This window comes from Lactuca serriola, chromosome 3, assembly GCF_051521515.1.
Source record: "Lactuca serriola cultivar US96UC23 chromosome 3, Lser_US96UC23_V15, whole genome shotgun sequence".
NCBI classification, from domain to species: Eukaryota; Viridiplantae; Streptophyta; class Magnoliopsida; order Asterales; family Asteraceae; genus Lactuca; species Lactuca serriola.
The window spans coordinates 190,785,835-190,930,013 of record NC_136410.1 but is presented as its reverse complement, the minus strand read 5'-3'; positions in this window follow the sequence as shown (position 1 = coordinate 190,930,013).

Sequence of the window (144,179 nt, the reverse complement as noted above, 5' to 3'; positions counted from 1 at the left end):
GTGTGATTTGGTAGCAGTGGGTGATCTTGAGCCGCCATCCAAGCACGAATACCTTCGTTTAAGAGAATATTTTTGGTGTAGAACGTCTCAAATTCAGGATCTTCCGCGCAGATTTCCTGAGAAATGAAGTCATAGGCACGTATGTTCAAGGAAAATCTCGAATTGGATCCTAAATTGACGGGGCGGGTCCTTGATTTTTTTTATACGCAATGTGAACCTCCTCCCTAAAACTATTAGAACAAAAATAAAAAGACGAGCACCTATGAATGCCTCCTCCTCTCCTCCTTGCGAATATCCCCTCCTTCTTCTCCATTTTGCCGACCACCAGTGGTCCCTCCCCGACGCATCTTCCCTTCCTATATTGCGGTCTAATATCAAATCTCCATTACCCTCTTGCTTGATTTCTTTTCTAACAAAGGTAAAACCCTAGTTTTTTATAAAAAAAATTGCAATCCGATCTCTCAGCTCCTTCGTTTCCTCTGTCACACCGATCAATCACAACGGAGTAAGGTACATACACACTCTCTTCGATATATTTCATCTTGTTCCCTTCATCTCCCTCTCTGACCTAGCCGACCCTTACCAACCACAACTCACCATGAAGGCGGTTTTATGCAATAGTTGATCTACAACCCTCCACCATATTCAGTCACCGTCCGACTAGTACCTCCTTCTACCGTAGTTTTCTTCGGCAACTCTGTCGTCCTTTGTGTAGTCGCCTCCATCTGCCAATGCCCTAGTCGCCTCACCCTCCTAGCGTCCTCCACCATGTTTCATCATTCTGTTTTTTATGTTCTTTGTAACATTCCGTTTAAAATGAAAAAAATAAAATAAAATAAAATAAGTAAATAAATAAGATAAATAGATAAATAAATAATAAACCCTAAACCCCCGAGATATATTTTATTATATTTAAAATTTTTCTATTTTATCCCTAAAGTTGTATTAAATTGGCGGGGTATACGCCTTAGGGGAGTTAAAAGTTATCTTTTTGGATATTGAGGGTTAAAACGGTAACATATGGACTTGTATTGAATAGATTCATGGAAGTAAGGGCTATAGAGTAAATATTGGATTTGAATTGAAAAAAATTGGGGAAGGAGGGACCAAAACTTAATAAAAGGAATTAAGTTTAGGAATGACCGGGACTTAAGACCCGACGCATCTTCCCTCTCATTCTTTCATGTGAAGCCTTCCCCAAACCCTAACCCTAAAGATCTCAGCCACCACCACCATATTCCAGTCTGCGCCACCATCCACCTTCTGATGCGTCGAACCACCAATGTCCCTACCGTCGGAGACGACGAGGGTTCTTGGGAGGATCCGTGAAGACTGAAGAGGGAGGCTTCCAACCCCGTTTCACCGTTGTGAACCGCCAATCCGACACCGTCGCTACTCCCGCTGCCGTTGTCGACAACAACGAACCGCGAGATGAAACCATTATGTTAGGGAGGCAGGAAAAATGAAACTGCGGTTGTCACTGCTGTTGTTCTCGGTTGAAGATGCACAAACCTTTCTCCTCTCCTTCTTCGTTATGCTTTGCTGTTTTGTTACCGCCACCTGCCACCGCAAGGGTGGTTATGTTTGTATGTAATTTTGCATGTGTATGTGGGTGTTGTTTTCTGTTTGCATGATGGTGAAGTATGGCTAGAAAACGTAGAAGAAACCCAGCATGGCAGCTAACCATGGTGGTTGTCGCCTGCTACCATCTCCTGCACCACCAACTATCATGGGAGGTGGTTGTGTGTGTGTTTTATGGTGTAAATATGCATGTGTATTATGGAGTAATGTTGTAGGAACAATTCTCGGCCAGATAATTAAGGAAACCCCCTCCCACCACCACCGTGAGATGGTGGCTTACACCGTTCTGCCACCACTAGCCATCATCTCCGGTGCTTGTGTGCTTATGTGTGTGTGTGTGTTTCGACCTAAAAACTTATAACTCCCGCCATAACAATGGTGGTTTCCGCCTCCTGCCGCCATGAACTACTGTCGACCACCACTGCCTGAGGTGGTCGTGGATGGTCCCCGATTTATAAACACACACACACACACATATATATATATATATATATATATATATATAATTAACTAATTATCTAACTTAGGAGTTAGAAAATCCTAACGTCAAGAAACTCTAGTCTTGGAGTTGGTCGGGACCCTTATTAAAACTATTAATTAAACTTAAAATAATACTTAATAATTCTCTACAATTAATGTCACACCCCAAAACCAAGAACGGCGGAAACGTTCTGGGGCGGAGGACGTCATGTATAATATCACAACAATGTAAAGTAGTAAACAAGCAACAACATCATCCATTTCATTAATAATATAATTATTATACATATGTGTTATGTCAAAATTTGATAAACACTAAAGCATATATCAAAATGAAAGATGAGTCTTGAACAAGCTCCATCTTCCTTTCTCCTTGCATCGGTACCTGTCTATGATGACCTGAGGATACAAGTAATTTTGAAAGCGAGTATCAGCTTTGAAGCTGGTGAGATCATAAGTATTTAGTGTCTTAATTTGTATGTAAGAATTTGTAAGTTTATGAACTGTAAGGATGAAAATGTTTGTAAGTGAACTGTAAGTATGAAAATGTTTGTAAAACAACTGTAAACGTTTGAAAAACCCTAGAAATCCCTATGATTCCTATTATTATATAAAGTGCGTCTTCTACCAAGACCTAATTGTTCTCAATGTAGTCTTCTACCAAGACTTGACTGTTCTAAATGTTCGTTTCTTGTAAAAGTGTGTAATTTTCCTAAATGTAACCATTATTAACAAAATATAGTTTTTACATTTATAGTTTAAGTGAAAAGATCACTAAATATATGTACAGGGAAAATTAATGTAGTACTAAAACGTAGCTCTATGAGAACTACTGCTGTACTAAGTACCTTAAACCGGATTTATATTAAGGCATCATGTGATAAATTGCACCATACTATCGACTAGTAACAACGACATACGAATGGTCGTAATAACGGAATGACGTTTGGCACCCGCAGACCTGCAGGTCCGGCTGTAGCTAGCAACAAGGTGTAGGATTGTCAATCCAGTATAGATCTATACGCAAACTCACGCTCTCCCTCCAAGAGAATTATGGCTACAACTCGGGCCATGACATTTATGGCATGCTCCGATACAGTGGATCACAATTGTTAACGTATTCTTGTATATATAATGTAATGAACTGTTCTAGCTGTAATGTACGTGCTCTCTAGCTAGCAAGTATAGTAATGTAATCATTCTAGTATAGTTGTATATGTTCTCTTTTAAGTATATTTGTATATGTAATGTACTGTAATGTTCTAGAAAGTATTGACTCATGAATGAACTGACTCATTGTATGATATCGCGTTCTAGTAATTGTTTTAGTATCTTCCTAAACTACCCATATGGTAGTTTACTAGTAATCTAACTGGTACGTATGAACATGGATGTATACCCTTGCTACCCAAGGGTATGAGATGAACTGGAAGCACTTTTTATGACTATACATGTACACATGATATATAACTAATATTTAAACGACTTTCGGACGAGTACCCGATATCCCACCAGACCACATCTCAAGCGCGAAAAGGAAATAGGGTGGATAACCTTCCTAAGTCTTTTAAATATTTCTTATATAACTATACAGATGGAGGCATGCAATTTATAATATAAAAGCATAACTAAGTTTTGTAAAACATTTGAACATAAAGATTATTTTAAGAAAAGATCGACTTGATGTCAATCTATAAAACAGTTTGAAGGCATAAGTTTGATAAAACAGTTTAAGTATAAAGAAACATTTGTTTGAAACACAATTGTAAATCAGTTTGAAATGTAATATACAGAGTAAGATGTACATTGTAATAAGGAGTTTAAAACATATAAAATTTTTATAAAAATCATTTGAAGGAAACTGTTTGGTAAAACGGCTAATGAGTAGCCAAATCATTTGAATGTTGTATATTAATCACATGTGATTGATGTAATAACTAGCATAATTCTACTTATTAATCACATGTGATTGATATAATAAGTAGCATGATTCTACTTGTATCCCCCCATAATACATTTAAAAATAGTTTAAAACATTAGTTAAGGGGTATGAACTCACCTGCAGTAAGTGACTAGAATTGAACGGACTGTTATCGTACGGAAGGATCGGACAAGTGCTTGGTGTCATGTGAAGACTTAGACACACACAATGATCCTAATTTCATATGAAAGCATATGTATATAAATAATTAGTGATTTAAACACTAATTATACAAGTATAAACATTTAAACGCGAGGAAAACACTTGTGGTCAAGTGCTAGGAGGCTAATGGGTTGCAACAAAGGAGTGCAATGCCCCTAATGGGAGTTTAAGGTCTAATGACAATGTTCTTTGGAGTTTACGGCCCAGGGGAGTAAACTCCTGGCCGTAAACTCTCAACCAAGTCCCTAAATGGTGTCTACCAATTATACAACTCATGTGGTGAATTGTTTCAAGGCTATAACAAGTGTTTGGGGTGCCATATTAACTCTTTTGGGGAGTTTACGGCCCAGAGACCATATTCCCTTGGAGTTTACGGCCGTAAACTCCCTTGGGAGGGTTTTTATGGTGTTTTCAAGTCTCAAACATTTCTAGGTAATGATCTATGTTGGGTTCTAGACATAAGGAAGGAGTTAGGGTGTCATTTGACCCCTTTATAGGTGTTTACGGCCAAACTACTCTTGGCCGTAAACTCCTCAATACTTATGATTCCTTATGTTTTCTAGGCTTTAAACACTTTAGGGTACATGTCTAAAATCAAGTCTAAGCCTTAGGTAGTGTTTGTGGCATCAAAACACCCCTATTTAGAGTTTTCGGCCCATGAACCAATTGGCCATGTGTTTACGGCCGTGAACACCCCTAGGTGTTGGTATTTTGATTGATTTGGGTCTTAGACACATCAAGGTAATGTGCTATGCTAGTCTATTGGTTCAATGAAGGCATTTAGGGCACTTTAGGCACTTAACATGGAGTTCACGGCCCAAGAAGTTCCTTGGCCGTGAACTCACTTTCCTCATTGTTTTGAAATGGTTTTGGTGTCCTAAACATGAAATGAAGGCTTCTAGTTCGCGTTCTAAAGCTTTGAGGGTCATTGGAACCCTTTAGGACCTTAAAATGGAGTTTACTCCTCAAGTGTTCTTGGGCGGTAAACTCCCAAATCTTGGGTTATTAATCCGATTTCGATGTTTTCTAGTCGTATACACACTAGCATACAAGTCTAAGGTGGTTACAAGTCACGGGGAAAGGACTAGGTAGCATTTAAGCCACTTTTTGGAGTTTACTCCCCAAGAATGTTCTTGGGCGGTAAACTCCCGAATCTCATAGATTTGATATGTAATTTGTGTTTCTAAACACAATCTAAGCTATATAACATAACTAGATCGAAGTACTCACAATTTGGTATAAAAACCCGAAGATCCGTGAGAGAGAATTTTGACTTTTCTCTAAATGGAATTCAACAAATGAACCAATTTGGTTCATAATTCTATTTATAGTCCTGAGATATTTTTGGCAGAAAATCTTTTTATTCCTGGAACGAACTCTAATGGACTAGAGTATTGGAATGACAGTATTGCACAAAACCCTAGTGCATCCACTCTCCTAATATCTCCTTAAGTGTAAAATCCTGAAAACTGCCAAACTTATACTAGAAGTCTGAATTTTCACTGTAACTGCTCTACTTCTATTGGCTTGATATGGTTTGTTCAGAATGGAAATTTCGGGTTGTCACAATTAAGTTAATGGAATATCAGACTTAATGGATTAAGTACTTAAGGGGTTAAGTGTGGAACACTAACCCTAGTTATCATTTTATGTGAAAAACCCAAGAATTGGGGAGCTCTATTTTGGACAATGATCAGGCATGTATTTTGGGTCATTGATTGGAATACTCACACGAGAATGACTAAGTCAAACCTTAATCAGTCATACCTTTAAGTGGTTAAGTCCTTAATGGTTTAAGTGTTCTTACTTAACCCTAATCGTCATTTTATGTGAATCCCTAATCATCATTTCATGTGGGGTAGTCGTTGTTGCAAGTGACTATAACCTGAGATCGGGTATTTACTCAAGTATCCTCCCGTAGGTGATTAAAAGTGAGCTGAAGTTGGTAGATTTATTTGTTGTTAGAGTGGTTACCTACATGTATATTGAGGTGAGTTTAGCCTCACTGTACTCGTGGTTCAAAGGCACCAATGCCGACCCACTAGTTTTGGTTATCTGCTAGTGAAGGGTTGCCCTAGGGACTGTATATAGTCATGTAGGATAGACCGTGGACTCTTGATCTAAGCTCTTTTACATGTTCCTTGTTTGGATGTGGATCTAGAGTAGGATCACTTGTCTGAGTGACAATCTCACCATTGAGTATATACGGCCATCCATTCCTTGGATTGTTGATATTTAGTATGTTACTATGCTGTAGTTGTGACAAGCGTCAAATTCTGGTCAAGTCAAAGACAAATAAAGTCAACAAGTCAAGCCGGTGGACTCAGTTAACCCTTGTGTACTAGGGTTTACGTTAGGAAATTACTATACCACTCGTTATTCTAATGAGAAATCATCAATTGAAAAGTTCGTGTATCCAGATTTCCTTAACCTAAACCGTGGTAAGTAATAAACCAAACCAATAAAACAGTGTTCCATACTCATCGGGAGTGTGTAAGATCCTTAAACATGGCTTATCGAGGCTTACGAACCTTGTGTTGCGGAGCCAAGCACTCAAACAGGTCACAAAAGAAGCCTCTCCCAATCTCTTTCACTCTATCTCTCTGTTTTTAAAATCTCTCCAAGTATGTGAAATCTCTCCCAAATATCCCTCAAAAGTTCCTTTAACTTATTATAGTCTTTCGGGCCATCCCGACCCTTAACCGGGTCAAAAACGGCTTGAAACAGGGTAAAAACGAGAAAAATAGGCTCAAGGATCCGAAGCACAAAGCTTCAGATCCGAAGATCCGAAGCCTGAGCCTCAGACCCGAAGATCCGAAGACTCAACCTCAGATCTGAAGCCTGAGCCTCAGACCCGAAGATCCGAAGCCTCAGCCTCAGATCCGAAGCACAAAGCCTCAGACCGGAAGATCCGAAGCTTCTACCTCAGATCCGAAGCACGAAGCCTCAGACCCGAAGATCCGAAGCCTCAACCTCAGATCTGAAGCACGAATCCTCAGACCCGAAGATCCGAAGCCTCAGCCTCAGATCCGAAGCCCGAAACCTCAGGACCCGAAGTCCGAAGCTTCTAGGGCCAAATCCGAAGGGCTTTGTAGGAACACCCATTTTTCCCGGTTTTCGACTACGACTTCATTTTAAGCCCGTTTTTCATCATTTTAACACAGGATTTTCACCCAAAACATTATGTTAACATATAAGGCCCTATATTTATTAATTAATCACATTTTGGGGATAAAACTTATCCAAGAAGAGTGGGCGAAGTGCAAGAGGTGGAGTGTTGACTTTTCTTTAGTTTATGACACAAGCAACCTCCCATACCCACTCTATGACCAACCCACACCCCTCCCCACCATACCTAGTCACATCCTTGTACTTTTCCATCAATATCCATCCATTCTGACGTTCCAAGAGCTGGGAAAACTCACCCTCTCTCCTCACTTCACATATTTTCTCTCATTCCCACCAAAAGATCAAACACTTTTCTCTCAACTCTTCTCTCTCAATTTCAAGATTTCCATGGAATTTTCCTAGGCTTTCCTTCTACTTTTGATCTTCGAACCTTCAAGACATCTTCTTAGAGTTCTTGAGTGGAACACTACCTTTCTCCATCATCCATCTACTAAAATCTTATAAGGTGAGTTCATACCCCTATCTTTTCATGTTTTCTTAAGTTTTAAGGGGGGGGGGGGGGGGAATACAAGTTAAAACGCCAAGAACACAACTAAACTTTTCCAACAGCTTTCATCAAGAAAGTTTAACTCCATTCACGAACTGTTTTGATCAACTTAAACATTTTAGTTTTCAAAACTGTATAAAATGCAAATAGTTCAGGTTTATACCTTTAAAATGACTACTTGCACATCTTCATACGATTTTCCAACGATTTATGGTGATTTTTACAAAACAGCCTATCATTTCAAGAACAAATCTGGACCAATCTGTGAATATGGACATTTTAACACAAGTTAAAGAATTCCAAAAATCATGATAAAAATTATGGATAAACTAGACACGTTTTATGAACTCTCAGAATTTACGGATTCAGTTTTCGACTCCGTATAAATTTTCTATAATTATTCCAAGAACAGGAACAGAAAGGATAAAACTAGGAAATTGTTATTAACTTATTTACACCTTGTAACTTGCTGAGCATGGTGTGTATTATTATATATAAATACATGCTGGTTATATTACAAGTCGTTTTACCTTGGAAATAGGTATTACACAGAAACAAAAGGATTTCTAACCTTACAAACATTTGATAAACTGCCATAGGCATAGTTATGTTCACTACATTACAAACTTTTTTTTAAAACTTTAATAGGTATAGCTTATTATCCATTTACTTTTCGAACTCATTACAAAAGGTTTAGTCATAAGTGGGGTACAACTATAAAATGCCGGTTTATTCATTAAGTGGGGTACAACTATAAAGTGCCTGTTTATTCATTAAGTGGGGTACAACTATAAAGTGCCGGGTTTATTAATTAAGTGGGGTACAACTATAAAGTGTTGGGTTTATTCATTAAGTGGGGGTACAACTATAAAGTGCCAAGTTATTCATATAAATGGAGTACGAGTACAAAGTATCGGGTTTACACAAAAAGGGATACATTTCAAAGTATCGGGTTTTTCATTCAACTAAACGAGTTTATGTTGGTTTGAACTTGCATGATTTATTTTAAGCATGGAAAATACTTGTAAATTTTGGTTTTGACATTTAAGACTACACATCAATTTTGTAAGGAAAATATTGGATTTTTCTTGGTAACAGACAACTCATTATAAAGATCGGTTTCCAAAATCTTTGTCCAAAAATCTTATGAACTCACCAACTTAATTGTTGAGACTTTTTCAAAACTACTTGTATTCTCAGGGAATCAACAAAATGAGGAAATCACAAGCTTTTGAGGATGGTAAGCTACGACATTGAACAACTATTTTTATATCATGTTGTAATCAATCATTGAAATATGTAACACTTGAAACCTTGTAATTCTTTTTGGATTATGTTTATGATTAGTTGTGTTTACTTTGAGCACCATTATACTCGTTGTTGTGATACTATAGATGAAGTCCTCCACCCCATACGTTTCCGCCATCCTTAGTTTGGGGGTGTGACAGATTGGTATCAGAGCATTGTTTATAGTGAACTAAGTATATCGAACCACATAAGATATACAAAATATAAATGCATTGGGACTAAGGTCACTGATTTAACATTTTTCAAATAACTATAGTTTTGGAAATAAATAGTTTCTTGTTAAAAGTATACATGCATGCATACATACTAAGGTCAGCATCATTCTAGAACAAAACAAAAGTAATGATTGTTGAATGGCACAAGTAGGCTTGGGGGATGTATAGTCAGGTCTGGGAAGGACATAGCCTGATCAACTATGTCTAACCCAGAAGTGATTAGCATATGCCCGGGAATGGTTGTGGCGTTGCAACAAGCCTAAAAACTTACCAATTCTATCTACAAAGAAACATTGAAAAAGCATAAGTCAAAGATTAAAATACTATAGGAGTATTTTGTAATACAATACCCAACTTATGTGAAAACTAAAGACCCCTATTAGTAGGTCTTTAACGACTGAGTGCATACGTCAAGGTTATACATAATTGAAGATATCATAGACTCAGAATCTATGACTATTGCTCTACTTCCTGTTCCTTGTTTGGTTGTGGATTTAGAGTAGAGTCATTTATTCGAAGATCTATTCTATCTCAGATTATGTATAACTGGTATGCACTATGTAATTATAGACATGACTGATAAGGATCACCCCTTATAAGTAATTAATTATAGAGTTAGACGCCTATTAACTATCTCTTCCACTCCTATTCTCGCACGTATAACATAGCAAGATCCTACTTACCAGACGACCCCTACTTTCCCAACCAGAGAAATGGTGGATGGTTATGAGAAGAATCAGAAGTGGAATCGGAGGTAATCAACCCTCCACGCATAGCCAGGGTTCCCGCGAACCGTTTCGACTACATCGAATCTGTGCCCCGTTGGGCAACCGTGATCGAGGGTTGAAGTCGACATCAATGACAACAATCACCATGTTAAGACCAACGAGGATGCTATGACCTCAGCCACGGGGGACCGACTGACAGAGCCCTCCCGGCGAAGACACAGCAGATCGCGAACCTCGGGGATTAAAACAGGGAGACTGCAAACCGAGTTCGAAAACTGCGCGCTACTACAGACCCTACCATCTCACGTACCCAAGACTCGGAAAGAGACTACTATTTCAGAGACCAACTCTCTTTTTAGGACCTTATCGCTGCTCGAGAAGAGGTAAGAGAGTAACAGGGTAGACACATGGCATTCAAAGAGAGGATGATTGCAGCCAAGCGTCGATTGGCAAAGCTGCAAGGTGCATCGACTTTGCCTCAGGCATCATAAGGGACGGATATTTGTAAGTGAGTTCATACCGCTCAAGAGACCTTATAAATTAAGTTCATGAGTATGCGTTGGTGCTACTCTATTCTAAGGGTAGCACGACACTGCGATTTAAGCGGTCATACTAATCGAGAGATCTAGTTGCTATTAAAAACTTTTCCTTGCATGGATGTGAGGTAGACCTGCATTGAGGTCAAAATTAAACCTTAATTACTAGAATCATATTAACAAGATGGGCTTAGGACATACCTAACAGACTCGAAAGTCTATTTAGTCTTAATTATATAACTAAGCATACATCAATTGGTCATAATAAGGACTTAGCTTGGGTCAAATTACAAGCTTTCACTTGGATACAGAACTACTAAAACACATGAGTTTATCATATATAGAACCTCGTTATGAATTGTTTTCAGAACACCATAAAACAAACAAAATACGTTACAAATTGAACTAAGATAAACTTAGTTAGAAAACTCGCGACGTATAGCCATTCTAAAAACTCATTACTGTCTCTCCCTTAAACATTAAGGTTGAGGGATGCCTTCTTCGTAGACCTATAGGGTGCGATCATACGAGCACTAATACACCGGATCCCACCAAAACTCCTCAGTTAAGTGTGTGTGGACAATCATGATCCTAAGATGAGTAAAGCTTAACGCCTGTACGAAACCTACTTCTACCCACTACCATAACTCCGTCTCAGGAGCATTAGTAGAAAAATTGAGAATAGTACAGCAGTGTGCAAAAATTTATATATGTGAATATAAATCGTAAGAATGCACTTGAGATAATTATCTCCACTCACGAAGTCGTTTTTCATCATGAAACAAAGCTATGTCTTCACCAAGAGGCAACCAACCAACTAGCAAGGCGCCGACCCTACAGATAGACTCTACTACTTTTCAAGCTACAGTCACGACATCCATGGCAGCCGTCATGGCGCAGCTTAATGCTAACCATGCCAATAGGCATAGAGATGGTGTCAGAAATACTAACCGCATTAACAATCAAGAACACCAGCGGGCGTCTACCAACGAAAATGCATTAGGCCACAAACCTACGAACAAGAAGTGAAAGTTTTGGAACAAAAAGGAGTGCAACCAATCTCAAAGACTCGCTAAAAGACAACAACCCATGGCCACCCCTACAATTACGACAGCAGTCACAACACATGCCTCGACATCAGCCACAACATCTATCGCTCAAGCATCAGACAGGCAATATATGGGAACACTTCCAAAGTGTAACAAGTGTAACTACCATCACACAGGAGCTTGCCGGATTCCACGTTGGATCAACTGCAACAAGAAAGGGCATACCGTCCGCTTCTGCAGGACCCCAACCCAGCGCATCACTTCAACCACCAATACTGGTGTAAGTCTAGTATGCTCCCTATGTCGTGAAATGGGACACTTCAAGAAAGACTGTCCAACTGAGAAGAATAACGGAGGAGCACGAGGAGTGTGATAACTAAACCAGTGGAAGCCTATTGGGACTTTTGTAATGTTTCCAATGAAAAAAACGTTTAAGTACCATATGTTTGTAGTGAATTCTGTATGCTTGCTAAAATCACCATCTTTCAAAAAGTAGTTAAAATACTCTCTCGTTTAAATCAAATCAAAGACACTCATATATGACCTTAAAATCATTACTTGTAAGCTGTGATGACTTTGTACATACATCGGGGTTAATTATAATCAAAATACGAAAGACATAAAGCGAATAATTCCGTTTTGACATCCTGTTCCATGTCTAGCAGTAGGATTAGGGTAGAGCCACCCACACGACGATTTCACCAATACCAAATTTACATACGACGTACATATACCGCTCGATCATAGAGTGACCGCCAAGGATCATGATATCAAGTGTCATTACTAGCTATCAGAACACACTCACTACCAGTGCTAGACAATGTGGGATAAATCATCTATAGTAACAATAACATCGAACAAAACAGAACACACCGAAAAGAAACACGAGATACTTTATCACTCTAATGAGCGCTTCTTACGAATACAGCTTAACACATGTTTTACCTAAAGAGATGCTGTTGTCACCATTCAATTTCGATTGGTATAGTCCTCATCTTCCCGATTTAACGGCTACGAAAGGACCCTTCACCCAACCCACCAAACATCGAAACCTTTGTTTCCTATAAAAACATCCAGCACGGACCTCCGGGTCATCTCTCCCTGTGAAAACCCCAAAACACTCACTAGAGGAGTATCATACCTTCCGAAACCTTACCACAAGTAACTCCAAAAGACCCTTCGGGAATGTCACGCACGCAGCAAATAAGGTTGAAGCACAGAAGCTTGGTACAAATACGGTTAGTCTACCACTACTACGTGTATACGCGAGGATAATGTATAATTAAGATTCTACGGACATTGGATGTGTGCTTCCACCCTATTTCCTGTTCCTCGTCTGGCTGTGGACTTGGGGCAGAGTCACTCATCCAACTGTCTTGCCAACCTTAAATACATACGACTTATATGTGCAAGTTAATGATAGATGGACTAGGTACGAGTCCTACCGCAAACTTCGAGACAAGGTTACCCAGGAGTGCAAGTGAACGCCCTATCATCCGAATAAGTCTAGTCGTATAAACCAAACCCGTATGTTCCCTACCGATCTAATCAAATGAGAAACACTACAACAGGCCCTATTGCAGCGCTCGAGGTTGTTGGATTAAGAAATAATGTCACGAACGAAGCACATGAAAACTCGCTACTCCCTTCATCCAGGCTCAGACAAAATGTATCTGGACCTCAAAAAAAAATATCAGTGGACGAATAGGAAAGCTGACATCGCTACACATATGGGCAAGTGTCGGACTTGTTCCAAGGTCAAGGTAGAACAACAGAAGTCTTCGAGTTTCCTACAAACAACCAATGATAATCGAAAGGAATTGGAAGCGGATAGCCATGAACTTGTGACATCCCCATTTTTAACGGCCAGAAAAGACCGATTTTGTTTATGCTTTGTAAACATCAGAGTACTTCTTTTTATAAAAATGTTGCGGAATTTGTTTCCAGCAAAATACGATAAATACGTTATCAAAACATTTTCGAAGAAACGTATTTTATTCATTTTAAAACGTTTGGGATGTCATCGTTAATACAGAAACATAAGCATAAACAGAACTTATATTTATTTACACTAGTGATATACATCTCTTTAAATCTCTCAGTGTAATGTGACTTCATATCAACACCTGTGATATAAATAAACTGAGTGGGTCAGGTTGGGAAACCTGGTGAGTACATAGGGTTTTCAACCCACAATAATATAATTATTAGTTTTAAACAATCAAGCAATTAAACCCCATTACCCATCCCCATTATATTCTCTATTCTTAAGGGTCTACCCTAAGAATCAACCATTCCTCGTTCATACATTCCTAAGGATTCAGCACAAAGTCCATCGTTGCCACGGTTTACACAACGAGCACTAAGTCTGCATAGTTGTCAGGGTTTAGGCATCAAGTCTGCATGATCACCAAGGTTTAGGTATCAAGTCTGCATGATCACCGGGGTTTAGGTATCAAGTCTGCATGATCACCAGGGTTTAGGCATCAAGTTTGCATGATCATCAGGGTTTAGGCATCAAGTCTGCATGATCACCTAGGTTTAGAGTACACCGGGTGAACACATCGTTCACAACACCTACAGGTTGTGAGCCTGCTAGTGTTCCACTAGACTGTCTAGAATAGTCCGTGGTTGTCATCCATACTCTGCTGAATGACGGGGACATCGTTTGGGAAAAAGGCTTCTCACATCGTACACCTCTCACCCATACCTCATGGTCTATATCACCTCTCAACTCATCATCCAACTCATATTTCATTTATTATATCTACCCATGTTTTACCCCAACATTTTCGTAGATATAAAATACGTATATAGTTTAAATTATTTAAAACATCTATAAAATCTTTCCTCGAGCATAGACAGCAAGTAAATAGACAATATGCACACATAGCACGTAGTAAATACTTCATATCTATGTGTAAGTTGAAGGGGACCATGCACTCACCTGAAAGGTGGTGACTCAGCACTCGGACAGCTCTTCGATACTCTAAAAACAATTTCCTTCGATAAAACCTAGTACCAATACCACTAGGGTTTAGTCTAACGATAACCGCAACAAATTAATAGTCTGACTATTATTATTATTATTATTATTATTATTATTATTATTATTATTATTATTATATAAGCGTTAAATAACACTCAATATAACTCATAATAATAGCCCAAATAATTATTTTAAGGACCTAATAACATTCCTATAATTATTTGAAAGCTATATTAAAAATTGCGTAAGCGTAGCTCACTTACAACGAATTTTATCGAAATCCGGAACTTAATTAGAGCAGCGTTTCGAAACCGAAAGACTCCTTTTTCTCGGGACTTGGGGAGCCTCGGGGCTTCCCTCAGGAGCTAGGGATTTTATCTAGGGTTTTGGGGGCTCAAAATAGGCTAGAGAGAGAAAGGAAATGTTGTGAAAAACTCGGAAATCTTCGCAGCCTTTTATAGGCGCTCAGCAGTTCGGACTATGCTGCGCGTTCAGCAACTACGCTAGGCGTAGTTCGGATAGGGTTGCCAGCTCGCACCAGCTGGCTCGCACTTCGGACTCGGATGGATAAGAACCGAGGTACGCTGGGCGTACCAAACTCGGACGCGGGGTGTAAAGCGAAGGGCGACGTGTCAAGATCCGAAGCGAGGCTTTCTTCAGCGATGGACGGTTCAGAACGCGCCACGTCATCGATCCTTCATCAGGTCTCGTAATTTCATGCTTCAACTTTTAAAAATTCGTAACTTTTGCGTACGACCTCTGTTTTCGACGTTCTTTATATCCACGCGAAGATGGGAATGTACTCTACAACTTTCGTTTATACTTCGTCGGCTAATTTTGACTTGATTTTAATTCATATATTATTAACAGGCCGGGACAGGATTGGTCCGTTAAATCCTCATAACTTCTTCATCCGATGTCCATTTTCGCCCATCTTTTTCTCGTTACGCTACTCTTATCGAGATCTTCGATTCTTGTTTAGTTCGTGTCGGCTAAAAATCACTCGATCTAATATCCAAATTTCGGGCTGTACACTGCTAATCCGAAACTTCGAAAAATCATAACTTCTTCATACGAAGTTAGATTTGGGCGTTGTTTTATCGATGTTCTTAGTTTAACATACTCTACGCATTTCGTTTAGATTGCTAAGGCTAAATCTCGCTCTATCGTAAATTCACTATTTACGCTTCCCGGTGTCGTGCCGGTTCCGTCGCGAAACTTCGACGGGTCATAACTTCTTCGTTATAACTCAGATTTCGGCGTTCTTTATATGCACGGAAACCTTGTGACATATAATACAACTTGGTTAAGTTTATTTATTCTAAATAATCTTTCCTCGAAAAGTCGTTTTCGACCCCTATTATCTCTAAATTAACTAGCCTGGATCTACGGGCGTTATAGAACTTCACAACCAAATTATCCAAGTCAAAGGGTAGTCTCGATACCCTTTGGGTAATTGTTAATAGATTGACCAAATCCGTGCACTTTCTACCAATCAAAGGAACCACCAAGATGGAGAAATCAACTAGAACATACATCAAAGAGATTTTATGACCGCATGATCTGTCAATATCCATTATCTCTAACAGAGATATTAGATTCATTTTGCAACTTTGGCAACCCTTATATGGAAATAGGCTAGAACTGAGTATGGCCTACCACCAGCAAACCGACGGGCAGAACAGAAGGGACTGTTCAAACCTTGGGCGACATGTTAATAGCTTGGGCGACTGACTCTGGCAAAGCGTGGGAAACTAAACCCACGGTACATCTGACCATTCAAAATCCTTGCCGGGATTTGCCCAATGGCGTACAAACTCCGATTACCACAAGAACTAAATCAAGTACATCCTACCTTTCACGTATTGAACATAAAGAAGTGTCTGTCCGATGAGACTCTCGTGATACCACTCAACAAAATTGAAGTTAATGAGAGTCTCCACTTCGTGGAAGAACCAGTTGAAATCAAGGATCGGGAGATTCAAAAGAACGAAACAAAGTCGTATTCCCATCATGAAGGTTCGTTGGAACGCTATGTGAGGATCGGATTCACCTGGGAAAGCGAGGATCAAATGAAACAAAAATACCCACATCTCTTCCTAAACTCTTGAAGTCCCGTGCCAAGTGCTAATTTCCGGACGAAATTCCCTCTAATGGGGGGATGATGTGTCAACCGTCAAATTCTGGTCAAGTCAAAGTCAAATAAAGTCAACAAGTCAAGCCGGTGGACTCAGTTAACCCTTGTGTACTAGGGCTTACGTTAGGAAATTACTATACCACTTGCTATTCTAATGAGAAATCATTAATTGAAAAGTTCGTGTATCCAGATTTCCTTAACCTAAAACCGTGGTAAGTACTGAACCAAACCGATAAAACAATTTTGCATACTCATCGGGAGTGTGTAAGATCCTTAAACATGGCTTATTGGGGCTTACGGACCTTGTGTTGCGGAGCCAAGCACTCAAACAGGTCACAAAAGAAGCCTCTCCCAATCTCTTTCACTCTATCTCTCTGTATTTAAAATCTCTCCAAGTATGTGAAATCTCTCCCAAATCTCTCTCAAAAGTTCCTTTAACTTATTATAGTCTTTCGGGCCATCCCGACCTTTAACCGGGTCAAAAACGGCTTGAAACAGGGTAAAAACGAGAAAAATAGGCTCAAGGATCTGAAGCACAAAGCCTTAGATCTGAAGATTCGATGTTTGAGCCACAGACCCGAAGATCCGAAGCCTCAACCTCAGATCTGAAGCCTAAGCCTCAGACCCGGAGATCCGAAGCCTCAGCCTCAGATCCGAAGCACGAAACCTCAAACCGGAAGATCCAAAGCCACTGCCTCAGATCCGAAGCACGAAGCCTCAGACCCGAAGATCCAAAGCCTCAGCCTCAGACCCGAAGATCCGAAGCCTCAGCCTCAGATCCGAAGCCCGAAGCCTCAGGACCCGAAGTCTGAAGCCTCTAAGGCCAAATCCGAAGGGCTTCGCAGGAACACCCATTTTTCCTGGTTTTCGACTACGACTTCATTTTAAGCCCGTTTTTCATCATTTTAACACGGGATTTTCACCCAAAACTTTATTTTAACATATAAGACCCTATATTTATTAATTAATCACGTTTTGGGGATAAAACTTATCCAAGAAGAGTGGGGGAAGTGCAAGAGGTGGAGTGTTGACTTTTCTTTAGTTTATGACACAAGCAACCTCCCATACCCACTCTATGACCAACCCACACCCCTCCTCACCATACCTAGTCACATCCTTATACTTTTCCATCAATCTCCATCCATTCTCACGTTCTAAGAGCTGGGAAAACTCACCCTCTCTCCTCACTTCACTCATTTTCTCTTATTCCCACCAAAAGATCAAACACTTTTCTCTCAACCCTTCTCTCTCAATTTCGAGATTTCCAAGGAATTTTCCAAGGCTTTCCTTCTATTTTTGATCTTCGAACCTTCAAGACATCTTCTTAGTGTTCTTGAGTGGAACACTACCTTTCTCCATCATCCATCTACTGAAATCATATAAGGTGAGTTAATACCCCTATCTTTTCATGTTTTCTTAAGTTTTAAGGGGGGGGGGGGGGAGGGAATACAAGTTAAAACACCAAGAATACAACTAAACTTTTCCAACAGCTGTCATCAAGAAAGTTTAACTCCATTCACGAACTGTTTTGGTCAATTTAAACATTTTAGTTTTCAAAAATGTATAAATGCAAATAGCTCAGATTTATACCTTTAAAATGACTACTTGCACATCTTCATACAATTTTCCTACAATTTATGGTGATTTTTACAAAACAGCCTATCATTTCAAGAACAAATTCGGACCAATATGTGAATATGGACATTTTAACACAAGTTACAGACTTCCAAAAATCATGATAAAAATTATGGTTAAAAAAGACACGTTTTAAGAACTCTCAGAATTTACGGATTTAGTTTTCGACTCCGTATGAATTTTCTATAATTATTCCAAGAATAGGAATAGAAAGGATAAAACTAGCAAATTGTTATTAACTCATTTACACCTTGTAACTTGCTGAGCATGATGTGTATTATTATATATAAATACATATTGGTTATATTACAAGTCGTTTTACCTTGGAAATAGGTATTACACGGAAACAAAAGGATTTCTAACCTTACAAACATTTGATAAACTGTCATAGGCATAGTTATGTTCACTACATTACAAACTTTTTTTTAAAACTATAATAGGTATAGTTTATTATCCATTTACTTTTTGAACTCATTACAATAGGTTTAGTCATAAGTGTGGTACAACTATAAAGTGTCGGTTTATTCATTTAGTGGGGTACAACTATAAAGTGCCGGTTTATTCATTAAGTGGGGTACAACAATAAAGTGTCAGGTTTATTAATTAAGTGGGGTGCAACTATATATTTTCGGGTTTATTCATTAAGTGGGGTACAGCGATAAAGTGTCGGGTTTACAGAAAAGGGATACATTTCAAAGTATCGGGTTTATCATTCAACTAAACGAGTTTATGTCGGTTTGAACTTGCATGATTTATTTTAAGCTTGGAAAATACTTGTACATTTTTGTTTTGAGATTTAAGACTACACATCACTTTTGTAAGGAAAATACTGGATTTTTCTTGGTAACACACAACTCATTATAAAGATCGGTTTCCAAACTCTTCGTCCAAAAAGCCTATGAACTCACCACCTTAATTGTGGACATTTTTTCAAAACTACTTGTATTCTCAGCGAATCAACGAAATCAGGAAATCACAAGCTTTTGAGCATGGTACGCTACGACATTGAACAACTATTTTTATATCATCTTGTAATCAATCATTGAAATATGTAACACTTGAAACCATGTAATTCTTTTCGGATTATATTTATGATTGGTTGTGTTTACTTTGAGCACTATTGTACTCGTTGTTGTGATACTATACATGAAGTCCTCCACCCCTGGACGTTTGCACCATCCTTGGTTTGAGGGTGTGACACTAGTGATCTGTTAGATCTGTGTTCTGGTATTATGTATGATGCCATGCTGTTGTGATCAGTTAGCTCTATCTCCTGGTATTGAGTATGTTACTTTGTGGTAATAACCTCTAGAACTGTATGTTCTCTGTGCTTGCTAGTTATCATCTATGGAGTGCCCTTAAGGACTATCAGTGGTCATGTAGGATTGCCTAAGAACTGTTGGCCTAGGCTCTCTTGTTTGTTCCTTGTATGGTTGTGGCTCTAGGAGCATCTGTTCGGGTGGCTATCTCACCTCTGATTACTTATTTTTACGCATTCTATGTGGGTTAGCTGGTTGTGGGATTGTATGTTGTGAGAGGATTAGTAAGCAGTAGCGAGTTGTATGATTGTTGTTTGCCTTTATTATGTGCTTACTTTATCATGATTGTTTATACGTCGACATATTGTTTTTGGTTGGGTTGAGGCAGTCCTACTTTGTGCGGTAGGCCAAGATACCCAGTGCGGGCCGACTGTAAGCCATAGTCATGGAGGCTCGGAAAGAGCGGTGGGGTTGAGGCGGTATGCCAACAAACCCTGGGTATTCCAGCCCGATAGCTAATTGGACTTGTTGTATACTAGCATTCCAACCTAGGGTATTCCATCCCGAGGATGACTACCCCTGGAGGTTGACTGGGCCTAGTGTGACAACCCGAAATTTCCATTCTGTACGAACATTATCAAGTCAATAGAAGTTAGATCAGTTGCAGTGAATTTCAGACTTTTCCGAATAAGTTTGAGTATTTCAGGGTTTACATTTAAGGAGATATCAAGAGAGTGGACGCACATGGGTTTGTGCAACTTGGGTATTTCAAAACCTTATGATATTAGAGTTCATTTCTTGAATAAAAATATTTTTTGCCAAAAATCGCAGGACTATATATATGATTCTTAACCAAATTATTTCATTAGTTACATTTCCAACTAGAGAAAAGCCATTTTCTCTCTCTCGGATCTTCGGGTTTTCATCCCAAATCGTGAGTACCTCTCTCTAGTTGTGTTATATGGCTTATAATGTGTTTAATAACATAGATTACATAGCAAAAATGCAAGATTCGAGAGTTTACCGTCCAAGAACGTTCTTGGAGAGTAAACTCTTATATGAGTCTTAAATGCTACCTAGTCCTTTCCCCTTGTTAAGTAACTATCTTAGGCTTATATGTAGGTGTATTTAAGACTAGAAATCATTCAAGAACACCAAGATTTAGGTGTTCACGGCCCAAGAAGTTCTTGGACCGTGAACTCCAAATTCAAAGGCCAAAGAGTGCCTTAATCACTCCTAAAGCCTTGGAAAATAGCCTCTAATTATTCCTAGTTAATTTGTGGACCTTAAAACATCAAAAACCCATCCCCATGAGAGATTACGGCCGTAATCTCTAAGGGAAATGGTTCTTGGGCTGTGAACATCAAGGAAGGGTACCAAAGTGTGCCTAATTCCTTCACTAGCCTTAGATAATTGTCTAGAACCTATCCTAGATGAGTATGGGACTTGAAAACATAAAAATACCCACTTCCATATGAGTTTACGGCAGTAAACTCAAAAGGAAATGGCCTTAGGGCCGAAAACTCCTAAAAGGAGTGTCTTAATGCCCTAAACTAGTCCAAGGATTTAACCACCAAGTAGAATTGCTTCTAGGAATCAAGTAACACTTCAAAACACATAATATCATTAAGTTTGGGAGCTTACGGCCGTAAAGTCAAGGGTTTACGACCATAAACTCCTTGTGTGGGGTTTAATGAAGAGTCATCATATGTATAAGGTCTTTTGGAACCCTAAACCCCTTTAGCCTTGTCCCACGATAACTTAGATGCAACCCTTAGGACTTATAACACTTATACAAAGTGTTTTCATGTTCTATAGTGTCCCAAATTAATTTATTAGTTATTATTTGACTAATTAGTTATATATATGTTCATTATATGATAACTAGGCTTGTGCGTGTGTACAAGTCTCCGTTTGCCACCTAGCACAGTATCCGACACTTCAATCCAATCCACTCACCACAAGTGAGTTCATACCCCTTTAATTAACCTTTGAAATACTTTTAAATGTTTTAAATGATTTTATGGGGGGGGGGGGAATACAAGTTGAATAATTATAGTTATTATATCAATCACATGTGATTAATAACTACAAAACCAATGATTTTATTTCCGTTCAAATTGTTTATCAAACTGTTTTACTTCAAACTGCTTTACAAACTCTTTTACTTATCAAATACTTTTACTTAAACTTTGTTATACTTAATAAATTGCATGCCCGTATATGTATTGTTATATAAGAAATGTTTAAAAGGCTTAGGAAGGCCGCCCACCCTGTTTCCTTTTCCTCGATTTGGATGTCGTTTGGTGGGATATCGGGTAGTCGTCCGAAGGTCGTTTCGATATTGATTATATATCATGTGTACATATATAAACATAAAAGTTCTTCCATATTCATGCGTACTAGTTACATCATTAGTAAGCTACCATCGGGGTAGCACAGGATCATACTTATACCATTGCTAGATCAATGAGTCAGTTCATTCATGAGTCAATACTTATTACTATGAGAACATATACATCACATTACTATGAGTACATATACAACTATACTAGGAGAAGAACATATACAACTATACTAGAGGAAGAACATATACAACTATACTAGAAAGAGAACATATACAACTATACTAGAAAGAGAACATATACAACTATACTAGAACGAGTAATAATATATTACATATACATATATACATTGACAGAATTGTGATCCACTGTATCGGAGCATGCCTTAAATGTCATGGCCCGAGTTGTAGCCAGAGTCTCTTGGAGGGAGAGCGAGAGTTTGCATATAGATCTATACTGGATTGACTATCCTACACCTTGCTGCTAGCTACAGCCGGACCTGCAGGTCTGCGGGTGCCAAACGCCATTTCTTTTTACGACCTACATTTGTCGTTGTTTACCCAGTCGATAGTATGGTACAATTTATCACATGATACCTTAATATAAATCCGGTTTAAGGTAGTTAGTACATCAGTAGTTCCTATAATACAACACTACATTACTATAGTAATTTATCCATTATATACATTAAGTGATCATTTCACTTAAACATTAATGTACAAACTATATTTTGATAATGATAGTCACACTTGGGAAAATTACACACTTTTACGATAAACGAACATACATAACAGTTACGCCTTGGTAGAAGGCTACTTTTAATAGAAAATATAGATTTTTCTGAGAGATTGAAACGTTTACAAACACTTACAAACATTCACATACTTTTATCACCAATGTTTACAAACTCATGTTTAAAACCACGTTCCAACGTTTTGATACAAACACCGACACTAAAATACTTTTGAACTCACCAGCTTAATGCTGATAAACTCTTTCAAAATAACTTGTATTCTCAGGTCGTCAGTAGACAGGTACCGAGGCCAGCTTTTGAGAAGATGGAGCGCATCCAAGACTCATCTTATTATTTTGATTTACTTTTTGGTGTCTATATCTGTACAGAACACACTTGTATTAAAATTATATATTTAATGCAATGGATGATGTTGTTTGCTTATTTACTGTTATACTGTGTTGTGATACTTTACATGACGTCCTCCGCCCCAGAACGTTTCCGCCGTTCTTGGTTTTCGGGTGTGACAGATTGGTATCAAAGCATTGTTTATAGTGAATTGAGTATATCAACCCATAAAAGATATACTAACTATAAACCCATTTAGGATTAAAACACTCTGACCAAGAGTTTATACTTTAAATATTAAAATATTTAAATAAGTATACTAGTCTGCATTCATACTAAAATCAGTGTCACAATGACAAGAACAAAAGTATTACGATTATTAAATATCACAAGTGAGCTCAAGGATGTATGGTCGGTCCTGCGAATGGCATAGCCTGATCAACTATGCTGGTCTGAGGAGTGAGTAGCATATGCCCTAGAATGGTTGTGATATGTTAACAAGTCTAAAAACTTACCAACAATACCACAAGGAGATCAGTAGAACCTAAACTTAAAATACTATAGGTGTATTTTGTGCTACTACAAGCTACTTATATACTATATTCTTATACCTCTCTTCTCGCGTAGATTTAAAATGGCTAGATTCCATCATGGCGACCCGTACTTCCCAAATGAAGGCAACGCAGGGTGGATCGAAGAAGAGCTCGAAGATGAGCATCCAATCCCTCTAGATGATCACCTCGCAGAAGGCTTTTTTGATGGACCTGACTCTGAGCCTGAAGTCAACAACCTACCGCCAGTAGGTTAGGCCCCGAACAACAACCCTCGACCAGCTTTCCCAGGTCCCACTCCCTTGTGGGTAACCAACTTGAATCGCTGGAGTGACGAACAGGGTCAACCCTTACCATACTTTGGGGACCAAAGCTTTTACAATGTCAGCGAAGGTGGTTCTGCTAACCGAGCTCTGCCCGTCATTATCCGCAGAATAGCTCGTAATGTTGAGCAAGGTCGAGCAGCCATCAACCGGGTCATGGAGATTGATGCCAACTATAGTGTCAACACAGTCCGCATCCGCCGTCTTGAAGAAGACATGGAACGTGTAACACTGTAAATTTCAAAACAATTTTTCATTTAAAAATTATCGTTAATTCTTAAAAACACTTTTCTTAAAATTCCATTCATAATCGAGTTACAAAAACATAACTCCATTTTCACTTGCTTAATAAACCAGGATCCTCAAAACATGACTCTTTCTCTGGTGTGTACAATCGAGCCGGTGCCGTCCCGTGATTCTGAGAGAAACCTGAAACACATAACACAAAACACTATAAGCACGAAGCTTAGTGAGTTCCCCAAAATTCAATCGAGCCGGTGCCGTCCGTGGACCCTACTCTATGAACCCTCTGGTTCTAACTCTGTGAACCTTCCGGTTCTAAGTCTGTAAACATGCACATCATAAATCACATAGAAATAATGCAGTACAACGTATAACATACATAGCATACAAATACTCTTTCACATAACTCTGGTTACCTACTCAAGGTAAAGTATAGTGAGAAGACTCACCTGGCAAGCAGAAAGCAGATATCCCCACACTTGAATCTCGAACTCGCCACCGCCTAACACATAAGGCAAATACTCTCATGAATATAACTCTCGAGACTAGAATGAACCCTCTCTTGGCACCCTCTTAAGGGTAAAAGACCATTTTACCCCTCTCTTGGCCAAAAGGCCACATCGCTGACCAAACCCTAAAAGTCAACAATAGTCAACGGTCAACTTTGACCGGACTCGGCGAGTGCACTAGAGCGACTCGGCGAGTCTATACGTGTCCACTGACTCCCTTGGATCCTCTCTTGACACGTCGAGTATTTCTCTGACTCAACGAGTTTCACCTGGCATAAATCGCGGGGCCACCACGACTCAACTCGCCGAGTCTCAAGAACAACTCGGCGAGTTCCGGCTTGACTCAGTCCCCCCTAACTCTCCCTGACTCATTGAGTCGACCCCTCAACTCGACAAGACCACTCATTGAGTGGTTACGGGAAAACTTCATGCTACTCGCCGAGTCTGTTCTTCAGACTCGGTGAGTCCATGCCATGCATAACTCAAACTCACTCCTGAGGTCAGATCTGTTCCATACAATCATAGATCTGGCCTCCCCAGGCATGATAATCACGTAAAGTCCAAACCTTGGTGCTCAAACAACAACTATTTGCTCCTAGATGATGTTTTAGCCCCATATCTCATAACTCTAGGTCAAAACTCCCATGAATCCTCATAAAGCTTAAGGAATAAAGCTTCTCTGGACCTCTATGGATCTCATCCCAAGCCTCATCACAAATAGGGACGAAATGGACATCAAATCTAACCAACAAAGGGGCCAAGAAACCCTAACCCCCATGTTTATCATGACAACAGAAAATGAAGCCAATATATACCTCCAAGATGATGCTATGAGCTCCAAAATCGAAGGATGTCCACCTCCCTTGCCTCCTCCTAGCTAGAATCTCCTTTGCCTTGCCAAACAAAGCTTCAAAGGTCAACAATGGCCTTTTCTCTCTCCCAAAACGCTCAAAATCTCTTTAGGGTTTCTATCTGCGGTTGGTCGCCGCAAATGACAACCATAAGCCCTTTTAAATAGGTCTCAAACCCTGGAAATTAGGGTTTCATTAAACAGCATGGACTCTCCGAGTCCACTTTTGGAATCGCCAAGTCCAGACGTGAACCCGCGTACCAAACCGTGGTCCTACTCGGCGAGTTTGGACTCCAACTCGCCGAGTCTCCTCACAATCACCCAAAAATAAAGAATAAAATAATACTTGGGAATCCGGGGTGTTATAGAACGGACCAGGAGAACCAATGAAACCCTGCCGCAACAGCTGGCTGCCTCCCGAGCTGAAGTCATGGAACTTCGAGCCCGTCAGAGGGCTCATGAGCGACACCTTCAAGAGGTGGTTCGCCAAGTGGCAGACCTCAGGGTTCGCCCGAGGAATTCCCATCGCCGTTAAAAGATGTCTAGTACATCTTTGTCTTTTGGTTAAGGAATAGCCTTTAGTATCTGTGCTCTAAGTAGCACTTGTCTGTAAAATATTCCTAACTTTCAGTACTCTAATTAGGAATCTAGTAACTGTCAAACTTTCCGTATGGTATGATGTAAGACCTACTGTTAGGTCGATTTTCCTTGAAACTTATTACATCGGAACGAAAAGCACTATCTTTACCGACCACAAGAGTTTACAACACATATTCGATCAGAAGGAGCTCAACATGAGACAACGACGGTGGGTCGAGCTACTCAGTGACTACGAATGTGAAATTCGTTATCATCTGGGTAAAGCCAATGTAGTAGCAGACGCCCTAAGTCGGAAGGAATATTCTGGTCGAAGAGTCAAGTCGTTGATAATGACTATCCATTCACACTTGTCTAAGCAAATTCAGGCGGCTCAGCTTGAAGCCATGAAACCAGAAAATGTGACGAGTGAATCCCTCAGAGGAATGGATAAAAATTTAGAATCCTAGGGTGGCGGAGCCTTATACTTCATGAACCGGATCTGGACACTCAAGCACGGTGGTTTCCGAGACTTGGTCATGACCGAGGCGCACAACACTCGGTATTCCGTCCACCCAGGTTCAGATAAGATGTATCTGGATCTTAAAAAGCTATACTGGTGGCCTAATATGAAAGCAGAGATTGCTACCTTCATAAGTAAATGCCTTACTTGCGCAAAGGTTAAGGTCGACTACCAGAAGCCGTCCGGTTTATTACAACAACCAGGGATTCCAGAATGGAAGTGGGAGCGGATCACTATGGATTTCATAACCATCTTGCCCAAGACAACGGGTGGACTTGAAACCATATGGGTCATCGTCGATAGATTGACCAAGTCTGCACACTTCCTGCCTATCAAAGAAACTGACAAGATGGAGAAGCTTACGAGAACATACATTAGGGAGATCGTACGACTACATGGTGTACCTATGTCCATTATCTCCGATAGAGATAGTAGTTTCACCTCAAGATTCTGGCAATCGCTACAACATTCCCTGGGAACAAGGTTGGACATGAGCACAGCCTACCATCCATAGACCGATGGACAAAGTTAGAGGACCATCCAAACACTGGAAGATATGTTGAGAGCCTGTGTGATTAACTTTGGAAAGGCATGGGATACTCATTTACGCCTTGTCGAGTTTTCCTACAATAACAGTTATCACACGAGAATCAAGGTTGCTCCATTTGAAGCCCTCTATGGCCGAAAGTGCAGATCCCCTATGTGCTGGGCTGAAGTGGGTGATACCCAATTAGCTAGGGGGCAAGTTTCTGACAGTACTCTCACAGGCCCAGAAATCATTTGGGAAATGACAGAGAAGATCGTTCAGATCCATGAACGATTGAAAGCCTCTAGAGACCGACAGAAGAGCTACGCTGATAAGCGAAGAAAACCTTTGGAATTCCAGGTGGGAGACCGAGTCCTTCTCAAAGTCTCACCCTGGAAGGGCTTGATACGCTTTGGTAAGCGTAGGAAGCTTAATCCGAGGTACATAGTGCCTTTCGATATTCTCGCAAGAATCGGCCCTGTAGCTTACAAACTCAATCTACCCGACGAACTTCGTAACATACATTCTACGTTCCACGTATCTAAGTTGAAAAAGTGTTTGTCCGACGAGACTCTTGTAATCCCACTAGATGAGATCGAGATCAACGAGAGCCTTAACTTCGTGGAAGAACCGGTAGAGATCATGGACCGTGAGGTCAAGCAGACGAAACAAAGCCGTATCCCGATAGTGAAGGTTCGCTGGAACGCCAAGCGAGGACCATAATTCACTTGGGAGCGTGAGGATCAGATGAAACTGAAATATCCTCGTCTTTTTACTTAGTTATCTGTAACTACTTAATTGCTTAAATTCTAATTTCGGGACGAAATTCCTTCTAAGGAGGGGATGATTTGACAACCCGAAATTTCCATTCTGTATGAACATTATCAAGTCAATAGAAGTTAGATCAGTTGCAATGAATTTCAGACTTTTCCGAATAAGTTTGAGTATTTCAGGATTTACATTTAAGGAGATATTAGGAGAGTGGACGCACATGGGTTTGTGCAACTCGGGTATTTCAAAACCTTATGATATTAGAGTTCATTTCTTGAATAAAAATATTTTCTGCCAAAAATCCCAGGACTATATATATGATTCTTAACCAAATTATTTCATTAGTTACATTTCCAACTAGAGAAAAGCCATTTTCTCTCTCTCAGATCTTCGGGTTTTCATCCCAAATCGTGAGTACCTCTCTCTAGTTGTGTTATATGGCTTATAATGTGTTTAATAACATAGATTACATAGCAAAACTGCAAGATTCGAGAGTTTACCGCCCAAGAACGTTCTTGGAGAGTAAACTCTTATATGAGTCTTAAATGCTACCTAGTCCTTTCCCCTTGTTAAGTAACTATCTTAGGCTTATATGTAGGTGTATCTAAGACTAGAAATGATTCAAGAACAGTACGATTTAGGTGTTCACGGCCCAAGAAGTTCTTGGACCGTGAACTCCAAATTCAAAGGCCAAAGAGTGCCTTAATCACTCCTAAAGCCTTGGACAATAGCCTCTAATTATTCCTAGTTAATTTGTGGACCTTAAAACATCAAAAACCCATCCCCATGAGATATTACAGCTGTAATCTCTAAGGGAAATGGTTCTTGGGCCGTGAACATCAAGGAAGGGTACCAAAGTGTGCCTAATGCCTTCACTAGCCTTAGATAATTGTCTAGAACCTATCCTAGATGAGCATGGGACTTGAAAACATAAAAATACCCACTTCCATATGAGTTTACGGCAGTAAACTCAAAAGGAAATGGCCTTAGGGCCGAAAACTCCTAAAAGGAGTGTCTTAATGCCCTAAACTAGTCCAAGGATTTAACCACCAAGTAGAATTGCTTCTAGGAATCAAGTAACACTTCAAAACACATAATATCATTAAGTCTGGGAGATTACGACCATAAACTCAAGGGTTTACAACCATAAACTCCTTGTGTGGGGTTTAATGAAGAGTAAACACATGCATAAGGTCTTTTGGAACTCTAAACCCCTTGAGCCTTGTTCCACAACAACTTAGATGCAACCCTTAGGACTTATAACACTTATACAAAGTGTTTTCATGTTCTAGAGTGTCCCAACTTAATTTATTAGTTATTATTTGGCTAATTAGTTATATATATATATATATATATATATATATATATATATATATATATATATATATATGTTCATTATATGATAACTAGGCTCGTGCGTATGTACAAGTCTCCGTTTGCCACCTAGCACAATATCCGACACTTCAATCCAATCCACTCACCACAAGTGAGTTCATACCCCTTTAATTAACCTTTGAAATACTTTTAAATGTTTTAAATGCTTTTATGGGGCGGGGGGGGGGGGGGGGGGGAATACAAGTTGAATAATTGTAGTAATTGTAACAATCACTTGTGATTAATAACTACAAAACCAATGTTTTTATTTCCGTTCAAATTGTTTATCAAACTGCTTTACAAACTCTTTTACTTATCAAATACTTTTACTTAAACTTTGTTATACTTATAATAAATTGCATGCCCGTATATGTATAGTTATATAAGCAATGTTTAAAAGGCTTAGGAAGGCCATCCGCCCTGTTTCCTTTTCCTCGATTTGGATGTGGTCTGGTGGGATATCTGGTAGTCGTCCGAAGGTCGTTTCAATATTGATTATATATCATGTGTACATATATAGACATAAAAGTGCTTCCATATTCATGCGTACTAGTTACATCATTAGTAAGCTACCATCGGGGTAGCACAGGATCATACTTATACTATTGCTATATCAATGAGTCAGTTCATTCATGAGTCAATACTTATTACTATGAGAACATATACATCACATTACTATGAGTACATATACAACTATACTAGGAGAAGAGAACATATACAACTATACTAGAGAAAGAACATATACAACTATACTAGAAAGAGAACATATACAACTATTCTAGAAAGATGTCACACCCCAAAACCACGAACGGCGGAAACGTTCAGGGGTGGAGGACGTCATGTACATTATCACAACAGTGTAATATAATAAACAAGCAACAACATCGTCCATTGCATTATAAGTAAATTTTTATACATGTGTGTTCTTTCATTGTAATAAGACACCAAAAATATACAATCAAAATAAAAGACGAGACTTGACTGCTCCGTCTTCTCAAAACCTGTCCTCCGTACCTATCTACTGGCGAGCTGAGAACACAAGTTATTTTGAAAGAGAGTATCAACTTTAAAGCTGGTGAGTTCATAAGTATAAAAGTGTCATTGCTTTGTTTGTGAAAATCTGCTATGAATGCCATGTAAACCTTTAAGTGAAAATGTTGAGGTAAGTATGAAATCCCTAGAAAAACCCTTATTTTCTATAAGTATGAAATGTAGTCTTCTACCAAGACTCGAATGTTTTGTATGTATGAAGTGTCGTCTTCTACCAAGACACGAATGTTTTGTATGTATGAAGTGTAGTCTTCTACCAAGAGTCGAATGTTTTGTATGAATGAAGTGTCGTCTTTTACCAAGACACGAATGTTTTGTATGTATGAAGTGTAGTCTTCTACCAAGACTCGAATGTTTTGTATGAATGAAGTGTAGTCTTCTACCAAGACTCGAATGTTTTGTATGTAAAATGATAGTTTTTCCTTTCTATTGACTAGTACTAGAGCACTTAGTCTAACTCCTCGTTTATGTGAAAGTAATCACAAAATAAAGTAAACTGGGAAAATATAATCATGTAAGTGTTATTGTCTTGGATTACCAGGACAAACACGACATCGCTGAAGAGAAAGATAGACCCTATGGAACATCCGAAGAGTGTCCCCTCATCCTCTATAGCAGCAGCAGGATGGAAGGAGGGTTAGTCCTTGTATCGATCTCTTGATGCAGATCGTCAACCTAATGATCCTCCGAAGATTCACATCTCACCCACTGTTGCAACAGTGGACAGAGGGATAGTTAGTCTCGTCACTGACTACTAATCAAGTGACTACCTTAGACATCCGTAGATGTCATCGACCACTGGTGCTAATCAGTGAGATTCGGAATGGTAAGTCCCGCCGAAACATCCCATTGAACGGGGATAGGAAAGACAATTTACACAGTAAATACTAATAAATCATCCTCTTAGATCTAAGTTCAAGTATCCAAGGTAAGTAAATACAGGATAATGCACCTATGAAGAAGTGTCCCTGTATGGTATTCATGTAAGTGTGTTCATGTAACAGGTAAGTATATGTAAACATATTCATGTATCATATAATCCTAAGTACATGTACTCATGTATCATGTAAGGCATTAGTATAGACTCATGAATGAACTGACTCTTGTTTGATATCTTCTGACTATCCCTATGATAGCTAACTGGAAAGTATGTGGTTGTCCAAGTAGGTTTATGCACCCTCGCAACGCCAGGGTGCGGGAAACTGAACGAAGGATGAAAACTATAATCTCTAACATATAAATGAACATATACGTATAAGTATAGTTTGATTCAAAAAGGTAAAATATACTGGTTTTGCAAGATATCTAGGAGTTTTGAACAATAATTTAAGGTGACTTGAAGTCATTATACATTTCAAAACTAATACTTCTGTTATCCAAGTATTTTAAGATAGAAAACCATTTCATGTAACTCCTTTTGAAATATGTGAAATCTATTGAGTGAAAACACAGTTATAAAATACATAAAATTGATTTAATAACTTATTGTTTTCTACTTGTATCCCCCCCCCCCCCATTAAAGCATTTAAAATCCTTTAAAACATTGATTAGGGGTATGAACTCACCTGTAGTTGGTGATTGGAATGAACTGAACGGTATCGGATTGCTAGGTGTCAAGCGAGGACTTGTGCACACACTACGATCCTAATGAACATATAATCACACATATATGCACTCAATTAGACACAAAAGACTAATTGATAATGTTTAAGACATCCTAGACATGGATAACACTTTATATAAGTGTTTTAAGCCGTAAGGACTTCATCTAAGCTATTGTGGGACATGGTACTTGAGTTTAGGGTTCCCAAAGGACCCTACAAGAGTGTTTACTCTCCTTAAACCATCACACATGGAGTTTACGGTTGTAAACTCTTGAGTTTACGGCCGTAAACTCCCAAACATGTGTGTTTGGTGTGTTTTGAAGTCCCATATGCTTTCTAGAATTATTCTAACCTAGTGGCTATGTTCTTGGAAGGGTTTAAGGTCTAGAATTACTCCAAATAGGAGTTTACGGCCTTAAGGACATTTCCCCTTGGAGTTTACGGCCGTAAACTCCCTTGGGGTGATTCCTTGGTTACTTTCAAGCCTCTTGTACTAGTGGGATGTGTTCTAGACTTTTATTCCTAACATATGAAGGCATTAGGCACCACTTAGTGCCCTTTTTAGGAGTTTACGGACCAAGAACCAAGTCTTGGCCGTAAACTCACTTGTTTAAGTGATTTTGGTGTGGTTTGGTCCTTCCATTTAGTGGGTACAATTTCTTGTAAAGGTCTAGGGCCTTAGGTGTCATGAAAACACCCTTTGTGATCATTTACATGGAGTTTACGGCCTAGGAGAGTTCTGGGCCGTAAACCCACTTTCATTTGTGTCATTTGATGTGTTTAAGACCTGAAGCTACTTGGGAAAATAACCTAGATGCAAGCCTTAAAGTCCTTAAGTCCTCAAATCACCATTTAGGGCTAGGAAATGGAGTTTACGGCCTAAGAGAGTTCTGGGCCGTAAACTCCCAATCTTGGGTGGTTTTGTGTGTGTTTTCATGTCCCTAACATGTATACCTAATGTTCTAAGGCCTTATCCTAGCACCAATGTCAGTTTTGGCTTTGTTTCGGGAGTTTACCGCCCAAGAACACCTTGGGGAGTAAACTCCTAGATCCAATGATTTAGCCATCTAAATCATGTTTTAAGCATCTAATATGTATTCTAAAACTACTAGAAAGAGTTACTCACAATCTGTGATAAAAACCCGAAGATCTGTAAGAGAGAAAATGGCTTTTCTCTAGCTGGAATTATGAATAATGAATTAATTTAATTCAGAAAACTATTTATAGTCCTGAAATATTTTGACAGAAAATATTTTTATTCTCGAACTTGGGCTGTAACATTATGAAACTTGAAAAGTTCAAATTTCACAAACCCAGGAGCATCCACTCTCCTGATATCTCCTAAAGTGTAAACCCTAATGTAGATCTATACTAGATTGACTATCCTACACCTTGCTGCTAGCTATAGCCGGACCTGTAGGTCTGCGGGTGCCAAACGTCATTTCTTTTTACGACCTACATTTGTCATTGTTTACCCAGTCGATAGTATGGTACAATTTATCACATGATACCTTAATATAAATCTGGTTTAAGGTAGTTAGTACAGCAGTAGTTCCTATAATACAACACTACAGTACTACAGTAATTTATCCGTTATATACATTTAGTGATCATTTCACTTAAACATTAATGTACAAACTATATTTTGATAATGATAGTCACACTTGGGAAAATTACACACTTTTACGATAAACGAACGTACATAACAGTTACATCTTGGTAGAAGGCTACTTTTAATAGAAAATATAGGTTTTTCTGAGAGATTCAAACTTTTACAAACACTTACAAACATTCACATACTTTTATCACTAATGTTTACAAACTCATGTTTAAAACCACGTTCAAACGTTTTGATACAAACACCGACACTAAAATACTTATGAACTCACCAGCTTAATGCTGATAAACTCTTTCAAAATAACTTGTATTCTCAGGTCGTCAGTAAACAGGTACCGAGGCCAGCTTTTGAGAAGACGGAGCGCATCCAAGACTCATCTTATTATTTTGATTTACTTTTTGGTGTCTATATCTGTACAAAACACACTTGTATTAAAATTATATATTTAATGCAATGGATGATGTTGTTTGCTTATTTACTGTTATAATGTGTTGTGATACTTTACATGACATCCTCCACCCCAGAACGTTTCTGCCGTTCTTGGTTTTGGGGTGTGACACCTAGGGTATTCCAACCCGATGGTTGACTTGACATGACATGTTTGATTATATATGTGATCTGTTTATATGGTGGTATTTTGGGGGAAACTCAGTAAGCTTTATGCTTAACCAGTTGTTTATGGTTTCAGATATCATCAGTTATTGTTGGAAGGCGAAGGCGGGACTGTACACACTCATCAACAACATTGAAGATTTTGCGTTTCTACAATACTTTGATTTTTATTAAATGCAATTCAGAATAAATGGTGTTATTAGTTAATGGAATAATAAATTGGGAAGTTATATCTTAATAAAAATGAAAATTTTTGTGTAGCACATGGTTGCTGGTATGTATTCTTGGTTATTAAATCTCCTTATATTGCATGATTAACCTTGGACTCGACGAGTTGAAGGACTAACTCGCCGAGTAGAAGCGGGACTAGACGCGGGATCTACTCGGTCTACTCGGCGAGTAGGTCCGAGGGTCTCGGCGAGTAGACCCTGTCTGGACTTAAACCCTAACCTGGGTGTTTGTACCCTATTTAAACTATCTAACCCAACCTCCATTTCCCCTAGCACTCCCAGAGATCTGTAGAACGAAACCCTAGCCCCTTTTGTGTCCTTGTGGGTGATTTTTAGCATTTCGAAGGTGGTTTGGAGCTTAGGAGAAGAAGGAGAAGGTTGAAGAGTGCAAGAAGGGAAGAAGATCCGGAATCTACTCTGTGAAGGGCTTCTATTCAGGTAGAAAAGTTCCTACCTTGATCTTTAGTTCATTGAGTCCTCTTTTTGTCCCTAAAAAGAGGATTTAAGCCCTAAGAACCTAAATCTCTATGTGTCTATGGTTAATGTTCTGCAAGGACTTCGGGTTTGGACCTTTTGGTCATCCTAGTAGCATAAAGTCTATGTGGTTGAGGTGATTGAGGTCCCTACTGAGTATAGGACCTCTTAAAGAGCTTGGAATTGCATGTTTGAGCTCATAGGGTCATGCATGCACGTAAAGTTTGCAACTTTACGTGGTAAATGAGCCCTAGGACCTTGGATCTGTGGTTTTGAAGTGTTGCATGTCCCAGATCTGGCCTACTCAGGGAATGGGTCGAAGGACTCGGCGAGTTCTATGAAGATGGTCGTCGACTCGGCGAGTTTGAAGAACAACTCGGTGAGTCCAATGAAGATTACCTGGAGCTCGCCGAGTAGTTCCTCAAACTCGGCGAGTCATATGAACATCCACAGATCACGAGGGGTTTAAGCATCGAAGGCTCAACCCTTTGTACCTGTGCGCGGAATTAACTGTGTAACGTAGTCCCGAAACGCCAAACCCTCGTATGGGGTGTTCTGGTGTGGATTGAAAGCGAGCAGGGATCTGCTCGAGGAACTCGGCGAGTTGGGACTCGAGTCGGCCCCATAGTCCCAGGTAGCGAGTCAAGCGTGACTCAGTGAGTGGGGAGAGGGACCTGGTGAGTGGGACCGGATCAGTGAGGGATGGACTCGGCGAGTTGCTCGCGGACTCGGCGAGTCCAGTCAACTGGAAGTTGACTTTGACCTGGACTTGGCTTGGTAAGGGGTAAAAGGGGTCATTTTACCCTAAGAACATCTAGCGGTGTTTGACTGATCGTTTTGTGGGAATTATAGCCGGGGGACGTCCGGAGCAGCAGCAGTAGATAGTCATTTCCCACACAGACCAGCAGCCTTTTCGAGGTGAGTTACCTTCCAGTAGCGGTGGGTCTACGGCCACAATGTCGGCCCACCAGTAGGAGTTGTTGTTAGAAGATTGTCTTTGTGATATCATTTTGGTTTGCTACTACCTGGTATGTTATGTGCTAGCATGATCTGTTCTATGTGACAGTATAGAGATCGGTTGTTAGGACCGAAGGGTTGTGTAGACACCCGAGAAATGTCTGACAATATATGATGATGTGTTTGCATGCTGGCTTGATATGTTATATGCGATAGAGGTAGTGGGAGGGGACTAGTCCCCGAGGATCGGTTGTCAGGACCGATGGGTAGTCAGCACCCCAGAATGGCTTGACACGGGTAGGACAGCACCCCAGAATGGCCGCACGGGTAGTCGGTGCCCCAGAATGGCCGTACCGGGTAGTCAGGCGCCCCAAAATAGCCTGGGAGTATTTGTGTTATGTGTTTTCATGGTATGTGGTAGGTTGGGGGAACTCACTAAGCTTTGTGCTTACGGTTTTCAGATATTGTTTTAGGTACTTCCTCAGCTAAGGGAAAGGAGCAGGCGCGGTAGCGGCTCATCACACACGCACTCCTTGGTTCCGCAATTATGTGTTTTACCTGGGATTGATACTCTGATATTTTGAATGTTTATCTGTTATGGATTTTAAACTTGGTTGTCGATGTGAATTGGTTTAACTAATCAATGTTTTAATTGTTAATGTTTCCTAAAGTAATGTTTTAAAAACGAAATTTTTAGACGTGAAATTTGGGACGTTACAAGTTTGGCTTGGTAAGGGGTAAAAGGGGTCATTTTACCCTAAGAACATCTAGCGGTGTTTGACTGATCATTTTGTGGGAATTATAGCCGGGGAACGTCCAGAGTAGCAGCAGCAGCAGCAGTAGACAGTCATTTCCCACACAGACCAGCAGCCTTTTCGAGGTGAGTTACCTTCCAGTAGCGGTGGGTCTACGGCCACAATGCCGGCCCACCAGTAGGAGTTGTTGTTAGAAGATTGTCTTTGTGATATCATTTTGGTTTGCTACTACCTGGTATGTTATGTGCTAGCATGATCTGTTTTATGTGATAGTATAGAGATCGGTTGTTAGGACCGAAGGGTTATGCAGACACCCCAGAAATGTCTGACAATATATGATGATGTGTTTGCATGCTGGCTTGATATGTTATATGCGATAGAGGTAGTGAGAGGGGACTAGTCCCCGGGGATCGATTGTCAGGACCGACGGGTAGTCAGCACCCCAAAATGGCTTGACACGGGTAGGACGGCACCCCAGAATGGCCACACAGGTAGTCGGCGCCTCAGAATGGCCGTACCGGGTAGTCAGGCGCCCCAGAATAGCCTGGCAGTATTTGTGTTACGTGTTTGCATGGTATGTGCTAGGTTGGGGGAACTCAGTAAGCTTTGTGCTTACGGTTTTCAGATATTGTTTCAGGTACTTCCTCAGCTAAGGGAAAGGAGCAAGCGCTGTAGCGGCTCATCACACATGCACTCCTTGGTTCCGTAATTATGTGTTTTACCTGGGATTTATACTCTGATATTTTGAATGTTTATCTGTTATGGATTTTAAACTTGGTTGTCGATGTGAATTGGTTTAACTAATCAATGTTTTAATTGTTAATGTTTCCTAAAGCAATGTTTTAAAAACGAAATTTTTAGACGTGAAATTTGGGACGTTACAATTGGTATCAGAGCCCTGGTTTTAGGGATTCGGACACACCTTCGGGGGGTGTCTGAACTCAAATCGAGGGATTAACAGATTTTCTAAAAGAAAATGTTTTCTAAAAATTAAGAAAAGAGTTTTGAGAAGGAACAAAGTGTGTGATGTGCGCGACCGGCCGAGCTCAAGTAAGTATTCCCCAAAGTACCCATACAAGTTTATGTTATGTTTATCAGCTTTTGTAGAACAGCATGCTAGAATAGGACTAAGGATCTAGGAGTGATGCCTTATGTTCCTGCTTTATGTGTCTCATTTGTATGAGAATTGCATTCTAGTATTGAGTAGACAGCAAGTAGGATATCCTGATTAGGTTATGCTTGACGGTATGAGCTTAGCATTGCATGATGGTACAGTACCTGTAAGCCGATAGAGTTGAATGAGATTGTTGATGGGTTTTGAGCATTCTAACACTTCCTAAGTGTACATGAAACCCTAATAACCTTGGATCTATGTTTGTCTAATTATCATGCAAAGTTGAATTCCAAGGTTATATTCCTATCTAGCATACATGGGGAACAATTTCTAACTTGAATGAAAGATAGAATAACTTACCTTGTTGTTGCTTATGTTCCTTGAAAACTTGTGAGCCTAGCACCCCAAGTGTGATGCCTCAAATGCTTCACACAACACCAAATGCTCTTGGAAAGACTTTTGAGAGAATACACACTTCTTAAAATCAGCCTAGCCCTCTAGTTTCTTATGTGTAGCCGATTTTGGTGGAGAATGCGATCTTTATATAGTGTTGACACATCTAGGGTTACACCATGTAAACCCTAATGTGTCATGACTCTTCATTTCCATGACCCATGGGTTTGTAACTCCCATGGAGCATCCATGGAGCATCCTATGGGTAGAACCCAACTTGATAATCCATGGAGCCTCTTAGCCCACTATACAAGATATGAATGATTTACATAATCAACCCATATATTTAATTAGTTATCTTTTGATCACTTAATTAATTCCAAATTAATTCTTTGATCAAACTAATCAAATAATAATATTAATATATTAGAACATATAATATATTAATAATCTCCAAGTGTTATTCCTCTCATTTAGTCTATCCAATTGCATGGTGCCATGCAACCCAAATGGACCATGCCGGGTCGGGTCAAGTACTAACCAAAAATAGTTATGGACTTAGACACCTTATCCAACAGTCTCTCACTTGGATAAGTTTAATAACTATAACTCCAGCACTTCAGGAACCGACCGGCAATCGTAGCTCTTTCAAGGTCTCTCGGAAATGAGAAGATGTTGATACGCCATTTAAGATAAGTGATCATATAATCCTTTGTTCTAGATATCAGCCGGACAAATACATGGAACAATGTCTTATTGTCCAGCAGTTTGTTTCCCGATTTTCGATTTGTTTGACAAAGAACTTAATTGAACACATCAACTTAGTTCTGACCGGGCCCGGTACATAGGTCAAAACAAAATCATCGAGGGGCCCAGATATCAGCTTCTAATCCAAGAAGAAACAAATAAACTTCGACTCCTATGTTTGTTCTACCACTCATTGAATTATACACAAAAGCACGTTTTATAACATCGAGTTACCAATGCATTTTCGTACAATCAATGCATAACCAACTTGTAAGTAACAAATCATATATCTAGGTTTGAAGACTTATATGATATTACCGTCTCACGATCACTTGAGATAGAATTCCATGAAGTGATTCCAGTGAGCGTGGGTTGAGTCCAATGCTCAGAACTTATGAGCACTCATGATTCTTGTAGCCTTGTCCAACACCTTAGACCTCTGCAACCAATCATGACAGTCTTGATTCATACCTACTTCCGACATATGACCGACTGTGGAGGTTTGAATAATATGTTATACCAAACAAAATTATTCTGGAAGTCAAAACATGCAAAAGAAATATAGTAAACGATCGACAAGAGATAGAAACACTTTACTCATAAATAAAACACCTTTTATTCATCATCTAATGTAAATTACACTTTACAAATTTCGAGGTTATCTAACTACTAAATCTAATATCATCCTTCAGCCCTATGCTCCGAGCATGCTGGAGATGCTTAACCCGAGTCAGTCCCTTCGTGAGGGGATCTGCTGGGTTCTCATCCGATGATACCCTCTTTGCCACAAGGAGTCCTTCTTCTATTCGATGTCTATTAAAATGGTATTTTTCTGTCGATGTGTCTGGATCTCCCGTGATCCCTTGGTTCCTTGGCTAAGGCAACAACACTATCACTATCACAGAAAATTTCCATTGGCTCTTTAATAGCTGGTACAACTCCAAGGTCTCCAATGAAGTTCTTCAGCCATATCGCCTCATTTGCCGCCTCGCTAGCTGCAATATACTCTGATTCACAAGTTGAATCAGCCACTGTCTCTTGCTTGGAACTCTTCCAAGAAATTGCTCCTCCATTTAGGGTAAAGACCCAGCCCGACTGAGAGCGGAAATCATCCCTATCAGTTTGGAAGCTAGCATCACTATACCCTACAACTCTCAAGTCATCACTCCCACCGAGGGTAAGGACCCAGTCCTTAGTCCTCCGTAGGTACTTGAGGATATTCTTTACCGCAGTCCAGTGTGCCTTGCCAGGGTTCGCCTGATACCTGCTAACCATGCTCAGGGAAAAGGCTACATCAGGTCGAGTACACGTCATAGCATACATGATCGATCCTACAGTCGAAGCATAAGGTATTCGACTCATTTCTGCTATCTCAGCCTCAGTGCTAGGACTTTGTGTCTTACTCAATCTGGTGTTACTCCGGATGGGTAACTCTCCTTTCTTGGAGTCCTGCATGCTGAATCTCTTCAACACCTTATCCAAGTAGGTACTCATTTATGCGATCTCTCAAGATCCTTATCCCTAGAATATAGGCAGCTTCTCCTAGGTCCTTCATAGAGAAACACTTCCCAAGCCAGGACTTAACTTCCTGCAGAGTTGGGATGTCATTTCCTATGAGTAGTATGTCATCCACATACAATACCAAAAAGCTAACTATACTCCCACTAGCCTTTTCATACACGCAAGACTCATCTTCACTCCTAGAAAAGCCAAATTCCTTGACCTTTTCATCAAAGCAAATATTCCATCTACGAGGTGCTTGCTTCAATCCATAAATGGATTTCTGAAGCTTACACACTATATTAGGGTACTCGTTGCTGACAAAACCTTCTGGCTGACTCATGTAAACATCTTCAGCCAACTTTCCATTAAGGAAAGCGGTTTTGACATCCATTTGCCACATTTCATAGTCATGAAATGCAGCTATGGCTAACAGAACCCGAATAGACTTAATCTTGGCTACTGGAGAAAAGGTCTCATTATAGTCCACTCCAGGAATTTGAGAAAAGCCCTTTGCAACCAGTCTAGCCTTATGAGTGTGTACTTTACCATCCATGTCAGTCTTCTTCTTGAAGACCCATTTGCACCCTACTGTCTTACGACCTGGTACACTCTCAACCAAGTTCCAAACTTGATTGTCATACATGGACTGTATTTCGCTGTCCATTACCTCTTTCCACTTGGCTGACTCAGGGCCTGCCATGGCTTCCGCGTAACTGTTAGGTTCATCCAGACCTATCAGTGTCTCATCACTGATAAGTGTATCTCCTTCTGCAGTAATATGGAATCCATAGTAATGCTCAGGAGCATTCCTAACCCTTGTGGAACGCCTCAGAGGTACAGACTTGTCAATTGGCTCAACAGGAGTTTCCTCCTCAAGTTGAGTGCTAGGGTTTGAAGTTCCTTCACCGCTTGACTGTTGAATTTCTTCAAGAGCAACTTGCCTCGCACTGTTTCCTTGGCTTATGAACTCTCTCTCTCTAAAGAAAGCCCTCCTAGCTACAAAGACCACATTTTCACTAGGTCTGTAGAAGAGGTAACCAAAGGATTGTTGTGGGTAGCCGATGAAAATACACCTCTCGCTTCGGGGTTCGAGCTTATCATGAGTCTCGCGTCTCATGAAAGCCTCACAACCCCAAATCTTGATGTGGTCTAATTTGGGTACTTTACCAGTCCATATCTCATGAGGAGTTTTCGCAACTTCCTTTGTAGGGACTAGATTAAGGATATGGGCGGCAGTCTCTAAGGCATACCCCCAAAATGAGATTGGTAGCGAAGCTCGACTCATCATGGAACGAACCATATCCACCAAGGTTCGATTACGCCTCTTAGCCACACAATTCAACTGTGGTGTCCTGGGAGGTGTCAATTGTGAGACTATCCCACATTCCCTTAGATAGTCAAGGAACTCTGAACTAAGATACTCACCACCACGATCGGATCGAAGCATTTTAATGTTCCTGCCCAATTGATTCTCGACTTCCTGTTTAAATTCCTTAAACCTTTCGAAAGTCTCTGACTTATGCTTGATCAAGTAGACATATCCATATCTACTGTAGTCATCAGTAAAAGTCAAATAATAACGATTAGCATCCCTTGTGGCATGTTTGAATGGTCCACACACATCCATGTGTACAAGGTCCAACAAACCTTCACCCCTCTCACACGAGACTGTGAAGGGTGACTTTGTCATTTTTCCAACTAAGCATGATTCGCAACTATCATCTGACTTTAGGTCAAATGACTCCAAGACTCCATCCTTTTGGAGTTGGCCTATGCGTTTCTTGCTTATATGTCCAAGACGGCAATGCCATAATGATGCTTTATCCAAGTTATTATTAACAAAATCAATACACAATACATTATTTCCTAAGTTATCAACCATAGATACTGTTTCATACACGCCATCACAAGGTAATGCTTTAAAATAAAGAACATTATTAAAGAAAGCGTTAATCGAACCAACTTCATTATCAAATGAGAAGGTGAAACCTTGTTTATACAATGCATGAAAGGAAATAATATTTCTTGCCATTTCTAGCGAATAACAACACTTATTCAAATCTAAACTAAACCCACTAGTTTGCGATAAAGTATAAACTTTAATCTTGGTGACAGGTAAAGCTTTCCTATTCCCCATGATTAAGTTTATTCTTCCTTGCTCCACATTCTCACTTCTTCTTAGTCCCTGCAAGTCACAAAAAATATGAATACCACAATCGGTATCAAGGACCCAAGATTTAGAATGGGGTGAGTTAGTAGAAATGATAGTGTAAATACCTGCATGGTTGGGTTTAACTTTCCCATCCTTCACATCTTGCTGGTATTTTGGGCAGTTCCGCTTCCAATGTGATTTTTCATGGAAATAGAAGCATTCAGCCTATTTTGGGTCAGAAGAAGGAGTGACGAAACCTTTATTGGTTCCAATTGAAGAAGAGCCATCAAGGGTCGGAGCCTTGGTACCCTTACAAGAGCTCTTTCTCTTCTTCCCTCGACTTTTCCCGATTGCCAAAACCGGAGTAGAGTTTGGAGTAGGAGTGTTAACAACCGACTTCCCCTTAAGACCTGTTTCTGCGGTCTTGTGAAGTCCCTGAAGTTTGCTGAGTGTGACCTCTTCCTTATTCATGTGATATGTCATGCGGAATTGATCATAGCACGATGGTAGGGAGTGCAAAATGATATCTATTGCAAGCTCCTCAGGGAAGTTCACATTAAGCTTCAGCAATCGATCCACATACCTTTGCATTTTCTGCATGTGGCTCGTGACGGATTCCCCATTCTTCATCATGGTTGTTATCATGGAGCAGATGATTTCATACCTCTCTTGTCGTGCACTTTGATGGTATCTTTCCATCAGATCTTGGTGCATTTCATAAGGGTAGAAATCCTCATAAGACTTTTGGAGTTCTGCTGTCATTGTGGCCATCATGATGCATGCCACTTTCGTAGCATCCCTTTCATGTGCCTGAAAGTTAGCGATCTCCTGAGGAGTTGCAGTGGTATCATCAATCTCCTTAAGTTCCTTGTCAAGGACATATTCTTTGTCCTAGTAGCGGGTAATCATCCTGATGTTTCTGATCCACTCATTGAAGTTGGATCCATCCAAAGTGACTTTCCCACACAAGTTCATAAGGGTAAAGGAGCCATTAGGGTTAGAGCCAGAAGCAGCATTGTTTGAAGACATCTGAAAGGAAAGGACAATATTAGTTTAGATATTAAGAGAGTCCTTAATAAAATACCCAAATGTAATATTAAGGCTAGGATCCAATCACAATATATTATGACTTAGAATAGGTATGCCGTAATCCAAGCTATAACATATTTGAAAGGTATGTGAATGACGATTCACCAATTTCCACCACGAAAACCGAAATATTAAATATTAGGTTTTTGATTGGTTCTTAGAAATTCCTAGATTCTTTGAGATTCAATGAACTTTTCAAAGGCATGTTTCAATCTCGAGTGTGCCCTCCAAGTTTTGTGACTGGGATACCGAGGATCACAAAACGAGGTGTGAAGTAACCATGCAAATCACTTGGTACCCTTAAAGTTTATCACTCAATCGATGTGCCGGTAAACCACAAACGCTCCACCGATACTATAATAAACCTTACGTCACCCTTTAACTACCTTGTTAAGTCCAAGTTAGTGTGCCGGTTAACCACACACGCTCCACCAACGACTTAAACAAAGTGTAAAGTGTAATTTCATGGATTAGCACCTTATTCACATTTTTCCTAAAGTAACTAAGATTGGGAATTTTATAAAATATTTAGTTACTTTATAATATTCATCATACTTTTAATGATAATTTATAAGTCCTTGTCTTACCCGTTGGGCTAACGACCCTGCACCGGTCAAGCAAGCGGTGGGTGAGAGTGGACGCCCATTAAGTTGTCATTTTATAGGCAACAACCTTATACCCACCTTATAGACCGGCTTCGTGAATGAGGCGTACTAGCGGTAAGACGACTTTGTTCTTATACATATATATATATATATAATTATTAAATCATAATAATATAAGTATAACGGTTGAATTTTAACTTTTAAAATTCTAAGGGTTGGAACTAAAGTTTTTAGCATGACTTTACTTGTTCCAAAACTTGAGGGCAAGTTTTGTAAACTTTCAAAACTTTTCATTTCTTGTAACTTATGAGTTTATTAGAGTAATAAAAATGAAGACTCTTCATTTTTCTAACTCTTGTGTTCTTTTAATGGTTTTAAATCAAGTGACTTTTGGTTTTCCATAACTTGAGGACAAGTTATGGACTCCATTAAAACACATTATGATCAAGAATTAAACTACCACATAGGTTACAAATAATTCCTATGATCATCTAAACATCATAAGATCAAGAACATAAATATGAACACTTTCATGAATCAAAATTACACTTAAAACTTTTGTAATTTTGATAACTAGTTGTTGTAAATGGATTAGCAAAGACATTACACCATCTAAAACAAGTTTTCAAGTACCAAAACAGTTTAGGGTAATGTTTCTAGTCCATTTCCAGCAACTAAAGTCGAAAATCTGCACTCTGTGGCTCTTACTCGCCGAGTGCATGAACCTACTCGGCGAGTAGGTTGAAGATACAAGTGAACTCAGCGAGTCTCCCCATGGACTCGGCGAGTTCAGCAGGCAGACAACAAGTTTTTCGACTTTTTTCAACTTTTAAGCACAAATAACAAACAAACAAGCCTAGGCTCTGATACCACTGATGGGTTTTGAGCATTCTAACACTTCCTAAGTGTACATGCAACCCTAATAACCTTGGATCTATGTTTGTCTAATTATCATGCAAAGTTGAATTCCAAGGTTATATTCCTATCTAGCATACATGGGGAACAATTTCTAACTTGAATGAAAGATAGAATAACTTACCTTGTTGTTGCTTATGTTCCTTGAAACCTTGTGAGCCTAGCACCCCAAGTGTGATGCCTCAAATGCTTCACACAACACCAAATGCTCTTGGAAAGACTTTTGAGAGAATACACACTTCTTGAAATCGGCCTAGCCCTCTAGTTTCTTATGTGTAGCCGATTTTGATGGAGAATGGGATCTTTATATAGTGTTGACACATCTAGGGTTACACCATGTAAACCCTAATGTGTCATGACTCTTCATTTCCATGACCCATGGGTTTGTAACTCCCATGGAGCATCCTATGGGTAGAAGCTAACTTGATAATCCATGGAGCCTCTTAGCCCACTATACAAGATATGAATGATTTACATAATCAACCCATATAGTTAATTAGTTATCTTTTGATCACTTAATTAATTCCAAATTAATTCTTTGATCAAACTAATCAAATAATATTATTAATATATTAGAACTTATAATATATTAATAATCTCCAAGTGTTATTCCTCTCATTTAGTCTATCCAATTGCATGGTGCCATGCAACCCAAATGGACCATGCCGGGTTGGGTCAAGTACTAACCAGAAATAGTTATGGACTTAGACACCTTATCCAACAATTGTTCCCTTGGTTCGAATGCTGCTTGCTTTGTGCTTTGTGGGACTCTGAGTGGTGGGAGTTAGCCATTAAGTGAATATGTCACGTCACTGTTGGGTTTTGAGCAATATAACACTTCCTAAGTGTGCATGCAACCCTAATAAACCTTGGATCTATGTTTTCTTCTAAAATACATGCAAATAATAATTTCCAAGGTTTCTTCCTAACTAGCATAACATAAGGATTATGAATCATAAAAGTACTAGTAGAAATACATACCTTTTGATGATGGTTGATTGTTTGGAGTTTGAGAGCCAAGCACCAATAGTGTGAATGCCTCAAATGGAATCACAAATCACCACAAACACTTGGAAAACTTTGAGAGAGTAGTATACTTTCTTGTGGAATTGGCCACCACTAAGTCTCACACAACTAGTGTCACATTTCTTGCATCATATGCTTCTTTATATAGTGTGCATGGTTAGGGTGAAACCCTAATAACCCATTTCTTTTCCTTTCCAAGGATCCATGGGTTAAAAAATCCATGGATCATCCATGGACTTCCATATTAGCTTAGCCCATTAACAAATGAGTATTAGCCCACACTATATAAAAATATAAGAGCCTATAATTTAATCAGTCTTCTTTTTAATCTCTAAATTAATTCATAATTAATTTAAGACTAAAACTAATTAAATAACATGACTTCATATTAATATATTATAACTTATAATATATTAATAAATCGTAAGTATACAATTCTCATAAAATTATCCATAAATCGTTTGGGTGAAGTGCAACCCAAATGGACCATGCCGGGTCGGGTCAAGTATGTACCAAATAAGTTATGGACTTAGACACCTTATCCAACAGTCACATCTGAACAAGGTTGAATAATCTTAGAGTGTTGGATTTGGCCCTATTGCGCAGCTCTCGTTTGAGTCTAACCGTTGTAGGGGTGAGCCTGTTACTCGAAGGATTATCTGAACCTCACCACATGTGATGGTGTTCAGGTAATGTTTAATTGGCACTACTAAGAGGCCTTCATCAGCTGAGGACCTGGTAAGGTGGAGTCTGAGATTTTCCTAGGGCAAGCCTAGGATGAGTATAATAGTAATCAGCCGTAGTGGAAGGGATCTGGTGGAGTCAAGGCAGTCCTTGAAGAAGGTACGGATAGATGTGGAAGGTAGTACGGGCCCGTACTACTGAAAGCAGAGGATCTGTACTCGAACCAAGGAAGGCCAAAGATAAGACCAGGGAACTTGTAAGTAGTTGTGATCCCTCAAAAGTATCAGTATCACTAATGTGTGTTATTATGTATTGCAGAATGGTGGTACTTTGATCGAGGCCGATAGATGGCGGTTCAGGAGAGGGGTCAGGTTCGGGATCAGGCTCCGAGCAGGTAGATGAGGGACTACGCGAGTTCATCGCGTTAGAGATCACCAGGGGTATCCTTGAGTCGACTCCCATTATCTTCGGGTCGATCAAGGAAGGGATCATCGAGTTGATGGAGGATCGCCTCAGGGCGTTCAGGAGCGACATGGCATCTAGCCAGTCGGGTCCTCACACACTGTCCTTTAAGGACTTCAGGGGCAGTGGTGCGCCAAATTTCCACGGGGTGAAAGACCCCATTGCTGCCAGGCGATGGATTGCAGACATCGAGTCTGCACAGTTCACTAGCTTCTGCCCCGAGGGGTCGAAGGTGAGGTATGCAGCAGGGTGCTTGCGAGACCAAGCTCGTGATTGGTGGGAGTCAGTGGGTGACTCGTTGGGATCCCCCGCTATCGAGGCTATGACCTGGTTGGACTTTGTGACCAGATTCAGGGCGGAGTTTGCGCCGACTGTCGAGCTTCAGAAACTGGCCAGGGAGTTCCTAGACATGAGACAGACGATGGAGACTGTGGTGGAGATCACCGCCAAGTTACGGGAGAGGGCATTGCTGGTGCCCTAGTATGCGGGCGATGAGGACATGAGGAGGACCCGCTACCATGACATGCTCCGGGCTGATATCTGTGAGCACGTCAGGTTTTCAGCTTGCCCCACCCTACACTCTATGATTTCCAGGGAAAGGGAAAGGGAGATAGATTTGGAGCACATCCGGAAACGGAAGTCAGAGGAGGTACAGACAGGAGGGGCTTCGGGGAAGAAGCCCAAGGGATCAGATGGGAGGCCGAAGGGCTAGTCAGGACCGAGCCGCTGCAGGAAATGCGGCAGGCCGCACGAGGGGGCGTGCAGGTTGGGATCATCAGGCTGCTACAAGTGCGGCAAGTCTGGGCACTTCAGCAGGGATTGCACTGCTCCGGCAGCAGTTATTCAGATATCCGAGTTGCTGTGTTTCCACTGCAACCAGAGGGGCCACAAGAAGGCCAATTGCCCCCAGTTGACAGTTTCAGCGCCAGTGAAGGCGCCAGCTCCAACGACCCTGCGGATCACGGATGGCCGGCAAGGCAAGGCAGAGGCTCCAGTGGTGAGGAGCCGTGCATTTCAGGTGACTACCGAGGACGCACGCGCCGCACCCGATGTGGTGACGGGTATGATTCTTTCCCTCTATTTTATTTTTATGATGCTATGTTATTGATATGTGCTCTATATGTATATGTATGCATTAGGATCGTTCCATGTGAACGGCATTCCAGTTCAGGTGTTGTTCGACTCGGGTGCGTCCCGATCATTTGTTTCCCTTGCGCTTCGTAAGAAGTTTCATGAGTCATCGGGCGAGTTAGATTGCCCTTTGGAGGTAGATGAGGGACTACGCGAGTTCATCGCGTTAGAGATCACCAGGGGTATCCTTGAGTCGACTCCCATTATCTTCGGGTCGATCAAGGAAGGGATCATCGAGTTGATGGAGGATCGCCTCAGGGCGTTCAGGAGCGACATGGCATCTAGCCAGTCGGGTCCTCGCACACTGTCCTTTAAGGACTTCAGGGGCAGTGGTGCGCCAAATTTCCACGGGGTGAAAGACCCCATTGCTGCCAGGCGATGGATTGCAGACATCGAGTCTGCACAGTTCACTAGCTTCTGCCCCGAGGGGTCGAAGGTGAGGTATGCAGCAGGGTGCTTGCGAGAAGTTTCATGAGTCATCGGGCGAGTTAGATTGCCCTTTGGAGGTAGAGATTGCTGATAATCGATCGGGCGAGTTAGATTGCCCTTGTGGCATGTTTGAATGGTCCACACACATCCATGTGTACAAGGTCCAACAAACCTTCACCCCTCTCACACGAGACTGTGAAGGGTGACTTTGTCATTTTTCCAACTAAGCATGATTCGCAACTATCATCTGACTTTAGGTCAAATGACTCCAAGACTCCATCCTTTTGGAGTTGGCCTATGCGTTTCTTGCTTATATGTCCAAGACGGCAATGCCATAATGATGCTTTATCCAAGTTATTATTAACAAAATCAATACACAATACATTATTTCCTAAGTTATCAACCATAGATACTGTTTCATACACGCCATCACAAGGTAATGCTTTAAAATAAAGAACATTATTAAAGAAAGCGTTAATCGAACCAACTTCATTATCAAATGAGAAGGTGAAACCTTGTTTATACAATGCATGAAAGGAAATAATATTTCTTGCCATTTCTAGCGAATAACAACACTTATTCAAATCTAAACTAAAACCACTAGTTAGCGATAAAGTATAAACTTTAATCTTGGTGACAGGTAAAGCTTTCCTATTCCCCATGATTAAGTTTATTCTTCCTTGCTCCACATTCTCGCTTCTTCTTAGTCCCTGCAAGTCACAAAAAATATGAATACCACAATCGGTATCAAGGACCCAAGATTTAGAATGGGGTGAGTTAGTAGAAATGATAGTGTAAATACCTGCATGGTTGGGTTTAACTTTCCCATCCTTCACATCTTGCTGGTATTTTGGGCAGTTCCGCTTCCAATGTGATTTTTCATGGAAATAGAAGCATTCAGCCTATTTTGGGTCAGAAGAAGGAGTGACGAAACCTTTATTGGTTCCAATTGAAGAAGAGCCATCAAGGGTCGGAGCCTTGGTACCCTTACAAGAGCTCTTTCTCTTCTTCCCTCGACTTTTCCCGATTGCCAAAACCGGAGTAGAGTTTGGAGTAGGAGTGTTAACAACCGACTTCCCCTTAAGACCTGTTTCTGCGGTCTTGTGAAGTCCCTGAAGTTTGCTGAGTGTGACCTCTTCCTTATTCATGTGATATGTCATGCGGAATTGATCATAGCACGATGGTAGGGAGTGCAAAATGATATCTATTGCAAGCTCCTCAGGGAAGTTCACATTAAGCTTCAGCAATCGATCCACATACCTTTGCATTTTCTGCATGTGGCTCGTGACGGATTCCCCATTCTTCATCATGGTTGTTATCATGGAGCAGATGATTTCATACCTCTCTTGTCGTGCACTTTGATGGTATCTTTCCATCAGATCTTGGTGCATTTCATAAGGGTAGAAATCCTCATAAGACTTTTGGAGTTCTGCTGTCATTGTGGCCATCATGATGCATGCCACTTTCGTAGCATCCCTTTCATATGCCTGAAAGTTAGCGATCTCCTGCGGAGTTGCAATGGTATCATCAATCTCCTTAAGTTCCTTGTCAAGGACATATTCTTTGTCCTAGTAGCGGGTAATCATCCTGATGTTTCTGATCCACTCATTGAAGTTGGATCCATCCAAAGTGACTTTCCCACACAAGTTCATAAGGGTAAAGGAGCCATTAGGGTTAGAGCCAGAAGCAGCATTGTTTGAAGACATCTGAAAGGAAAGGACAATATTAGTTTAGATATTAAGAGAGTCCTTAATAAAATACCCAAATGTAATATTAAGGCTAGGATCCAATCACAATATATTATGACTTAGAATAGGTATGCCGTAATCCAAGCTATAACATATTTGAAAGGTAGGTGAATGACGATTCACCAATTTCCACCACGAAAACCGAAATATTAAATATTAGGTTTTTGATTGGTTCTTAGAAATTCCTAGATTCTTTGAGATTCAATGAACTTTTCAAAGGCATGTTTCAATCTCGAGTGTGCCCTCCAAGTTTTGTGACTGGGATACCGAGGATCACAAAACGAGGTGTGAAGTAACCATGCAAATCACTTGGTACCCTTAAAGTTTATCACTCAATCGATGTGCCGGTAAACCACAAACGCTCCACCGATACTATAATAAACCTTACGTCACCCTTTAACTACCTTGTTAAGTCCAAGTTAGTGTGCCGGTTAACCACACACGCTCCACCAACGACTTAAACAAAGTGTAAAGTGTAATTTCATGGATTAGCACCTTATTCACATTTTTCCTAAAGTAACTAAGATTGGGAATTTTATAAAATATTTAGTTACTTTATAATATTCATCATACTTTTAATGATAATTTATAAGTCCTTGTCTTACCCGTTGGGCTAACGACCCTGCACCGGTCAAGCAAGCGGTGGGTGAGAGTGGACGCCCATTAAGTTGTCATTTTATAGGCAACAACCTTATACCCACCTTATAGACCGGCTTCGTGAATGAGGCGTACTAGCGGTAAGACGACTTTGTTCTTATACATATATATATATATATATAATTATTAAATCATAATAATATAAGTATAACGGTTGAATTTTAACTTTTAAAATTCTAAGGGTTGGAACTAAAGTTTTTAGCATGACTTTACTTGTTCCAAAACTTGAGGGCAAGTTTTGTAAACTTTCAAAACTTTTCATTTCTTGTAACTTATGAGTTTATTAGAGTAATAAAAATGAAGACTCTTCATTTTTCTAACTCTTGTGTTCTTTTAATGGTTTTAAATCAAGTGACTTTTGGTTTTCCATAACTTGAGGACAAGTTATGGACTCCATTAAAACACATTATGATCAAGAATTAAACTACCACATAGGTTACAAATAATTCCTATGATCATCTAAACATCATAAGATCAAGAACATAAATATGAACACTTTCATGAATCAAAATTACACTTAAAACTTTTGTAATTTTGATAACTAGTTGTTGTAAATGGATTAGCAAAGACATTACACCATCTAAAACAAGTTTTCAAGTACCAAAACAGTTTAGGGTAATGTTTCTAGTCCATTTCCAGCAACTAAAGTCGAAAATCTGCACTCTGTGGCTCTTACTCGCCGAGTGCATGAACCTACTCGGCGAGTAGGTTGAAGATACAAGTGAACTCAGCGAGTCTCCCCATGGACTCGGCGAGTTCAGCAGGCAGACAACAAGTTTTTCGACTTTTTTCAACTTTTAAGCACAAATAACAAACAAACAAGCCTAGGCTCTGATACCACTGATGGGTTTTGAGCATTCTAACACTTCCTAAGTGTACATGCAACCCTAATAACCTTGGATCTATGTTTGTCTAATTATCATGCAAAGTTGAATTCCAAGGTTATATTCCTATCTAGCATACATGGGGAACAATTTCTAACTTGAATGAAAGATAGAATAACTTACCTTGTTGTTGCTTATGTTCCTTGAAACCTTGTGAGCCTAGCACCCCAAGTGTGATGCCTCAAATGCTTCACACAACACCAAATGCTCTTGGAAAGACTTTTGAGAGAATACACACTTCTTGAAATCGGCCTAGCCCTCTAGTTTCTTATGTGTAGCCGATTTTGATGGAGAATGGGATCTTTATATAGTGTTGACACATCTAGGGTTACACCATGTAAACCCTAATGTGTCATGACTCTTCATTTCCATGACCCATGGGTTTGTAACTCCCATGGAGCATCCTATGGGTAGAAGCTAACTTGATAATCCATGGAGCCTCTTAGCCCACTATACAAGATATGAATGATTTACATAATCAACCCATATAGTTAATTAGTTATCTTTTGATCACTTAATTAATTCCAAATTAATTCTTTGATCAAACTAATCAAATAATATTATTAATATATTAGAACTTATAATATATTAATAATCTCCAAGTGTTATTCCTCTCATTTAGTCTATCCAATTGCATGGTGCCATGCAACCCAAATGGACCATGCCGGGTTGGGTCAAGTACTAACCAGAAATAGTTATGGACTTAGACACCTTATCCAACAATTGTTCCCTTGGTTCGAATGCTGCTTGCTTTGTGCTTTGTGGGACTCTGAGTGGTGGGAGTTAGCCATTAAGTGAATATGTCACGTCACTGTTGGGTTTTGAGCAATATAACACTTCCTAAGTGTGCATGCAACCCTAATAAACCTTGGATCTATGTTTTCTTCTAAAATACATGCAAATAATAATTTCCAAGGTTTCTTCCTAACTAGCATAACATAAGGATTATGAATCATAAAAGTACTAGTAGAAATACATACCTTTTGATGATGGTTGATTGTTTGGAGTTTGAGAGCCAAGCACCAATAGTGTGAATGCCTCAAATGGAATCACAAATCACCACAAACACTTGGAAAACTTTGAGAGAGTAGTATACTTTCTTGTGGAATTGGCCACCACTAAGTCTCACACAACTAGTGTCACATTTCTTGCATCATATGCTTCTTTATATAGTGTGCATGGTTAGGGTGAAACCCTAATAACCCATTTCTTTTCCTTTCCAAGGATCCATGGGTTAAAAAATCCATGGATCATCCATGGACTTCCATATTAGCTTAGCCCATTAACAAATGAGTATTAGCCCACACTATATAAAAATATAAGAGCCTATAATTTAATCAGTCTTCTTTTTAATCTCTAAATTAATTCATAATTAATTTAAGACTAAAACTAATTAAATAACATGACTTCATATTAATATATTATAACTTATAATATATTAATAAATCGTAAGTATACAATTCTCATAAAATTATCCATAAATCGTTTGGGTGAAGTGCAACCCAAATGGACCATGCCGGGTCGGGTCAAGTATGTACCAAATAAGTTATGGACTTAGACACCTTATCCAACAGTCACATCTGAACAAGGTTGAATAATCTTAGAGTGTTGGATTTGGCCCTATTGCGCAGCTCTCGTTTGAGTCTAACCGTTGTAGGGGTGAGCCTGTTACTCGAAGGATTATCTGAACCTCACCACATGTGATGGTGTTCAGGTAATGTTTAATTGGCACTACTAAGAGGCCTTCATCAGCTGAGGACCTGGTAAGGTGGAGTCTGAGATTTTCCTAGGGCAAGCCTAGGATGAGTATAATAGTAATCAGCCGTAGTGGAAGGGATCTGGTGGAGTCAAGGCAGTCCTTGAAGAAGGTACGGATAGATGTGGAAGGTAGTACGGGCCCGTACTACTGAAAGCAGAGGATCTGTACTCGAACCAAGGAAGGCCAAAGATAAGACCAGGGAACTTGTAAGTAGTTGTGATCCCTCAAAAGTATCAGTATCACTAATGTGTGTTATTATGTATTGCAGAATGGTGGTACTTTGATCGAGGCCGATAGATGGCGGTTCAGGAGAGGGGTCAGGTTCGGGATCAGGCTCCGAGCAGGTAGATGAGGGACTACGCGAGTTCATCGCGTTAGAGATCACCAGGGGTATCCTTGAGTCGACTCCCATTATCTTCGGGTCGATCAAGGAAGGGATCATCGAGTTGATGGAGGATCGCCTCAGGGCGTTCAGGAGCGACATGGCATCTAGCCAGTCGGGTCCTCGCACACTGTCCTTTAAGGACTTCAGGGGCAGTGGTGCGCCAAATTTCCACGGGGTGAAAGACCCCATTGCTGCCAGGCGATGGATTGCAGACATCGAGTCTGCACAGTTCACTAGCTTCTGCCCCGAGGGGTCGAAGGTGAGGTATGCAGCAGGGTGCTTGCGAGACCAAGCTCGTGATTGGTGGGAGTCAGTGGGTGACTCGTTGGGATCCCCCGCTATCGAGGCTATGACCTGGTTGGACTTTGTGACCAGATTCAGGGCGGAGTTTGCGCCGACTGTCGAGCTTCAGAAACTGGCCAGGGAGTTCCTAGACATGAGACAGACGATGGAGACTGTGGTGGAGATCACCGCCAAGTTACGGGAGAGGGCATTGCTGGTGCCCTAGTATGCGGGCGATGAGGACATGAGGAGGACCCGCTACCATGACATGCTCCGGGCTGATATCTGTGAGCACGTCAGGTTTTCAGCTTGCCCCACCCTACACTCTATGATTTCCAGGGAAAGGGAAAGGGAGATAGATTTGGAGCACATCCGGAAACGGAAGTCAGAGGAGGTACAGACAGGAGGGGCTTCGGGGAAGAAGCCCAAGGGATCAGATGGGAGGCCGAAGGGCTAGTCAGGACCGAGCCGCTGCAGGAAATGCGGCAGGCCGCACGAGGGGGCGTGCAGGTTGGGATCATCAGGCTGCTACAAGTGCGGCAAGTCTGGGCACTTCAGCAGGGATTGCACTGCTCCGGCAGCAGTTATTCAGATATCCGAGTTGCTGTGTTTCCACTGCAACCAGAGGGGCCACAAGAAGGCCAATTGCCCCCAGTTGACAGTTTCAGCGCCAGTGAAGGCGCCAGCTCCAACGACCCTGCGGATCACGGATGGCCGGCAAGGCAAGGCAGAGGCTCCAGTGGTGAGGAGCCGTGCATTTCAGGTGACTACCGAGGACGCACGCGCCGCACCCGATGTGGTGACGGGTATGATTCTTTCCCTCTATTTTATTTTTATGATGCTATGTTATTGATATGTGCTCTATATGTATATGTATGCATTAGGATCGTTCCATGTGAACGGCATTCCAGTTCAGGTGTTGTTCGACTCGGGTGCGTCCCGATCATTTGTTTCCCTTGCGCTTCGTAAGAAGTTTCATGAGTCATCGGGCGAGTTAGATTGCCCTTTGGAGGTAGATGAGGGACTACGCGAGTTCATCGCGTTAGAGATCACCAGGGGTATCCTTGAGTCGACTCCCATTATCTTCGGGTCGATCAAGGAAGGGATCATCGAGTTGATGGAGGATCGCCTCAGGGCGTTCAGGAGCGACATGGCATCTAGCCAGTCGGGTCCTCGCACACTGTCCTTTAAGGACTTCAGGGGCAGTGGTGCGCCAAATTTCCACGGGGTGAAAGACCCCATTGCTGCCAGGCGATGGATTGCAGACATCGAGTCTGCACAGTTCACTAGCTTCTGCCCCGAGGGGTCGAAGGTGAGGTATGCAGCAGGGTGCTTGCGAGAAGTTTCATGAGTCATCGGGCGAGTTAGATTGCCCTTTGGAGGTAGAGATTGCTGATAATCGATCGGGCGAGTTAGATTGCCCTTGTGGCATGTTTGAATGGTCCACACACATCCATGTGTACAAGGTCCAACAAACCTTCACCCCTCTCACACGAGACTGTGAAGGGTGACTTTGTCATTTTTCCAACTAAGCATGATTCGCAACTATCATCTGACTTTAGGTCAAATGACTCCAAGACTCCATCCTTTTGGAGTTGGCCTATGCGTTTCTTGCTTATATGTCCAAGACGGCAATGCCATAATGATGCTTTATCCAAGTTATTATTAACAAAATCAATACACAATACATTATTTCCTAAGTTATCAACCATAGATACTGTTTCATACACGCCATCACAAGGTAATGCTTTAAAATAAAGAACATTATTAAAGAAAGCGTTAATCGAACCAACTTCATTATCAAATGAGAAGGTGAAACCTTGTTTATACAATGCATGAAAGGAAATAATATTTCTTGCCATTTCTAGCGAATAACAACACTTATTCAAATCTAAACTAAACCCACTAGTTAGCGATAAAGTATAAACTTTAATCTTGGTGACAGGTAAAGCTTTCCTATTCCCCATGATTAAGTTTATTCTTCCTTGCTCCACATTCTCACTTCTTCTTAGTCCCTGCAAGTCACAAAAAATATGAATACCACAATCGGTATCAAGGACCCAAGATTTAGAATGGGGTGAGTTAGTAGAAATGATAGTGTAAATACCTGCATGGTTGGGTTTAACTTTCCCATCCTTCACATCTTGCTGGTATTTTGGGCAGTTCCGCTTCCAATGTGATTTTTCATGGAAATAGAAGCATTCAGCCTATTTTGGGTCAGAAGAAGGAGTGACGAAACCTTTATTGGTTCCAATTGAAGAAGAGCCATCAAGGGTCGGAGCCTTGGTACCCTTACAAGAGCTCTTTCTCTTCTTCCCTCGACTTTTCCCGATTGCCAAAACCGGAGTAGAGTTTGGAGTAGGAGTGTTAACAACCGACTTCCCCTTAAGACCTGTTTCTGCGGTCTTGTGAAGTCCCTGAAGTTTGCTGAGTGTGACCTCTTCCTTATTCATGTGATATGTCATGCGGAATTGATCATAGCACGATGGTAGGGAGTGCAAAATGATATCTATTGCAAGCTCCTCAGGGAAGTTCACATTAAGCTTCAGCAATCGATCCACATACCTTTGCATTTTCTGCATGTGGCTCGTGACGGATTCCCCATTCTTCATCATGGTTGTTATCATGGAGCAGATGATTTCATACCTCTCTTGTCGTGCACTTTGATGGTATCTTTCCATCAGATCTTGGTGCATTTCATAAGGGTAGAAATCCTCATAAGACTTTTGGAGTTCTGCTGTCATTGTGGCCATCATGATGCATGCCACTTTCGTAGCATCCCTTTCATATGCCTGAAAGTTAGCGATCTCCTGAGGAGTTGCAATGGTATCATCAATCTCCTTAAGTTCCTTGTCAAGGACATATTCTTTGTCCTAGTAGCGGGTAATCATCCTGATGTTTCTGATCCACTCATTGAAGTTGGATCCATCCAAAGTGACTTTCCCACACAAGTTCATAAGGGTAAAGGAGCCATTAGGGTTAGAGCCAGAAGCAGCATTGTTTGAAGACATCTGAAAGGAAAGGACAATATTAGTTTAGATATTAAGAGAGTCCTTAATAAAATACCCAAATGTAATATTAAGGCTAGGATCCAATCACAATATATTATGACTTAGAATAGGTATGCCGTAATCCAAGCTATAACATATTTGAAAGGTAGGTGAATGACGATTCACCAATTTCCACCACGAAAACCGAAATATTAAATATTAGGTTTTTGATTGGTTCTTAGAAATTCCTAGATTCTTTGAGATTCAATGAACTTTTCAAAGGCATGTTTCAATCTCGAGTGTGCCCTCCAAGTTTTGTGACTGGGATACCGAGGATCACAAAACGAGGTGTGAAGTAACCATGCAAATCACTTGGTACCCTTAAAGTTTATCACTCAATCGATGTGCCGGTAAACCACAAACGCTCCACCGATACTATAATAAACCTTACGTCACCCTTTAACTACCTTGTTAAGTCCAAGTTAGTGTGCCGGTTAACCACACACGCTCCACCAACGACTTAAACAAAGTGTAAAGTGTAATTTCATGGATTAGCACCTTATTCACATTTTTCCTAAAGTAACTAAGATTGGGAATTTTATAAAATATTTAGTTACTTTATAATATTCATCATACTTTTAATGATAATTTATAAGTCCTTGTCTTACCCGTTGGGCTAACGACCCTGCACCGGTCAAGCAAGCGGTGGGTGAGAGTGGACGCCCATTAAGTTGTCATTTTATAGGCAACAACCTTATACCCACCTTATAGACCGGCTTCGTGAATGAGGCGTACTAGCGGTAAGACGACTTTGTTCTTATACATATATATATATAATTATTAAATCATAATAATATAAGTATAACGGTTGAATTTTAACTTTTAAAATTCTAAGGGTTGGAACTAAAGTTTTTAGCATGACTTTACTTGTTCCAAAACTTGAGGGCAAGTTTTGTAAACTTTCAAAACTTTTCATTTCTTGTAACTTATGAGTTTATTAGAGTAATAAAAATGAAGACTCTTCATTTTTCTAACTCTTGTGTTCTTTTAATGGTTTTAAATCAAGTGACTTTTGGTTTTCCATAACTTGAGGACAAGTTATGGACTCCATTAAAACACATTATGATCAAGAATTAAACTACCACATAGGTTACAAATAATTCCTATGATCATCTAAACATCATAAGATCAAGAACATAAATATGAACACTTTCATGAATCAAAATTACACTTAAAACTTTTGTAATTTTGATAACTAGTTGTTGTAAATGGATTAGCAAAGACATTACACCATCTAAAACAAGTTTTCAAGTACCAAAACAGTTTAGGGTAATGTTTCTAGTCCATTTCCAGCAACTAAAGTCGAAAATCTGCACTCTGTGGCTCTTACTCGCCGAGTGCATGAACCTACTCGGCGAGTAGGTTGAAGATACAAGTGAACTCAGCGAGTCTCCCCATGGACTCGGCGAGTTCAGCAGGCAGACAACAAGTTTTTCGACTTTTTTCAACTTTTAAGCACAAATAACAAACAAACAAGCCTAGGCTCTGATACCACTGATGGGTTTTGAGCATTCTAACACTTCCTAAGTGTACATGCAACCCTAATAACCTTGGATCTATGTTTGTCTAATTATCATGCAAAGTTGAATTCCAAGGTTATATTCCTATCTAGCATACATGGGGAACAATTTCTAACTTGAATGAAAGATAGAATAACTTACCTTGTTGTTGCTTATGTTCCTTGAAACCTTGTGAGCCTAGCACCCCAAGTGTGATGCCTCAAATGCTTCACACAACACCAAATGCTCTTGGAAAGACTTTTGAGAGAATACACACTTCTTGAAATCGGCCTAGCCCTCTAGTTTCTTATGTGTAGCCGATTTTGATGGAGAATGGGATCTTTATATAGTGTTGACACATCTAGGGTTACACCATGTAAACCCTAATGTGTCATGACTCTTCATTTCCATGACCCATGGGTTTGTAACTCCCATGGAGCATCCTATGGGTAGAAGCTAACTTGATAATCCATGGAGCCTCTTAGCCCACTATACAAGATATGAATGATTTACATAATCAACCCATATAGTTAATTAGTTATCTTTTGATCACTTAATTAATTCCAAATTAATTCTTTGATCAAACTAATCAAATAATATTATTAATATATTAGAACTTATAATATATTAATAATCTCCAAGTGTTATTCCTCTCATTTAGTCTATCCAATTGCATGGTGCCATGCAACCCAAATGGACCATGCCGGGTTGGGTCAAGTACTAACCAGAAATAGTTATGGACTTAGACACCTTATCCAACAATTGTTCCCTTGGTTCGAATGCTGCTTGCTTTGTGCTTTGTGGGACTCTGAGTGGTGGGAGTTAGCCATTAAGTGAATATGTCACATCACTGTTGGGTTTTGAGCAATATAACACTTCCTAAGTGTGCATGCAACCCTAATAAACCTTGGATCTATGTTTTCTTCTAAAATACATGCAAATAATAATTTCCAAGGTTTCTTCCTAACTAGCATAACATAAGGATTATGAATCATAAAAGTACTAGTAGAAATACATACCTTTTGATGATGGTTGATTGTTTGGAGTTTGAGAGCCAAGCACCAATAGTGTGAATGCCTCAAATGGAATCACAAATCACCACAAACACTTGGAAAACTTTGAGAGAGTAGTATACTTTCTTGTGGAATTGGCCACCACTAAGTCTCACACAACTAGTGTCACATTTCTTGCATCATATGCTTCTTTATATAGTGTGCATGGTTAGGGTGAAACCCTAATAACCCATTTCTTTTCCTTTCCAAGGATCCATGGGTTAAAAACTCCATGGATCATCCATGGACTTCCATATTAGCTTAGCCCATTAACAAATGAGTATTAGCCCACACTATATAAAAATATAAGAGCCTATAATTTAATCAGTCTTCTTTTTAATCTCTAAATTAATTCATAATTAATTTAAGACTAAAACTAATTAAATAACATGACTTCATATTAATATATTATAACTTATAATATATTAATAAATCGTAAGTATACAATTCTCATAAAATTATCCATAAATCGTTTGGGTGAAGTGCAACCCAAATGGACCATGCCGGGTCGGGTCAAGTATGTACCAAATAAGTTATGGACTTAGACACCTTATCCAACAGTCACATCTGAACAAGGTTGAATAATCTTAGAGTGTTGGATTTGGCCCTATTGCGCAGCTCTCGTTTGAGTCTAACCGTTGTAGGGGTGAGCCTGTTACTCGAAGGATTATCTGAACCTCACCACATGTGATGGTGTTTAGGTAATGTTTAATTGGCACTACTAAGAGGCCTTCATCAGCTGAGGACCTGGTAAGGTGGAGTCTGAGATTTTCCTAGGGCAAGCCTAGGATGAGTATAATAGTAATCAGCCGTAGTGGAAGGGATCTGGTGGAGTCAAGGCAGTCCTTGAAGAAGGTACGGATAGATGTGGAAGGTAGTACGGGCCCGTACTACTGAAAGCAGAGGATCTGTACTCGAACCAAGGAAGGCCAAAGATAAGACCAGGGAACTTGTAAGTAGTTGTGATCCCTCAAAAGTATCAGTATCACTAATGTGTGTTATTATGTATTGCAGAATGGTGGTACTTTGATCGAGGCCGATAGATGGCGGTTCAGGAGAGGGGTCAGGTTCGGGATCAGGCTCCGAGCAGGTAGATGAGGGACTACGCGAGTTCATCGCGTTAGAGATCACCAGGGGTATCCTTGAGTCGACTCCCATTATCTTCGGGTCGATCAAGGAAGGGATCATCGAGTTGATGGAGGATCGCCTCAGGGCGTTCAGGAGCGACATGGCATCTAGCCAGTCGGGTCCTCGCACACTGTCCTTTAAGGACTTCAGGGGCAGTGGTGCGCCAAATTTCCACGGGGTGAAAGACCCCATTGCTGCCAGGCGATGGATTGCAGACATCGAGTCTGCACAGTTCACTAGCTTCTGCCCCGAGGGGTCGAAGGTGAGGTATGCAGCAGGGTGCTTGCGAGACCAAGCTCGTGATTGGTGGGAGTCAGTGGGTGACTCGTTGGGATCCCCCGCTATCGAGGCTATGACCTGGTTGGACTTTGTGACCAGATTCAGGGCGGAGTTTGCGCCGACTGTCGAGCTTCAGAAACTGGCCAGGGAGTTCCTAGACATGAGACAGACGATGGAGACTGTGGTGGAGATCACCGCCAAGTTACGGGAGAGGGCATTGCTGGTGCCCTAGTATGCGGGCGATGAGGACATGAGGAGGACCCGCTACCATGACATGCTCCGGGCTGATATCTGTGAGCACGTCAGGTTTTCAGCTTGCCCCACCCTACACTCTATGATTTCCAGGGAAAGGGAAAGGGAGATAGATTTGGAGCACATCCGGAAACGGAAGTCAGAGGAGGTACAGACAGGAGGGGCTTCGGGGAAGAAGCCCAAGGGATCAGATGGGAGGCCGAAGGGCTAGTCAGGACCGAGCCGCTGCAGGAAATGCGGCAGGCCGCACGAGGGGGCGTGCAGGTTGGGATCATCAGGCTGCTACAAGTGCGGCAAGTCTGGGCACTTCAGCAGGGATTGCACTGCTCCGGCAGCAGTTATTCAGATATCCGAGTTGCTGTGTTTCCACTGCAACCAGAGGGGCCACAAGAAGGCCAATTGCCCCCAGTTGACAGTTTCAGCGCCAGTGAAGGCGCCAGCTCCAACGACCCTGCGGATCACGGATGGCCGGCAAGGCAAGGCAGAGGCTCCAGTGGTGAGGAGCCGTGCATTTCAGGTGACTACCGAGGACGCACGCGCCGCACCCGATGTGGTGACGGGTATGATTCTTTCCCTCTATTTTATTTTTATGATGCTATGTTATTGATATGTGCTCTATATGTATATGTATGCATTAGGATCGTTCCATGTGAACGGCATTCCAGTTCAGGTGTTGTTCGACTCGGGTGCGTCCCGATCATTTGTTTCCCTTGCGCTTCGTAAGAAGTTTCATGAGTCATCGGGCGAGTTAGATTGCCCTTTGGAGGTAGAGATTGCTGATAATCGATCGGTGCGAGCATCGATGGTATTTCGAGATTACGTGCTGCGTTTGTTTGAGGAGCGCTACTTGGTAGATTTGGTTCCCATTCCGCTGCGTGGGAATAAGGTGATTATAGGCATGGATTGGTTGAGCCCTAATGGGGGCAGTGATAGATTGCGCGCAGCAGCTTGTGCGAGTTAGGACCCCAGGTGGGGGAGAGTTAGTGATTCATGGCGAGAGGCCACCTTGCGGACCCACTGTATGTTTAGCAGCAAGGGATAAGCACTATCTTCAGCAGGGATGCGCAGGATATGTCGCGTATGTGATGGATACCTGGGAGGCGGGTAAGGCGACAGTGAGCGAGGTTCCGGTGGTTCGAGACTTTGCAGATGTTTTCCCGGAGGAGCTTCCTGGGATACCTCCGGAACGACAGGTGGAGTTCAGGATTGACCTCGTTCCTGGTGCGGCTCCGATAGACAAGGCACCGTATCGGTTGGCTCCTCCCGAGATGCAGGAGTTGTCTACGCAGCTGCAGGAGCTGCTAGACAAGGGATTTATTCGTCCCAGCAGTTCACCTTGGGGAGCCCCGATTCTGTTTGTGAAAAAGAAGGATGGGTCGCATCGGATGTGTATAGATTACCGGGAGCTGAATAAGGTAACGGTGAAGAACCGTTACCCACTCCCGAGGATTGATGATCTCTTTGACCAGCTTCAGGGAGTGTCTTGGTTTTCCAAGATCGATTTGCGTTCGGGATACCATTAGATGAGGGTCAGGGAGGAGGATGCGCCGAAGACCGCGTTTCGGACGCGCTATGGCCACTATGAGTTCTTGGTGATGTCGTTTGGGCTCACCAATGCTCCTGCCGCGTTCATGGACCTAATGAACCGCGTATGCAGACCAGTGCTGGATCGGTCTGTGATAGTCTTTATCGATGACATCTTGGTTTATTCCAAGACCCAGGAGGAGCATGAGGAGCATCTGAGAGAGGTGTTGGAGACCCTAAGGAGGGAGAGCTTGTATGCCAAGTTCTCCAAGTGTGAGTTTTGGTTGCGTGAGGTGCAATTTCTCGGACACCTCGTCAACCCGAACGGGATTCTGGTCGATCCGGCCAAGGTCGAGGCTGTGATGAGATGGGAGGTTCCGAAGTCTCCATCTGAAATTCGAAGTTTCCTGGGATTAGCAGGCTACTATCGGAGGTTTATTCAGGATTTCTCCAAGATAGTCGTACCCCTGACGTGGCTGACGAAGAAAGTCGTGGTCTTACGGTGGGGACCCGAGCAACATGCTGCATTTGAGACACTAAGACATAGATTGTGCAAGGCGCCGATCTTAGCCCTACTAGAGGGCGTAGAGGATTTTGTGGTTTATTGTGACGCGTCCATTTCAGGGTTGGGCGCGGTATTGATGCAGAGGGGGCATGTCATTGCCTACGCCTCGAGGCAGCTCAAGCCTCACGAGGCGAACTACCTGACGCATGATTTGGAGTTGGGGGCGGTGGTTTTTTCCCTCAAGATTTGGCGACATTACCTCTACGGGGTTCGATGTACCATTTACACGGACCACAAGAGTTTGAGGTACCTCATGGATCAGCCGAATCTGAACATGAGGCAGCGTCGGTGGTTGGACGTGGAGAAGGATTATGATTGCGAGATCCTCTACCACTCGGGGAAGGCCAATGTGGTGGCCGATGCGCTTAGCCGCAAGGCGGCGCCGATCAGGGACGCATGCATGAGGATGACCGTGGTGACTCCCCTGTTGGAGAGAATTCGGGAGGCTCAACAGGAGGCTATCAAGGAGGAGCATCGGAAGAGCGAGCGTGTGGTGGGTCAGGTTTCCTCCTTCGATTATGATAGCCGAGGACTATTGACACTACACCGTAGGGTGTGGGTGCCGTATCACAGAGGTGTGCCCCGGATTTTGATGGAGGAGGCGTACAAGTCCCGATTCTCTATTCATCCCAGGGCGACGAAGATATATAGGGATCTCGTCTAGATTATTGGTGGCCTTGCATGAAACAGGATGTGGCATGGTACGTTGAGCGGTGCTTGACCTGCAGGAAGGTCAAGGCCGAACATTAGAGACCGTATGGCAAGATGCAGCCGTTGGGTATTCCACTGTGGAAATGGGAAGATATCACGATGGATTTTATCACGAAACTTCCCAGGACCGCGCGTGGAGTGGTTTTGATTTGGGTCATCGTGGATCGATGGACCAATAGTGCGCACTTTATCCCGATTCAGGAGAGCATATCGGCCGAGAAGTTGGCTAACATCTATATCAGGGAGATCGTGGCGCGGCACAGGGTGCCAGTATCGGTTATCTCAGACAGGGATGTGCGTTTTACTTCTAGATTTTGGAAGAGATTTCATGACGAGTTGGGCACTCGTTTGCATTTTAGCACCTCCTTTCACCCGCAGACGGATGGTCAGAGCGAGCAGACCATCCAGACCTTGGAGGATATTTTGCGGGCGTACGTGTTAGACTTTGGTGGTAGCTGGGATACCTATCTTCCCTTGGCCGAGTTCTCCTACAACAACAGCTACCAGGCGAGTATCGACCGCCCTCCATTCGAGATGTTGTATGGACGGAGGTGCAGGACCCCGATATGCTGGGGTGAAGTTGGCCAGAGAGTCATGGGGAGCACCGAAGTGGTGCTCAAGACGACCGAGAGGATCCAGCAGGTTCGGAGCAGGCTTCACACTGCTCAGAGTCGACAGAAGAGTTACGCCGACAAGCGTCGATCCGACTTGGAGTTCCAAGTCGGGGATATGGTTCTCCTGAAGGTGTCGCCTTGGAAAGGCGTCATTTGATTCAGGAAGTGGGGCAAGTTGGGCTCGAGATTCATCAGACCATTCAGGGTTGTAGCCCGGGTGGGCAAGGTAGCGTATAAACTGGATCTGTCAATCGAGCTCAGCCAGATCCACAGCACGTTCGATGTTTCTCAGTTGCGGAAGTGCCTAGTGGACGATTTAGCAGTAGTGCCTCTAGAGGATATTCAGGTTGATGATAGCCTGAACTACATTGAGCGCCCAGTCGTAATCCTCGACAGGAAGTCGAAGGATTTGAGGAACAAGAGGGTGGAGCTAGTGAAGGTGCAATGGCAGCACCGCAAGGGTTTGGAATGGACTTGGGAGCCGGTGGACGAGATGATGGAGCATTATCCTGAGTTGTTTCAGGATCGAGCAGCAGACTTCGAGGACGAAGTCTAAAATAAGTGGGGGAGATTTGTCGCACTTGGTTCCTGGTATGTATTCTTGGTTATTATATCTCCTTATATTGCATGATTAACCTTGGACTCGACGAGTTGAAGGACTAACTCGCCGAGTAGAAGCGGGACTAGACGCGGGATCTACTCGGTCTACTCGGCGAGTAGGTCCGAGGGTCTCGGCGAGTAGACCCTGTCTGGACTTAAACCCTAACCTGGGTGTTTGCACCCTATTTAAACTATCTAACCCAACCTCCATTTCCCCTAGCACTCCCAGAGATCTGTAGAACGAAACCCTAGCCCCTTTTGTGTCCTTGTCGGTGATTTTTAGCATTTTGAAGGTGGTTTGGAGCTTGGGAGAAGAAGGAGAAGGTTGAAGAGTGCAAGAAGGGAAGAAGATCCGGAATCTACTCTATGAAGGGCTTCTATTCAGGTAGAAAAGTTCCTACCTTGATCTTTAGTTCATTGAGTCCTCTTTTTGTCCCTAAAAAGAGGTTTTAAGCCCTAAGAACCTAAATCTCTATGTGTTTATGGTTAATGTTCTGCAAGGACTTCGGGTTTGGACCTTTTGGTCATCCTAGTAGCATAAGGTCTTTGTGGTTGAGGTGATTGAGGTCCCCATTGAGTATACGACCTCTTAAAGAGCTTGGAATTGCATGTTTGAGCTCATAGGGTCATGCATGCACGTAAAGTTTGCAACTTTACGTGGTAAATGGGCCCTAGGACCTTGGATCTGTGGTTTTGAAGTGTTGCATGTCCCAGATCTAGCCTACTCAGGGAATGGGTCGAAGGACTCGGCGAGTCCCAAAGTGGAACTCGGCGAGTTCTATGAAGATGGTCGTCGACTCGGCGAGTTTGAAGAACAACTCGGCGAGTCCTATGAAGATTGCCTGGAGCTCGCTGAATAGTTCCTCAAACTCGGCGAGTCATATGAACATCCACAGATCACGATGGGTTTAAGCATCGAAGGCTCAACCATTCGTACCTATGCACGGAATTAACTGTGTAACGTAGTCCGAAATGCCAAACCCTCGTATGGGGTGTTCTGGTGTGGATTGAAAGCAAGCAGGGATCTGCTCGAGGAACTCGGCGAGTTGCTCGAGGAACTCGGCGAGTTGGGACTCGAGTCGGCCCCATAGTCCCGGGTAGCGAGTCAAGGGTGACTCAGTGAGTGGGGAGAGGGACCTGGTGAGTGGGACCGGATCAGTGAGGGATGGACTCGGCGAGTTTCTCGCGGACTCGGCGAGTCCAGTCAAATGGAAGTTGACTTTGACCTGGACTTGGCTTGGTAAGGGGTAAAAGGGTCATTTTACCCTAAGAACATCTAGCGGTGTTTGACTGATCGTTTTGTGGGAATTATAGTCGAGGAACGTCCGGAGTAGCAGCAGCAGCAGTAGACAGTCATTTCCCACACAGACCAGCAGCCTTTTCGAGGTGAGTTACCTTGCAGTAGCGGTGGGTCTATGGCCACAATGCCGGCCCACCAGTAGGAGTTGTTGTTAGAAGATTGTCTTTGTGATATCATTTTGGTCTGCTACTACCTGGTATGTTATGTGCTAGGATGATCTGTTCTATGTGACAGTATAGAGATCGGTTGTTAGGACCGAAGGGTTGTGCAGACGCCCCAGAAATGTCTGACAGTATATGATGATGTGTTTGCATGATGGCTTGATATGTTATATGCGATAGAGGTAGTGGGAGGGAACTAGTCCCCGGGGATCGGTTGTCAGGACCGAAGGGTAGTCAGCACCCCAAAATGGCTTGACACGGGTAGGACGGCACCCCAGAATGGCCGCACGAGTAGTCGGCGCCCCAGAATGGCCGTATCGGGTAGTCAGGCGCCCCATAATAGCCTGGCAGTATTTGTGTTATGTGTTTGCATGGTATGTTTTAGGTTGGGGGAACTCACTAAGCTTTGTGCTTACGGTTTTCAGATATTGTTTCAGGTACTTCCTCGGCTAAGGGAAAGGAGCAGGCGCGGTAGCGGCTCATCACACACGCACTCCTTGGTTCCGCAATTATGTGTTTTACCTGGGATTGATACTCTGATATTTTGAATGTTTATCTGTTATGGATTTTAAACTTGGGTGTCGATGTGAAATTGTTTAACTAATCAATGTTTTAATTGTTAATGTTTCCTAAAGTAATGTTTTAAAAACGAAATTTTTAGACGTGAAATTTGGGACGTTACATTTTGGTTGAGAAAATGGGACGTCCCAAGTTGGTATCAGAGCCCTGGTTTCAGTGAACTGGAGGAACACTTGTGTGAATCCAATCTTAAACTAGGATCCGACAGTTTTTGAAATATGTTTTTGTAAAATAAATTATAATAAAAAGAGATGGGTTAAGGAGATGGGCTCGGTCCATTATCATGTTCTTGTTTGATTCTTGGTTTGGGATCGGGAATATGGACCTTGACTTAACCTTGACTTTCATGAGGATGCGATGTTTACAGTCAGCCAGACCCCAAATAGGAGTGTGGATCCCAAAATACCCATACTTGTTATATTTGCTAAGTTTTGATCTTGCTGATACATGATTTGTTAAAAAAGCATGCTAGTGTTAGGCTATAGATCTTTAGGAATTGTCTGATTATATGATGCCTGATACCGTAGGGTTCTTATTGTATGAAATTGACATCATTAGTGTACTTGCTTAGTGTATGCAGCATAGTTGTACATAACTAATATTCTATAGCTTGAGAATGTTTGGTTTACCCTTATTTCCTATTGTTGTTTGATGAAGGGCTTAGGGAAGAATTAGGTATTCGAGTGTTTATAGGGTCCAACGTTATGTATGATTAGCATACACGAGTGTTGCAAGGTTGGTGGAAGTTTCATGGTCGAGTTTTGTGGGGTCTGTCGACCAGTTGTGTAATGTCTAGCCTTTCTCTAGGATGAGAGGATAGAGTGTGCATGTATTTTGCGGGTATTGTTAAGGTTGTTGTGATGATCTTCTGAGAAAAATATGGGTAGGTGTGGAAGGTAGTACGGGTACGTACTACTGGAAGCATAGGACCCGTACGTGTATCAGGGAAGTTACAAACCCTTGGGTTTTGTTGGGAATTGGCCCCCTGGTTTTATATGCATTCTATTTGATATATCCCTGGTTTATTTTCAGTATGGCGATTACGAGATGATTTGCTGCTAGATCCGAATCAGGATCATGAGTAGATGGCCAGGATGGGCCAACATTGACTGGGGACCATGTGAGGAGATCATTCATGAGGAAGTTATTTCTTTTGTCCAGGTGTAGAGACCAGACATGGATGAATCTGTCAAGGCTGTTATGATGGAGTAGTTTGATGACCAATATGTTACATTTTCTAAGATTGTTGTTACTGAGCCACCGCGGTTGTTGCTGTCATTAAGTCTCGAGGAGAGAGAAATTTCCAATATTGGGACATCGATCGTATGAATCCCCGAGAGTATGATGGGGTCTCAGACCCGATTATGGCTATGAGACGGCTATCTGATGTAGAGGGTTGTTTCTTCACATGTTCTTGTCTAGATGACCAGAAGGTCAAGTGCACCCTGAACCTTCTCAGGTTGGGGACAATGGATTGGTGGAGACTAGTGACTAGTTCTTATACTCCTAAGTAGAGGGTTGTGATGACTTGGGAACAGTTCTCGGAGATGTTTTGTGCGAGGTATGTTCACTTGGTAGAGAGGGAGAGACTGGACTAGGAGTACCTGGATCTAAGACAAACGAACGATTCGGTGATGGAGATCACCAAGATGTTCGCTGAGAGGGATATGTTCAGTCCTGAGTTCGTTGCTTTAGAGCAGGCTCAGATGACTCGATATTTGAGCATGCTCAAGATAGATATTCAACAGTTCGTGTCCATCCAACATTATGGTTCTCTCGCTGAGCTTTAGATGTCGTGAGGAGGTAGGAGATTCAGATAGAGACCCAGGTGAGGCAGCAAAGTGCTTCAAGTCCGCCAGCTAGAGTTCAGGATCAGGTGGAGGGAGGCACATATCAGTTACATGTGGTCGGTGTGTCGAGGAGGGTCATTTTGGAAGAGACTGCAGGCAGAGTGTGCATGCTTGTTTTCATTCCCGTCAGGAAGGCCACATTAGAGCACATTGTACTTTTTCTCAGTGAGGTGATGGATCCTACGCCCTTAGCTTGGTAGTTAACCGATGGTCATCAGGGTACCGTTAGGGTCCCGAGGACCTTGATTTGAGTTAGAAGTTCCTCTATTTAGTAATTGTGGTAGTATTAGTATTTATCTATCATTTCTTTTAATGTTTCAAGGTTGAGTTGAAATTTTGGATGATCAATTAAATGGAATTATCTTATTTAGCTTTGTTTTAACTGATCTCTTGTTATGTATGGATTAATTATCTTTGTCCTTGATTGTATGTGTATTGGAAGTTATGAATGTCGTGTGGCTCCAGATTCTGCTATCTATGTGGATACTAGTGGTTAGGATCAAGTAATAGAGTCTGAGTTAGTCTGAGTATCGAAGGGCCACGAAGCTCTCAGATTCTGGCCTAATTCAAGTAGGAGAGGGTGGAACCACACAGCAAGAAGACCTTATGTCAAGATTCATTTCTCAGTCGGATTTCTCTAAGTTCTAGATTTTTGCACAACTACTAAATCTTCGAGTTTCGCGACTAGATCACTATCATCTGTTGGATTTCCTTTCGGTTTGTAGTTGTCTTAGTTATGATAGCATTTTTAAGGCGTGCTTGTGATTAGGACCAAAGATGTTAGGAGCTCAGGTTGAGGGTTTTCTTGTCGGTTACGCCTGATCGGGCGTGATCCCCAATGTTGATAGTGGATAGCTCAGTTGGGCTGTCAGAGCAGAGAAAGAGTGTGGTTCAATTTAATATCAGATCAGTTAGTTTTAATTGCAGTGATGCCCATTTGGTGTTGGATTAAAGCGTTGGCTTTTGGTCAAGAAGATCGAAGACCGATTAATTCTACGGATGTTCGTTCATCTTGGTTGTTACAAGGGAGTGCATCTTGAAGTAGAAGTGAGAGCTGATTTCGAGGACGAAATCTAATTTAAGTGGGGGCGAATTGTAACATTCCGTTTAAAATGAAATAAATAAAATAAGATAAGTAAATAAATAAGATAAATAGATAAATAAATAATAAACCCTAAAACCCGAGATATATTTTATTTTATTCTATTTTAGCCCTAAAGTCATATTAAATCAGCAGGGTATACACCTTGGGGGTGTTAAAAGTTATCCTTTTTGGATATTGAGGGTTAAAATTGTTGGATTAGGTGTTTAAGCCCATAAATATAAATGGTATGTACATGATTTGATTTGTAGCATGGTCCTTTTAGGTTGCCTTCACTCATGCAACTTGATATGATGACTAGTGGAGAGAGAGAGAGAGAGAGAAAAGAGAGAGAAAGAGAAAGAGAGTAGGATTTAATATATGAATAATAAATTGCTACTCATAATGATTTTATTAATATATCATAAGATTAATATATTATTTGGAAATCATATTATTAATTAGTAATTAATCAAAAATTAATTTAATATTAATTTTGGGATTAAAGGAACTTGTTAATAATTGAGGGGTTGTTTTAGAAAATCGTTGATAGTTGCAAAGTTGGGTTGATGAACTCCTATGCAAGGACTGGACGAAATCTAGAGGATGCCCTATATAATTCATCAAAGGCTTCTATTGTGGAGTTCCATGGACTGCTTAAGGCCTAAGCAAGAGTGGATGAAAACCTTTTTACTTGGATTTTCCGCCAGTCTTGTCTTTGGAAAAACCCTGGCCGATTTCTAGCATCTCTCCAAGCCTTTCTTTGCATTGAGTGTTTATGACTCCATTAGAGGTACAACACTTGGGGACTAGGCTTTCAGAAGTCAAGATCAAACAACGATTATTCTTATTATTACAATATAACAAGTGCGGTAATCTTCTAACCCTAATATATATATATATATATATATATATATATATATATGTGTGTGTGTGTGTGTATGTGTGTGTGAATTCCGAAATTGTATATACTAAATCTAGGGTTATTGCTTTGGTTTTCATATTTGTATGTTCAATAGAGAAAAACTTAGATCCAAAGCAATTAGGGTTGCATTATCACTTAGGAATGTAGATATGCTCATAATCCATCAGTGGTATTAGAGCCTAGGATGCTTTTCAATTGAATTGATGCAATAGTCAATTGTTCAAAGCTAAATAAAATCCAAATATGTTGTCTGACCAGTGAACTTGACGAGTTCAAAGTCGAACTCGATGACTTGGGTGAACTCGATGAGCTCAGAGCCCAACTCGACGATTTGACTCGTATGTTACCTAAAATTTCAATTTTCTGATCGAATTTTGATTTGGATAATTAACATAACTCGTTTTTATTGCCTAAAATCGATTTTTCTAACTGGTAATATGATATACTTATCAAATTTGAAGATTTGGTTATAATTGGATAATATAATATTATTTTTATTCAAATATTTAACTTAGTATTTTGAAAAGTTTCAAAAGTGAACCCTTTGGTTTTATATTTTAAAATTTGATTAAATAGCTTTAATTTGTAAATCTTAAATTTAGATCCTTGGTATTTTGAATAGTTTAAAATACACCCTCAAGGATTATATTAGTAAGATTAACTACGTGTTTAATTAAAAGAGAATTAATATTTCCATAATATGGTTTAAATTTAATTGAATTAAAAGTTTAATTTATTAAAGGATTTAACCACTTAGTATTTTAAATGTATAAAATACACCCTTATACTATATAAGATTACAAGTTTAATTATATATATATATATATATATATATATATGTGTGTGTGTGTGTGTGTGTATATGTATAAGTAAAAGAGTCAGTCTTACCCTTAGTAGGCCTCATTCACGAAGCTGGTCTATAAGGGGTATTTAAGGACGCGGCCTGTAAAATGACCATCATTGGGTATCCATTCTTACCCACCGTACCCTTGACCAGTGGAGGGTCGTTAGCCGAATGGGTAGGATAGGACATTAAATTCTTATTTAAAGTATAATGATTTATAAAGTAACTAAACACTTTTATAAATTCCCAATCTTAGTTACTTTAGGAAAAATGTGAGTTTGATGCTAACCCATGAAATTGCACATTCCACCTTATTGGTTGTTGGTGGCATGTGTGGTTAACAGGCACACTAATATGGGAAAAACGAGGGATGGCAATGATAATAAATGACATCAAGAGTACCAACTAATTTGCATGGTTATTCACACATTGTTTGTGATCCTAGGTATCCCATTCAAAAACTTGAAGGGCATAATCTAGATTAAACATGCCATTGAAAAGTTCAATGTATCTCAAAGGATCTAGGAGTTTCATCTAAAATCTAATTCATTTAAAATTTTGTTCTCGTGGTGGAATTGGTAAATCTTTATTTACCTACCTTCAAATAATTTGCAATTGGTTTACGACATCCCTCTTCCGAATTGTGAATTATTGTGTTGGGTCCTAGCCTTAATGTTTCATTTGGGTGTTATATTAAGGACTTAAACCAACTAAGTTCAATTTCTCCCTTTGTAGATGTATGGTTCTGATAACTATGGTCTTCCTCATCCCAAAGTTCCATGGACATTAACAGTGGCAACATTCGAAGTCCAGAAAAGTTTTCTCTTCCCGGTAGAAAAAGAAAGGCTGCTTCTGAGATAGTCGCATGTACCGTCCCAAAATAGTTCACTTGTTTCTATTGCCAAGAGAATGGCATTGGATGTGAAGCTATCATATCTACCTGAAAGATCACAAGGATGGTAAAGTCAAATTATATGACTCTACTTTAGGTATATCCACTATCTAACTCTATTAAGTTCCTATTTATAGATTCTTAATACATGATTTGATAAGATTGCATTTTGATGTTTTGTAGGATTAAAGAGAAAGAAGGAAGCTTAAAAGAAGATCAACTTGAATCTGATTGTGAAGAGATGGATTTCGATCACATGGTTCGAGGATCAGATTTTTGAACTATTGCTTAGGACTTATGATAAATTGCTTAGAAATATTTAGAAACATAGTTTTCATTTGTATATGCGTTGTAAGCACAAGTTTTTCCGCACTTTATCAATAAAATAAAATTTGATTTTATATTATTTTACGTTTCCTTGCAATGGCATTTATGAAAATTGGTGTTTATATTTCTATTGTTAGCATTGTTGAAATGGATTTGATTCTTAGATATATCGTTTGTGGTAGCGTCATAATTTACCAAATGAGGAAAGATTTTCATCGCCCCAGTTTCAATTGGATAGAAACTTGGAATCATATGATTTGAATTGTGTGATGTATGAGAATCTTGATACTTGGGAAATTGAGACTGATTCCTTGTCTACATAAGTATGTGAGTCAAGTGAATGACTAAAGGATCTAGTACACATTGATGTGGACGAGTCAGATCCACCACAAAGGACAATAAGTCTACTCATCCTGATTTACTGATAGTTCAACAAATATGGTTATGCTTACATGTTTAAGTGTAATTCTAATACATTAAAAAGTTTCAATGTATAGCCAAATTAATAAGAAGAATAAAATTGGGCAGAAAGATAAAAGTTTCTCCAATCTGAATGGAAAGGAGAGTACTTTGGTATCGTGTTTTATGATCATCCTAATGATTATGGAACCATGTCACAATTGATCCTCTAAGTATACCATAGTACATTTACATGACTGGGAAGAGGAATTAGGAATTTTTAAAATGGTTAAATCAAGATGATGAGTCATACATTCTTCCAAAATCGAGTCTTAGAGTCATACTCTAGTTACTCCAAGTTGCGCCTTGAGTGACATGTTCTAACTAGGTTTATAACACTTCATGAAATGCGGAGTAGAAATGTTTCTTACTCTTTCACATTTGAAATTTGTAGTTGTTATGTTTTGGCTAAAACAAAGACCAATTAAGACCAATTATATGAAGTGTTTCTTGATAAGAACCCATACTAACTCTTGAATATTTGTTTGTTAAGGAATGTTCCTTAACAGAGAATCTTATATCTCAAGAGGTTAGTGGGAGTCTAAAGTTTTCTTGAATAGTTTCAAGAACTAAACAAGAATAAACCTTTTTGTAATCACTAGCACACGACCTGAGGTTAACAACCTATCATGTTGACATATTCTCATTTTTGTGCCTATTCCAGTTAGGTTGACTATGCATGTGAGTTCTATAAGTTCTGATTTGATTGTATAAAGGCAAAGCACCTTGATCAGTGAAAGTACATTGATATGTATGGGTGAGCTACTCAATAACCTGGAAGCAATAATAGGCCCTTGCGCTTCCGAATGGCAAGAAATTGAGATTAAGCAAGTTCAGTCCATATGAGGTTGGATTTGTCATAAACCTTTTCTTATGATAGTGGTTGGAAATGAGAAATTCACATGGATAGGAACACATACACCTTAAAATCTAAGTGGAAATATGTTTCTCTCTACTTCATGAAAATGATTGTGAGGAAACACTTTCACTAGTAGATTTAAAAGTATTAAAGTTAGCAGTTGTGATAATTGCGTTCTTAAATTCGTGTATGATTACGACATCTGTTTTTAGGACTTATTGCTATAAGCTCAGAAAGGGTTTAGACACACACATAAGTTGTCTAATGAATGGTTTATGAGCTTCAGAAGTCTAGATAAAGACTTATCGAAGCACCGTGTATTAGAAATCTGAACTTTGGTAGTAAGAATGTAATTTTTATGCTAGTGGGAGCGTAATTATTATGATAGTAAGAATGTAATTTTTATGCTAGTGGGAGCATAATTATTATGTTAAGTGTTGCAAGTTAGCAATGCTATTTATAGGAAACAAAGTTCTAAATTTGCAAAGTTGCATAATTTGGAAATTGTTATAGTAAGGCTTATAGGAGAGGGCATTTATACTTCATTTCGAATCTAAAAGCTTTGACTGAAATTTTCAATCAAACTTAGTCATCGTCATATATGAATATCATGTTGAAATGGTTCAACATAGGAAATTCTATATATGAGAATATTTTAGCAAGATATTGGTTAAGTATCATGTCTTTATGTAAGACATTATGAATCGTATCGCATATGGTTCGAGTATAGGATCCATTGCATACGCTATAATATTCGCATGTTCTGATTTTTCCAAATGCCTAGTGCATTAAGAGGGAAAAAGGACTGGAACCAGATATGACTAAAGTTGTAAAACAATTGTCAAAGGACAATCTAAGGTTTACCAAAGATTGGTTGCTTGTGGACAGTTGGAAGTATAGTAATTGATGGACCATATTGATATAATTCTAAATAGATAGGATTTTATTAAGAATGATTGTCATATGGCAATTATGGAAATGTTTTCATAATGGGAGTTGGATATTAAGAATCTATGTGTAAGTTACAAACTTTTATGCAAGAAGGATGTTCACGGAATGTACCTTGAATGTGAGACTTCATTTATGGGGAATTATCTTGTAACAATCTCAAATCGAATGCTTTGTAATATCATTAGCCAAGTCTCTGTGACTTTGGAGCCTTGAAATTATAAAAGGATCATTACATGAAAGGTTAGATTCTAGCACATTCTATTAGTGGCAAGAATTTTATATTCTTACACTCATAAGGATTAGGAAATTATGAAAAGAACATCATTGGAAATGCGTTCAATTAATCTATTTCACCAAGGAAGGACCGTAGATAAACATAGTGTCCATGCGTTTAGCATGGGATTGCTATTGTTTTAATTCAAGTATTGTGTTGATTGGTCGAAACAATAAACAATGAATAAGGTCTAATCAATGTGGTGATTAAATAATAAGTGTTTTATTTATATTCGAAAGTTTTGAGACCATATTGGATTAGGTTATTCTTATGTTTCACTTCGCATGTTTTACTTCCCGAATAATAAGATTTTTCAAATATCCATAGTCGATCATACTTTGGAAGTAAATAGTGAATTAAGACTGTCATGAATCCGAATGTAGATTGTCTAAGTGCTTAGACATAGCAACTGGTTGTTGCAGTGCTCAGGAGTACTCCTGAAATAAGAATTTGAGTATTGGATTAAACCCACGCTCATTTGAATCACTTCATGGATTTTATCACGAGTGATTGTGAGACAATAATATCTTATATTCTGGAAATGAAGACATATAGTTGTTGTTTACGAGTCGGTTGTGCATTGATAAAACGTATTGTTGTGAGTGATTTGATGAGAAAATAGTACAAGAATATGAGTAAAAGTTTATTCGTTTCTTTTACCCTAAATATGATAAAAGCGATATATGTGGGCCCTCGATGATTTAATGATGCACCCTAAGTGCTTGGCCAAGCCTGGACTAAGATGATGTGTTCAATTTTAGTTTGAGTCAGTTGTCGTAAATCGAAAGTCGGGAAACAACACATGGACAAAGAGAATAATTATAATCCATGTCTCATGTCCATATGATATCTTTTAGAACGGGGGAATATTTGATCACTTATCTAAAGGACATGTTACTGATAAGATCAGAGTTCGACAACGGCTTTTGAAAGCTAAGATAGCTACTCATATTCTGAAGTCATACTTGCAATAATAGTTATTAGAATTATCCAACTGGGAGACTGTTGGATAAGGTCTCTAAGCCCATAACTATAAATGGTATGTACATGATTTGATTTGTATCATGGTCCTTTTGGGTTGCCTTTACTTATGCAACATGATAAGATGACTAGTGGAGTGAGAGAGAGTAGTAATTAATCAGAATGATAAATTGGTACTCAGAATGATTTTATTAATATATTATAAGATAAATATATTATTTGGAAATCATATTATTAATTAGTAATTAATCAGAAATTAATTTAATACTAATTTTGGGATTAAAAGAAGAGGTTAATAATGGAGGGATTCTTTTTACAAATTATTGATAGTTGCAAAGTTGGATTGATGGACTCATATGGGAGGACTGGACAAAATCTATAAGAGGCCCTATAGAATTCGTCCAAGGCTTCTATTATGGAGGTCTATGGACTTCCTAATGCCTAAGCATGGAAATTAGGGTTTCCAACTGAAAACCCTAGCAACCACAGCTATTTAAAGACCTTCTTGCATGGATTTTCGGCCACTCTTGTCTTTGGAAGAACACTGGCCGATTTCTAGCTTCTCTCCAAGCCATTCTTTGAGTTGAGTGTTTATGACTCCATTAGTGGTGCAACACTTGGGGCACTAGGCTTTCAGAAGTCAAGATCAAACAAGAATTGTTCTTGTTATTACAATATAACAAGTAAGGTAATCTTCTAACCCTAACATATATGTGAATTCCGAAATTGTATATACTAGATCTAGGGTTATTGCTTTGGTTCTCATATATGTATGTTCAATAGAGAAAAACTTAGATCCAAAGCAATTAGGGTTGCACGATCATATAGGAGTGTAGATACACTCATAACCCTTCCAAAATGGTAACATATGCACTTGTATTGAATAGATTCTTGGAAGTAGGTGCTATAGAGTAAATATTGGATTTTAATTAAAAAGAGATTGGGGAAGGAGGGACCAAATTGAATAAAAGTAATTAAGTTTGGGAATGATCAGGACTTGAGACCCGACACATCTTTCCTCTCATTCTTTCATGTGAAGCCTTCTCCAGACCCTAACTCCAAAGATCACAGTTGCTGCCACCTTATTCCAGTCGCCGCCACCATCCACCCTCTACTGCACCGAACCACCGCTACTCCTACCGCCGGCGACGATGAGGGTTGTTGGGAGGATCCATCAAGACCGAAGAGGGAGGCTTCTAATCCCTTGTCGCCGTTGTGAACGACCAAGCCAAAACCGGCGTTGCTCCCATTTTCTCCGTCGTTGACAACGAACCACATGCCACCGCAAGGGTGGCTGTGTTTGTATGTAATTTTTCGTGTGTGTGTGTGGGTGCTGTTTTTCTATTTGCGTGATGGTGAAGTATGGCCGGAAAATGAAGAAGAAACCTACCATGGTGGTTGTCGCCTTCTACCATCTCCTACCACCACCAGCCACCATGGGAGGTGGTTGTGTGTGTGTGTTTTATGGTGTAAATATGTGTGTATTATGTGGTGATGTTGTAGGAGAAACTCTTGGCCAGAAAATTAAGGAAACCCCCCTCCCCCCCGCCACCACCACCACTACCACTGTGAGGTGGTGGTTGCCACCGTTCTGCCACCACTAGCCACCATCTCTGGTGGTTATGTGCTTATGTGTATGTTTGAACCTTAAAACTTATAAATCCCACCATAACAATGGTGGTTTCCACCTCCTGACACCATGAACCACCGCCGCCCACCACTGCCCGAGGTGGCAATGGGTGGTGCCCGATTTATAAGCATATATATATATATATATATATATATATATATATATATATATATATATATATATATAATTAACTAATTATCTAACTTAGGAGTTGGAAACCCTAATTAGGGTTTAGAAATCCCTATGTCAAGAAACCCAAGTCTTGGAGTTGGTCGGGACCCGCATTAAAACTATTAATTAAACTTAAAATAATACTTAATAATGCTCTATAATTATATTAATGCAATATTAGACTTAATGGATTAAGTCCTTAAGGGGTTAAGTGTGGAACACTAATCCTAGTTATCAATTTTTGTTAAAAACCCTAGAATCGGGGAGCTCTATTTTGGACAATGATCAAGCGCTTATTTTGGGCCATTGATTAGATATTATTTCACACGAGAATGAGTAAGTCAAACCTTAATCAGTCATACCCTTATTTGATTAAGTCCTTAATGGGTTAAGTGTTTTTACTTACCTCTAATCGTCATTTTATGTGAAACCCTAATTTTCATTTCATGTGGGGTAGGGTTGTTGCAAGTGATTATAACATGTGATCGGGTATTTACTCAATTATCTTTATGTAGGTGATTAGAAGTGAGTTGAAGTTGGTAGAGTTCTTCATTGCTATAGTGGTTACCTAGACACATATCGAGGTGCGTTTAGCCTCAATGTACCCGTGGGTTGAAGGCACCAATTTTTCGATTAGGTGTCTAAGACCATAACTATAATTGGTATGTACTTGACCCGATAGTAAAATGGTCCTTTTGGGTTGCCTTCACCGGAGCAATTTGATAGGATGGATATTTGAGAAAGGGGTTATTTCTTATTTATTAATATATTATAAGAATAATATATTAATTGTGAAATCATATTATTTAATTGGTATTGATCAAGATTTAATTTGGAATTAATTTAGTGATCAAAAGAGACTGATTAAATTTACAGGAAATGATCAAGTAAATCAGTAATACTTATAGTTTGGGCTAATGATCCATGTTGACTAGGGATGGACTAAATGTATGTGAGAGTCCATGAAGAGTTAGTCCAAAGGGTCTATCATATGGATTATTGGAATACTTAAAGGCTTAAGTAAATTAGGGTTTTATGTAAGAAACCCTAAAGATTCCACTATAAATTGAACCCCTAGCCTTCTCAAAATCTGCCAATCGTTTTCCAAGGTGAAAACACTAGCCAATTTTGGTGATTCCTAACCTCTCTCTCATAAGCCTCCTCTTTCTTTTGGTGTTTGTGACTTATTTGAGGTATCACTTTTGAGGTACTAATCTCTTGAAAGGACAATTTCTACAAGCTATAACAAAGAGGTATTTATCTAACTTGTTTTATGTTGTAAATGTCAAAATTGTATGCTAGTTAGGGTTCATGCTTTGGATAATATGAAAATTGCATGTATAACTTGAGAAAACTTAGATCCAAAGCATTAGGATTGTAAGTGCACCATACGATTGTTATAGTGCTCAAAACCCATCAGTGGTATTCGAGCCTAGGGTGTTTTATGTTATATTGATGAAGTTGTATTGTTTGCAAAGTTGAAAATCTTTTATCTTTGGCCTCTGACTGCTGGACTCGACGAGTCCTATGAAGGAACATGGCGAGTAGGGCCAACTCGATGAGTCCATTACCTGACTCAACGAGTTGGATCATCTGTTGACAGAATTTTCGAGTTTTTGGCCAAATTTGGATTAGGATCATTACAACAAACTACTTTGACTGATAAAATTCAATTTTTCTAATAAGGTAATGATTATCCTTATCCATTTAGATGGTGATGGTAAAATTTTAAGATAATTACTTGATTTTGTGAAAAAAAATAATTATTTGTAGAATTTGATTTAAATCATCTTGCTATAGGAAATTAGATTAGGTCAATTTTGTGATATAGTTATTTATATGATTAATTTAATTGTTTTCAAATTGATCCAAGAGAGTTTTGAAAAGTTTCAAAATTTGCCCTCAAGTTTTGGAATTTAAAAATTTGATAAAAAAGTCTTAATTTTGAAATATTTAATTCTAACCCCTAGAGTTTTAAAGGTGTTAAATTCAACCCTTATACTATTATAATATTAATAACTTAATACTTATATATATATATATATATATATATATATATGTATGTATGTATGTATGTATGTATGTAAAAGACAGTTAGTCTTACTGCTATTAGGCCTCATTCACGAAGCTAGCCTATACGGGGGTATTAGGAAATTGCCTATAAAATGATGATTGAATGGGTGTCCAGTCTCACCCACCGCTTCCTTGACTAGTGGTGGGTCGTTAGTCGAACGAGTAGGATAGGACATTAATTCTCATTTACAAGTATAATGATAATTATAAAAGAGTAACTAAATTTTTTCCCAATCTTAGTTACTTTAGGAATATTGTGAATGTGATGCTAACCTATGAAATTGCACATTGCACCTTATTGGTCGTTAGTAGAACGTGTGTGGTTAACCGACAACCTAATATGGGTCTAATGAAGGATGGAAATGGGTAGCTCGTAGGTTATCATAGATCTATGGTGCATGTGTGGTTAACCGACACATTGATTAGGTGATAAATGACTTTGAGAGTACCAATCTAATTTGCATGGTTATTCACACCTTATTTGTGATCCTCAGTATCCAGTCACAAACTTGAATGGCATAATCGAGATAAAACATTACATTGAAAAGTTCAATGAGTCTCAAAAGATCTAGGAATTTCATCTAAAATTTATTTGTTTAAAATTTCGTTTTCATGGTGGAATTGGTAAATCGTAATTTACCTGCCGAAGAATAATTTACAATTGGATTACGGCATCCCTCTTCCGAATTGTGAATTATTGTGTTGGGTCCTCGCATTAATATTTCATTTGGGTGTTATATCAAGGATTAAATCAACTAACTTGAATTTATCCCTTTTAGAGATGTCTAATTCTGACAACTATGGTCTTCCTCAATCCTTTGGAAAAAGCTTTCCTCATGAAGATGATGTTCCACGTTTTGATCAAGGAACTAGAAATCATACTTCACTTCCTCCACCTCCTCGAATTATTCTCCATGACCCACGTGTTCGCCGACTTGAAAAGTTCAAGGTCAATCAAGCCCTGTTGGCAAGCAAACACGAAGATGGAAAGTTTGTATGTGCTCACGTCTTGGAGATGAAGTTGCATATTGACAGGCTGGGAATGTTGGGTGTCGTTTTTCTGAGATAGTTGGATGTTGATTTGCTTCTTCAATCACTTCCTGAGTCGTATGGTCAGTTTGTTAAATACTACTATATGACAGATTACGACGTGACCCTTATCGATCTTACATATTTGCTAATTGTTGTTGAATCAGCAATGATTTGGCACACAGGCCAAGCAAATTTGAATGGAATATCTGCATCACAAATTTCCATGGAACCTATCAATTGCAAAGGTGATAGTCCAGATAAGGTTTCTTCTCCTAAGGGAGACAAATCGGCTATTGTCGAAAAGTTTGATCATCAGAGAAAGGTCGAGTCTGAGATAATCCATGTGCCATTCTGAGAGAGTCTGTTTGTTTCTATTGCTAAGAGAATAGGTAGTGGATGCGAAGCTGTCATAGGTACCTGAAGGATCGCAAGTATGACTTTACTTCAGGTAAATCCACTATCTAACTCTATTAAGTTCTTATTTATAGATTCTTAATACATGATGTCATAAGATTGCATTATGGTGTTTTGTAGGATCAAAGAAAAGAAAGGAAGCTGAAAAGAAGGGTGAGCCGAGTCAAGTCGCGAAGAGATGGATTTCGATCGCATGGTTTGATGATCAGATTTTTGAGCCGCTGTTTAGGAGTTATGATAGATTGCTTAGGGTTATTTAGTAACATAGTTTTCATTTGTAATTGCGTTGTAAGGACAAGTTTTTCCATATTTTTATAAATAAATAAAACTTTTGTTTTTGTCTTATTTTATAATATCCTTGCAATGGCATTTGTGAAAATTGGTGTTTATATTTCTATTAATAACAATATTGAATATGGATTTGATTCTTAGTTATATCATTTGTGGTAAAGTGTCATAGTTTACCAAATAAGGAAGGATACCCATCACCCAAGTTTCAATTGGTCAGAAACTTGGAATCATGCGACTTCTATTGTGTGATGAATGAGAATCATCATCTTTGGGAAATTAAGACTAGGCCCTTATTCACATATGTATGTGATTCAAGTGAAAGACTTAAGGATCAAGTGCACATTGATGTGTACTGGTCAGATCCACCACAAGAGTGATAAAGAATTTTCGTCGTGATTTCCTAATGGCTCAGGAAATATGGTTTTTCGTACAAGGTTAAGTATAATTCTAATACCTTGAAAAGTTTCAAAGTATAAGCAGAACGAATAAGAAGAATCAATTAGTTTGAAAGATAAAAGTTTCTCTAATCTGAAAGGAAAGGAGAGTACTTTAGTATCGTGTTTTGTGATCATCCTAATGATTATGGAACCATATCACAATTGATCCTCTAAGGACACCTTAGTGCATTTATATGACTAAGGAGAGGAATCGGTAATTGTTGAAATGGTTAAAATCAAAAGGATGAGTCGTACTTCATTCCATAATCGGTTCATAGAGTTATACTCTAGTTACTCCAAGTTATACCTTGAGTAACATGTTCCAAGTAGGTTTATAACACCTCATGAAATGTGGAGTAGAAATGTTTCTTACTCTCGCACATTTGAGATTGGTAGTTGTGATGTTTTTGATAATAAAAAAAAGTCTAACTAAGACCAATTGTATGAAGTGTTCTTCTTGATAAGAATACACACTAAATTTTGAGTATTTGTTTGTCAATAAATGTTTCTTGACAAGAGAATATTATATCTCAAGAGGTCAGTAGGAGTCTTCATGATCTTGAATAGTTTCAAGAACTAATTCAGATCTAACCTATTATTTATCACTAGCACACGACTTGAGGTTTGTAACATATCGTGTCGACATATTCTTGTTTCTGTGGCCATGCCAGTTAACTATGCATGTGATTTCTATGAGTTCTCATTTGATTGCATAAGGCAAAGCACATTAATCAATGAAAGTATATTGACTCGTAAGGGTGAGCTGCTCAATAACTTTGAAGCAATGGTAGGCCATTGTGCTATCGAAAGGCAAGAAATTAAGATAAGAAAGTTCGGTCCATATGAGTTTTGATTCGTCATAAACGTTGTCTTATGGTAATGGTTGGGAATGACAAATTCACATGGATAGGAACACATACATCATAAAATCTAAGTGGCAATAGGTTTCTCTCTACTTCATGAAAATTAATGTGAGGAAACGCTTTCACTAAGTAGATTTTGAGGAGATCGCAGTTGTGTTAATTGCGTTCTCAAATTCGAATATGATTACGACATCCCTCTTCATAGTTCAAATTGTGAGAAATGGAAAACAGTTTGAACATTCAGAATTTATTGTTCTGAGTTCTGAAATAGTTTAGACACACATACGAGCTTTCTAATAAAATGTGTATGAGCTTGGATAAGGACTTATCAAAGCATCTCGTATAACAAATTTGAACTTTGGAAAGAAAGTCAATAAGTATTGATTTCTAGAAGTCCAGCTGTTTTTTGGGTACATGTCAAAGCTAGTGGGAGCATAAGTGTTATGCTGGAAAGGATGTAATTATTACGCTAGTGGGAGCAGAATTATTACGTTAAATGTTGCGACTTAGCAATACTAATTATAAGAAACAAAGTTTTAATTTGCAAAGTTGTAGAGTTTGAAAAATTGTTTTGCTATAGTAAAATTTAAGGGAGAGGATACTTATACATTATTTCTAATCTAAAAGTTTAGATTAAGGTATTAATCAGACTTGGTTATGAGTGTATATGAATAACAGATTGAAATGTTTCAACATTGGAAATTTTATATATGGAAATATTACAGCGAGAGACTGGTAATGTATCATGTCTTTATGAATCGTGTCCCATATGCTTCGGGTATAGGATCGATTGCATATGTTATAGTATTCACATGTCCTAATTTTCCAAATGCATAGGGCATTAAGAGGGAAAAAGGAATAGGACTTGATATCACTAAATTAGTGAAACAACTGTCAATGACGATTGAAGGCTCGCTAAGGATTGGTCTCTTGTGAATAGGTTGAAGTATATAGTAATGGATGGACCATATTGATATAATTCTGAACATATAGGAATCTATTTAGAATGGATAGTCATATGGCAATTATAGAATTATTTCTATTATGTGAGTTGGATATTAAAAATCTATGTGTTAGATAAGAAACCTTTTTGCAAGAACGATGTTAAAAGGAATGTACTTTGAATGTGAGTGTAACACCCAAAATTTCATGCCAATTTAAAACTTTTTCAAACATTTCAAAACCATTCATCATTACAAAGTTTGTTTTCAAAATATCTAATATCAGAGTTTTTCCCAGAAACATAAACAAATCATGAGGAGTTGTATGATTATTCCTTCGCCATGTCTCGATCCCCTGATATACCTGAAACAAAAAACTGAAATTGTAAGCCCGAAAGTCTAGTGAGTTTCCCCCAAAATACCAATGCCATACAATTATAACCACAACATATAACAAATACAAAACAACATGTATAATGAGCCTTCAGCCAGACTGGACCGCCTCGCAGGGCCTACATCCTATCTGGACCCTGGGAGCTTTCGGCATGACCGGACCGCCTCACAGGGCCTACAACCTATCCAGACCGCTCACCGGGTATATTGGCCTACATCATCAATCAAGACCGCCTCAACCCAACCCCCAATCAAACAAAGATGTGCACATAAATATCATATGCTAGCTCATAAGATATAACATTCAAACCGATCTAACAGATCACCAATCATAGCAACATCCTAATAACCGGGATACAGACCTAACTGGTCACTAACATAACATCATCATATAACCAGGACAATCATGTGCACATAGATATCATATAACACTAGCATGTATGTATATAACAGTTGAACCGATCTAACAGATCGCAAAGCATAACAATAATCCTATACGCAAGATATCGACCTAACAAGTCACTAAATCATAGCATATCACCATCCTAACTACCAGGATGTAAATCAGTAAGCATAACATGCAATAATCCAAATACAATCCATAAAGGGTCGGCCTTGGTGCCTTAGACCCTGTTGATATAGTGAGGCTAACTCACCTCGTACTGTCGACTCGAAGATAAACTCAAGCTCTTGGATGACTGCCACGAACCCGAACCCCTATATTCATTGTAAACCATACTTGTAAATTTCCAATCTTTCATAAATCTCATCCAAAAGTTAACTGGTTAACTCACGGTCAAAGTCAAAGTCAACTGTCAAGGTTAACAGTCCATGTTGACCTCAACTCGTCGAGTACCCTCAACTACTCGCCGAGTTTCTTGTAATACTCGCCCGCTCATTGAGTCACTTGAGTGACTCGTCGAGTTCCTAGTGTCAGTGGTCGTAACTCCTTGGCCAACTTGGCGAGTTTTCCCCCTTACAACTCGCCGCGCTCATACGTGTCCAAAGGTTGGGAAAACCCTATCCAACTCGTCGAGTCATCTACGGACTCACCGAGCCCAAGGCATATCTTCATTGGACTTGCCGGGTTGTTCATACAACTCGTCGAGTTCATGACCATCTTCATATGACTTGCCGAGTCGACTATGCGACTCGCTGAGTCCCTTCAATCCTTCATTTATACAGATGGTTTTTAAACCATGCAAAGGCTCTAGATTACAGATCCAACCTTCCAATACCTGATTATCACGTAAAGTTGCAAACTTTATGTGCATGTAAAGCTTTAAGGCCCTTAAATGACAAAACTAAGCTTGCAATGAAGTCTCACACTTGAGGGAAGACTCATACTAGGCAAGGCTGATAACTTTATGGATCTAGAGGCCAAAAGGAGTCCAGATCAGAAGTTACAACTTCAGATCTTAGCTCAACATAAGAAGCCTTTTGATAAAACCCATCCAGAAGAGGTTAAAAGAGTGATGAGCCAAAGACGCAGCTTAATACCTTCCATAAAGTGACAACTGATGAATCTCTTAGCTCCCCACGAGGTTCCTAGCCTTGATTTCCTTGCTTCCCCAAGTGTTTCCTCCTCCAAAATTCCTCCCCCAAGCTTGAACACACACCAAAAGAACACACACACTTGATTTAGGTTTTGAGAGGGATAAGAAGCAGTAAAGGGGAGGCTGGGGGAGGCCAATGATCCTTTAAATAGGGTGAAATGCCCTGAATCTAGGGTTTCCTCTGCCAGCTCCTACTCGTCGAGTCCGCTCTTGGACTCGGCGAGTAGATCACTAAAACACGTAAACCAACTCGTTACTACTCGACTAGTAGGGAGACCAACTCATCGAGTAGAACCAAAAACCAAAAAGATTCATACATAAATCAATACCTGATAATCGGGGAGTCACAATTCTCCCCCACCTGAACTAGACTTCGTCCTCGAAGTCTGCTGGGGTAAAATACGCTGGGTAATGCTCTCGCATCTCTGCTTCCGGCTCCCATGTGCACTCGGATCCCCTCCGATGCTCCCACTGCACCTTCACCAAAGGTATTTCCTTGTTCCGCATAACTTTAATCTTCCTCTCCAGAATGGCAACAGGCCTCTCTAAATAATTTAGGCGCTCATCAACCTGAATATCATCCAATGGCACCACTGCCTCCTGATCCACAATGCACTTTTGCAACTGCGAAACATGGAAAGTGTTGTGGATCCGACCAAGCTCCTCCGGTAGCTCGAACCTGTAAGCCACCTTGCCTACCCTAGCGATGATCCTGAACAACCCATTGTAACGAGGACCCAATTTCCCCCTCATCCTGAAGCGAATCACACCCTTCCAGGGTGAGACCTTCAGGAGTACCATATCACTCACCTGAAATTCTAACTCAGATCATCGTCTGTCAGTGTAACTATTCTGCCGACTCTGGGCGGTCTACAATTGCTGCCTGATCTGCTGAATTTTCTCGGTAATCTGCAAGAGTATTTTCGTCCGCCCCAGCACCCTATGTCCAACCTCACCCCAACAAACCGGGGTGCGAGATCTCCGCCCATACAACAACTCGAAAGGTGGGGTGCCAATGCTGGATCGATAGCTGTTGTTGTAGGCGAACTATGCAAGTGACAGGAGGGAATCCCAACTCCCACAGAAGTCAATGACACATGCACTCAACATATCCTCGAGGGTCTGAATGGTATGATTGCTTTGACCGTTGGTCTGCAAATGGAATGATTTACTAAAATGCAACCGTGTACCCAGTTCCTCGTGGAACTTCTGCCAGAAATGAAAAGTAAATCTAACATCCAGGTCAGAAACAATAGAGACCGGAACCTCATGGCGAGCGGCAATCTCGCGAACATACATGTCGGCCAAATTTTTAGCCAAGGAACTCTTCCGTATAGCCAAGAAATGGGCACTCTTGGTCAATCGATCTACGATGACCCATGTAGCATCAAACCCCTTTGCCGTCCTCGGTAGTTTGTAATGAAATCCATCGTGATCTCCTCCCATTTCCACATGGGAATCTCCAGAGGCTACAGCATACCATGCGGCCTGTGATGCTCAGCCTTCCCATCTAGTAGGTTAAACACCTCTTAACATACCAAGCGATTTCTCGCTTCATACATGTCCACCAATAATTCAAACTCAGGTCTCGGTACATCTTGGTGGCCCCTGGGTGAATAGAGAAGTGAGACTTATGAGCCTCCTCCATGACTGTCTGTCTGACCCCACCAGACATCGGAACCCATACCCGACCACATCGGGTCAATAATCCCCAGCTATCATGCACAATCCGAGTGTTGTCACCCTTGATCCTCTCCAACTTCCAGTTCTCCGGTCGTATGCCCTCAACCTGAGCATCCCTGATCAAGCTCATAAGCGGAGAATCCACCGATATTCTCATACACACTGTGGGGTGGAAGACCCAGCTGCCTTGCGGCTCAAAGCATCCGGCACTACATTCGATTAATTTACCGGGATGGTAAAGGATCTCGCTGTCGTAGTCCTTGACTAGATCCAGCCACCTACACTGCCTCATGTTCAGGTTCGGCTGGTCCATGATGTGTCTCAAGCTCTTGTGATCCATGTATATGGTACAACAGAACCCATAAAGGTAATGTCTCCATATCTTGAGAGCGAAAACCACCGCCCCTAACTCTAAATCATGCGTAGGGTATCTCATCTCATGCGGCTTCAACTGCAGCGATGCGTAGGCTATCACCCGTCCTCTCTGCATGAGGACTGCCCCCAAACTTGTGATGGATGCATCACAGAATACTAAAAAATCCTCTACACCCTCTAGGAGTGTCAAAACTGGGGCCTTGCATAACTGCTGACGGAGGGTTTCAAACGCCCTCTGCTGCTCAGGGCCCCACCGGAAATCCACTCCTTCCTCATTAGACAAGTGAGGGGTACTGCAATCTTGGAGAAATCCCGTATAAATCTCTGGTAGTACCCTACCAATCCCATAAAACTCCTGATTTCCAAGGGAGATCTCGGCACCTCCCACTGCATGACTACCTCGATCTTAGCCGGGTCGACTAGAATCCCTACCTGGTTAACAAGGTGTCCGAGGAACTGGACCTCTCTTAACCAAACCTCACACTTTGAGAACTTGGCATAAAAACCGTTCTCGCGTCAGAACTCCTAACAACTCCCTGAGGTGCTCCTCGTGTTGCTCTTGGGTCTAGGAATACACCAAGATGTCATCTATGAACACAATGACCGAGCGATCAAGCATCGGTCTGCAGACCCAATTCATCAGGTCCATGAATACTACTGGCGCGTTGGTGAGCCCAAACGACATCACCATGAACTCGTAATGACCATAACGATTTCGAAACGCGGTCTTCTCCACGTCCACCCTCTCTAACCCGGACCTGATGATACCCCGACCGCAAATCAATCTTGGAGAACCAAGATGCACCCTGTAACTGATCAAAGAGATCATCTATCCTCGGGAGTGGATAACAGTTCTTCACCGTCAACTTGTTCAACTCCCTATAATCAATGCACATCCGGTACAATCCGTTCTTCTTCCTGACGAAGAGGGTCGGTGCTCCCCATGGAGAACTGCTAGGTCGTATGAATTGCTTGCCCAATAGTTCCTGTAGCTGTGACGATAGATCCTGCATCTCTGGTGGTGCCAACCTGTATGACGCCTTGGCGATAGGAGCCGCGCCAAGCACCAAATCAATCCTAAACTCAACCTGCCTCTCCGGAGGTATCCCTGGCAAATCCTCTGGAAACACGTCTGCAAACTCTCTTACTACCGGAACCTCAGAAACTGATGTTTGATCCCTGTCTTGTGGATCCACCACATACGCAAAATAACCAACACACCAGTGCTGAATATGTTGCTCAGCCTGGGCAGCTGAACAAAAACCTGATCCCACTCTGGTTCCCTCACAATATACCACCAGTTCTCCCCCACTTGGGGTTCGATCTACCACTCGCTAGCCCTCACAGTCAATCATAGCACCGAATCGACCGATCCAATCCATGCCTACAATCACACACACCTCCCCTACTTGGGGTTCGGAAAGGACACTCCGAAAATTTCCAACTCATACCCTCGGTAGATTGAAGAAGCAGAAACCCTATGTTCATTGGTGATAGAGACTCACAACGGACACTCTAACTCTCCCACTGACATATTGAACTCCCTACTAAACGACTGAGACACGAAGGACCGACTCGCCCCCGAGTCGAATAAAACCAAAGCAGGAAAAAAGTTTACTAAGAACGTAGCTAATCACATGTACAACAGATAAGCATAATACAATTATAATAAATGACATAAAGGAGAGAAACATACCAACAACCACATCTGGTGCTGCCCTGGCCTCCTCTGCGGTCAGCTGGAAGGCACACCCCTGAGCCTTCGGAGGCTCTGCCTTGACTGGCCTCCCATCCGGTATCCTCAAGGTAGCCAATGCTAGAGCCTGCGCCGGCCTAGCGGCGAGCTGTGGATAGTTGGTCTTCATGTGACCAACCTGATGATAGTGATAACATATCCTCATATCCGATGCAGGGGTTGTCTGGTGACAATCCCTAGCATAGTGCCCCTCCTTGGCACACTTGTGGCATCCACTACCCATCCGAAAACCTCCAGAATGACTCTTGTCGCACTTTCCACAAGTGTGTCTCTACTAACCCCTAGGCATACAATCAGTGGTCTTAGACCGCTTAGGCGTTGGCTGCAACTACTCTGGGGCCTGCTGCTGCTCCCTCATCTGCAGCTCAATCTCCAACTCACGTCGCCTAGTGGCCTCCTCAAACTCTAAAAGAGTATCACATCGCTGGGTAGACACAAACTGATGGATTTCATTCCTGAGCATGCTCAGATAACGGGTCATCTGAGTCGGCTTAAAAGAAAACTTTGGGCAGAACATTGCCCTCTCTGTGAACATGCGGGTGATCTCCGTAACCGACTCCGCCTCCTGTCTCAAACTCAAAAACTCCTGCGATAAACGTTGCGGAATGTATCGGGCGCGGAACATATCCCTGAAATGCTCGCAAGTAATAGCAGCTCTCTGATCATCACTGTACGACGCAGTCGCCAATCTGGACCAGTCCTTGGCCCCGCACCTAGTAGGTTCAGAGAACACCTTACCTTTTGGTCCTTAGGGCACGAGCAGGTAAAGAAACACCCCTCCACATCTAAGATCCACCTCATAGCCTTGATGGGATCCTGCATCCGATAAAAAGTACGGGGCTTCGTAATATCGAAGTCCCAGTACTGGATGCTCCTACTGGCTCCTCCCCTTGTTGCGGATACAGCTGATGCAGCTGCTACGGTAGTCGTCTCTGCAAGGGCTACGTATCGCTCGTCAAAATACTCGACCATGGTGGTCTTGATAGACCCAAACATCTCCGATAGTTGTGCCTGAAACCCAGCAGCAACCTCATCATGTAGGATCTCTCGAATCCTGGAATCCAACTCCTCTGTACCCATCTGTACCACGGGCTCAGGTGTTGTTGGCCCCTCCTGGACTCCGTTTCCTCATCTTGATCTTGAACCGGATCCAGTCTCGAAGCATCTCGTCATCACCATTCTGAAACACAGTACAAGATATCCGATAATCCACATAATAACTGGCAACCAACTCTAGACTAAACCCTAGGGGTTGTGACTTCCTTGATACGCGTATGGGACTTGTGCTTTCAGTAGTATGGGCCCATACTACCTTCCACACCTACCCATATTTGTCTCAAGTATCACCAAAACACCCTAACAATATACATAAGCATAGCGAGCGCTCAATCCTCACCCCTAGAGGAAGGCTAACTGAATCACAACCCGCCTACCGGCCTCACACAACACACCCATTCATGAAACTTCCACCAACCCTGCAGCATTAGTGTATGGTTAGCATACATAACGTTGGACCCTATAGGCTTTCGAACATCCGACCCTACCACAAGCCATAATTTATAAGAGCAGAACATAACGTCCAAATCAAACATTCTCAAGCTATAAGATCTTAATTATGTACAGTCGTGATGCATACACAAGTAACTATAGTAATGATGTCAATATTATATAAGGAAAAACCCTAGGCTAGCAGGCATCATGTATTCAGGCAATTCTGTAACAACGTAAATTTTCAAACAAATTTTTCATTTCAAAATAAAGTGTTTTCATTCAAAACAAGGCATAACATTCCAAGTCTCATGTCAGAATACAAATCATATGAATCCCAAGATCACAAAACATCTATCAGTGTGTACAGATCACGTCGGCGCCTTCCCACGGTCCTCGCTAGTACCTGAAACACACACACAACAACTGTAAGCATAAATGCTTAGTGAGTTCCCCAAAATACAACTTACGCACATACGCCTTTCCAGGCCCTGACCTTCCGGTCCATGTGTCTCAGGGGATTTCCGTCCCTGCTGGGTAAACCTTCCGGTCCTACCCACGCCAACCTTACGGTCCACATTACACGCCTTCCGGCCCATAACATAATGCCTTCCGGCCCACATCACATACATAGCACGTATAACAATTAACTTATCACATATAGCACATATATCACATATCATATCCGACCTTCCGGTCACACAGTCAAACCCTTCCGGGTATAGTATAGTGAGAAGACTCACCTCGTAAATATCGAAAGCTAGCAAATCCCGAAGTCACTCGTGCTCAATCCGCCGAGCTACAATCTCCCTATAACATCATACATCTCTTATTAACAATTTTATCTTCTAAGTTTGACTATCCCTAAGAAGTCAAACATAGGTCAACTCTGGTCAACGGTCAACGGTCAACTTGACCGGACTCGGCGAGTGCACAAGGGCAACTCGGCGAGTCTAGACGTATCCGCCAACTCCATAGGATTCCCTTCTCACTCGTCGAGTACTTCCCCTGACTCGACGAGTTCCACCTGGGAGAGTCGCGGGGCCACCCCGACTCAACTCGCCGAGTCTCAAGAACAACTCGGCGAGTCCCAACTCGACTCAGACCACCTGTCGACCCTCTCTAACTCGTCCTGACTCACTAATTCAACCCGTGACTCGATTGGATCACTCACTGGCCGATCCAAGGCAATCTTCAAGCTACTCGCCGAGTCTGCTCATCGGACTCGGCGAGTCCATGCCATGCAATTACTCAAACTCGCTTCTAAGGTCAGATCTGTTCCATCAATTCATAGATCTAGCCTTTCAAGACTGATTCACCACGTAAAGTCCCTATCTTGGTGTCCATAACACACCCCATGGCTTATAATGAACATTTTGATCTAAAGCATAAAGGTTCCAACCCAAAACTTCCATTGATTCCCAAAGAGCTTGGGCAAAGGGACACTCTGGACCTTTAGGGGTCCAGATCTATGGTCTAAATCTCTTAGGGGTCCAAGGGAGCACAAGATCTAGCCACAAAAGGGTTCAATAAACCCTAAATCAATGTAAACACCAACATAGAAGAGAATAGCTCGAAAGATTACCCCAATAGAGATGCTCTGGACTCCAAATCCTCAGAAGATGGCTCCTCTTGCTTTCCCCTTAGCTGATTTCCTCTTTACTTGCAAAATGACACCTCCAAGATCAATAATAGCCTCCTTCTATGCTCCAAACGCTCACACTCGATTAGGGTTTCACTCAAGGGACTGGTGAGCACAAATGACGGCCATAAGGCCCTTTAAATAGGTCCCAAACCTGAGAAATTAGGGTTTCATTAAACAGTGCAGACTCACCGAGTCCATATCCTGGACTCGCCGAGTCCAGACGAATCCCGCGTCCAGAATCGCGACCCTACTCGGCGAGTCTGAGCTCCAACTCACCGAGTCCCCTCTCAAAACACAAAAAAAATCAAAACAATAAAGATACCTGGAATTCCGGGCTGTTACAATTCTCCCCCACTAGAACTAGACTTCGCCCTCGAAGTCTCGCTCTGAAAATAGCTCCGGATGCTGCTCCCGCATCTCGCGCTCCGGCTCCCAGGTCATCTCCGATCCCTTCCAGTGTTGCCACTGAACCAACACCAGAGGTACCTCCTTGTTCCTCAGAACCTTGATCTTCCGATCCCTGATGGCCACAGGCCTCTCAGCATAATTCAGACTCGCATCCACATGAATATCCTCTAATGGAACCACTGCCGACTCATCGGCTATACACTTCCTCAACTACGACACGTGAAAAGTGTCGTGGATCTGCCCCAACTCGGCTGGCAACTCCAAACGATAGGCTACCCGGCCTACCCTTGCAATCACACGAAATGGCCCAATATACCGGGGCCCCAACTTGCCCCTCTTCCTGAATCGAATCACTCCTTTCCAAGGAGAAACCTTCAGGAGAACGAAGTCGCCGACCTGAAACTCAAGCTCGGACCGGCGTCTGTCTGCATAACTCTTCTGTCGGCTCTGGGCGGTCAATAACCTTTGTCTGACCTGCTGAATCTGCTCGGTCATTTGAAGCACGATCTCTATACTGCCCATCACTCTCTGCCCAACCTCTCCCCAGCAAATGGGGGTCCGACACCTCCTACCATACAACAGCTCAAAGGGTGGCATACCAATGCTCGAATGATGGCTGTTGTTGTAGGAAAACTCTGCCAAGGGTAAATACGCATCCCAGCTACCCCCGAAATCTAACACACACACTCGAAGCATGTCCTCCAGCGTCTGAATCGTCCGCTCGCTCTGGCCGTCTGTCTGGGGATGATATGCGGTACTAAAATGCAATTTAGTACCCAGATCCTCATGAAATTTCTTCTAGAATCTGGAAGTGAAGCGCACATCACGGTCTGAAAAAATCGAGATCGGCACCCCATGCCGAGATACCACTTCTCTCACATATAACTCCGCCAACTTCTCCGCTGAAGAACTCTCATCGATGGCAAGGAAGTGAGCGCTCTTCGTCAACCTATCCACAATCACCCAAATTGCATCAACTCCTCTGGCAGTCCTCGGCAATTTGGTGATGAAATCCATAGTGATCTGTTCCCACTTCCATTCGGGAACCTCCAATGGCTGCAACTTGCCATGCGGTCTCTGGTGCTCGGCCTTAACCCTGCGGCAGGTCAAGCACCTCTCAATGAACCATGCGACGTCCCTTTTCATACAGGGCCACCAATACTCTTTCCTCAAATCCAAATACATCTTCGTAGCCCCCGGATGGATCGAAAATTTCGACCGATGAGCCTCTTCCATCAAAGTAATACGCGTACCACCCACAAACGATACCCAAATCCGACCCTGAAACGTCATAAGCCCTCGTCCATCCGTAACGAACTCTGAAACCAAACCAACGACCCGCTCTCTCTTCTGCATCTCCGGTCGCACAGCCTCGGCCTGTGCCCCACGAATAGCATCCAATATTGGAGCTATCACGGTCAATCTTAAACATACATCTCGCAATGGAGTGCCCTCCGCCCTGCGGCTCAACGCATCGGCTACCACATTAGCCTTGCCTGGGTGGTACAGGATCTCACAATCATAATCCTTGACCACATCCAACCACCTCCTCTGACGCATATTTAGGTTGGGCTGATCCATCAAATACTTCAAGCTCTTATGGTCCGTGTATATCGTACATCGAACCCCATACAAGTAGTGACGCCAAATCTTGAGAGCGAACACTACTGCCCCCAACTCTAAATCATGTGTGGGATATCTCGTCTCATGAGGCTTCAGCTGCCTCGACGCATAAGCTATCACATGACCCCTATGCATCAACACCGCACCCAGCCCCAAAATCGATGCATCACAATACACTACAAAATCCTCCATCCCTTCCGGGAGAGCTAATACCGGGGCTTCGCACAACCTTTGGCGAAGTGTCTCAAAGGAGGTCTGCTGCTCGGGACCCCATGAGAATGCAACACCCTTCCGGGTCAAACTGGTGAGCGGTACTGCGATCTTGGAGAAATCCTTGATAAATCTCCGATAATACCCTGCCAACCCGAGGAAACTCCTGATCTCAGATGGTGACTTCGGCACTTCCCAACTCATCACCGCCTCAACCTTGGCCGGATCGACCAGAATCCCTTCCTGGTTAACGACGTGTCCTAGGAACTGGACCTCCCGCAACCAGAAATCACACTTGGAGAACTTTGCATAAAGCTTCTCCGATCTCAACACCCCAAGGACCTCCCTCAAATGCTCCTCATGTCGCTATCTAGATCTCGAATACACCAGAATATCATCGATGAATACAATCACCGACCGATCCAGCAGCGGCTTGCATACCCTGTTCATGAGATCCATGAACACAGCCGGGGCATTGGTGAGCCCAAAAGGCATCACCACAAACTCATAATGCCCATATCGCGTCCTAAACGCTGTCTTCTGGACGTCCTCATCCCGTACCCTCACCTGATGATACCTCGACCTCAGATCGATCTTGGAAAACCAAGATGCTCCCTGCAACTGATCGAATAAATCGTCGATCCTCGGTAACGGGTAACGGTTCTTGACCGTCAACTTGTTCAACTCCCGGTAATCAATGCACATCCGGTGTGAACCATCCTTCTTCTTGACGAACATAATAAGTGCTCCCCACGGCGAGCTGCTCGGCCGAATGAATCCCTTCCCCAGCAACTCCTGAAGCTGTGAGGATAACTCTTGCATCTCTAGAGGTGCAAGATGATAAGGCACCTTAGCAATAGGCACGGCTCCCGGAACCAAATCAATACCAAACTCCACTTACCTCACTGGAGGTACTCCCGACAGTTCCTCGAGAATAACATCTGGGAACTCACGCACCACTGGGACCTCCTCAACTGATCTCGGTCTCTCGGAAGCCTCCCGTGTATCCATCACATACACCACAAAACCCTTACATCCCTGCTGTAAACACTGCCTCGCCCTAGCGGCCGAACAAAAAGCTGATCCTGAATGGGTACCCTCGCCGTACACTGAAAGAACTCCCCCACTAGGGTCTCGTATAGTCACCAGCTGACGCTCACAGTCGATGACAGCGCCGAATCGGCTCAACCAGTCCATGCCCACAATGACACAGACATCACCCATCGCAATAGGAATCAGATCAATCGGAAACTCGACCCCGAAAATCTCTAACACACATCCCTGGAGAACCTCCGTGGCACAAATCACCCTCTCGTCAGCTATAGAAACTCTCAGAGGCCAACTCAACGGCTCACGACCAACGCTGATATGCTGACTAAAGGCCAAAGATACAAAAGACCGACTCGCACCCGAGTCAAATAGCACTAAAGCAGGCACAGAGTTCACAAGGAAAGTACCTACGCATATCATAACATAAGCATAACATCTCGACATCAAAATAAATACATGAAATAAAGCATACCTGCCACAACATCGGGTGCAGGGCGGACCTCCTCCGCAGTCAGCTGCAAGGCTCTCCCACGAGCCCTCGGGGCCTCGGCCGTCACCGGTCGAGTCTCAGTAGCCCTGGCAGTAGGTGCAGATCCCTGAAGAAGCTGAGGGCACTCGGCCTTCCGATGGCCGGTCTGGTTGCAATGAAAGCAAACCGTAAACCCCTTGGGGCAATCCCTAGCGATGTGCCCCTCCTTGCCACACTTGTAGCAAGCTCCAGATCGACATGTCCCCTCGTGACCCTTGCCGCACTTTCCGCAAGTGCGGCCCTTCGGACCTCCCGTCCTCGAATCGGCGGACTTAGTCCGCGTGGCTGTCGGCTGAGACTGAGCCGGCCACCGGTCCACCCGCTGAGACTCGGCCTCCTCCCTGGCCTGGGTCTCCAACTCGATCTCGTGCTTCCTAGCATTCGCCTGAAGCTCATCAAAGGTATGATAGGTGGAGTTTGACACAAACTCCCGGATATCCCTCCTCAAAACACCCAAGTATCGGCTCATCCGAGCCTGCTCTGTGGACCCCTGCTCGGGGCAGAACATCGCCCTCTCATGAAACTTCCGCGTGATCACTGTAACCGAATCAGTACCCTGCTTGAGGGTCAAGAACTCCTGAACCAATCGTTCCCTCTCCACCGGGGGAACGTACTCGTCTCTGAACATAGAGGTAAACCTCTCCCATGTCACCGCTGAAATCTCTGCCAAAGTGAAGTTCGCCGTCACGAACTTCCACCAATCCTTCACTCCCAGACGGAGCTGGTTCAAAGCGAACCGTACCCTCAGATGCTCCGGACATGAACAAGTGTAGAAGCACCCCTCAATATCAGCGATCCACCTCATCGCAGCAATCGGATCCTGCATCCCATCAAACTCAGGTGGCTTCGTGTTGCTGAACTCCCGAAATAGCAACGAGTCACCCCCCTGCGGCCTGGCAACAGCCACAGCTGCGGTAGCTGCAGCGGCTGCAGCCTCAGTCAATGCGGCGTACCGCTCATCAAAAGTCTCCATCAAGGTGGTCTTAATAGACCCAAACATCTCCGGAATTTCAGCCCGGATCGCTGCAGCCACCTCCTCATGAATCATCTGACGAATCTCCTCGTCACTCACACTGCTCGTACTCAGTCTGTGGCGTGGTCCAACCATGATGTCTCTGAAATACAACATAAAACTATCAGAGACTCCATCGAGTATAATCGCACTCGATAACGCAACCCTACTCAGTCTCCGATATCTAGGGATTCTTACTTGGGTTTCCCCCTGACCCGGTGTCTTCGGTAGTACGGGCCCAATACTACCGACCACACCGCATCAACATTCATCCCAAGTCTTCCTCCCCAAACCCCAGATAGTGAGTACTCTACTTTTGTTATGCACTAACTACCCGCATGCTATCAAAGCATCTCATATCGGCAAACTTCCCTAGACTAAGGCATCACAAATCAGGCCACTCTAGTCCTATCATGAATACCTAGTCTTCTAGCATGCATAACAGTTCACATCATATCTTATCTCTTAACATAACATTGTAAGGTATTCTGGGGATCTTTACCGTTCGGGCGCTGACTGATCGTACACACTGCTTCTTTCTTGTTTACCACAAAATCATTTATAAAAGTTTATGCCTTTATTTTAAAAGTTTTCCTCAAATCCTCGGTTTGAGTTCAGTTACGCCCGAAGGTGCACCCGAATCCCTCAAACCAAGGCTCTGATACCAATTTGTAACAACGTAAATTTTCAAACAAATTTTTCATTTCAAAATAAAGTGTTTTCATTCAAAACAAGGCATAACATTCCAAGTGTCATGTCAGAATACAAATCATATGAATCCCAAGATCACAAAACATCTATCAGTGTGTACAGATCACGCCGGCGCCTTCCCACGGTCCTCGCTAGTACCTGAAACACACACACAACAACTGTAAGCATAAATGGTTAGTGAGTTCCCCAAAATACAACTTACGCACATACGCCTTTCCAGGCCCTGACCTTCCGGTCCATGTGTCTCAGGGGATTTCCGTCCCTGCTGGGTAAACCTTCCGGTCCTACCCACGCCAACCTTACGGTCCACATTACACGCCTTCCGGCCCATAACATAATGCCTTCCGGCCCACATGATATACATAGCACGTATAACAATTAACTTATCACATATAGCACATATATCACATATCATATCCGACCTTCCGGTCACACAGTCAAACCCTTCCGGGTATAGTATAGTGAGAAGACTCACCTCGTAAATATCGAAAGATAGCAAATCCCGAAGTCACTCGTGCTCGATCCGCCGAGCTACAATCTCCCTATAACATCATACATCTCTTATTAACACTTTTATCTTCTAAGTTTGACTATCCCTAAGAATTCAAACATAGGTCAACTCTGGTCAACGGTCAACGGTCAACTTGACCGGACTCGGCGAGTGCACAAGGGCAACTCGGCGAGTCTAGACGTATCCGCCAACTCCATAGGATTCCCTTCTCACTCGTCGAGTACTTCCCCTGACTCGACGAGTTCCACCTGGGAGAGTCGCGGGGCCACCCCGACTCAACTCGCCGAGTCTCAAGAACAACTCGGCGAGTCCCAACTCGACTCAGACCACCTGTCGACCCTCTCTAACTCGTCCTGACTCACTGAGTCAACCCGTGACTCGACTGGATCACTCACTGGCCGATCCAAGGCAATCTTCAAGCTACTCGCCGAGTCTGCTCATCGGACTCGGCGAGTCCATGCCATGCAATTACTCAAACTCGCTTCTAAGGTCAGATCTGTTCCATCAATTCATAGATCTAGCCTTTCAAGACTGATTCACCACGTAAAGTCCCTATCTTGGTGTCCATAACACACCCCATGGCTTATAATGAACATTTTGATCTAAAGCATAAAGGTTCCAACCCAAAACTTCCATTGATTCCCAAAAAGCTTGGGCAAAGGGACACTCTGGACCTTTAGGGGTCCAGATCTATGGTCTAAATCTCTTAGGGGTCTAAGGGAGCACAAGATCTAGCCACAAAAGGGTTCAATAAACCCTAAATCAATGTAAACACCAACATAGAAGAGAATACCTCGAAAGATTACCCCAATAGAGATGCTCTGGACTCCAAATCCTCAGAAGATGGCTCCGCTTGCTTTCCCCTTAGCTGATTTCCTCTTTCCTTGCAAAATGACACCTCCAAGATCAATAATAGCCTCCTTCTATGCTCCAAACGCTCACACTCGATTAGGGTTTCACTCAAGGGACTGGTGAGCACAAATGACGACCATAAGGCCCTTTAAATAGGTCCCAAACCTGAGAAATTAGGGTTTCATTAAACAGCGCAGACTCGCCGAGTCCATATCCTGGACTCGCCGAGTCCAGACGAATCCCGCGTCCAGAATCGCGACCCTACTCGGCAAGTCTGAGCTCCAACTCACCGAGTCCCCTCTCAAAACACAAAAAAAAATCAAAACAATAAAGATACCTGGAATTCCGGGCTGTTACAAATTCTATCATGCAATCCCTGAAGATCCCTAGCCTAGTATTAGCATATTGTTCTAACATATCACATAATCAAATAACTGTATGGTATTCTAGGGCCCACTTGCTGGCTCCGGCTGCTCATACACCCTGCATCCTCCTTTACTTATTTTGAAAAGTATTTTAGAAGTCGTTTTGAAAACCTTTCCTTGATTTATGATTGGATTCACACGAATGTTACTCTAATTCACTCAAACCAAGGCTCTGATACCAACTTGTAACACCCAAAATTTCATGCCAATTTAAAAGTTTTTCAAACATTTAAAAACCATTCATCATTACAAAGTTTGTTTTCAAAATATCTAATATCAGAGTTTTTCCCAGAAACATAAACAAATCATGAGGAGTTGTACAATCATGCATTCGCCTTGCCGCGATCCCCTGATATACCTGAAACAACTAACTGAAACTGTAAGCTCGAAAGCCTAGTGAGTTTCCCCCAAAATACAAACGCCATAGAATTATAACCACAACATATAAAAAATACAGAACAACATGCATAATTAGCCTTCAGCCTGACTGGACCGCCTCGCAGGGCATGTAGCCTATCTGGACCACTCCCGAGCCTTCGACATGACTGGACCACCTCGTAGGGCCTACAGCCTATCTGGACCGCTCACCGGGTATGTTGGCCTAAATAACAAAGGAAGACTGCCTAAACCCAACCCCCAATAAAACAAACATGTGCACATAAATATCATATGCTAGCTCATATCATATAACAGTCAAACCAATCTTACAAATCACCAATCATAGCAACATCCTAATAACCGGGATACAGACCTAACTGGTCACTAACATAACATCATAGATATCATATAATACTAGCATGTATGTAAATAACAGTTGAACCGATCTAACAGATCGCAAAGCATAACAACAATCTTATACCCAGGATATTGACCTAAGAGGTCGCTAAAGCATAGCATATCACCATCCTAACTACTAGGATGTAAATCAGTAAGCATCACATGCCATAATCCAAATACAATCCATAAAGGTCCGGCCTTGGTGCCTTAGACCTTGTTGATATAGTGAGGCTAACTCACCTCGTACTGTTGACTCGAAGATAAACTCAAGCTCTTAGATTACTGCCACGAACCCCAACCCCTATATTCATTGTAAAACATACTTGTAAATTTCCAATCTTTCCAAAATCACGTCCAAAATTCAACTAGTTAACTCACGGTCAAAGTCAAAGTCAACTGTCAAGGTCAACAGTCCATGTTAACCTCAACTCGTCAAGTACCCTGAGCTACTCGCCGAGTTCCTTGTAATACTCGTCCTCTCGTCGAGTCACTTCAGTGACTCATCGAGTTCCTAGTGTCAGTGGCCGTAACTCCTTGGCCAACTCGGCGAGTTTTCCACCTTACAACTCGTCGCGCTCATACGTGTCCAAAGGCTGGGAAAACCCTATCCGACTCATCGGGTTGTTCATACAACTCGTCGAGTTCATGACCATCTTCATATGACTCGTCGAGTCGACTATGCAACTCGTTGAGTCCCTTCAATCCTTCATCCATACAGATGCTTTTTAAGCCATGCAAAGGCTCTAGATTACAGATCCACCCTTCCCAGGCCTTATTATCACGTAAAGTTGCAAACTTTATGTGCATTTAAAGCTTTAAGGCCCTTAAATGACAAAAATAAGCTTGCAATGAAGTCTCAGGCTTGAGGGAAGGATCATACTAGGCAAGGCTGCAAACTTTATGGATCTAAAGGCCAAAGGGAGTCCAGATCTGAAGTTACAACTTCAGATCTTAGCTCAACATAAGAAGCCTTTCATAAAACCCATCCAAAATAGGTTAAAAGAGAGATGAGCCAAAGAAGCAGCTTAATACCTTCCAGAGAGTGACAACTGATGAATCTCTTAGCTCCCTACGAGGTTCCTAGCCTTCATTTCCATGCTTCCCCAAGTGTTTCCTCCTCCAAACCTCCTCCTCCAAGCTTGAACACACCAAAATAACACACACACACACACACTCGATTTAGGGTTTGAGAGGGACAAGAAGCAGTAAAGGGGAGGCTGGGGGAGGCCAATGATCCTTTAAATAGTGTGAAATGCCCCAAACTCTAGGGTTTCCTTTGCCAGCTCCTACTCGTTGAGTCTGCTCTTGGACTCGGCGAGTAGATCGCTAAAACATGCGAACTAACCCGTTACTACTCGATGAGTAGGGCAGCCAACTCGTCGAGTAGACCCAATACCCAAAAAGATTCATACATAAATCAATACCTGAGAATTGGGGCTTCATAGTAAGACTTCATGTCCACTGGAATACTTTGTATTATCAATTAGCTAAGTATTTGTGACTTTGCTACATTGACATTACAAAAGGGATCATTGCATATAAGTTTTGACTCTAACCCATTCTAGTAGTGGTAAGAATTTGGTATTCTTACACTTATGATAAGGATTTGAAATTGTGAAATGAGCATCATTGAAAATGTATTCAGTTAATCTATTTCACAATAGAAGGACTATAGATAAATATAAGATGCATGCTTGGAGTATGGGATGGTTATTGTTTTAATTCAAGTATTAAGTTGATTGTTCGTAACATTATACAATGAGTAAGGTCTAATCAATATGGTGATTAAATAATAAGTGTTTTATTTATATTCAAAAGTTTTAAGACCATGTTAAACTAGATTATTCTTGTGTTTCACTTTGCATGTTTTACTTCCCGAATAACTAGGTTATTCAAATATCCACAGTTAATTATACGTTGGAAGTAAGTAATAAGGAAAGACTGTCATGAATCTGACTGTAGATTGTCTAAGTGTTTAGATGTAGCACAAGTTTGCTGCAGTGTTCATGAGTACTCCTGAAATAAGATTTGAGTATTGGATTAAACCCAGGCTCACTTGAATCACTTCATGGATTTTATCACGGGTGATTGTGAGATAATAATATCTTATATTTTTGAAATAGAGACATATGAGTTGTTGTTTAAAAATTAGTTATGTATTGATAGTACATAAACGCATCAGTAACTTGATGTTATAAAACGCTTTGTTGTGTGTGATTTGGTGAGTAGATAGTACAAGCACATGAGTAGAAGTTTATCCGTTCCTTTTACCCAAAGTGGGATAAAAGCGATATCTATGGGCCCCTCAATGATTTAATGATGACACCTTAAGCGCTTGGCCAAGCCTGGACTAAGTTGATGTGTTTCAACTGTAGTCTGATTGTCAATCGTCATAAGTCGGAAATCAAGAAACAACACATGGACAGAGAGGATGATTATAATCCATGTCTCAGTCCATACGATATCTTGTAGAATGGAGGAATATATGATCCCTTATCTAAGGGATGCAATATTGACTAGGTCAGAGTTTGACAGCAGCTTTTGTGAGCTACGATTGCTAATCGGATTTTGAAGTTACACTGGCAATTATAGTTATTAGACTTATCCAATTGGGAGACTGTTGGATTAGGTGTCTAAGACCATTACTATAATTGGTATGTACTTGACCCGATAGTAGCATGGTCCTTTTGGGTCGCCTTCATCGGAGCAATTTGATAGGATGGATATTCGAGAAAGAGGTTATTTTTGAATTATTAATATATTATAAGAATAATATATTAATTGTGAAATCATATTATTTAATTGGTATTGATCAAGAATTAATTTAGTGATCAAAAGAGACTGATTAAATTTATAGGGACTTATTAGGTAAATCAGTAATACTTATAGTTTGGGCTAATGATCTATGTTGACTAGGGATGGACTAAATCTATGTGAGAGTCCATGAAGAGTTAGTCTAAAGAGCCTATCATATGGATTATTGTAATACTTAAAGGCTTAAGTAAATTAGGATTTTATGTAAGAAACCCTAAGGATTACATGATGGGTTTTGGTCAAAAGACATCCTATGTGCTCATACAAACCCTAATGCTTGGATCTAGGTTTCTCAATTGTACATGCAAGTTATCTAAGGCTATAAACCCTAATTCTAGCATATGGAAATCGATATTAACATATAAATGGGTTTAAGGTATTACCTTGATTGTTATGTAGCAATAACAATCCCAATTCCTCCTTGAATTGACTTTGGAAGGCTTAGAGTCACAAGTGTCACTCCTCTAATGGCTTACAAACACCAAGAGCAAATGGAGAAGGTATAAGGAGAGATGGGAGGTATTGAATTCGTCTCTAGGACCTCTTGGGAAGGTATGGATGAATTTATGAGCCTTAGGGGTCTTTATATAGGTGTAGAGATTAGGGTTTTAGTCCTTATCCTTATCTAGTTGCTTGCCCACCAAGTAACCATAAGATAAGCCTTGAAAACCCTTATCCTTTATCCTTTGGACAATTTCAAGGATCCTTATCTCCTTGAATTCGTTCAACCCATATTTAGGAGAACCATTATCATATTTTGTAACTATCACATAATTACAATTTAGCCCCTCTAGTTTAATTAATTACACTTGATCACAAAATTAATTCTTAATTAATTATTGACCAATATTAATTAAACAAATATGATTTCTCCTTTAATATATTATTATTATAACATATTAATAAATCATAATAACCTCTTTCTCAATTTATTTCTCCAATCAAGTTGCTTTGGTGAAGGCAACCCAAAAGGACCATGCACAATCGAGTCAAGTACATACCAAAATAGTTATGGACTTAGACACTAATCCAACAGTCTCCTACTTGGATAAGTCTAACAACTATTCTGCGTATGACTTCAGATCCTGATCTGCAATCGTAGCTTTCCAAAGCCGTTGTCAACTCTGATCATATCATATACGCATGTCCTTAGATAAGGGATCATATATTCCTCCATTCTAGATATCATATGAGATATGATTTCAAATCATTCTCTTTGTACTATATCTCGATTCCCGATTTATGACGACTGACTAATTGAACAAATCAAATTAGCCCTAGCCCGGCTGAGCATTTACGTTTGTCATCACTAAATCATCGAGGGGCCCAAAGATATCGCTTTTATTCTACTTTGAATAAAAGGAACGGATAAACTTTGATACAAAGCTTGCTTGCACTCACTAACCAAATCACACACAACAATATGTTTTATAACACCAAGTTACTAGTGCGTTTACATATTATCAATGTGCAACCGATTCGCAAGATACAACTCACACATCTCGGTTTCAAGAATATAAGATGTTATTGTCTCACCAATCACTCGTGATACAACTCATGGAGTGATCCAAGTGAGCGTGGGTTTAATCCAATGCTCAAATCATATTCATAAGCACTCATGAACGTTGCAGCAAACATTTTCTTGTGTCTAATGCTCTTTAGACAATCCACACACCGATTCACGACAGTCTTCATTCATATCTACTTCCAACATATGAACGACTATGGCCCGTTTGAATAATTCGATTATTCTTAATAAACGCAATTATTCTGGAAGTCAAAACATGCAAAGTGAAACACAAGAATAATACTAATCCCATATGGCCTCAAAACTTTGATTATAAATAAAACCCCTTTTATTTATCACCATATCGATTACTCATTATTTGTCGTTTCGGGTAATCAACTTCTTACTTGAATTATTACACTTGTCCCATGCTCTTAGCATGCACACAATGTTTACCTATGGTTCTCACTTTGTGAAATAGATCAAATTGAACACATTTCCAATCATTCTCATTTCACAACTCCAAATCCATTTTTCATAAGTTAAAGAATATCAAATTCTTGCTACTTATAGAATATGCTAGATTCTAACGTTCTATGCAACTTATCCTTTCGTAATGTCACTGCACCAAAGTCACAAAGACTATTGCCAATGATATTACAAAGTCTTCTATCGGAGATTGTTGCAAGACAATTCCTTAGATATGATGTTTCTCACTCAAAGTAGATTCCTTCAAACATCCTTTTGCATAAAGGTTTCTAATCTAGTCATAGATTTTTCAATATTCAATTCCTAATATGGACACGCTTCCATATTTTCCATATGACAACTCATTCTTAATAGAATCTTATCTATTCGTAATGATGTCGATATGATCCATCCAATACGGAAACATTTCCATATTTTCCAATACTATACTTCCAACTACTCACAAGCGACCAATCCTCGTCGAACTTTGGATTGTCCTTTGATAGTTGTTTAATCATTTTAGTCAAAACCGATTCTAGTCCTTTTTCCCTCTAAATGCGCTAGACATTGGAAATTTTAGAATGGTCAAACATTAAAGCATTTGCAACCGATCCTATACCTGAAGCGTATGGGACACGACGCATAATGTTTTATTTGCTATGTTCTCAAAATTTGAATTGTGAAGAGGAATGCCGTAATCATAATCGAAATTTTAAGAACACACTATGTACCTTTGACTAAATTTATTAACATTTCTCAACCTAAGCCTTTAGATTTGAAATGAAGCATAATATTCTCTCCCTTAATTATAGCAAAACAACTTTATAACCCTTACTACTTTGCAAGGTATAACTCTTGTTTTATATAATTAATATTGCCAACTTTGCAATACGTGCCTTAATAATCATACAATCATAACATTTATGCTCCCACTATCATGATGATTATTATAAAACATAACACTTATGCTCCCACTAGCTTCGACATGTGTTCATAATCATCTTAACTAAAAAAATCAATACTTATTGAATTTCTTAAGTTCATGTTTCTAATAATTAATGCTTTGATAATCTTTTATCAAGGCTTCTTGAACATATACACCATTGCCTTAGATAGTTCATATGTGTGTCTAAACAACTGCCAAACCTCACAATTCAAATTATGGAAAGGGATACCGTAACCATAATTGAATTCGAGAATGCAATTTTACAATCACTATCTTCTTAAAATCTTTCTTAGTGAAAGCATTTCCTCACAATCATTTTCATGAATCTAGTCCTTCACTTGACACTTTGTCAATGAATTAGTCTACTTTCCAAATACGAAATTTCTCATTCATCGTGCATCCACGTTGCATGATTCCAAGTTTCTGTTCAATTGAAACTTGGGCGATGAGAAACTCTCCCTATTTGGTAAATTCTCGACTTTTCCATAAACACCATAAATAAGAATCATATCCATTTGTTGTAGAAATATGCAAACAACAATTTTCATAATGATTTCATCGCAAGGAAATAAACAAATAAATAAATAAGTCAAACGAAAATTTATTTTATTTATAAAAGCAGCGGAAAACATTTGTCCTTACAATGCAAAATCCATTGAAAACTATGTATTTCAAAAGAAAAAATTTTCTAACAACTTTATCATAACTTTCTAAGCTCAAAATCTAATCTTCAAGTCCATGCGATGAACATCCATTCCTTGTGATTAGATTCATCTTGCTCTTTCACCAAGCTTCCTTTCTTTTCACCGATCCTGTAAAACAATCAAATGCAATCTTATCACATTATGTATTAAGAACTAATGAATAGGAACTTAATGGAGTTAGATAGTGGATTTTACCTGAAGCGCAGCCATACTCTTTGACTCTCCCATCTTCTGGACTCTTCAGGCTCTTTGGGCAGACTTGTATCCAATGCCCTTTCTTTTGGCAGCAAACGCAGGTCGGTTCTCCTAGAATGTCCTCGGAAGCATGGTTGGTTGACTTTCCCAACAAATACACTCCATTGCTTCGCCAAATCATTTCTGATTTAGCAGCAATGAGCATGTAAGTTAGGTCAATGAGGTTGTCGTCATGATCCATCATATAATACTTTCTTTTGAACACATTATATGATTCAGGAAGTGACTGCAAAACCCAATTTATAGCCAACTCATCTGGGAATGACACACCCAACATTATCAACCTATCAATGTGTGATTTCATTCCTAGAACGTGGGTACACACGGGTTTACCATCTTCATGCTTCATTTCCAATAGGGCTTTAGTGATATTGAACCTTTCAATTCTTCGATCTTGTGGGTTGGGGAGAACAATAGGAGGAGGAGGAGGAAGTGAAGCATGATTTCTCGTTCCTCGATTGAATTGTGGAATACCATCTTCATGTGGAATGCTTGTTCCACGGAATTTGGGAAGACCATAGTTGTCGAACTTTGACATCTACAAAATGGGAGAAAAACAAATTCAAGTTAGTTGATTGATTGAGTCCTTAGTAAATCACCCAAATGAGATACTAAGGCTAGGACCCAACACAATATTCTACAACTCGGGAGAGGGATGCCGTAACCCTAATTGAAGAATATTTGAAGGTAAGTGAATGACGATTCACTAATTTCCACCACGAAAAACGAAAAAGAAATTTAAGTTTTAAATCTATGAAAACTACTAGATCCTTTGAGATTCATTGAACTTCCAATGGCATGTTTAAATCTCGATATGCCCCTCTTGTTTGTGAATGGGATGCTGAGGATCACAAAGCGGGTGTGAATAACCATGCAAACTACATGGTGCCCTCACATGTTACAGTCACCTATTTGATGTTCCGATAAACCACACACGCTCCACCGAACTATGACAAACATTGAGTCACCCTTTGCTACCTTTGCTTAGAACCATTTAGTGTGCCGGTAAACCACACACGCTCCACTAACGTCTTCGCAAGGGCACAAAGTGTAATTTCATGGAATTGCATCAATTCACTTTTGCCTAAGTAACTATGATTGGGAATTTTATGAAAAACATTAAGTTACTTTTATACTTCATTATACTTATAATGGAAGGTTTTCGTCCTATCCTACCCGTTCGGCTAACGACCCTCCACTAGTCAAGAGTGCGGTGGGTAAGAGTGGATACCCATTCAATCGCCATTTTATAGGCAATTTCCTTAAACACCCCTTATAGACCAGCTTCGTGAATGAGGCCTACTAACGATAAGACTGACTTTTAATGTTATATATAGTATAGGGTGTATTTTATACTTTCAAAATACTAGGTGGTCTAATTTAACAATTATACTTTTAATTCAATTAAATTGTAAACCTAAACTTTTATGGATTTATTAAACTTCTTTTAATTATACACCTTAATTAATTAATAAAACCATAAGGGTGTGATTTGAACTTTTTCAAAACTGTCACAACTAGAAATTTTGTGTCATGTAATCTATACACTCAAGTTAAATGTGGAAATCAAAAATTCAAAGAGCATGTATGATGCTTACTCCATGACATCTAATTTTCAAACAAGTGCACCATACAAATACTACTAATAGTCAATAAACAAATGGAAACCCTAGAAGCTCTTGTTTAGGTCCATTTTTGGACTAGGACTTCCTTATTGGACTCAATGGCCCAATAAGCTTCCAATTTGACTATCATGGGCTTAGAACCCTTAAATGGGCTCCAATTGGACCCACATTAATTTATTTCTACATTATGGGCCATATTGGGCCTAGAATGAAATAAATTAAGAGTTTTGAACCATGAATAACTCACACTAGCCCAACAAAGTGTAAAAAAAATCATATTATATTTTTTTGGGATCAAAAATCACCCAAACTAACTCTAATATTGGGCTTAGGGGCAAAAAGCCCAAAAATCCTTTCTTCCCTCTCCATTCTCGGCCCAAGCCCAAGGAAAAGGAAGAGTTGACTTTGGCTTGCCACCTCACCTTTATTTGTTGGGTCTCCATGCGTGCAACTCATACTTCCAAGCATCGATCTTGTCAAAGTCACTCTCTTCTTTTCCCTCTCTCCCTCTCGGCTGAATCCCAAACACACACACACAAACATTTCACTAATCTTTTCTCTCAAGAAACTCTCTCCATTCCTCTCCTAAATTTCGAAGATTCAAGAGCATTACAAGGAGAATTCTTCCCAAAAATCATCATCTAGGTAAGTTGAAACTTGGATCCACACCTTAGACTTCTTCTTATATCCAAAAATCTCTTCTTAACTCATATGAAATCACAATCTTGTGTCCTAGAAAACTCCATAAACTCGAGATCTTCATCAAGGGGAGCTAAGGCCAAAAATCACCAAGCTTTCTTCCATCTTTTCTTCAAAAACCGAAACTACACCCTAAGGTGAGCTTCATACTCCCTATTTTTCTGTTTTATAAGTTTTGTGGGGGGGGGGAATACAAGCAAATGTGTAGATCTATATGTATTTGTATGCCTTGTATGATTTATATGCTTATATGTGTGTTTTTGTGTGATCATGATGTTAGATCTAGTCATAAGCCCCTAAAAATCGAGATATACTTTATGTTAAATGATACTAGCATCAAATAAATTTCTACATACAAAGTATTCCAAGAAAAATAGCTAAGTGGCTTAATAACATCTTCTTTGGGCTAAAAACTCAATTTTTGGACATCAAATGTTAAAAATATAAAGTTAAAGGGCCCAAACTGACATATTACGAATTTTGATGGGTGAAATGAGTCAAAACAGTTTCAATAAAGTGTTTTCTGGAAATACATTCTTTTGGAGTATTTAAAAATATAAATTTCAAGCTTAATGGGCTAAAAATGGCATTTTTGGCCCAATAGGGCCCAATATGCGAAATTTTCTGTTTTGAAGGGCTAAAAATGTGTTTTTCTGTAAAACAGTGGACTACTAGTGTTCCAAGTCCTTTTCTAAGGTTTAAAATGCTTTTCAAAATTAAAAAGGACCAAAGTTGCAAAAATTTTCCAATTTGGGCCAAAATTGTAAAAACTGCGAAAAAGAGGGGTTACAACCGAGAAAACTGTATTTTCAGGGAACAAAACTGTTTTCAACTAAGAATATGCTGAAAAATATCAATTTTGATAAGTTTTGGTGTTAAAATGACAAGAAAAATGGTTTAAGGACTAAACCGGAAATTTATTTATTTAAAGGGTCGAAAAAGGTAAATTTACAAATTAAAGAGGGGCTGTAAACAGAAAATTTTCAATGCTAATTCAATACACCCATCGTGATCAAATATTGGCACTGCGACTACCGACGAAATACAATACATAACAATACCAAAAATCGTTGTTAAACGAATTGATTCGGTCTCGAATCAATAACAACCCGAAACTACTAACACGACGATAACTCGATTCATGCAAGTAACATTTGGGAATTCAATACACACGTGAGAGTGCACAGACGTCGACGCACCATCTTTGGGCCCCAAAGTGTAAAATCTTGTTTGTTGGGCCTGGCTAGCCCAATGACCTGATCTTTAGGCCCGAAGACTTCAACCTTACAAGTTGTTGAGTCTTACATGATCCAACACAACGTAAAAGGACTTTCAATGGCTATTATACTATTGGTCCCCAAGGGTCCTTTGGTACTGCTAGTAAAGTCAGTTATGCTAATGCGAATCGGGTCAAGGGCCCTTTGTACTCTTTTTTTTATCCCCAACCGACTAACGGAGTTATCGAGGTCTTCGTGCCCTCTTCTCTTTGGATGTGGGACTACATGAAGTCAGGGCCGTTGGATTACGTGAATAGTACGGACGACGCCTACGGGATCGTTAGTATAGTTGTAAATTGGTCGTTTGTGTAACGCGTGTTTATAGCAATTCACCATGCGCAATAATCCGACGTCGCCTGGAATCAATGACTTCACACGCCGCGATGGTACACCAACTACATGGAATTCAAAGTGTTAGGAAAACATCGGGTTTTCCTAGGGTTTTACAATACATACAGTTTCGAAATGTACACAAGTTTAATGAACACTTTTTACAACTATAGAAACAAACAAGCATACTTATGGATCTTCACAAACTTTTTCCGAAACTCTTTTCAGAAAATATCGGATTTTCTGGTGGTTTTCAAAATAATACAAAACGTTGCTTTTCAAATACCGCTTATGAACTCACCAACATTTCATATGTTGACGTTTTTCAAAATACTTGTATTCTCAGGTAACAAGTGAACCAAAGGAAAATGTACTCAGTGATGGCTTGCCGTTTGTTTATCTATGAATCGAACAATTTATTTTTGGGAATGTAATGTTAAAACAATGTACTCAGTGTAAACTTTATCAGTTGTACTATATTAATGCATGGTGACGAATGATGTTATGTTTCATATATATTCAATGTTATGGTATTCAATTAAGTAACAACAGCCCTCGGACGTTTCCGCCGTCTGGTTCGGGGGTGTGACAAAAACAATACTAGAGTTTTAGAATTTAACATTCCTAATTAAACTTTTAATCAACTTTTAAATTCCAAAACTTGAGGGCAAGTTTTGAAACATTTCAAGACATTAGAGTTTTAACTATTTAAATTTCAAAACAACAAAACTTTTGGGTTCAAATTTAAACTATAAAACCTAAAGGGGAAAAATATGAAACATTTCATAACGTAAGGGTAAAATAACAAATAATCTAAATTAACAATTAATCACATAATTATCCATATTTGATTTATTTAATGATTTCTTGCAAAACAATTTACCAATTAAATAATCAATTATCACATAAGGAAACAAATATTTTATTAATTGATAAATATCTTCAATTAGAGCAAGAATATAGTCAAATATATCATAAAATCGGATTTATATTGATCTTATATGATAAGGTAACTATCCATAAGCAAAAACAACAAGAAATCCCGGATATACCTCTGTCTGACGCACCGACTCGCCGAGTCACCCTCTGGAACTCGCCGAGTCCAAGAGTGACTCGCCGAGTCAGGTCGAACAATGAGGCCAAAACACGTTTTTCAGTTACATCAAGCATCAATACAATAGAAACCAATCAAGGCTCTGATACCACTTATGGGTTTTGGTCAAAAGACATACTATGTGCTCATACAAACCCTAATGCTTGGATCTAGGTTTTTCAATTGTACATGCAAGTTATCCAAGGCTATAAACCCTAATTCTAGCATATGGAAATTGATATTAACATATAAATGGGTTTAAGGTATTACCTTGATTGTTATGTAGCAATAACAATCCCAATTCCTCCTTGAATTGACTTTGGAAGGCTTAGAGTCACAAGTGTCACTCCTCTAATGGCTTACAAACACCAAGAGCAAATGGAGAAGGTATAAGGAGAGAGGGGAGGTATTGAATTTGTCTCTAGGACCTCTTGGGAAGGCATGGACGAATTCATGAGCCTTAGGGGTCTTTATATAGGTGTAGAGATTAGGGTTTTAGTCCTTATCCTTATCTAGTTGCTTGCCCACCAAGTAACCATAAGATAAGCCTTGAAAACCCTTATCCTTTATCCTTTGGATGATTTCAAGGATCCTTATCTCCTTGAATTCGTTCAACCCATATTTAGGAGAACCATTACCATATTTTGTAACTATCACATAATTACAATTTAGCCCCTCTAGTTTAATTAATTACACTTGATCACAAAATTAATTCTTAATTAATTATTGACCAATATTAATTAAACAAATATGATTTCTCCTTTAATATATTATTCTTATAACATATTAATAAATCATAATAACCTCTTTCTCAATTTATTTCTCCAATCAAGTTGCTTTGGTGAAGGCAACCCAAAAGGACCATGCACAATCGGGTCAAGTACATACCAAAATAGTTATGGACTTAGACACTAATCCAACATTACACACTATAAATTGAACCCTAGCCTTCTTAAAATCGGTCAATCATTTTCCAAGGTGAAACCCTAGCCTATTTTGGTGCTTCCTAACCTCTCTCTCATAAGCCTCATCTTGCTTTTGGTGTTTGTGACTTATTTGAGGTATCACATTTGAGTTACTAAGCTCTTGAGAGGCCAAGTTCTACAAGATACAACAAAGAGGTATCCATCTAACTTGTTTAATGTTCTAAATATCAAAATTGTATGCTAGTTAGGGTTCATGCTTTGGATAATATGAAAATAGCATGTATAAATTGAGAAAACTTAGATCCAAAGCATCAGGGTTGTATGTGCACCATAGGATTGTTATAGTGCTCAAAACCCATCAACAATGGCGGCCCAGTAGTTTTCGTTATCTGCTAGTAGAGGGATGCCCTAGGGACTGTATATACTCATGTAGGATAGACTGGGGAGTATTGATTTAAGCTCTCTTACCTCTTCCTTGTTTAGTCGTGGATCTAGAGTAGGATCACCTGTCCGAGTGACTATCTCGCCTCTTAGTATATACGTCCATGCATTCCTTGGATTGTTGATATTTTGTATGTTGTTATGCTGTAGTGATCTGTTAGACTTGTGTTCTAGTATTGAGTATGATGTTATACTGTAGTGAACCATTAGATTTGTGTTCTAGTATCGAGTATGTTGATATGATGTAGTGATCAGTTAGATATGTCTCCTGGTATTGAGTATGTTGCTTTGTGGTAATAACCTACAGAACTGTATGTTATTTGTGCTTGCTTGTTATCAATCTATGGATTTCCCTTAGGGCTTGTCGGTAGTCATGTAGGATAGCTTGAGAACTCTTGGTCTAGGCTCTCTTGCCTGTTCCTTGTTTGGTTGTGGCTCTAGAGTATGACCATTTGTTCAGGTGGCTATCTCACCTCTGGTTACTTATGGTTACGCATTCTATGGGGTTAGCTGGTAGTGGGACTGTATGTTGTGAGAGGATTAGTAGGTAGTAGTGACTTGTATTGTTTTTTTTTGCCTATATTATGTGCCTACTTGATCATGATTGTTTATATGTCGACATATTATGTTTGGTTGGGTTGAAGCGGTCCTGCTTTATGCGGTAGGTCAAGATACCTGGTGCGGGCCGACTGTAAGACGTAGGCACGGAGGCTCGGGAAGAATGGTGGGCTTGAGGCGGTAGGCCAACAAACCATGGGTATTCCAACCCGATGGCTGATTAGACATGTTGTATATTGACATTCCAACCTGGGGTATTCCATCCTGAGGATGACTGGACCCAGAGGTTGCCTGGGCTTAGGGTATTCCAACCTGATGCTTGACTGGACCCGACATGTTTGATTGTATATATGATCTGTTTATATGGTGGTATTTTGGGGGGAACTCACTAAGATTTATGCTTACCTGGTTATTTATGGTTTCAGGTATCATCAATTATTGTTGGAAGGTGAAGGCGGGACTGTACACACTCATCAGCAACATTGAAGATTCCATGTTTCTAGAATACTCTGATTTTTAATAAATGTAATTTAGAATAAATGGTTTTCTTATTTAATGGATTAATAATTGGAAAGTTTTATCTTAATAAAAATGAAAATTTTTGGTTGTGAAAATGAGACCTCACATTCTCCCTTTCATGTTACATATTATCTGCCTAAATAGAGTCATATAATCAAATATACAATTGGTTACTCTTAGTAGGTTTGAGCAGTCAATTATTACTTAAATTAGAAAGTAATTTCCATTTTTGGAGATTAAATATGTAAAACTGATGAGGATTTAAGTGTAGATCTTAAATACTTTGGATTCTCATTTGATATTTGGTTGTGATTAATTGTGTTTCTATAATCATTTTGAAAACACACATGTAAACACTATGTTAACTGATGATGGGAAGGTGTAAAGTGTAACTTGGTCTAGCCTATGAATGAGAATTTTGATAACTGATTATTAGAGTGTCAAGTGATCAATTCAATATATATTGCAAAAAGAAACAAGTAAACAAAAACCTTAAATCAATCCTTTTAGTGTTTGATTATGATATGTATTGTTCTAATCATTAGGTATTAAGAGAATCATTTCCATTATACAGGAACCTGAGTGAAAATATTATCCATGGGCAGATTAAAAGTGCAAAAAATTGGTAGTGTATCCTCATAGTTATGGCTTCGTTTCGGTACTGTTTTTGAAGATAATGAGTCGTTGGATGTCTTGGTTACCATGCAGGTATGCCATTTTTTACTAAATGGTTATTTATCTGTTAGGTTTAATGCTAGATATAGAAAATGTACTTTTGTATAATTTTTTCATATAAAATCTACTTGTTACCATATATGGATTCATAATTTGTTGGGTTAAATGCAAGATACAACAAGCTTTTCATAAACACGCTTATTATAACATCCTACTTTCATTTTGTCTTGCTTATAGCGTCTGACTTTCAAAAATGTTTCTAATTATGGCTATAATAAACAAATAAATGAAAGTACCCTTGTAACACTATTTTCAAACAAAATTTTCATTTTTAAATCACATAAAACTCAATATCACATTTCTCAAAAACCACAAATGTATCAGTTGTCAAAAACTCAAATTAACAAAATGAATGATAATATCCAAGAATCCTCAAACATAATCTTGAACAGGTGTGTATAATCAAGACAGCACATTCTCGTGATCTTGAGAAGTACCCGAAACACATATCACACAACACGATAAGCACGAAGCTTAGTGAGTTCCCCAAAAATGCCACATACACAAATAATAAGCCTATCATGGCTATAGCTCAGCATGCACCCTCCGCTCATGCGTCTCGGTGAGGACCCTCCGGTCTCATGCTCGGTGTGGACCCTTTGGTCATGTGTCTCAGTAAAGACCCTCCGGTCTCACAACTCGGGTTCGACCCTCTAGTCGTATCTCAGTGAAGACCCTTCAGTCTCACAACTCGGTTTGGACCCTCCGGTCCTAACTCAGCAGGGCACTATATAATACAACATATATCACAAGGACAAAATGCATAATATCACATAACTCATTATAAGCACATAGGACCCTCCGGTCACAAAGTATTACCACTCAGGTAAGTATAGTGAGAAAACTTACTTCGTAAGTAAGCAAGTAGATCTAGTACCCCACGAAGAGTCTCGACTCCGCCTACATAATATAATCATATCTAATTAACACTTTATAACTAAAACTCTAGAAAGTTAGGCTAACCCCTTTTCTCACTATCTGAAAGGGTGAAAGACTATTTTACCCATCCATGGTCTCCATAACTCATGTCTTGAACAAACCCTAAAATTCAACGAAAGTCAACGCTCGAGTCAACAATCCATGTTGACCCAACTCGTCGAGTGCATCTATGCAACTTGTCGAGTTCCTTCATTTCTCTGAAAAATCAGGAAAGTCCAACTCAACTAGCCAAGTTGTCTCACCAGCTCGCCGAGTTGCAACGCGTCCAGACTATCGGGGAAAACCCTAGCCAACTCGTCGAGTCCCTTCAGTCCACTCTCTCATTCAGACGTTCTTAAACAGAACTACAGCCTCATACTCTAGATCTAGCCTTCTAAGGTTGAAGTATCACGTAAAGCTGCAAGCTTTACGTCCATGCATGGCATCTAGGGCTCAAAATACCAAAACAAGCTCTATAGAGGGTTTAATGTATGAAAGTTGTCCAATAGCTTGATAAAGCTTGAATCTTTAGGCCCAAGGGACCTTATATTGTCTAGATCTGAAGTCTCAACTCCATGGCAAGCTCAAACAACTTAAGGACCCAAAGAAAAGGATGTAAATGGCCATAAAGTACCTAGTGATGAGATCTAACCAAAAAATAATCAAGGTGATAGCTTTTTACCTCCAAAAAGCTGCTAGCACTAAAAGAACACCGGATCCAGAGGCTTCTTCTCGTTCCAAGCCTTTTTTCTCTTCAATCCCTTTTAAAAATGCACTAGAACACAAAAATCTTAGTCTTTCTCTCTCTCTCTCTCTCTCATACACACACACAATGACTACAACTCGTTTAGGGTTTCTCTTATTGTTTCAAGATGATAAAAGAGGCGGAAATGAAGGCTTAAGGTCCTTTAAATAGGACACAAACCTGAAAATTAGGGTTTTCACACTCAGCTCCTACTCATCGAGTTGGGGTCTTCCAACTCGTCGAGTAGACTCTAGAAATCACGCGGCCTTTTAATCCTCTACTCGACGAGTTAGGGACTCCAACTCGTTGAGTTGCTCTGACAACATTAATATAAATTAATTAAATATTATACCTGGGATTCGGGATGTTACAACATTGCTATATTTTGTAATTTTTGTGATCATTGATTTTGGCGTGTAGAAACAGGAACAGTTGGCGGCCATTGATTCAAAACTCAATTTAACGAACACTTGTCGGCCTTTATTGATTCAACTTACCCGGTAATTTTCCAAGTAATCCACCAAATTATGTGTATTATTAGGCACATTTAATGTATTATTAGACGATGTTCTTAGTAATGTATTTGTATTTGATACGTTTTTAACATATTAGATGATGTTTGTTAGTTTTATTCTAACATTATTAGTTTTGTGGTTGAATTTCAATATTATTATAAGTTTCATGTAATGGTTTTTTCAATATATTGGACATACAAAATTGGAATACAATTTTTTGCTGTTTTTTAAAAAATAAAATTAAAAAGTAATTAGTGACGGAATTCCTACGGAAAATCCGTCGGTGATGTGGACCGTAAGAAATATGTAGGTGATAATGTCAATATTAGTGAAAGTGGACCCCATCAGTAATCCATAGGAAATCTGTAGCTATTTGTTTTCATAACTTTTATGTAGCTATTTGTTTCTGTAGGTATTCTGTAGGTATTGTACCTACAGAAAAGCCGCGTAGGTATTCTGTAGCTATTTGTTTCCGCAGCTTTTCCGTAGGTATTGTACCAGTAACACCTGGTTCTTGGTACGTATTTCTTTCATTAGCTATTTATATTTTGCATTTTGGCCTTGGACTCGGCGATTTGAAGGACCAACTCGCCGAGTAGAAGCGGGATGGGACACGGGACTTAAGTGATGGACTCGGCGAGTTGGGTCCTGGACTCGGCGAGTAGGTACTGTTCGGACGAAAACCCTAATCCGAGGGTTTCCATGCTATTTAAGCAATGTTATGACGGCCATATTGTCCCTTATGCTCCCCAAAACACTTCTCATTGAAACCCTAGTCGTTTGTGCTTTGGTGAGGCCATTTTTGGTGTTCTTGTGTGGTTGTAAAGCTTGGAAGGAAGGAAGGAGCTTGGAACTTGACTTAGGGCCTGTAGATCCAGGGATCTTACTTCATTTTCAGTAGCTTTAAGGTATAATTCCCCTGTCTTGACTCATCTATGTGTTTATTCATCTTTAACTTGGGATCTCTTTGGATTTCTAAGTCATATTTCGGATTTGGCAGTGTTGAGTGGGTTTTGACTTCAGATATGGACCTTAAGAGGGGTCTCATGGCATAAAGGTGCCAATTTTAGGGCCATGAGAGCCCTATGCATATTTGTAGGACACTTTATATGGATTTTTGAGCTAAAAACCCCATGCATGTGCATCACGTTTGTAACTTTACGTACAAAATGGACATTAGGAGGACAGATCTATGGTTTTGGTGTGTTAGATCTCATTTAAATCGACTGTATGGAATTGGTCAAGATTAGACTCGGTGAGTTGCTCTTGGCACTCGACGAGTGGGTGACCAATGTGCACCAAACCCTTTCTGTGAATGGGTAAGTGTTAAGAAGAAAAGTCCCTTAGTGGGTTAGACACGAAAAGGGACCTGGTAGTCATGGGACTCGACGAGTGGTATGAGCAGCCTCGGCGAGTCCATATCAATCTCCTAATCTCTGAAGATGGACTCGACGAGTTGTTCATACAACTCGGCGAGTCGTAGACTGGACAAGTTCTTATGTTGGAAATGAACTTGGCGAGTTCATGAAGGAACTCAGCGAGTCGGATGAAGATGGTCTCGATGTTATGATTGAAGGAGAACACGTCGAGTTCTTGCTAGACTCATCGAGTGGAGTCGAGGTTTGGGTCAGATTAGAGGAGCATGGACTCGACGAGTTGGTAGGCCAACTCGGCGAGTCAGGTCAACTGAATGTTGACTTTGACCGATATTGTCTTTGACTTGGACTTGGTTGAGGGTAAAATAGTCATTTTACCCAAAGAGTAGATATCAGTTCTGACTGAGTATTTTGTGGGGATTGTAGCCGGAGGATTTCCGGAGCGGCAGCAGGCAGAGACCTCCAAAACAGTTTGACAGCAGCTACTTGATCGAGGTGAGTTACCTTCCAGTAGCGGTGGGTCTACGGGCACAATGCCGGCCCACCAGTAGGAGTTATATGTTAGATGATTGTCTTTGTGATATCATCTAGGTTTGCTACTACCTGATATGTTTATATGTTGACATGATATGTTAAATGTGATAGCAGTAGTAGGAGGGGAATAGTCCCCAAGTTCGGTTCTTAGGACCGAAGGGTAGTTCGGACACCCCAGATATGTCTGATAGTATGTTTATGTGATGATATATGTGACAATAGTCGTAGGGGTGGAATAGTCCGCGAGGGTCGGTTGTTAGGATCGATGGGTAGGTCAGCACCCCAGAATGGGTTGACATGGGTAGGTCAGCACCCAAGAATGGCTTGACACGGGTAGGTCGGCATCCCAAAATGGTCGTACGGGTAGGTCGGCACCCCAGAATGGATGTACCGGGTATGTCGGGCACCCTAGAATTACCCGGCAGTATGTATGTTATGTGATTGTATGGTATGTGGTACGATAGGGGAACTCACTAAGCTTCGTGCTTACAGTTTACAGTTTTGGTTTCAGGTACCTCTTCAGCGAAGGGGAAGGAGCTGGCGCGGTAGCGGCACATCATACACACACACATGTTGGTTTTCCGCATAGAGTTTCTTGGGATTGTACTATGACATTGTTTTATTTTTTGAATGGTTTTCAGACATGAGTTGTGGATTTATGAAAAGTTATTACTAGCTGGTGTTTTCTTATAAATGTTTTTATAAATCAATTAATTAAAAATAAAATTTTGGGACTTGAAAATTGGGTCGTTACAAGTTGGTATCAGAGCCCTGGTTTCAGGGATTCAGACACACCTTCGGGGGTGTCTGGACTCAAACCAAGGGATTAAAAGATTTTTACAAAAAAAATGACTTTCTAAAAGCTAAGATAAAGGAGTTTTGAGAAGGAACAAGTGTGTGATGTGCGCAACCGGCCAAGCTCATGTAAGTAATTCCCCATAGTACCCATACAAGTTATCTTATGTTTATGTGTTTTAGTAGAACAACATGCTAGAATAGGACTAAGGATCTAGGAATGATGCCTTATGTGCCGGATTTATGTGCTTCAGCTTATGAGAATTGCATGCTAGTATTGAGTAGACAGTAATAGGACAGTCTGTTTAGGTTATACCTAGTAGTATGAGCTCAGCATTATATGCTAGTTCAGCTTCTCATTATGAGAACAGATTTGCTTGAGTAGTTTTCCTGCGTCCGAATGGTGCTTGCTTTGTGCTTTGTGGGACTCTAAGCGATGGGAGTTAGCCATTAGGTAAATACGTCACGTCACATGTGATCAGGGTTGAATAATCTCAGAGTTCTGGATTTGGCCCTATTGCGCAGCTCTCGTTTGAGTCTAACCGTTGTAGGGACGAGTCTTTTACTTGAAGGATTATCTGAGCCTCATCACATGTGTTGGTAGTCAGGTAATGGCTAATTGGCATTACAAGGAGGCCTTCAGAAGCTGAGGATCGGTTTAGGTGGAGTCAGAGATTTTCCCTAGGGTAAGCCTAGAATGGGAATAGTAGAGAATCACCAGTGATAAAAGGGGACTTGGTGGAGTCAAGGCAGTCCTTGAGGAAGGTACGGATAGATGTGGAAGGTAGTATGGGCCCGTACTACTGAAAGCAGAGGATCCGTACCCGAATTAAGGAAGGTTGAGGCATGACCAGGGAACTTATAGTGGGTGTAATCCCTCTAGATGTATCAGTATCACTAATGGTTGGTATTACGTTACGAAGAATGGTGGTACTACGACAGAGGCCAGTTGTAGGCAGCTTAGGAGAGGGACCGGGTTCGAGTTCAGGCTCCGAACCAGTGGATGAGAGACTACGTAAGTTCATCGCATCTGAGATCACTAGAGGCATCCTTGATGCGACCCCGGTCATCTTTGGGTCGATCAAGGAAGGGATTGTGGAGCTGATGGAGGATTGCCTTAGGGCGTTCCGGAGTGACATGGCATCTGGCCAGTCAGGATCCCGCACGCTATCCTTTAAGGACTTCAGGGGCAGTGGTACACCAGATTTCCATGGGGTGAAGGACCCCATTGCTACCAGACGATGGATTGCGGACATTGAGTCCGCGCAGCTGACTAGCTTCTTCCCCGAGGGGTCGAAGGTACGATTTGTAGCAGGGTGTTTAAGGGACAGGGCTAGGGATTATTGGAAGTCGGTTGGTGACCCCCTGGGAGCCTCAGCTGTTGAGGATATGACATGGTTGGATTTTGTGACCCGGTTCCGAGCAGAGTTTGCGCCAGTTGTAGAGCTTCAACAGCTGGCCAGGGAGTTTTTGGACATGAGACAGACTACGGAGACTGTGGCGGAAATTACCGCCAAGTTCCTGTTGGGTTTTGAGCATTCTAACACTCCTAAGTGTACATGCAACCCTAAATACCTTGGATCTATGTTTTCTCTATTATACATACAAATAAGAACTTCCAAGGTATTATCCTAATCTAGCATACAAAACAATAACTATAGCAAGATAGAATACATACCTCTTTGGAGAAGAAAGTCTTCATGAAGCTAGAGTGCCTAGTGCCCCAAGTGTGACACCTCAAATGGAATCACAATCATCAAAACACTTGGAATGACTTGAGATAATTCTACACTCATCAAAATCGGCTAGCCCTTTCACTTCACACACTAGTGTGATTCTAGTTGCCAATTTTGTCAAGAATAAGATCTTTATATAGTGTTACAATTAGGGTAAACCCTAATTGTCATGACTTTCCATTTCCTTGGATCCATGGGTACAAATACACCATGGAGCATCCATGGACCATCCTATGGGTTTTAGCCCAACTTGATTATCCATGGAGCATTAGCCCACTATACAAGTATGGATGATTTACACAATCAACCCATATATTTAATTAGTCTTCTTTTGATCACTTAATTAATCCTAGATTAATTCTTGATCAATACTAATTAAATAATCTTATCATTCTTATTATTAATATACTAGAACTTATAATATATTAATAACCATAAGTGTCTTATTTCTCTCATCCAAGTGCATGATGGTATGCAACCCAAATGGACCATGCCGGGTCGGGTCAAGTCTTACCAAATATAGTTATGGACTTAGACATTAATCCAACAGTCTCCCACTTGGATAAGTCTAAAACTATTATTGCGTATGACTTCAGGAACCAACCGGCAATCGTAGCTCTCAAAAGCTTCCGTCGAACTCTGACCTTGTCAATGAACTCTGACCTTTGTCAGTGACTTGTCCATTAGATAAGGGATCATATATTCCTCCATTCTAGATATCATATGGACTGAGACATGGATTATAATCATTCTCTCTGTCCATTTGTTGTTTCTCGATTTCCGATTTATGACGACTGACTAATTGAACAAATCAAATCAGTCCTGGCCCGGCCGAGCACTTCCATTTGTCATCATCAAATCATCGAGGGGCCCACAGATATCGCTTTTATCCCGAAGGTAAAAGGAACGGATAAACTTCGACTCATATGGCTTGTTCTACTACTTGTTGAATCATACACAAAGGCACGTTTTATAGCACCGAGTTACCAAATGCGTTTTCGTGCTATCAATGTACTATCAACTCATAGTAACAACTCATATCTCTAGGTTTGAAGAATATAAGATATTATCGTCTCATGATCACTCGTGATAAAATCCATGAAGTGATTCCAATGAGCGCGGGTTGAATCCAATACTCAGAACTTATGAGCACTCATGATTGTTGTAGCCTTGTCCAACACCTTAGACCTCTACAACCCATCATGACAGTCTTAATTCATATCTACTTCCAACATATGACCGACTGTGGATGGTTTGAATAACTTAGTCATTCCGGAAGAATAACCCAGTTTATTCGGGAAGTCAAAACATGCAAAGTGAAACACAATAATTGAATCCAATATGGTCTCAGAACTTATGAATATAAATAAAACACCTTTTATTTATCACCATATGATTACACATTATTCATTGTATACTGTTTCAGCTATCAACTTTAATCTTGAATTTAAAACAATAGTTGTCCCATGCTCCAAGCATGTACACTATGTTTTTCTCAAACACTAGTCATGCCATACACCAAGTATGCATACTATGTTTGTCTATGATCCTTACTTTGTGAACTAGATCAATTGAACATAACTTCAATGATTCTTTTTTCACACTCCCAAATCCTTACTGCAAATGCAAGAATTCCAAATTCATGCCATTTACTGGAATCTGTCAGATTCTAAACTTATATGCATTGATCCTCTTGTAATGATTATGCACAAAGTCATAAAGACTTGGCAACAATCATTACAGAGTATTCCAAAAGAGATCAACTCCTTGGAAACATCCTTCTTGCATTAAGTTTCCTTAATCTTACACAGATTGAAAATCCTAACTTTGAAACATTTCCAGATTCCATTTTGACCATCACTTCTGAACAAGAGTTGCCTCCTTACAGACTATGTCAATATGGTCCTTCCAGAATTATCACTATACTTCCAACTGTCCTTGAGCAAGCAATCTTTGGTAAACCTTAGATTGTCCTCGACAATTGTTTAATCCTTTTAGTCATATCCAGTTCTAAACCTTTTCCCTTCTTAATGCCCCAGGCATTTGGAAAATTTTAGAACGGATGATTATAGCACATGTAATCGATCCTATACCCGAAGCATATGGGACACGATTCATGATGTCTCACATAAAGACTAAACCAGTCTTTTGCTATAATATGTCCATTTCAATTTGCCAAGTTCTCATAATTCAGATTATGAAAAGGGATGCCGTAATCATAATCGAATTTTAGAACGCAAATAATGGACCCATATACAGAATTTCCTTATGTTGAGCCATTCCAACATGAAATTCATATATATTTCCTTGACTAAATGATTAAAACCTCACGATCTAAGCTTATAGATTTGAGACGAAGCATAATTTCCTCTCCCTTAATTATAGCAAAACAACTTTTTCCCAATTGAAACTTTTGTTTTCTATAATTAACATTGCTAGCTTGCAATACTTAACATAATTATCATGCTCCCACTAACATGATGATTATTAGCATAACACTTATGCTCCCACTAGCTCTGACATGTATTCAGAAATCAGTTCACTTTCTTACCAAAGTTCAGAATTCTGATATTAGATTGTTTTGATAAAACTTTATCAAAATCATACACCTTCCCTTAGATAGCACACTTGTGAGTCTCAAAAATTATGAAGAGGTATGCCGTAATCATAATGGTTAGACCTTTTTGCCACTTCTCACAAGTCCATATTAGTGTGCCGGTTAACCACACGCGCTCCACTAACGACTTTGAGAATGCAAATATCACAATTGCTATCTAGATAAAATCTACTTAGTGAAAGTGTTTCCTCACCATCATTTTCATGAATCAGAGAGAAACCTTATGACACTTAGATTTAATGGCGTATGTGTTCTTATCCATGTGAATTTGTCAAACCATAATCACAAGACAAAGATAATGACAAATCCAAAACCATATGGATTGAACTCAATCTTAACTTCTTGCCACCTGGCAGCTCAAGGGCCTGCCATTGCTTCCAAGTTGTTATGCAACAAACTGAGAACTCTAAGAACTCATATGCAAATCCAACTTTAACTGGAATGGGCACAGATATGTCAACACGATAGGTTATAAACCTCAAGTCGTGTGCTAGTGAAGAACTTGAGGTTTTATTCTTGATTATTTCTTGAGACTTTCAAGACCTTTAAGACTCCCACTGTCCTCTTGACATATAAGACTCCCTTGTCAAACATCCAAGAGATAGTGTGGATTCTAATCAAGACAAACACTTCACACAATTGGCCTTAGTTGGTCTTTGTTTTATCCAAAACATCACAACTTACCAATTTCAAATGTGCAAGAGTAGAAAACTTTTACTCTTACATTTGACAAGTGTTTTAAACCTTCTTTTGAGACATGTCACTCAAGTTACAATCTTGGAGTATGACTCTAAGACTTGTATTGGAACGAAGTATGACTCATCTTCTTGATTTAACCATTTCAACAATTCAAGTTCCTCTTCTTAGTCATAAGAATGCACTAAGATTTTCTTAGAGAACTAATCGTGCTATGGTTTCTTAATCATTAAGATGATCACAAAACGGATACTAAAGTACTCTCCCATCTTTTCAGATTTGAGAAACTTTTATCCTTCTGCCTAAATTGATTCTTCTTATTCGCTCTTCCATACATTGGAACCTTTTTCCAATGTCCCAGAGTTACACTTAAGCTTGTAAGTATAATCATATTTACTGAACTTAAGTAAATCATGACGAATAGTTTTATCAAACTTTTGTGGTGGACTTAATCAGTGCACAAGAATGTGTACTCGATCCCTTAGTCCTTTACTTGACTCACACATCCATGTGAACAAGTAATTAGTCTTAATTTTTTCCAAAACTTGAAAGTTCTCATTCATCATGCTATACAACTTGCATGATTCCAAGTTCCGGTCCACTTGAAACTTGGGTGATGAGAATTTTTCCTTATTTGGTAAATTTAGACATTACCACAAATGAAAGAATCAATTTCATATTTCCACTCTTGCTATTAATGGAATCATATAAGCAACAATTTTTCCACAAATGCCATTGTAAGGATATTTTTAAAATAAATAAAATCAAAATTTTTCTTTTATTTTAAAACTTTGCGGAAAAAACTTATCCTTACAATCCATAAGCACATGAAAACTTGTTGTTATCTATTCCTAAGCAATATATCATAACTCCTAAAAAGTAGCTCAAGAATCCGATTTTTCAAACTATGCGATAGAAATCCATCTATGCGATCAGATTCAGCATATTCTTCCTTTAAGTTTCTTCACTTTCCTTTGATTCTTAAACCATCACCATGCGACCCGGTCACATCATGTATCAAGAATCTCAGAATAGAAACTTAACAGAGTTAGATAGTGGATTTTACCTGAAGTAGAGTCAAACTTATTGACTTTAACATCCTTAGGTAAATTTGGCAGCTTCGCAACCAATGCCCTTTCTTTGGCAATACAAACATATGGACCCTTTGATAATGGTACACAGGACTATCACAGACTTAGCTTTTCTCTTTACCATTTGGTCAACCGAGTTGACTATAGCCGATCCCTTTCCATTGGGAAGAGAATGCTTTACTGGATTTCCTGTGTCACTATTGTCAATGTCCATCAAGTATTAAGGAAGTTGATCTTAACAAATAGATAAGATCATTAAGGGTCTTGTCATAGTCTGTTTCATAGGTGTCCCAAGGGAACTCACTATGTGACTTAGAAAGTGATTGAACCACCAACTTTCTCAAGACTTTGACACCCAACTCTCCCGGCTTGTCAATATGTGACTACATCTCCAAGATGTGCTCACACCTAGACCTTGCCTTGCCAATAGGGCTTGAGTGACCTTAAACTTTTCAAGAACTTGTGGGTTGGGGAGAATAATTGGAGGAGGTGAAAGAAGTATGATTTCCAAAGGACATCATCTTCATTTAGGAAACCTTGTTTCAAGAGATTTGGGAAGATCATAGATGTCTAAACCAGACATCTTTTGGGAGATATTCAAGATAGTTGATCTTAAGTCCTTAATATGACACCCAATATGAAATATTAAGGCTAGGACCCAACAAACTATTTTATAACTCAGAAGAGGTATGCCGTAATCCAAGCTATAAAATATTTGAAGGTAGGTGAATGACGATTCACCAATTTCCACCAAAATAAACGAAATGTATTATTAGGTTTTAATTGGTTTTGAAACTCCTAGATCTTTGAGATTCATTGAACTGTTCAATGGCATGTTTCAATCTCGAGTGTGCCCTTCAGGTTTTGTGACTGGGATGCCGAGGATCACAAAACAAGGTGTGAAGTAACCATGCAAATCACTTGGTACCCTTAATAAATTACCCCTCAATCGATGTGCCGGTTAACCACACACGCTCCATCGATACTATGATAAATATTAAGTCACCCTTTACCTACCTTGTTAAGTCCAAGTTAGTGTGCCGGTTAACCACACACGCTCCACTAACGACTTAGACAAAGTGCAAAGTGTAATTTCATGGATTAGCACCTTATTCACATTTTTCCTAAGTAACTAAGATTGGGTATTATTAAGATTTTAGTTACTTAGTATTATCATTAATACTTTTAATGAAGGGAGAATTCTAGTCCTGTCAAACCCGTTCGGCTAACGACCCTCCACCAGTCAAGCAAGCGGTGGGTGAGAGTGGACACCCATTAAGTTGCCATTTTATAGGCAACAACCTTATACCCACCTTATAGACCGGCTTCGTGAATGAGGCGTACTAGCGGTAAGACTGACTTTACTCTTATACATATATATATTATTAACTTATAATATTATAAAGTATAAGGGTTGAATTTTAACTTTTAAAATTCTAAGGGCTAACTTGGAATTAAAGTATTCATACTTGAAAACTTTTCAAATTCCAAAACTTGAGGGCAAGTTTTGAAACTATTCAAAACTAATTAATTCCATAACTTATGTGTTTAAAGTAGTTTTAATCCAAAAACTCTTCAAGTTCCATAACTTGAGGACAAGTTATGGAAGACTTTAAACTAATAAAAGAACTAACTTTTTCTTTATTTTATAACTTATGGATTTAATTATGGTTACATATTTTCCTTTAATGAAGTGACTCTTGGACTTCCATAACTTGAGGACAAGTTATGGAGTCATAAAAATTATTCAATGACACAAGACTCTTCATTTTGTAACCATTGCCAACTCTTATGAATTTTATGAGTCTTTAATGTGACTCTTCATGTAACTTGAGGACAAGTTACACAAACACATTTTATACTCAACTCTTAGATTAAAATGGATTGAAAACAACTATTTCACTCAACATTTCTATTAATCTAAGCAACTCATAAGAACAAGATAATTCAAATCAAACTTTTTCATGTAATTAGTCTAAACCTTAAACTAATACAAAACATGAATCTATTGACAATTATCTTTGAAAATGGATTAGCATGAACATTACCTCATCAAAAACAAGTTTATAAGATCAAAAACAACTTAGGGTAATGTTCCTAGTCCATTTCTAGCCAAAACAGTCGAGTTTATGCTGTCTGGGGGTCCAACTCGTCGAGTGCACGAACCAACTCGGCGAGTTGGATGCATTTTGCCTTGGACTCGGCGAGTCCATTCATGGACTCGGCGAGTCTGCTGGGCAGACAGCATCAAAACTCGATTTTCCAGCTTCTTTTGCAAGTATAACAAGAAAACAAGCCTATGCTCTGATACCACTGTTGGTTTTGAGCATTCTAACACTCCAAAGTGTACATGCAACCCTAAATACCTTGGATCTATGTTTTCTCTATTATACATACAAATAAGAACTTCCAAGGTATTATCCTAATCTAGCATACAAAACAATAACTATAGCAAGATAGAATACATACCTCTTTGGAGAAGAAAGTCTTCATGAAGCTAGAGTGCCTAGTGCCCCAAGTGTGACACCTCAAATGGAATCACAATCATCAAAACACTTGGAATGACTTGAGATAATTCTACACTCATCAAAATCGGCTAGCCCTTTCACTTCACACACTAGTGTGATTCTAGTTGCCAATTTTGTCAAGAATAAGATCTTTATATAGTGTTACAATTAGGGTAAACCCTAATTGTCATGACTTTCCATTTCCTTGGATCCATGGGTACAAATACACCATGGAGCATCCATGGACCATCGTATGGGTTTTAGCCCAACTTGATTATCCATGGAGCATTAGCCCACTATACAAGTATGGATGATTTACACAATCAACCCATATATTTAATTAGTCTTCTTTTGATCACTTAATTAATCCTAGATTAATTCTTGATCAATACTAATTAAATAATCTTATCATTCTTATTATTAATATACTAGAACTTATAATATATTAATAACCATAAGTGTCTTATTTCTCTCATCCAAGTGCATGATGGTATGCAACCCAAATGGACCATGCCGGGTCGGGTCAAGTCTTACCAAATATAGTTATGGACTTAGACATTAATCCAACAGTTCCGAGAAAGGGCATTGTTGGTGCCCCAGTATGCAGGGGATGAGGATATGAGGAGGACCTGCTATCACGACATGCTGCGGGCCGACATTCGAGAGCATGTTAGTTTTTCAGCGTGCCCTACCCTGGATTCCATGATTGCCAGGGCAAAGGAGAGCGAGTTCAATCTGGAGCATGTCCGAAAGAGGAAGATAGAGGACGGTCAGACGACTGGGGCTTCGGGGAAAAAACCCAAGGGATCAGATGGTAGGCCGAAAGGCCAGTCAGGACCGGGCCGCTGCAGGAATTGCGGCAGGCCACATGAGGGGGCATGTAGACTAGGATCGTCGGGCTGCTACAAGTGCGGCAAGACAGGACACTTCAGCAAGGATTGTACTGCCCCTACACCGGTTATTCAGACGTCTGAGTTGCTATGTTTCCAATGCAACCAGAGGGGCCACAAGAAGGCCAACTGCCTCCAGTTGACAGCAGCATCAACGCCAGTGAAGGCGCCAGCTCCATCAACCCTGCAGATCACTGATGGCCAGCAAGGCAAGGCAGAGGCTCCAGTGGTGAGGATCCGGGCATTCTAATTGACTATCGAGGAGGCACGCACTGCACCCGATGTGGTGACGGGTATGATTTCTTATCTTTATGCCTTTATGATACGCTGCTGTGATTTTGATATGTTATGTATGTGCTCTGTTTAGGATCGTTCCATGTGAACGGTATCCTAGTTCAACTATTATTTGATTCGGAGGCTACCCGATCATTTGTCTCTCTTGCACTTAGCAAGAAGTTTCCTGAGTCTTTGGGCATGTTGGATTGCCCCTTAGAGGTAGAGATTGCAGACGACCGATCGGTGCAAGTGTCGATGGTATTCCGAGACTGCGTGTTGAGATTATTCGAGGAGCATTATCTGGTAGCCCTGGTTCCTATTCCGTTGAGAGGGAACAAGGTGATTATAGGAATGGATTGGTTGAGCCCCAATGGGGCAGTGATAGATTGCTCACAGCAGCTGGTTCAGATCAGGACCCCAAGTGGGGGAGAGTTGGTAGTTCAGGGCGAAAGGCCACAGCAAGGACCAGCGGTATGTTCAGCAGTGAGAGCTAGGCGTTACCTTCAGCGGGGTTGCGCAGGATATGTCGCTTATGTCATGGACACCCTGGAGGCGGGTAAGGCGACAGTGGGCGATGTGCCCGTGGTACGAGAGTTTACGGATGTATTCCCCGAGGAGTTGCCTGGGATACCTCTGGAGAGGTAGGTGGAGTTCAAGATCGACCTAGTCCCTGGTGCAGCTCCGATGGCCAAGCCACCGTATCGGTTAGCTCCTTTTGAGATGCAGGAGTTGTCTACACAGCTGCAGGAGCTGTTAGACAAGGGATTCATTAGACCGAGTAGTTCTCCCTGGGGAGCCCTGATTCTGTTTGTGAGGAAGAAGGACAGGTCGCATCGGATGTGTATAGATTATCGGGGGTTAAACAAGGTAACTGTAAAGAACCATTTCCCACTCCCGATGATTGATGACCTCTTTGACCAGCTACAGGGAGCATCTTGGTTCTCCAAGATTGATCTACGTTCAGGATACCATCAGATGAGGGTCAGAGAGGAGGATGTATAGAAGACTGCGTTTCGGACGCGCTATGACCACTACGAGTTTGTGGTGATGCCCTTCGGGCTCACCAATGCTCCTGCCGCGTTCATGGACCTCATGAACCATGTGTGTAGACCGATGTTAGACCGGTCTGTGATAATGTTTATTGATGACATCTTGGTTTACTCCAAGACGCAGGAGGAGCACGAGGAGCATCTGCGAGAGGTTCTAGAGACTTTGAGGAGGGAGAACTTGTATGCTAAGTTCTCTAAGTGTGAGTTCTGGTTGCACGAAGTGCAGTTCCTTGGGCATCTCGTCAACCAGAAAGGGATTTCGGTGGACCCGGCCAAAGTGGAGGTCGTGATGAGGTGGGAGGTTCCGAGGTCTCCATCTTAGATTCGGAGTTTCCTAGGATTGGCTGGCTACTATCGGAGATTCATCCACAATTTCTCCAAGATAGCTGTACCCCTGACCAGGATAACAAGGAAGGTCGTGGTCTTTCGTTGGGGGCCTGAGTAGCAAGCCGCGTTTGAGACATTGAGCAAAGATTGTGCAAGGCACCAACCTTAGCCCTACCAGAGAGCATGGAGGATTTTGTTGTGTACTGCGATGCGTCCATCTTTGGTTTGGGCGCAATATTGATGCAGAGAGGGCATGTCATCGCCTACTCGTCGAGGTAGCTGAAGCCTCACGAGGCGAACTACCCGACGCATGATTTGGAGCTGGGGGATGTTGTATTCGCCCTCAATATTTGGCATCATTACCTCTATGGGGCTCGCTGTACCATCTACACGAACCATAAGAGTTTGAGGTACCTCATGGATCAACCGAATCTAAACATGAGGTAGCGTCGGTGGATGGACGTGGTAAACGATTACGATTGCGAGATCCTTTAACACCCGGGGAAGGCCAATGTGGTGGCCGACACGCTTAGCCGCAAGGCAGCGCCGATTAGGGATATCTGCCTGAGGATGAAAGTGGTGACTCCACTGTTGGAGCAGATTTGGGAGGCCCAACGGGAGGCCATGAAGGAGGAACATCGGAAGAGCGAGCGGATCGTGCAGCAGGTTTCCTCCTTTGACTATGACAATCGAGGATTACTGACACTAGACCGTAGGGTGTGGCTGCCATACAACGGGGGTGTGCGCCAGGTTTTGATGGAGGAGGCGCACAAATCTCGGTTCTCCATTCATCCCGGGGCGACGAAGATGTATAGCGATCTTCATCTGGATTATTGGTGTCCCTACATGAAGCGGGATGTGTCATGGTTCGTGGAGAGGTGCTTGACCTGCAGGAAGGTCAAGGCTGAGCATCAGAGACCTCACGGCAAGATGCAGCCGTTGGATATTCCACTGCGGAAATGGGAAGACATCACGATGGATTTTATCACAAAGCTTCCCAGGACCGCACGGGAGTGGATTCGATCTGGGTCATCGTCGATCGATTGACCAAGAGTGCCCATTTTATCCCGATCCAGGAGAGCATCTCGGCCGAGAATTTGGTCGACATTTATAACCAGGAGGTGGTGGCACGGCACGATGTGCCAGTTTATGTGATTTCAGACAGGGATGTTCGGTTCACTTCCAGGTTTTGGAAGAAGTTTCATGACGAGCTGGGTACTCATCTGCATTTTAGCACCGCCTTTCACCCGCAGACGGATGCTCAGAGCGAGCGGACCATCCAATCCCTGGAGGATATGCTGCGAGCATGCGTATTAGACTTATGAGGTAGTTGGGACACCTACCTTCCATTGGAAGATTTCTCCTATAATAATAATTATCATGCGAGTATTGATCATCCCCCTTTCGAGATGCTATATGGGAGGAAGTGCAGGACCCCGATATGTTGGGGCGAGGTTGGCCAGAGGGTAACGGGGAGCACTGAGGTAGTCCTCAAGACGACAGAGAAGATTCAGCAGGTCCGGAGCAGGCTTCAAACTGCTCAGAGTCGGCAGAAAAGCTATGCCGATAAGCGCCGATCAAACCTGGAGTTCCAGGTCGGGGATATGGTTCTCCTGAAGGTGTCGCCATGGAAAAGGCATTATCTGATTTAGGAAACGGGGCAAGTTGGGCCCTAGGTACATTGGACCGTTCAGGGTTATAGCCCGGGTGGGCAAGGTGGCGTATAGGCTAGATTTTCCAGCCAAACTCAGTCAGATACACAGCATTTTCCATGTTTCTCAACTACGAAAGTGCCTGGCGGACGACTCGGCAGTGGTGCCCTTGGAGGTCATTCAGGTTCATTGCAGCCTGAATTACATCGAGCGGCCTATGGCAATCCTCGACCGAAAGTCGAAGGATTTGAGGAACAAGAGGGTAGAGCTCGTGAAGGTGCAATGGCAGCACCGGAAGGGCTCGGAATGGACTAGGGAGCCGGTGGACTAGATGATGGAGCATTACCCCGAGCTGTTTCAGGAACGAGCAGCAGACTTCGAGGACGAAGTCTAAAATAAGTGGGGGAGATTTGTAGCACCTGGTTCTTGGTACGTATTTCTTTCATTAGCTATTTATATTTTGCATTTTGGCCTTGGACTCGGCGAGTTGAAGGACCAACTCGCCGAGTAGAAGCGGTATGGGACTCGGCGAGTAAAAGCGGTAGGGGACGCAGGACTTAAGTGATGGACTCGGCGAGTAGGTACTGTTCGGACTAAAACCCTAATCCAAGGGTTTGCACCCTATTTAAGCAATGTTATGACGGCCATATTGTCCCTTATGCTCCCCAAAACACTTCTCATTGAAACCCTAGCGGTTTGTGCTTTGTTGAGGCCATTTTTGGTGTTCTTGTGTGGTTGTAAAGCTTGGAAGGAAGGAAGGAGCTTGGAACTTGACTTGGGGCCTGTAGATCCAGGGATCTTACTTCATTTTCAGCAGCTTTAAGGTATAATGCCCCTGTCTTGACTCATTTATGTGTTTATTCATCTTTAACTTGGGATCTCTTTCGATTTCTAAGTCATATTTCGGATTTGGAAGTGTTGAGTGGGTTTTGACTTCATATCTGGACCTTAAGAGGGGTCTCATGGAATAAAGGTGCCAACTTTAGGGCCATGAGAGCCCCATGCACATTGTAGGACACTTTATATAGATTTTTGAGCTAAAAACCCCATGCATGTGCATCAACTTTGGAACTTTACGTATAAAATGGACATTAGGAGGCCAGATCTATGGTTTTGGTGTGTTAGATCTCATTTAAATCGACTGTATGGAATTGGTCAAGATTGGACTCGGCAAGTTGTTCTTGGCACTCGACGAATCGGTGACCATTGTGCACCAAACCCTTTATGTGAATGGGTAAGTGTTAGGAAGAAAAGTCCCTTAGTGGGTTAGACACGAAAAGGGACCTGGTAGTCATGGGACTCGACGAGTGGTATGAGCAGGCTCGGCGAGTCCATAGCAATCTCCCAATCTCTGAAGATGGACTCGACGAGTTGTTCATACAACTCGGCGAGTCATAGACTGGACGAGTGCTTATGTTGGAGATGAACTCGGCGAGTTCATGAAGGAACTCGACGAGCCGGATGAAGATGGTCCCGATGTTATGATTGAAGGAGAACTCGTCGAGTTCTTGCTAGACTCGACGAGTGGAGTCGGGGTTTAGGTCGGATTAGAGGAGCATGGACTCGACGAGTTGCTAGGCCAACACGGCGAGTCAGCTCAACTGAATGTTGACTTTGACCGACGTTGTCTTTGACTTGGACTTGGTTAAGGGTAAAATAGTCATTTTACCCTAAGAGTAGATATCAGTTCTGATTGAGTATTTTGTGGGGATGTAGTCGGAGGATTTTCGGAGCGGCAGCAGGCAGAGACTTCCCACACAGTTTGACAGCAGCTACTTGATCGAGGTGAGTTACCTTCCAGGTGGGTCTACGACCATAATGCCGGCCCACCAGTAGGAGTTGTATGTTAGATGATTGTCTTTGTGATATCATCTAGGTTTGCTACTACCTGATATGTTTATATGCAGAGATGATATGCTAAATGTGATAGCAGTAGTAGGAGGGAATAGTCCCCAACTTCAGTTGTTACGACCGAAGGGTAGTTCGGACACCCCAGATATGTCTGATAGCATATTTATGTTATGATATATGTGACAGTAGCAGTAGGGGGTGGAATAGTCCCTGAGGTTCAGATGTTAGGACCGACGGGTAGGTCAGCACCCCAGAATGGCTTGACACGGGTAGTTCGGCACCCCAGAATGGTCGTACGGGTAGGTCGGCACCCCAGAATGGTCGTACCGGGTAGGTCGGGCACCCCAAAATTGCCCAACAGTATGTATGTTATGTGATTGTATGGTATGTGGTACGATGGGGGAACTCACTAAGCTTCATGCTTACAGTTTACAGTTTTGATTTCAGGTACCTCTTCAGCGAAGGGGAAGGAGCTGGCGTAGTAGCGGCACATCATACACATACATACATGTTGATTTTCCGCATAGAGTTTCTTGGGATTGTACTCTGACATTGTTTTATTTTTTGAATGGTTTTCAGACATGAGTTGTGGATTTATGAAAAGTTATTACTAGCTGGTGTTTTCTTATAAATGTTTTTATATATCAATTAATTAAAAATGAAATTTTTGGGACTTGAAATTGGGTCGTTACAGTACCTACGGAAAATTTCGTAGCTAGTCCGTAGCAAATCCGTAGGTATAAATTTCCCATGTGCATTTATGTTGCAGGCCTTTTCCGTAGCAATTCCGTAGGTATTGTCCTATACCTACCAAATACCTATGGATTGTACCGTAGGTATTGCCCCAATTTTCTAGTAGTGAAAGTGGTGAAAACGTGGCAACCATTTTATCCATATACATGTCATATTCCAGAAGGAAAATGGAAGGGAAAAGTTTCATGTTTGTAGATTTTTTAAAGATTGTAAAAGATAGCTCGAAATGTAAACTTCTTGTAATGGTTGAAAATAACGGAAACTATTCAAAAAGAACTAAAACTCTAACCACACAACAACATTGGATGCTCGTTTTGGATTCGATCTCAACAAAGATGATAAGACACTCAAAATTCTACAACCTACTCCCCCAATGGGAAGGGAGAAATCCAAAAGAAAAAAAAAACTATATCATAAAGTTAGTCAGTTGCTATCCTTTTTTTGAAATCATCCCTAATAAATAAAGATCTTTTTTCCACATGACACATTCTCATTTATTATGCCACATGTAATTTGTGGTTATTTTAAATTAAGTTTTATTCCACATGTCATTTTATGGTTTTCTCATTTTATTAAATTTTAAATAGTGCTTAAATGCAATAATAAATGCATATCAATTTCATTAATGATGTTTCCTTCTAATTTCAAAACTAATAAATTAAATATGCATTAATTTTATTTATTTATTTATCTAAATTACTCCCTTCGTCCCAAAATTATAGTCCATCTTTCATTTTTGGTTTATCCCAAAATTATAGTCCACTTCTAAAAATAAATAACATTTTTACCAAAATACTCATCAGTATTACTTAACCAAATAAGCATTTAATGGAACATTAAATGCAAAGTAATGACAAAATTGTCATTTTATTATATAAAGTTAATGGTAATTAATATTTTTCTTATTCTGTGTGTTTCTTGTTTGTGGACAATAATATTGAGACGAAGGGAGTATTTGTTTAAATTTAAAAGAGAAAACAAAAACACTTTAATTTTTATAATTCAATATTTTCTTACTTTTCTTAAAAATTTATACTTCTCAAATGTTTATAATTTTATATTTACTTTTTCTTTTAAATAAACTCATGTAATACATAAGTTTTTCATGTAATACATAAGTCTTACAAAGATATAAGGTTAGAATTTGCGGGCTTATATACTAATTTGAAAAACCATATGTGTTTCCAATAAGAAAGTGTAGGTAAAAAGGAGTGAATTAATGAAATGAAAATATTAATGCAGGACGAGTCACCTATCTATGAAGGATCTTGAAGCGATTCTCAGTATAAGCCACAATTAGAGAAAATTATATATTGTAATTTATACTCCTATTCATTTATTGTTATGTTTAAAATTTCTAAACTTCTAGTTATGTAATTTTGAATTTTAATTAATGAAATTTTATATTCTTAATATAAATAAAAATGTTTTAAATAAAATAAAAGGTTAGAGTTTGTCACCACTCTGTTGTGTTGAGAAAATTAGGATAATATGACAAAGGTAACAACCAAAAACGAAGACATTCATGGCACCACTCTAGTAAGCTTTAAGGCAAAAATGGTCCAAAAATAAGAAAACCAAATGTGACAAAAAAAATCATAAAAAAATTCAACAACCACCGAAGGCTAGTTAGCCTCAGTGTTTGAAAATGTATTCCTCACCTAAGACAGATAGGTATATCTCTTACTAGCGAATTCATGGCTTACATGACATCGTGGCCAAATTCGTGCACACTACCCCGGGTCCCTGGTAGTTGTTTGGTATTGAGGACGGAGGGCAGTGACCAATGAAAATCGAGATACATGCATTTGGCTTTCTAGCCGTTATCCAACGGCTACGCGTATATTAAAAAAAATATTAAAATTTACCCTCTAAATTAACTAACTCGTATCATATTTTTTACACCATTCTTTTCTTCTTCTAACATATATTCAAATATTGTTTCATCTTTCCGACCATGGAACAAAATACAAACATCCCACCTACATACCGATCCCGAAATCTTGATAGGGCATTTATGTTAGACACAACCTCATGACAATTTCCTAGCATTGACTCACCAAAAGGCAGTTTCAAGAATTTACTCCAAGGATATCCTATACCACAAAAACAATTTCTCCAAGGCTCTCCTATACCAAAACTACAACTCTACTAATAACCTTTCCCACCACAAAATTATTTCCATCAACATGCATTCATCTAGCAACAACCCTATTTCGTGTAACCACTATCTCAACCATAAGTTAACCATTCTTCTCCTGATGAAGTACTAGAAACACAATTCAAAAAACCCCAAAAAGCTAAGTGAATAGGCAAAAAATCAAAACTCATTTCAAATGATGCGTGAAATTGGCCGAAAAAAAAAGAAACCACTTTGGCTAAGGCTAAGATTACGGCTAGCGAAGACTCGATCAAATCGAATGATCGACCAACTAACTTCCAAATGGCGCGACATGAGACTAAAAATTACCAAATTCAACGGAATTCACAACAACTTGAATAATATGCACAAAAGTACGGCAAATGATTTTAATGTATTTTCTACGACGCGTAAGCAATACCAAGAGTCGTAATCAACAAGAAAGCCTTTTCCACATGTGATGTGTAATTGATAGTCTATAAAATATACTTTAAAATCTATTCTTTGGACAATGGCGCCAAAAACTTTGAATGTGTAAAAGATATAGGATTGAAATACAAATTTAGTTTTATATTTATAATTTCTAACAAACCAAACTAACTATCTACACCAGGCAGTGGGTCTGATTAGTAATAGTATAGCTTAATTAAGTAAATGTGTCGAACATATGGGGAATAATAGTGTACTAATACATCATATCTTCTTATTAATCAATCTTAAAAGAAAGAAATAAAAGGGGAATAAAGTCACTAAAATAAACTAGCAAAAAATAAGAAAATAAATAATTAATCAAATAAAAGCCATTGATAACTGCATAGATAAAATAATCAGAAGGTAATCATATTTGTATTTAATCGTTCATATTTCAATTAATTAATATCCTTTAACTGATATTGGTAAGTTATCCACCTATTCCTAAATTGATTAAGATGTCATTACTCATATGATTCTAAGTTGTCTATCAACAAGGATAGGTTCCCTAGACTCGATCAATTCGTTCATATTATGAAATACTCAATAGGTATGATCAGTCACAGGGTTAGTGGCAACCTCTCACATTGTCCAAGTTATTGGATCAATCATGAATATTTAATCAACTTTATTATGTTTAACCTAGGGATATAGCTTTCCATTAGTCACCATTGCATATGCTCTTAACTCAGTTTTCCATCTTGGACAAGTTAATCAACAATATGATTCAAGAGACATAATCTGAACATAATCATAAATCATACACTCAGTTACATAAATATAACAAAATCAATATCAATATGCATGGATCTTTAATTGAGCAAACATAATAAATTGAATAATTTCGATATACCAAATATCAATCAATCAAACAAACTAGGTTTTCACAAATAAAAAATAATTGTAAAGAGTTTAATCCCAAATCATAGAACATATAGGAAATCAAACAGTTGACTAATTATAGACATAAAAGTAACAGACAAATAACCTAATGATTTTTTCTCTTAATCTTTAGATTTTTACATCTATATTAGCCTGTCGGGCCTGCCGACTGATATAGCTTTCTATACTCTCAAAATTGCCTCTCTAGGTTGTTTTCTTTCCTCTAGGGTATTTGGGAATTACCCTACTATATAATTATCTGCTTTAGAAAAAAAATTAGTGATTAATTTATAGTTTTTCAGAACCGACCCAAATTGCGGCGAGAAATAGTTGGCGTGGTGCGAGTTACGTATATCAACAAATATCTTCGAAATCTTCATTAATTCTGGAGTTATCCTTCATTAAATATTTTCTTAGTCTTCAAAGCTATGACTTTGTTCTAAAATATGCCTTTATATCTTTAGAATATTTAGAATCTTCACAATCCTTTACATTCTTAACTCTAGCTTTATTGGTCTGACTTCAAGGCCAATTTTGGACTAGACAGAATTTGAATTAGCAAAAAGGCCCTCACACATGAGTTGTAGGAAAATTTATCTATTTTCTAGAAGATATTTAATCATCAATTGGGTTTCAAAATTAAAAGATAAGGCCTAAACACTACAGAGGAGTCCATCATCCAATTTATAATCTAGCAAAGCAGTTTTCCTATTGTGCTCCAACTCATCAATTTAGCTCCATTTTAGCCCATTTTCGTTCGTTTCCATCAACATTAACTTTTTACCTAGAAATATAAATATAAAGGAATTAAACACCTTTTTTCCTATTTTAATTATAAAAATACCATAAAATGACTATAAAAGCATGTATAATTCAACACATATCAGTATGTGAATGCTTGGTATGCCTTAAAAAATGTCGTAATGGCTTCTCAATGAAGAATCGATTTCATCCGCCTCAAAGCACTAAAAAAATCTCAATCACAACTATCAGACAGAAGAACAATTATTGACATCAACGATGAGTCGGACGAAACCTCTTTGTTAGCCCATTCGAATGAGTAAAGTGAAAAAAGTGGCTTCCTACTCTACATCAAAGAATTTGGAGAGTATTGCTATTGATCATTTTAAACAAATTTTATCGATATGTCAATCTCCAAGAATGGAAGATCAAGATCATGGAACAAGCGAAAGAAAATTACAAACAAGCACAACTTGTGAAACAAAAAAATAATGATTTGGAAATTTTGACAATGAAAGTCGAAGATTACAAGGACAAGGATCTTGAGATATTATTGTGGTCGAAGAAAGCATAAAAAATGAATATAGTAAAATATAAATACTTTTTAATGTTTGGTATTTTTGTTTTGAGGTGTGTTTTAGCGGGTTTTTATTATTTTAAGTTATGTAATGTTTTTATTTTAATGAATACATTGTAGTTTTATTTAATTTAGTTGATTAAAAAATTATTTACTTGACTAAAAAAATAAAAATAAATTATTTTAATAATGTGGTGTGGTAAGTATACAAAATACAAAGTGGTGTGTCACATCCGAATCCTGAGGTACATTTTACTTATTTAAATTTGGATGTTTAGAGTTACCATGACATGGTGGAGGCACCACCACGACGTAGTGAGGAACTTTTGGATACGGACTTCATTTAATCCACCATGGTGCAGTAGTCTAGGTGCCACGGCGTAGCCCCCACCTGGTGGCTTAAACCCTGATTTTCCGAGTCTGAACCATATATAAAGGAACGAGGAGGCTAGGGTTTATCCATCTTCAGCATGTATCACCCCCCTAAGCCTTGAAGAAACCTTAATCCCTTTCCTCCATTATTGAAACTTATTTTAATGCATTTGGAAGACCATGTAGGAAGAAAGAAGAAGAAGTGAGCCAATATCCAACAAGCAAGTTTCTATTCCTCATCTTAGCACACTTCTAGACCTCTATAAGTGTCCAAGACTCCACCTTTATGTGGTTAGGCCGCTAGATCTTTAATTTTGTCCCATATTCTTCTTGTTCTTGTTAGTTGGGATGGTGAGATCCCATAAAGTTTGCAACTTTATGAATCTCTGGGACATTTGGAGTGGTTGATGGTTTGGATCTGAAGTATGGTTGGATTTTGAGCCATGCAAAATATTTTTGGTCATAATTCTTATTTTGACATAATATGAGTTCATGACATCCATTGGACATGAATTCCTATAAAGCACTAACTTCTAGGTTGGTTTTGGTGTTAGAAACTCTTCTAGAGTTGATGGACTAAGAACTGTAGAGATTAAGTGCTTAATGGTTAATTCCATGTCATGATTTTCCTTTTATTGGACTTAGGGTTTTAGATCTTGATCTCTTGGAGGGTCTTAAGGGATAAAGTTGGAAACTTTATCCATCTACACCATAGGATGGACCAGATCTGAGCTTTGGAGCTATTGGGATCAATGGAAATGGCTTAACCCATTAAGTTGTTAAGAACCCAGTACACACAGTATGGCGACTGCGGAATTATCGTATGTTTTGTCGTTTGTGGGATATAACATGGTCATAGGTAACCACGATATGGCAATCTTTTGAAATTAACTTTGACCGTTGACTTTTTACTTGAGTTAACTTTTGGTCAAACTCCTAGTTTTGGAAGGTTGGCTAAGGGTTTACCTTATGTGACTGTATATGTGGTGTAGGGCTTCTGTATTTTCGGAAGTTAGAGCAGTTGCAGTTGATTATCGTCTAGGAGGTGAGTCTTCTCATTGTACTTGTGGGTCAAAGGCATAAATACCAGCCCACTGGATTGTGTTTTGTAGTATGCTAGTTGTATTTTTGATATTTTCATGGAAGAACCTGGGGGTAGCCCGTGGAATTTATATGAAAGACCATGGGGTAACCCATGACACTTGTGTGTAAGACCTTAGGGTATCCAAGGCACTGCAAGGGAAGACCATGGGGGTAGCCCATGGTAATAGTATGAAATACCATGGGGGTAGCCTATGGTAATGTATGTATTGTATGTGGTAATTTGGGAAACTCACTAAGCTTTATGCTTACGGTTTTATGGTTTAACATTTTAAGGTATTTCCAGTTCGAAAGGGAAGAGCCTCATGTTATCGCACATCATCCTCTAATGATTTCCCTTTACTCTGATGTTTTTGATACATTTGTATTATGATGGTTTTGAGA